Genomic DNA, 144,179 nt, shown 5'->3' on the forward strand with positions numbered 1-144,179 from the left:
TTTAGGTATTTTTTAGAGCTTCATTGAGCTATAACTGAGAAATACATTTGCAAGATGTTTAAAGTGTACCTCCTAGTGATGTGATGTACATACAGTTTCTCAATTCTTTTAGTTGTTTTAGCTGGTCTGGGTCAAAAAGAGCAGGTTTGAAAACCAAAAGCAGTTTTGAGAATTAAAAAAAAACAAAACAAAACAGAAGCTGTTTTATTCAACCTCAAGTGCCATGTCTGACCCTGTGGCACATTTGTGCAGATCATATGGGTTTGAAATGAAAATTGAAACCAGAAGTCAGTGACCCTGAAAATCTAGAGCCTCAAGCAGAGATTGTGTCAGTCTTTGAACTTCAAATTAACTACTGACTAATCCCCTGGCCCCTGCAGCCATACACTGAGGCAACTGAATCTAAGGATGGGGAAAGGTAAAGGCTCAAAGCTGAAGTGATAAGATGCTGCTGGGTGGAAAACATGTTTTAATGAGAATAATAAATTCACTCCATTGGCCCAGCATTATCTTGCATTCTGATATTTCAGCAGCAACTTTCTACATCGAGTATATATTACATTTTGTTTGACATTACATTCCTCCTTGCCCTTGAGACTTTAGTAAGTAAATGAAGATTTAAACATAAGGAAAAAGAGAATGGAAAACTAAATCAGGTGGCCCACTGCGATTGGCCACGAACCCCCCTCCAGTACTCTCACTGCCCTCTTGTAACTAATCTATGGATCTTATTCAGATTTTGCCAGCTGTCCTTCTGATGTCTGTCTTCTGCTCCAGGGCCCACTTGGCACTTAGTCATCTGTCTCCTCAGTAACCAGAAGTACTGGACAGTTTATCAGTGTGTTCTCAATGGTTCTCAGGATATAGCAGTGTCTAGGATTGAATTCCAAGTGGTATTCCAACAAACGCCTTATCTACAGATAGATAGTGGCTCTTCTCATGAGGAATTTTCAGTCTATGACTCAGTTTTGAACAGAGTCATATTCAGAGGGCATTTCAAAAGTTCAAATCTGCCTATGAGCAGAAAAGCACTCCTGGTACTAACAGGTCCAGCACCTCAGTCTTCATGTGAGAACGGAGTCCATCTTGATTATAACCAAACTCAGCTTCAGCTGCCTGCCACAATAAAAGCTAGACTTGTGAGACAGAGGGCAGTGGAAAAGGAAATAGGTTTATTCAAATGCTGGCTACCCAAGAAGATGGGGGACTCTCGTCCCAAAGCCTATCTTAACATCTCAGTGCAGGCTTAGGTTTCCAGAAGGAGGGAGAGGGAAAGTAGAACAAAGAGATCAAAGGGAAGAGGTTGAGAATTCTCAGTAGAGGGGACTGTGTGCAAGTCAACAGTCTGTTCAGATAACTGATAGAAAGTCAGCAAATCTCCTGAAGCTGGAACATCTGAAGATTGGAGTCTGTCTCCTCTGAATTCAGCTCCTAGGATTCTCAAGCAAACAGGCTGCTTATCTGCTGTCACACATGAGCCAAAGTCAGCATTCACAGAAATGATGTGGAAAGAATGGTGAGGTGGGTTACAATCTCCACTGCTACAGAATCACCATTATTTTTAGCACTAGCCCAGAACAGGGAAAAAAGGGAGGAGGGGTAAATATTTCAAAAGGGGAATGTCTTTCTACTTGTGTCACATTATTTTCTCCCTCACTTTTGCTTTTAATGAAATAAACATGTCTGGTAAAGCTGAAGTCCCCTCTGACCGTCACCTGTAGCCTCATTCCTTGCTCTTCCTTTTCAGGGCCACACATTGTGAGGGGAGTGTATCTTTCCAGATCGTGTGTGTGTGTGTGTGTGTGAGAGAGAGAGAGAGAGAGAGAGAAATTCACATACCAATGTATTATAACATCCTCAATCTTCTTTTTGAAAAATTTCAAGCCTTCAGAGAAGCAGCAGAAATAGAACTACAAATCATCATACACTCTGCACCTAAATTAACCAAGTCTTTACATTTTGCTACATTTGTTTTCTCCCTCTCTCTTCTGCTTGTCTACTCTCTAACTTTTCAAACATTATAACATTTCACCCCTAAGTAATTTAGCCTGCATCTCCTAAAAGGAAGGACAATCCCCTACATGACCACAATGTAATAGATTATAAGAGTCCTGAAAAATGCAATTGATATAATAATAGTCTTATTGAACACATGGTCCTCATTCAAGTGTCTGCCACTCTTTCCAGTAATTCTTTTATGTCTGTTTTTATTTATTTATACTTTTTTAAATTCAAAATTCAGTCAAAAACTCATTCATTCCTTTTGGCTTCTCGCTCTCTCATCTTTTATTACATGATATTTTAAAGAATCTGTAGTCTTTTCAGACTCTCTATCTTACAACACTCCCAAGATGGTTTTTTGACTCATTAGGAGAGTTTTGAGATCCATCTGCATGAATGCACTGGGTCACTCCTTGTAGCAACTGCCCAGATTTATCACACTCACGGCCCTTAGTGCTCTGAGCAGCTGGGGTCTCTGACCATTTATGTTCCTATGTGTGACCTTCTCTTGTCCCCTCTGGCACACCCTCATCAGGAGGAATGATATGGTCCAGGGCATGCAGCTCCTGGTCCCCACTGAGTCGCACTAATGTCCTCAGGCAGCAGCTCTCTGTGGAGACCCCGCGGGTCCTGCACCATCACCAGGGCCGCTATGCCATGGAGGACTGCCAGCACCTGTGGGCTGATAGCGGTGCGGAGGAGCAGCTGCAGGTCCTGGATTCCAGGGACAACTGCACTCGGGCTGTGAGCAGCAGGACCCTGGTGGACATCACCACCCTGATGAAGACACACAACCTCTAGCACTGCTGGACAAACCAGGAGGATGAGGCAATGGTGTCCGTGCATTACTTCTCCCCCTTCACGTGCAGCCTGTTTCACAAGGCCCAGGTGAACCTCTGCAGGGGCATCTCCAGCAGGGCGCAGAGGGACAGGTGAACACTGCCTGCAGATGAGCGGCAGCAAGAACAACACCGGTGGGGCTGAGCAGCCCATGTTGTTAGTCAGCCACAGCCCAGGCGTCAGGTCCAGGTGCGGGCCCTGGAGACAGAAAAGGTCAGGGCTGTCTGAGAAGTGCTCGCCTCACCATGCCCTCTCATCTCAGTTGGCAGGGGCACCACATACTTCAGTGAAGGCCTGTGCGGGAACCCGGAAGAGCCTGCCGCATGGTTTGTAGCAGTCCGTTGTTACTTGTGCGCAGCAGATGTTTCTCGGCAGTTAGAACTGGCTTGGTAACTTCCTGTGCTCAAAGTTCAAAAGAGAAAATAAAGAAAGATGGTTTTATTGTAATAATTTTAAGCAGTGAGAGATTTCAATTGATTCAGGATACCTGTCTTTATTCTTCTGTCTTGACAAGCTTGTGATTTTAGTGTTATATCATTTGTAGATACATGAAATAAATATACACATATATTATTAATATAGGTAATGTTACTGAATCAATAACACATAGTAAAAGTTTTCTTTCTTTTTGTTTTTAGCTATTCCTTTAAAAAAATAAATGGTTGCTTATTGTATTTGCTTATTGGTCTTTCATTTGAATGGAGTTATTATATTTCCTGATGTTGTTTTCAGCCACCAGTACCCTACATAGTGGGACAAACCAATAAGAAATTCAGAAAGTTATTATACCTAATATCCCGATGATGGAAACAACCCAGTTTAAGTAGCTGTGTAATCATTACTAAAATTGAGAATGGTGTGAAGAAGTAAAAAAAGTCCAGGTGATATTCACATATGTTCTCACTTTAAAGAAAAGAGGTCCTGTCCATTTCCCTGGGGTGAACCAAAAACCCAAACAGGGTCATTAGTCTCAGTAATGGGGGGACCCAAGGTACTGCATGTTTCTGTACACAGGTGGCAGGAATGGTGTCCTGTAGGAGCAAGAGAAAACCACCTGTCAAATACTCATAATGTCCTGCCCTTCCCTCTATACAGACTACACTGTACAGACATCAGTTGGAGACTCTAGATGTGACCTGCATGGAGCTATAAGTGACAAAGCTCTAAGTGACCAACCTATATTTAATTACATCTCAAGACTCCCTTAAAATATAAGTAAATGAGAGGAGTTCTGGCCAAGATGGAGGCATAGGTAGAAATACTTTGCTTCTGCCCATAACTAAAAGAAGGATAATAACCAATCTAAAAACAATAAACAACCAGAAGCACCAGAAAATCAAACTGCTTGGAACTCCGACAATCAAGGAATTAAAGAAACAGTCACCCAGACTGGTAGGAGATAGGCACCCGAGCAGAGAGGATACATGGGCAAGGCAGGGCTAACTCAATGGGAAACTTAAGACTCAAAGCTAGCTGTAAAGTACTGCAGGGTTGCTATGGCTGGAGAAACTCCCAGAGAAACTCACAGTAGAGACTTCGTTGGAAAGTGGGTCTAGAGTGGAGCAAGTGAGCCTCATTGTTCCCTCTATGACCTCTCCCCAACAGACAGTGCCACAACACAGCAAAGAGGGTTGCTTTACCCTGGTGAATAGCTAAGGCTCCACCCCCTTACAACATAACAAGTGCACCAAGACAAAGAAATATGGCCAAAATGAAAGAACAGATCAAAACTCCAGAAAAAGAACAAAGTGATGAGGAGATAGATAATCTACCTGATGCAGAGTTCAAAATGCTGATAACCAGGGTGCTCACAGAACTGATTGAGCTCAATTGCAAAATGAAGGAATGAATGAAAGCTGCCCAAAGTGAAATAAAGCAAAATATAATGGGAACCAACAGTGAAGGGAAGGAAATCGGGACTCAAATCAATGATTTGGAACAAAAGGAAGAAATAAACATCCAATCATAACAGAGTGAAGAAACAAGAATTCACAAAAATGAGGAGAGGCTTAGGAACCTTTGGGACAACTCTAACATCAAAATCATAAAGGTGCCAGAAAGACAAGAACAAGAGCAAGAAGTTGAAAACTTATTTGAACAAGTAATGGAGAACTTCCCCAATATGGCAAAAGAAAGTCCAGGAAGCTCAAAGAGTCCCAAAGGAATTGGACCAAAAAAGAACACACCAAGGCACATCATAATTAAGTTATCCAAGATTAAAGATAAAGAGAGAATCTTAAAAGCAGCAAGAGGAAAGGAGAGAGTTACCTCCAAAGGAGTGCCCATAAGGCTATTAGTTGATTTCTCAAAAGAAACCTTACATGCAAGAAGGGGCTGGAAAGAAGTATTACAAGTCATGAAAGGCAAGGACCTACATCCAAGATGACTCTATCCAGGAAAGCTATCATTTAGAATGGAAGGGCAGATAAAGTGCTTCCCAGATAAGGGAAAGGTAAAGGAGTTCATCATCACCAACCCCTTATTACATGAAATATTAAAGGGACTTATCTAAGAAATTGAAGAAGATTAAAAATACAAACAGTAAAATGACAAAAGACTCACCACTATTAGCACTGAACCTAAAAAAATGAAAACATAAACTAAGCAACAACTAGAACAGGAACAGAATCAAAGAAATGGACATCACATGGAGGGTTTTCAGTGGGAAGGGGGAGGGGAAGAATCGGGGAGAAAATGTAGAGGGAATAAGAAGCATAATTGGTAGGCATAAAAATAGACAGGGAGAGAATAAGAATGGTATAGAAAACAGAGAAGTCAAAGAACTTACATGTGCAACCCATGAACATGAACTAAGGGAGGGGAATGCTAGAGGATTGGGGGGGGGGCACGGTGGAGGAGGGATAAAGAAGGAAAAACTGGGAAAATTGTAGTAGCATAATCAATAAAATATATTTAAAAATAAGCAAATGAAAAAAGGAAAAATACTAAAACAAACTAAAAGACAAAAATTATTGTTCTCTGTGTGGGTGAGAAAACAGTTTATTTCTGTTTTCTCCAAAGAAACATGATTTACTTCAGTAATGAGAAACATAGTAGTAAAATAAAACTAAGAGTTATACAAACACATGCCAGGAAAGGATGACACTGACATTGAAATTGTGATAACCTGAGAAGAGTGGAGCCTCATTTGCTTGTATCAAATTCCTCACAAATGTGGGCTCCACTCTCTCCCATTTCAACAGAGCACTTCCCATCCCAAGAATGCACACCAGGCAGCTGGAACCCAGAGGTAAAGGGGTTGCCTCCAGCAGCAGCTGTATGTGAAATCCAAGAGCAGGGTTCTGACTGCTCCAGATTGCATCACAGAGCCCTCCCTGAGCTACAAGCTGGTTTGGGAGATGCAGTTACTTGACTGGCCTCACCCTTGTGACCCTGGGTCAATGTTGGGGAAGGAGCAGTTCTCCCCAGGAAGGAAGTTCTGTTAACAGGAAAGGGTGCAGAGGGAGGATGTCGGGCAAATAAAACAAAGCAGTGCAAGAGTCTCTATATTTTTGTTTTATGCAGGTGCAAGGACCACAACTGTTCACAGGTCATGGGACCACCAGGACTCCTAAACTGTTAAAGCTCTACCTACTAAAAACCAACTTGGATGAGCTTAGGACCACTGATCTCACTGCTTTATCCTGAGAAATGCCATGGGGGACATTTCAGGGGACATTAAGCATCCCCAGAGCCATGAGTTCTGGTCAGGCTGAAACTGTCTTGCAAAGCACCACCTTAGGAAGCTGGCTTGATCTCTTTTGGCCACACTCGAAAGGTGTTGGGAACCGCCCTGCCTGGTATCAGAAGCTGTAACCCCTGCCAAGGCTAGGGCTGAGGGAATGACCTTGGAACCGTAAGCCACCAAGGAGACAGGCTTATCTCCCTGGCAGGAGCGCTGCTTCTGCTCCTTTTGCTTCACCCTGCCTGGCCCCCAATGCTTGGTTGGTTAGCCAATGACAGGTAAGAGTCCCCAAGGGGGTAACGACCTAAGACAGGCACGATCACATGGAAGGCCCCCAAGGAAGGACTTTGGGGGCTACAGCAAAAGGGGGCGATGGACCCTTGCCCCTCGGCTTTGACAAAGCCTGAGTCCTCAATGTCTGTGAGAAAATCTCCTAATCTCTTGATTGCCTTACTTCCCTTGCTCCACCTAAGCCTGAAACAATGATAGAGGGTGGTGCAGCATGTGCTGAAAAGGGCGGGTTCCCCAGGTGATCAGGCCTAAGAAAGAATATGTAAAATCCTGTGAAACCTGCTTTGTTTAGAATGCTCTCAGTTGAATGATAAGGGTCCAAGGAAGAAGTAAGTTTGTTCCTTAAAGTTTGACAGCTCTTTGATCCTGACTCAGAATAGGCCCTCAGACTTCCTTGTTATCTATTGTTTGATCCTTACTTCCTGGCAATGAGTAATGAGCTTTACCTGAATTCCTATGCAGACAAAACTAATAAAAAGCCTCTCTGGTGGAGGAATAGGGTGTTCTCCCTTAGGGACGCTCTCCCCTAGGGAGGGTGGCCATGGCACTCCCTACTAGAGAGAGTGGCATTCTGTTCCTACTTCCCCACAGGATCTGGTTGTCTCTGTGTATGTTTTTCTCGCGTGTTGACGAGCCATCCACAGCGTTCCGCGGTCACTGCAGGTCAGTGGACGTGACAAAAAGGTGCAAGTTCTTAGGAGGTAGAAGAAAAGCTTTTCATGGGGCCCTTGTTCTTAGCATTGCTGTGAAATGTTCCTCATCCTCTCTGGGCTGTGGCTGCCCCTTGGTACAAAGTCCCAACTTGGGCTGCCCTGGGTGCCTGAGGTTCCGGTATAGAAAAAAAACATCCCAAGACCCAGAGCCTCTATGGTGTAGGATGAAGGAAATTTCTGGGAGGTCTGCTTACTTTCAATATCTGGGTCTCACACTTTCAAAAAGGAGTCAGGACTCTGGGTATGAATCCTGGAGGTCTTTTTTTGCACAAAAGTGTTTACAATTACATCTACTGAATTTACTGAAATCATAAAGCTATATTTTGCCTCACCAATGTCTAGAGTCCACATAATCTTACTAAACCCTCATAGTGTGACCCAGAAAAATGAATAGGACCTGGCATTCATTTTTTTGAGTTATTCATTAATTTTATTTATTTATTTTTTATTTTATCTTAACTTTTTTAATTGTTGTTCAAGTACAGTTTTCTGCGCCCCCCCTCCCCCGTCATCCTCCATGTGTCTTTTATAATTGTTCTTGCAAACCCTTCTCCTTTCCCCCCCTATAATCCCTTCCCCTCTCCCCTCTGGTCACTGTCAGCCTGTTCTCAGTTTTAGTGTATTTGATTCTATTTTGCTTGCTTGTTCGTTTTGTTGATTAGGTTCATGTTAAAGGTGAGATCATATGGTATTTGTCTTTCACTGCCTGACTTATTTTGCTTAGCATTTGGAACTGGAAAGCATTACAGTTCCATCCATGCTGTTGCAAAGGGTAGGAGCTCCTTCTTTTTTCTGCTGCACAGAATTCCATAGTGTAAATGTACCATAGCTTTTTGATTCATTCATTGACTGATGGGCACTTAGGTTGCTTCCAGCACTTGGCTATTGTAAATTGTGCTGCTATGAACATTGGGGTGCATAGGTATTTTGGATTGGTGTTTCAGGGTTCTTAGGCATAATACTAGCAGTGGAATTTCAGGGTCAAAAGGCAGTTCCATTTTTAGTTTTCTGAGGAAATTCCATACTGGTTTCCATAGTGGTTGCACCATTCTGCAATCTCACCAACAGTGCTCTAGGGTTCCCTTTTCTTCACAACCTATCCAACACTTGTTGTTTGTTGCTTTGTTTATGATGGCCATTCTCAACGGTGTGAGGTGGTATCTTACTGTGGTTTTAATTTGCATCTCATCGATAGCTAGTGATCCTGAAAATCTTTTCATATGTCTCTGGACCCTCTGTATGCCCTCCTTGGAGAAGTGTCTGTTCAAGTATTTTGCCCATTTTTAATTGGGTTGCTTGTCTTCTTAGAGTGGAGTCATTTGAGTTCTTTATATATTTTGGAGATCAAACCCTTGTCTGAGGTATCATTGGCAAATATTTTTTCCCATACAGTTGGTTCTCTTTTAATTTTAATGCTGTTTTCTTTAGTTGTGCAGAAGCTCTTTATTTTGATGAGATCCCGTTTGTTTATTCTTTCCTTTATGTCCCTTGCTCTAGGGGACATAACAGTGAATATAGTGCTGTTTGGAGATTTTCCTACCTGTGTTCTCTTCTAGGACTTTCATGGTGTCATGACTTATATTTAAGTCTTTTATCCACCTTGAATTTATTTTTGTGTATGGTGTAAGTTTGTGCTTGAGTTTCATTTTTTTGCATATAGCTGTCCAGCTCTCCCAACACCATTTGTTGAAGAGGCTATTTTTACTTCATTTTATGCTGCTTCCCCCTTTGTTGAATATTAATTGACCATAGAGACTTGGGTTTATTTCTGGTCTCTCCGTTCTGTTCCATTGGTCTATGTGTCTGTTCCTACGCCAGTACCAGGCTGCTTTGATTACAAGTGGCCTTGTAGTACAGTTTGATGTAAGGTATTGTGATCCCTCCTACTTTTCTCTTCTGTCTCAAAATTGCTGCAGCTATTTGGGATAATTTATGGTTCCATATAAAGTTTTGGAATGCTTTTTCTATATCTGTGAAATATGCTATTGGTACTTTAATAGGTATTGCATTAAACCTATAAATTCCTTTGGGTAGTATGGACATTTTGATGATGTTAATTCTTCCCATCCCATGAATATGGTATATGTTTCCATTTGTTTGTGTCTTCCTTGATTTCTTTTTTCAGTGTTGTGTAGTTTTCTGTATACAGGTCTTTTACCTCCTTGGTTAGGTTTATTCCTAGGTATTTTATTTTTCTTGTTGCTATATCAAATGGTCTTTTTTTTCTTGATTTCTTCTGATGTTTCATTGTTGGTATACAAAAATGCCTTTTATTTCTGGATATTTAGTTTGTATCCCACTGTTTTGCCAAATTCATCTATTAGGTTGAGTGGTTTTTTGATGGAGTCTATAGGATTTTCTATGTACACTATCACGTCATCTGCAAACAATGACAGTTTTGTTTCTTCTTTTCCAATTTGGATGCCTTTTATTTCTTTTCCTTATCTGATTGCTGTGGCTAGGACTTCCAATACTATGTTGAATAGAAGTGGTGAAAGTGGACAACCTTGTCTTGTTCCTGATGTTAGTGGAAAAGATTTTAGTTTTTGCCCATTGAGTATGATGTTGTCTGTGGGCCTCTCAATATGGCCTTAATTATGTTAAGGAATGCTCCCTCTATTCCAACTTTGCTGAGTGTTTTTATCATAAATGGGTGCTTTACCTTATCAAATGCTTTTTCACATCTATTGATATTTTGTCTTTGCTTTTGTTTATGTGATGTATTATGTTTATTAATTTGCAAATAGGACCTGGTATTCTTGAATAAATAGTAGCTAGATGCCAGGCAGGCTGTGGCATACAGAGAATGGTGGGAGATCTGACCTTGAAAGTAAAAGGCCTGTCCTGGCCGGGTAGCTTAGTTGGTTAGAGTATCATCTTGATAACCCAAGGTTTTGGGTTTGATCCTGAGTTAGTGCACATACAAGAGTCAACCAGTGACTGCATAAATAAGTGGAATGACAAATTGATGTTTCTCTCTCTCTCTCTTTCCCACTCTCTCTCTCAAAAAAGTATAAGGCCTTCATTAAGAGTAAAAAGATAGCTCAGTCCCTCCAATTCTTCCCCAGTCCTCTTTGCTCCCCACCCTTGACAGCTGTCAACACAAAAAAGAGAAAAAAACTTATGGACAGAGAGAAGAGTGTAGTGATTGCTTAAGGGAAGGGGAGCATGGGGACATGGAGGAGGGTAAAGGGGACATAAATGGTGATGGACAAAGATTTGACTTGGGGTGGTGAACACATAACACAATGTATAGATGTTGTAGAATTGTGTACATGAAATCTGTATAATTTTGTTAACCAGTGTCACCCCCAATAAATTCAATAAAAAGGAAAAAAATTAAAAAGAGTAAAAATACAGTTTCAGTTTTCCAAGATGAAAAATGTTCTGCAGTTGGATAGTGGTGATGGTTGCACAATAATGTGATGTCCTTAATGCCCTTCACTGTGCAGTTCAGGTGGTTAAAGTGAAAAATTTTATGTTATGTCTCTTTTACCACATTTTTTAAAAGAAGAGAATAGAGATATAGTTGGAGCCCAGAACTATCTAGGCAACAGTAGGGCATGCAGAGTAATGCACACAACTACCACCGTGTTTATATCAGCCCAGCAGGGCAGGATCCCCCAAAACGGGGATAGAAAGAATGATAAATTGATTTTCAGAAGAAGTTGATATTTGCTATTTCAAAAAAAATTTGAAGTAGTTATTATTGGAAGAAAAGATAAGAATTTTCTTTGCTTGTTTCCCTTGTGTTTGCTGTTTATTTTTTGTTTGTTTCAGTTCAAATTTACATGCAAGATGGCACCAGAGACTTTTCAGCACTAGGGATTCCTGAGGACGTAGATCAAAATGCTCTTGAGGAGGTATGTGTGCTGAGCACCTGTTATGGACTCCAGCCCTGGGTTCACAATAGGGTCATGGAGCCAAGCAGATCTGTACATGCTCACTGAGGCTGGTCACCTCATTAACTGCCTAAGAAATTTGTTCTGGGGAGGGAGGTTATTTTCGGGGATTGTAGCTGTGCTTTGGGTCACAACCTGAGGGTGAAGTCAGATTATCATTTCAAGGAAAAGTCACTGATGAGAGGCCTGAGCCTCAAACCCTCGGGCCCAGGATGAAGCAGCTTCCAGACACAGACAGGACAGGGACAGCAGTGTCTGTCCCAGCTGAACACCCTGGCCAGAGATTTGACAGGGAAGTGCTCTTGAAAGGGGATATCAAGGAGTAGTCAGCCCACTTCTGTGTGCACCCCTGGGAATAACAGTGGCAGAGCTGGAATCATTAGCTAGATATGGGTCAGAACAGAGAATGCTTCCATAAATCCCCCTATTGGCTGTCTGATTCACCCCTCCCCTGTGGCCCAGGCATGCTGGTTCCTGGAACAGGCTGCAGCCCTTATCTGGGATGAATCATTTACCAGTACTGTAACCAAAAGCAGGTCCAGCTGCCTGCTACTATAAAGGCCAATACTCGAGAGGCAGGTGCTGATGTAAAGGAAAATGGTTTGTTTTCAGGTGCTGGCCATCTGGAAGATGGGGAAAAGCCCATGTCTTAAAGCCCATCTTTTGGAAAGATAGAGGACGCATGTCTCAAAGCCCATCTCTACCTTGTGGAGGCAGAGATTTTTGTGAAGAGAGAGAGGGGAGCAGAACAAAGAGATTAAGAAAGGGGGCTGAAAACTTCTCTATGTGCAGATGAGTGCAGTTCATTCTGATAAGGCAAGTGACGGTCTGGTGTGCGTCATCCTGGTTTAATCATCCTGGCTTCACGTCATCCTGAGTCCACAGCTGAAGGTCAGCAAATGTCCTGGAGCTAGGATGCCTGAAGATCATGTATCTCTTGAAGTTAGTTCCTAGAATTCTTATATAAACATGCTGTTTATCTACAAGCTACATATAGTCAGAGTCAGCACTTACAATGTCAAAAGGATGGTGAGGTGGGCTACAATATCCTACCATTCAATTTTCTACTGTTACAGTGCCCCATTCATCCTGCCCTGTTCTATATAATTCTATGGCATCTGCCAAGAAGCATGGTTGATATGCATTTCCTCTTGCCATCTCCAAAGACACACCTTGTATAGAGTTTTCCTCAGTAAACTTTGTTAATTAACATACTGGAGTGGCCTACCTCTTTCTTCAGTCTTGCCCTGTCTTCCACTTACAGAGGTAGATTTTCCATCTTGGGGTTTTTCCCTGGGTCTGTGTGTTCACACATTGTCCTACTGAAATCACAGAGTTTTACAATGAAAAGAGACTTACAGCTCTTTGGGGATTAAAAAAAATGAGTTTAAGAGATTTGGACAAAATTTTACCATTCAGCTATTTATGATTCTGACTGTCAGGACATCTGAACAAAACTGGTGGGGGATCTTTTATGCTCCTCTGCTCAGTATTCATTCTGTAATGTAATATGTGATGTTGGGGAGGAATTCTTTTTTACCTTTCTAAGTTCTTTGACTGGTCTAAAAATCAAATTGACTTAAGACATATTAACAGGGGAAACACAAATTTAATTACTCATGGGAGCCTGTTATCCTAAAAATAACAGGCCAAAGTGAGAGGCAATAAGCATTTATTTGAAATAAAAAATGATGGTACTCAGGAAATACTGATTCAGGCAGACACCCAAACAGTGTCTTCATTAGGACACCAAGGCAAGGGATATTCATGACAGAGGGAAGAGAGCCAATCACACCAACAGAAGGAAGTCATTTATGTTGGAGCACTGAGCTAACATAGTGACACTGATTGTAAAGCAGGTTTTTAGTGTTCAGTCCGACAGCTGTCAGACTGATATTCATAATATCTGCTTTCTTGTTATCTTTGCAAGCAGTTCTTCTTTTATTTTTCCTTACCATTTATGCTCTTTTATGCTCCCCTCCACCTTCAATGACCATACTGTTGTCCATATCCATGAGTACTTTTTCCTTTTTGTTCGATCCCTTCACCCCCGAAAAGCCCCTCCTCAGAGCTGTCATCTGCTTGCTAGCACTCTCACATCCTTCCAGCTTTACTGGGCTGCCATCGTGAGTCTGGGCAGGCATGGCCCCATGTCATGGAGCCAATCATCTCCAAGCTCCCATGCAGGAACTGTAATATGGGGGACCTTCCCCCAGTTACATCTTGGGGGGGAAGTTACTTCCATTCCCCTGGTTCAGAGCATGGCCACAACTATTTAACATATCTATGTAACCAGTTAAAGGTTATAGATATGTTAAATGACCACACAATGGTAGCTGCAAAGCTGTTGCTATGCAAACCAGCTCTCAATGGCCCTGCTCCATTTGTTCCTTCCCCCAACCCACGAGTGTGTGTGTGTGTGTGTGTCAGGGGGGGGGGGTTGTTGGTGGTGAGGACATCCTAATATTTCCTGGACACCTTGAGTTCTGGACCCCATTCCAAATCCCTATTTGGGGTCCCCCTCTTGGCTGCACCCTATAACAATTTCATTGGTAATAACATCCCTGTGTCCAGCTGGTAGACTCCCACCTGGGAGGAGACATCATTGGGTGGCAGAGCACACAGGTCAGAAGAGGTGTCTGGCTTCTGAAGGAAAGTTTTGGGATTACAGAGGTGGGGGTGGGGATGAGGAGTGTGAGGAGAAGTGCCATAGGTCTCCTCCCTTGTTATCTGCTGCTCCAAGATGTTTGTCATGAGCTCATTGACATATATCTATTGTGGTTTGTGTCTGTTGTTGTAAAATCAATATTATTTTGGTAATCTGAGATTTTAAATAGAAAGCTAAGCCTGAGAGAATCTGTTAGAAAAAAGACATTTAGGTTGATTCTAAAGAAATGCTCAAACTACACCAGACTTAATGTGTATAAGGCAGAGCTAAATTAATTTATGTTGATTGATTTACTTAATTGCCTGACTGTTTATAAGAAAAGCATGATACTGTAGCTCAAATAAGTAGTTATTTCATAACTGGCTTTATATGAATATCAAGGCTTTTTTCATAAAATTATACATGGTAATAAAGCATTTTACAAATAGACAGTTGTCTGGAAAATGCTTTTTCAAAAAAATTTATCCTCACCCAAGGATACGCCTATTGATTTTAGAGAGAGGAGAAGGGAGGAAGAGAGAGAGACAAAGTAGTTCTGAAACAACATTGTGAGAGAGAAACATTGATTGGTTGCCTTTCATATGCATCCTGACCTGGGACCAAACCAGCATCCTAGGCTTGTTCCCTGAACAGGAATTGAACCCATGACCTTGGGGTTTACAGGATGAAGCTCCAAACAACTGAGCCACACCACCCAGCGTTGGAAAGTGCTTTTTAAGACTAAGTCTTGGCTCATTGAATTTAAACAAATTGGAGGCAGTTGTTATATTGGGGAAAGGTGTTAAGTGGTCGGTCTCAGGGTCTTGAATACCAGCACACTAGATCTGTTCATTCCCCTAGAGTTTAAAACTTCCAGAGTTAGGGTAAAGAATTATGTCATGTTTTCCTAGTGAGTAAAATAAATCCAGACCGATGCATGCAAGAATATGCTTTCACAGATGCTGCATTTTTAATGAAAATCAGTACACTTGCCCACTGCATTTTATCAAAGGTGGAGCTAAGGATTGGTTATTTGATTAAAATGTGACCATTTTATTTTATTTTTTAAAAATGTTTTAAATATGTTTATTGATTTTAGAGAGAGAGGGAGGGAAAGAGAGAGAGATAGAGAGAGGGAGAGAAATATGTATGTGAGAAAGAAACATTGATAGATTGCCTCTCAGATGCAATTGCCTCCCAACCTGGGACTGAACCCTCATCCTAGATATATACCCTGACCGGGAATTGAACCCCCAACCTTTTGGTGTATGGGACAACACTCCAACTAAATGAGGCACACTGGCCAGACATAAAATATGACCATTTTAATAATTAGTACATCTAAGTTATCTGGCAAAGAAATGGAAATAGAAAAGTAGGAATAAGAACAAAATGATTAGCCATGCTGTCTTTCTGTAAGACATTATTTAACAGATTTTGTATAATTAGATGATACACTTTCTTGGTTAAATATTTCTCTGGCATTTAGATATTTCTTGGTGTCCTTCTAGATTTGAGGCACATTTGGTAAAGAAAGAGTCCATGTGTTCTCCAGTACATTGCATCACATTCCAGAAACAAAGGGGATGATGCCATTCTTTGGAGCAGCATCTGCCACACAGCTGCTGTGAGGCTATTGCCTAAGTGCAGGCATCTGTGCAGCAGCAGGTCTTCCCACCCTGGACCGTGTTCTCCAGCTGTGACCCAAGGGCAACTGTAAAACCACATATTTCAATATTCACTTAGATTTCTTGAATGATTGATTTTGTTGAACTCCATGGAGCACTATAAAAAAATAAATATCTAGTCATTTACAATGCAACATACTTTTAACTACATAATAGCTCCAGGGTTTATTGTGTTTGAGAGAGGACAACTTTTATAAGCTCAAAAATTTTTAAATAAAATATAAATGAACTAATTTCTAAAAATTGTATGTGGTTACCAGGATCATTCAACAGGGCATGGACGGTCATTTCAACACACATTGCTGGGAAAATCAGATGTCCACATGCAAAAGTGTGAAGTTGGATCCTTACCTTACACCATGTGTAGCAATGAACACAAATGGATCAAGGATACAAACATAGAGCTAAAACTATAAAATTTTAAATGAAAACACAAGGGAAGAACTTCATGATATGGATTTAATGATATGTTTTTGGATATGATACCAAACAAACAAACCCCAAAACAAATAGGCAAACAAACAAAAAATAGGTCAATTGCACTTAATCAAATTAAAAACATTTGTGTGTCAAAAGGTGTTACTGACTGCAAGTGCAACTAACAGTATATGAGAAAATATTTGCATTCTGTGAGTTGTGTTTGCTATTCTGCAAGTTGGGCAATGCTGGTAGAAATGTAGAATGGGGCAGCAACTATAGGAAACAGAAAAAAATTAAACATAGACTTATCATATCCAGCAATTCTATTTCTGGGTTATACTACAAAGCATTGAAAACAAGAATTCAAATATTGTACAACATTGATAGCATTTTATTCAAAATAGTCCAATGTGAAAGTAATCCATATGTCCATTCAAGGATGACTGGAGAAACGAAACATGGTACATTTATACAAGGAATATTATTCACTTTAAGAAAAATGGAAATTTTGAAACATCCTATATAACATGGTCTAACCTGGAACGTATTCTATTAAGTGAAGTAGCCATGCACTGAAAGACAAATATTACATAATTCCACTTATGGGAGGCACCTGGAGTAATTAAATTCATAGAAATAGATGACAGAATGCAGTTTGCCAGGAAATGGACCCAGAGTTTCACTTGGGAAAGATGAAGAAGTTCTGAAGATGGAGGGTGGGGATGGTTGCACAATAACATGAATGGACTAAACTGTATTCTTAAAATGGTTAAAACATTTGATGTTATACACATTTACCACAGTAACCCATTATGTGTCTGATTGTAGTTCCAGAAGGTTTATCAACTTAATTTTGAGTTGATGTTAATTTACACCACATGAATTATAATACCATTTTTATCCAAGAAGTCAAAATATGCAAAAGATAGGTGATGTGGGAAGAAACATGAAGTAAAGATAATTTTTTTCTAAAAGGTATATTCTACCTAATTATATATTTTGTATAATTCTAAAGGGCAAACATGTTCAATGTTTCTGGTTTGTGTTCCTTCAATTCTTATTTATATATAAATTATTATTTAATATATAAACACTTTCCTCCATTTAAATCATTTTACTTACTATCATTTAGATCCTAATATTAAACATAAATTAAAGTAAAAATCATTGAAATAAAACTCAGTAAAACAAGTTTCTTAAATTAAATCTCCAGGAAAACACATTGGGTACTGAGGGACATAATAATCCATAACACAGAGAGTAGGGAGATAAGAGAAGTTTTTAATTTCTGCTGCTTTCCTTTGATTAAGCCATTTTTAAAGAAACACTTGAGAGAGGTCTCCCTGCCTGGGGAAGACAGGCAAGTAGCCCTACAGATGCCAGCCTCCCACGGAGACCCAGCCAGACCGTCCCCTTTCCTTTCAGGGGTTTGGGCCTTCACCGTCATGCTCCAAGTTTTGGGCATTGCCCTTCCTCTCCAGATCCTTCCCAAACCAGCTGCAGCCATCAGGAAACAGTGAGCACACATCTGCCTGGGGGCTCTGCCTTCGTCCACCCCGTCTCATCTTTACTGTGGAATAAACAGGAAACACTAGACTAAATTGCCGCGTTCTCAGCCCTCCTGAGATTTTAACCAAAAACTCTAGGACCAACGCGCATGCAGGATGACACTGAAAATCCACTTTGGGCTCCCGTTAGCTTCTTTAATTTCATTAGCCACCGAAAGCATGGATTATGGGTCATTCATTGACCCGGGTGCTACGGAGGGACAGGACTTCATCTCAGAACTGTCCTGGGCTCCCATCTCATTCTGTCCCAACAGGTCCACTGTGGCAGGTATGACCTGTCCAGGTTACGTGCAGATAGGAACCCAGCCTAGCACACGCATCTGGAGTGCCTGAGGCCTGCTCACAGGCCAGCTCAGCGAATTGCAGCAAGGGTAAGCGGTGGGGTCGGGGCTGTCCGGGCTGATCCAGGGTCTTAAATATGTTGTCTGGGGGCAACACCCTGGCCTTGGAGAACCATGGACAAGTACCTGCTGACTGAGCTGCACAGGTCACTCGCTGCCAGTGAGCGCCCCCTGCCTTGGTTTGGTGCACTGGGTCACCACTGGGAACAAAGTGGCTGCCAGCCTTGGGGATTGAAGGTACAGGGGTCTCAGGAGGAACCATCCCGGAGTTTCACTGGGCACAGGACAGACTGACTTCGTCTCCCGGGCTTCCGGCCCACTGCTCCCTGCCTGGTGCCAGCATCCTCTGGAAGCAGTGAGCCTGTGCTGCGGGCTGGGAACTGGGATTCATTAATTATTTGTACACTTTTGTTAGATTCTGTTTCATTTATTTCTGCTCTGATCCTCATTATTTTCTTCCTCCTACTCACTTTAGGCTTTGTTGTTCTTTTCCAAGTTCCTTCAAGTATAAGGTTAGATTATCTATTTGAGCTTGCTCTTTTTTCTTTTCCTTTTTTTCTTTTCTTTAATGAGGGAGGGAAAAGAGAAACCCAAAAAGAAAAAGTAGAAACGCAACAAAACATCCTCTCTATCTCCCTCACATATCCTTTATCCTCCATCCTTCCTCTCCCTCTCTCCTTCCTCCCTGCTTCTATCTCATCTCTCGTCTCTCTCTTCTCTCTCTCTCTTTGAGATAGGCCTGTAATGCTATGAATGTCCCTCTTAGGATTGCTTTCCCAGTGTTCCACAGATTTTGGATGGTTGCCTTCTCATTTTCATTTGTTTCAAGGTATCTTTTGAGTTCTTCCTTGACCTCGTCGTAGACCCATTCATTGTTTAATGACATGTCATTAGCTTTCTTGTCTTTGGGTAGTTTTAAGTGTTCTTGCTTTGTGGTCAGAGAAGATGCTTGATACGATTTCAGTATTTTTAAATTTTTTGAGATATGTTTTGTGTCCTAACATGTGGCCTATCCTAGAAAACATTTCATGTGCACTTCAAAAGTATGTGTATTCTGGTGTTTTGGGGTGAAATGCTCTGAAGCTATCAATTAAATCCATTTGATCTAGTATGTTGTTTAAGGCCACAGTCTCCTGTTGATTTTCTATCTGGAAGTTCTACGCACTGAAGTCAATGGGGTGTTAAAATCCCCTACTATGACTGTATTTCTCTCAATCTCTCCTTTTATGTCCAACAATATTTGCCTTATATACATAGGTGCTCCTCTTTTGGGTATATAAATGTTTACTAGAGTTATGGCCTCTTGTTAGATGGTTTGCTTTATCATTATGTAGTGTCCTTCTATGTCTCCAGCCATAGCCTTGGTTTTAAGGCCTATTTTGTCAGATATAACTATTGCTAGCCCAGCTTTTTTTTCTTTCTATTTGCATGAAACACCTTTTTCCATCCTTTTAATTTTAGTCTTTGTGTATCTTTTGATCTGAGGTGGGTCTCTTGGAGACAGCATATTGACAGGTCTAGTTTTCTTACCCATTCAGCTACCCTGTTTTTTGGTTGTAGCATTTAAGCCATTTGCATTTAAGGTGATTATTGATAGATAACATAGTTATAGCCATTTTATTTTTAAACTGTATTCCCCTGTTCTTCTTTTTCTTCTTAGCAAGCCATTTTACATTTGTTTTAATACTGGCTTGATATTAACAAACTCCTTTAGCTTTTTGTTGTCTGAGAGGTTATTATTTCTCCTTCAATCTTAAATTATATCCTTGCGGGGAAAGTACCCTTAGTTATATATCCTTGCTTTTCATCACCTTGAATATTTTATGCCAATCTCTTCTAGCCTGCAATGTTTCTGTTGAGAAATCAAACAATCTCATTCGAGCTTCCTTGTAGGTAACTACTATCTTTTCTTTTGTGGCTTTTTGCTTTGCTGTTTTAATTATGATGTGTCTCAGTGTAGCCCTTTTTGGGTCCACATTGTTTGGGACTCTCTGTACTTCCTGGACTTGTGTGTTTTTTTTCTTCACCAGATCAGGGAAGTTTGCAGTCATTATTCCTTCAAATAGGATCTCAATCCCTTGACCATGCTCCTCTTCTTCTGGTACTCCCATGATGCAGATGTTATTGCTGCACATTGTCCCAAAGTTTTCTTAAGCTTTCCTTATCCTTTTATATTCTTTTTCCTTTTTGCTGCTCTGCTTGGGTGTTTTTGGCTACCTTGTCTTCCAAATCACTGATTCAGTCCTCTGCTTAATCTAACCAGTAAGCACTGCATCATGATGTTGTAATTGTTGCTGCCATTTTCAGGCCATATTTCCCCATCTCCTAGCTTATACTGAAGCCAAGCTGTATTGGAAAAGAAAATTAGCCTAGCCCTGGCTGGTGTAGCTCAGTGGATTGAGTGCAGGCCTATGAACCAAAGGGTTGCTGATTCAATACCCAGTCAGGGCATATGCCTGAGTTGTGGGCTCAGGTCCCCAGTAGGGGGCACACGAGAGGCAACCACATATTAACATTTCTTTTCCTCTCTTCCTCCTTCTCCCCTGTCTAAAAATAAATAAAATCTTAAAAAAAAAAAAAGAAAAGAAAATTAGTCTCTTTTTCTTGATATTTTCAGGGTGAATTTATCCCAGTTTCTAAGAGTCTATACCAATGGCGATCCTGAGGGGATAGAGGGTGCATCTCCCATCTTGTCCGTATCATCCATAGGAACTCCCAGGATCTCTAGAGGCTTCCCCTTTTGGTTGCTCAGGGAATTCTCTAGTGGGTTACAGGACATCCGTTGTTGTCTCACCATTCTAAGATAAGCTGATTATAGGGCAAATCTAAAAGAGCTTGTGTATGCTGGCTGGCAAACTAAGGTTAACCCAGGCTAGCCATTGATTTGCTTTGCCTCAGTTTCCCGTAATTAAAGGTGAAATCTAGTCAGTGATTGGGATTCATCTGTTTGATTCTGTAGCTCAGTTTCCTTGTCTGTTCCAGTTTGATAGACCCAGTTAGGGTCCTGATTTGTGATTGCATTTCCTCCTGGTTGGTGTATATGATATTGAGCATGGTGACTGCTTAATTCATCCGTATAAGCCCTAGTGGCCCTTATCATGTGCAGCTTTTTGTTTACAGTGCGGCAGTGGAAGAGAACAATCTAAATATTACTCACAAATCAGTGCTAAATGATTAAGCCCTTCTGTGAGCTTGCCTGGATTTTCTGAAAACCATCTGAGTTTTTTTATTTGCAAAGGGTCAGGTCAGACAAAGAGGAGGGAGCATGTACCCAGACAATTTCTCCACCAGGCTCCCCACTTGCCTCTTCCCTCAGGGGTCTGCTCTTTGAGATGTGGTGGGGAGTAAGCTGGGAAGCAGGCTGTTCCATACTTAGGAGAGGCCCTACCTGCTCTGCTAGGTGAAGAGAAGGCTGGGGAAAGGGTGGCAGAAACAACAAGCTCCAGCAGAAAAATACCTTAAGTTTAAAAGTACCATTTTTTTTCCCTCTACATTGAGGAGATAAGGCTCCTTGCTATTTGGTCAACTTGAAATGAGTTTGAGCAGCATATTAACTATCCTGCCATTCCCAGGACTAAGCATTTGGGGATCATAGTGCCATTGGGCTTGAGAACAAACACAGCAATCACTCTGTAGCAGAATAGACATGGGGTTGGTAGAAATGTAAATAGATTGGCTGGAGGAGGGTTGAAGACTTGTGAGCAAAATAGAGAGGCCAAAACTCAGTAAGTGTTCTGAGGAATGTGGTTGGCTTGCAAGTGAAGCTGACAGTGTGAGAGGGCATAGTAAAGAGAAGTCAAAAGGGACTGAGCCTAGCAACCCTTTTTAAGAGTTGAAAGTAGCCTTAAAGGAGGGTACCTCAAGGAGGGGACAATGCCTTCAAGCTGTAGGTGCCTAATGAACTTTTAACGGCTAGACCCTGGCCTGCTGGGATGCTGCTGTTTCTCTAGAGGGAGAGAGCAAGATACTCACATAGGGGTGAAGGGCATATACAGCATTTCCCTTCCTTGAAGTTCCTGCAAGGAGTATTCTGATGCAGACTGAGTTGAAGGCTTCACCCATACCCACAAAAAAGTGGAAGACTCTCTTCAAGGGGCCTGGATGGTCCAGGGCATCAGAAAACAAAATGAAATGGACAGACTGAGAAAAATGTAAATCTCCTCTAGCCACCAGGGCAAGAAGATTTTTCTTATTACTCTAACACTCTTATAGAGGATCTACTGGCTAGCTTGCAAAATTGTTGCAGAGATGGTTTCCAAGGTCTTAGAAACCATCAAGGTCACAAACAATGAAATGAATGGAGTACACAAATAGAGTTAAGTGAAGCAAGCATGATTAAGAAAGCTACACTTCCCAAGATACTGGAGTGGGCCACCAGTGCTAGTAGAAAAGGCCCCTTCCCCTAAGAGTGCATGGGCTTTATAGGGAGTTGTTTCTTTTTTTTTCTTTTCTGAATCTCTTTGTTTCATTTGGCGGGCTTCGAGCATGTGCAAATAGTTATATACCTTTAAGCTTCTGCACATTGATTTCCCATAATCCTCTTAGACTTTTCACGCAGGCGTCAAACTGCAATGCTAATATAATAGTACGATTATGAAGCAAGCTGAAATGGTGGTCAGCTACTGCTAGGGTGCTACAAGGTGTTTCTTGGTAACCAGGATGCTGGAATTTGGCTGCAACAGTGTGGCCTTTCAGGGCTTCCTTATTCCTTTTCAGTCTTCTCCCTCAACTGCACCAATTAATTTCTCACCAACAGTGCACAGGAGATTCTTTTACTCCACATCCTTGCTGCACTTCTTATTTCTTCTATTTTAATAGTAGGCATTCTAACAGGTATGAGGTGGTATCATGTTGTGGTTTTGATTGGCTTTCCCCCAGTGGTTAATGATGTTTAACATATTTTCATGTACCTGTTGAGCATTTTAATATCTTTTATAAAAAATGTTTATTCTGGTACTTTATCTAGTTTTTAATTGGATTATTATTATTATTTTATTATGCTTTTATTTGTATGAGTTCTTTATAAATTTTGCATATTAACTTTTTATCAGATATATGATTTGCCAATATTTTCTCCCATTTACTGGGTTTCCTGTTCATTTATTGATGTTTTTTGTTTTTGTTTTTTTTGTTGTTGTGCAGAAGTTTTAGTTTGGTGTACTTCTATTTGTTTATATTCACTTGTTGTTCTGGTGTCAGATTTTTTTTTTTAAATCACCAAAACTTATATCAAGAAAATTAATACCTATATTTTCTTCTAGAATTTGTATGGCTTGAGGTCTTACATTGAAGTTTTCTTTCTTTTTTATAAAGATTTTATTTATTTATTTTGAGAGAGGTGGGGTGGGAGGGAGAAAGAAAGAGAGTCAAACATCATTGTGTGGTTGCCTCTTATATGCCCCCAAATGGGGACCTGGCCTACAACCCAGGCATGTGCCTTGACTGGGAATTGAACCAGCAACCCTTTGGTGCATAGGCTGACACTCAATTTACTGAGCCATACTAGCCAGGGCTTACACTGAAGTTTTCAATGCATTTTTTTTGTCAATATGTGCATGGTGTTAGATAGTGGTCCTGTTTCATGCTTTTAAATGTAGCTGTCGAGTTTGTCTGTTTAATGAAGAGACTGTCATTTCCCCAGTACACATCCACAGCTTCTATGCTGTAGATTGACCATACGTGTGTGGGTTTGTTTCTGGGCTCTTTATACTGGTTCATGGATCTATGGGTCTGTTTCTGTGTCAGTGCCATATTGTTTCAAATGTTACCACTTTGTAACAGTGTGAAATCGGGTGGGTCTCAGAAACTGAATAATACCTAAATGAATAAGTAAAAGAATGAATAAATTTAAATTTTTGTTAAAATAAACATATACTGATAAAAAATGAACACAAAGTAAAATGTTAGTGTCTCCAACCTAGCTCACTGTTCGTTACTTTCAGAGATGAGTATTACAGTTTGGTGTATATTCTTCTAAATTTTCTCTCTGTATAAATTTATGTCTATGTTCAAAATACATGGAATCAGTCATTTTATTTTGGCTTTAACTTGGTTCATACCATGCACATTTTACTGAAATTTGTGTTTAACTCAGATGTAAATGCTGGACAACTTCTCATGTTTGTACACATTACCATAATTAAACATTTCTTAATCAGTGATACTTAGGTTATTTTCAAAGTTTTGCTATCACAAAGAATACTCCAATAAAAACCTTTGATTATGTGAAGTATGGACATTCAAGAAAAGATGTACATTTCCTTGTATTTCGATCAAAAAGTGCATCAAGTTACAAAAGCAAACAAGAGGATGCATTTCTTCACACTTTCACAGACATTAAATTCATCAATTTTTTTTATTTCCACAAAATTGAAAGGTTTAAAATAAAAGACATTTTATTTTAATTTGAATCTCCTGGATGATGAGAGGTGAACCTCTTCCAAGAATTTGTCTCCTTTAGTTCACACTCTGAGAACAAGTCAGGCCATGAGGTGAAATCTATGGCAGCAGCCAACCTTCTCTCTTAATTCCTTGACTCAATGCTTTCATTTACATCGGAGGACCAAAAGAGATGAGACATGGATGTCATCTAAAACAGAGGTTGCAGACTGCAATGCTTTGGAGGACCAAGCAGGGAACTGCCAACAAACGCTGAAGGGGAAGCAGTAGGGAGTGGTGAGGATTTGGTAATGGGAGAGTACTGATCTTACTAATTCAAGATATTCTGTTTGTAAAATTGCTAATGATTGTAAAGATTGAATTTCACTAGTCTCAGATATTACAACTTTAACCAAACTGATGAAGAGCTGATTGCTAAAAAATACATTTGAGTACCAGATGTTCTCTGTTAAAAAAAAATCACGTTAATAATTCTAAAAATTTCATATCTTTGTTTCAAATTTTAAGTTAAAGTTTTCCCCCTCATTTTTTAACTAAAAATTAACAGAAATTTATTGTTTAGAAAACTTATACAATATGTTTTGCCTTAAGTGTGAATAATTATGAAGCCACCAGGAAGTTTCAAGTAAAAATTTGCTTATTTTTTTGCTTTAGTGTTTATCAATGTTTATATGCACATTCTCAGTAAAAGAATATATTTGTGATTTTAATATTGCTTTATAATTTTGGAAATTGTACTTACCTACATTTAATATATTATTCAAACAATTAGAAAAATTAGTCCATTTACTTGATTACCTAATATGGTTGAGGGTAATAGAAAAAAAGAAAACAATATGTTATGACATGTGCTTGCCATGAAAGTTTGCATTCTGCGCTAAGGAAAAGCAAAATTAAAGAAATGTCCTATATTGAGGTGTCTGGCCAGAGAATGGTAGTGGCATTTCAGCTGGGTCCTAAGGAATAAATATAAGTCTATTAACAGGAAAGAAGGGAAAGGTAGATATGTCATGTAGAGAAAATAACATCTGAAAAGGCTTGGAGTTTTAAACAAGTCAAGAATTTGTAAATCTCTTATTAAGTTGAACCATTTGAAATTGCCTATTTGAAAGTCAAAAATAGTTGAGTATCAACAATCTCTTTGGATAAATCAAAATCTCTTCTATAAACCTATCTATTCCAGAGCCAATTTATTTTAAAAGGCTCGGGACTTTCCACAGGACTGTGTGAGCAATACTATTGTAGTGTTAATAGTGATGGGAATTAGTATATTCGTTTTTATTATCTGACTCAAACTTCTTGCTTCAATCTCTTTCATTATTTAATTAACAACCCAGGAAGACACCAAGTTGTGATCCTAGCCTGAACCAAATAAAAGAGCTGTATCTCTTACAATAAGTCTGCGTAGAGTGTGAATGCTTTTCCAATGTTCCACTCTCCACAAAGAAGCCCTTTGGATCTGACTGGAGTTAGTGGTTAATCACTAAAGTTAAAAAGGCTGATTGTGGATTTAGGCAAACAACAATTCTATACGTTTTAACCATGACAAGTTTGAGCTCCGTCCAGCCCAGCTCCATACTTTCATAATTTATATTTTATTTTATTTCATTTTATTTTTATTTTAAGGGTAAATTTATTGCACAATACCTTTTTTGGGGGGAGGGTTGCTCATCAATATTTTTAAAGGTATGTTTTATTGATTATGCTATTATAGTTGTCCCAATATTTCTCCCCTTTATCACCCTTCACCCTGCACTCTCCTAGTCTCCTGCATTCCACTCCTCTTAGTTTATGTCCATGGGTTGTACATATAAGTTCTTTGGCTTCTCCAATTCCTATACTATTCTTAACCTCCCCCTATCTATTTTGTGTCTACCAATTATGCATCTTATTTCCTGTAACTTTTTTCCCCATTCTCCTCCTCCCCACTGATAACCCTCCATGTGATCTCTATTTCCTTGATTCTGTTCTTGTTCTTGTTGTTTGCTTAGTTTTTGTTTGTTTGTTTTTGGTTCAGTTGTTGATAGTTGTGAGTTTGTTGTTATTTTACTGTTGATCTTCTTTTTCTTAGATAAGTCCCTTTAGCATTTAATATAAGGGCTCAGTGATGATGAACTCCTTTAACTTGACCTTATCCAGGAAGCAATTTGTTTGTCTTTTCATTCTAAATGATAGCTTTGCTGGATAGAGTAATCTTGGATGTAGGTCCTTGCCTTTCATTACCTTGACTACATCTTTCCTGCCCTTTCTTGCCCACAAAGTTTCTTTTGAGAAGTCAGCTGATAGTCTTCTAGGCACTCCTTTGCATGTAACTCTCTCCTTTTCTCTTGCTGCTTTTAAGATTCTCTTCTTACCTTTAATCTTGGGTAACTTAATTATAATGTGTCCTGGTGTGTTTTTTCTTGGATCCAATTTATTTGGGACTGTCTGAGCTTCCTGAACTTTCTGGAAGTCTATTTTCTTTTGCCAGATTGGGGAAGTTCTGCTTCATTATTTGTTCAAGTAAGTTCAATTTCTTTCTCTTCCTCTTCTTTTTCTGGCACCCCTATGACTCAGATGTTGCAACTTTTAAAGTTGTCCTAGAGGTTCCTAAGTCTCTCCTCATTTTTTGAATTATTGTTTCTTCATTGTGTTGTGCCTAGATGTTTATTTCTTCCTTCTGTTCAAAATCATTGATTTGAGTCCCAGTTTCCTTCTCTTCATTGTTGGTTCCCTATACATTTTCCTTTATTTTACCTTGTATAGCCTTCATTTCTTCCCTCATTTTGCATTGAGCTCAATCATTTCTGTGAGTATCCTGATTACTAGTGTTTTGAACTCTGCATCTGATAGGTTGTCTATCCCCTCATTGCTTAGTTCTTTTTTCTGGAGTTTTGATCTATTCTTTCATTTGGGACATATTTCTTTGTCTTGCTGCACCTGTTACATTGTAACAGGTAGAGCCTTAGGTATTCATCAGGGCAGGGCAACCCTCTTTGCTATCATGTTGTGCTGTCAGTCTGGATGAATGTTTCTTTAACTGCTTGGTTGCCGGACTTCCATGAAGTTTAATTTCCTGGCAGTTCTGATTGGTTTTTGTTTTTAAATTGGTTGTTATCCTTCTTTTGGTTGTGAGAGGAAGTGAAGCATTCTACCAATGCTTTCATCTTGGCCAGAACTCCCTATAATTTCTATTTTAGATTTGAGGAAACAGGGTCCAGAGAGAGACAATAAAAAAGGCACTCAGCTTGCTGGTGTTTGAGCTGCCTTTCAGTACCCAGGCATTTTGTCTTTTAGTTTTCTTTCTGCTCTGTCATCTTCCCAGGACACTTAAACTATGAACATATCACATCTTATGTTGTTACTCAAACAACCAGCAGGCACCATAAAATATTTCCCAGATATATAGTACTTTCATTTTTGATACATCCCCATGTAGTAGATAAGAAAGATTTTATTATTTCCATTTTTCTATTGGAATGGGGAAGCAGAGAGAGTTCAAATTACTCTCCTAAAGGCACACAATTGTACAGTGGGTGATAATTCCTACCTCATGTGGTTCTTGTGAGGAGTAAATTAAATTAAACTAACCTTGTATGTAAGGCACCTGGTGCGTGGGTTCTCAATACATGATAAACAATATTATTATCAATTATTTAAGGTAATTATCATGAAAACAATAGACATGATGATCATAATATTATGTATGTGTACATAATAGTACATAACATATAATTATGTAGTTAGTAATAATTTTATGATAGTAAAGTTGAAATTAGAACATCACCTCCAAAAATACAACAATTAGGTCACATTTTGCATATAAAATGAGCTACTCTAGGAGTTTTGAGGAAAAAATATTCTTATTCACCACAGGTGGGAGTACACATTGGAATAACTTTTCTCAGCAATTATTTTACCTCCAGGAATTCATTTTATAATAATATTTATACACATTTATAAAATACATGTGCCAAGATGTCCCCTGCAGTGTTGCAAATGAAAAGAACAAAAGATAATCTAAATGTCCATTAGTAGGTAAAAAGAAAAGATTGTTAGAGAAATTATGATATGGTTGAATAATGGGATGCTGTATGTATTGACAAAGAAAGGTGTCCTTACTGTAGTTAGTATTGCATCTAAAATAGAAGCGTTTGTATTATTTGATGACATTTATGAGCATGGACATTTCTTTAATATTTTGTTGGTGAACAGGGGTGGATTCTGTATCTATTCTATTAAATGAACATTTAGCCACCTGAGCAAGAACTTGAAGGTGGGAACAGTGTTTTGGTTAAGCTTCAAGGGCTGCTGTATTCCACCACTACCTGTCCTCTCTGGTTGGATGCCAGCACTTGTGTTTTCAGGTATCACTTGTAGACCTGCAGTTTAATAGAGACATCACCACAGGCACTCACACGCAGGCAGCTTGAGGGTCATTGTGAAGATAGAAGACTCTTGGAAGACCAGACACAGGTCAAATCAAGTGAGCCGGAGCAGAGGCAGGTAACAGACAATGAGGTTGTTACTAGGGCATAAAAACCTGAATCAGTGGGGCACATTAGCTCCATGATGAAGGGCACTATGTAGTCTTGGTTAGAATGTCTTTGTTTAAAGGCAATCAGACTTCTCTATTTCCTGATGAAATGTGAAGGTGAGCGTGCATACTTTCTAAGCTCCCTCTTTCAGGGGTAGGGGATAACTATATGGAAACCTCACCCCTTGGGGCCCCAAATTGATTAGATTCTTTTGGATTGTCTTTGGATTAAACTCATTTAATCCAAAGACATGTCCAATTTTAAGGGAGAAATTCTGAAGATGGCTTGTTCTATGTGACCTCACATACTGTTGTGACCTCACTTAATTTTTAACACAGCCTTGTGAGGTCTTTGGTATTAACCACATTTAGAGTAACTGAAACTGAGTCTTCAAGAGGGTAAGTTATTTGCTTCAAGTTTGTGCCTACCAAAGATGGCATGGCAGTTACTTTTATTTCAGAGCCAGTGCAATTATATGCTAAAACCATGAAGTCAAGGAGTTAAAAATTGTTGTTTCTATTGGTTTGTATTTTTAATGACAGTCATAATGCAGACATGGCAATATTATGGAACATTTTTAAAGAGTAGAATTGGGCTATTCTGTAGCTTTGGTTATCAAAGTTTACTATTTTTGGAGAAACATGATTATGTATCATTGCTCTTCTCTAGCTCAATTAAAATAATAAAAAAGAAGAGAAATAATAAATTGAATTTCAGTGCTTCTTCAAACCAAAATAATAATAATAATAGTAGTAATAATAGTAATAAATGACAGTTTAGACAAGTTCCCATTTTGTCTCCTTTCATCAATTGAGCACAATATCAAACTATCCATGCTGAAGTGACAACTCTCCATTACATTTACAGAAAGGTTTTGTTACTATTGGGTTCAATGCCTCTATCTTCAGTGTGCTCAATAAGGGTACATGCAACAGCATTTTACTAACTGATTTGTCATGCTGGTACTCTTGGGTATTACCAGATGAGACATTTGGATAAGATGAGGCTCTGCCCTATACTTGTTTTACCATTTCTCCACAAACTCTCTTTCTTTTTCCTGAATTTCCCTTGAGATCTATTTTGGGAGGGGGCAGACAATTGCTGACCAATGCTGCTAGAGTACAGCAATGCTGAGAGACATCATTGAATGTTCAATGATTTCAATCAGTTGTTCTCTCTGTTTTCTTTAGACTGAGATATAATTCACATATCAGAAAATTCACCATATTAAAATGTATATTTATTTAGTGGCCTTTGTTCACTAGAGTAGAATGATGATCAAGAGTGGCTTGGGGAAGTGAGGAATAGAGAGTCATTACATCAGGAGTACCAAATTTTACTTTGACAAGATGTTAAGAATTCTGGAGATGGATGATGATGATGGGTACACAAAATTCTTTGGGACACTCTGAGCTTCCTGGACTTCCTGAAGTCTATTTCCTTTGCTAGATTAGGGAAGTCCTCCTTTATTATTTTTTCAAATAAATTTTCCATTTCTTGCTCGTCCTCTTCTCATTCTGTTACCCCCATGATTCAGATGTTGGAATATTTAAAGATGTCCTGGAGGTTCCTAAGCCTCTCCTCATTTTTTTGAATTCTTGTTTCTTCATTCTGTTCTAGTTGAATGTTTCTTCCTTCTGCTCCAAACTGCTGATTTGAGTCCCAGCTTCTTTCCCATCACTGTTGGTTCCCTGTATATTTTCCTTTATTTCACTTTTCATAGCCTTCACATTTTTCTCCGTTTTGTGACCACATTCAACCAATTCTGTGAGCATCCTGATTACCAGTGTTTTGAACTGTGTATCTGATAGGTTGGCTATCTCTTTGTCACTTAGTTGTATTTTTTTCTGGAGCTTTGATCTGTTCTTTCATTTGGGCCATTTTTTTTTTTTTTTTTTTTTTTTGCCTTGATGCTCCTGTTTCATAGTAAGTGAGGGAGCCTTAAGTGTTCACCAGGGCAGGGTATCCCTTGTCACTGCATTGTGATGCTGTATGTGGGAGAAGGGTCAGAGAGGGAACAATGGCACTTGTTCAGCTCTCTGCCAGCTTTCAGTCACTTCCCCTGCTACCTACAAGAAAATTGGGCCCTTCTGGTGCTGATTCCTGGGTGGGTGGTTTTGTGTACATTCTAGGACCCTGTGGGTCTCTCCAGCAAACTCTCCTGTGAGGCTGGGTGTTTCTCCCATTGCTCCCTAAACCCCCACAGGTGTTTTCAATCAGAGGCTTTGAGGCTTTAGTTCCCCTAACTGGAACCTGGGTTGCATGATCTCTCTTGCTCCCCAGTTGTTCCTCCTGGTTTATCTGCACATGAATGTGGGTCTGCCCAGTATGCAAGCCCCTGCCTTACCAAGAGTCCTCTGCATCTGGCTGCCCTTCTGTGCCCCTCCTACCAGTCTGGATGAATGTTTCTTTAACTCCTTGGTTGTCAGACTTCCATACATTCCAATTTTTCTGTCAGTTCTAGTTATTTTTTGTTTTTAAATTTGTTGTTGTCCTTCTTTTGGTTGTGCAAAGAGGCACAGTGTGTCTAGCTATGCCTCCATCTTGCCTGGAAGTTAATCAGATAAAAATATTTTAAAGTGTGCTCAATCAGTAATCATTTATACAACCTGAATGAACTTAATTGAATGTTTGATATAGGACCTACACTGTAGGTGGTCATCACCAACATTTTAAATGAGTGCAAACACAATTCAGTGATGGCTTTAGATGTATTAATATAAAGTGATTAAATTGTATGTCTGAATTATGAGGTAGGTTGACATGGAAATTGATTTGCTTTTGTTTTTTATCCTTGACATGTATTTTTCTTGTAATCCTTCTTTCTCTTTCATGGTAGATTTTTAGATACCAAAGTGATTCTAATTAGTTAATGATTCTAGCTAATTGTAATTTTTAAACAATATTTGATTTAAAAGTTTTATTTTAGTACAATTAGGGACTGCTCATCTTAAAAACCTAAATTGGAATACATTTGAGGAAAGTATATTCTTAAAATTAATTTTGTGCTAAATACAGCTAATTAAACTTAAGTACAGCAAAATGCATTAGACACTAGAAACACATTTTTTATTTTAAACAGAAATATAATGATACCCTCATTCTTGGTGAGCCTACACAGGTGGAAGATGCTCTGGATTACTTGAAAGAGTTCCTCAGTAATGTCTGAGCATCACAATTTAATGAAATTGAGCAAGATCTCACTTGAAGGTTTGAAGGCTAGTCATGTTCGCAGGGGAGGAAGCCATGGAGACTGCTGACTCTGGTGACAGCACACTTGTATGGTATCACTCTTAGCACATATGGTGCTCACTGAATTGTCTTGGGTTTAAGAAGATATTATAGATGGCAGGACTATTAAGCTTCAATGAAATCTGGTACTTATGGAAAGAATCTGCTTATCATACTATATCTTATTTTGTAGAAAGAAAAATAGTAGGATTTGCAAAGGATAAATCCCATAGAAATAGACAATAGCTAGTAGCATTTTTGCCTTAACTTTTAGTAATTTTATAAAGGTTTAAAAATACAGGGGTTGGGAAGATGGTGGCAAGGTAGGTGGGAGCTGGACCCACTTTCTCAGGCACCCAACTGGGACAGCTATCCAATCTTCTGAAGAACAGCCAATAGAATCCTAGGTGGTAGGAAATTTGGAAGCTAAAGGTTGCAGAGGATGCTTAAAAAGGTGGGTGAGCTGGAATGGGAGTAGGGGGAAGAAAACTGTACTTGAACAATGATTAAAATAAAATTAAAAAAAAAACAATGGTGCATTTACATAATGGAATACTATGCAGCAGAAACAAAGAAGCTCCTACCCTTTGGGACAGCATGGATGGAACTGGACAGCATTATGCTAAATCAAATAATTCAGGCAATGAAAGACAAATATCATATGATCTCACCTATAAGTGGAACCTAATCGACAAAACAAACAATCAAGCAATGTATAAGCAGAGACACTGAAATAAAGAACAAATTGACAGTAACCAGAAGAGAGGTGGGAGGAAATAATGGGGCAGAAGTGGGAAGAGGTGTCAGGAACATGAATAAAGGACACATGGATGAAGCCAAAGAGAGGTAGGAATGAGAGTGGGAGTGAGGATGGTTGGGATGGGGGGATAGAGGGTGAAACTGGAAACAACTGTACTTGAACACCAATAAAAAAAGAGAGAAAAAAAAAGGGTCAGTAAGGAGATTTTGAAGGCCGAGGGGAAGGTCCCTGGGCCTTATGCTGGAGACTGGGATTGCTGCAGAAGCACTGGAGGAGAGCCCAGTCAGTGATAGCAACCTAGGGGCTCCCTCCTCTCCTGGATTGGGAAAGTCACAGACCTAGCCAGAAGGAGCCTGGATGTCTAAAGTCACTGAGGGGATAAAGAGGCAGTAAGTGACACAGCCTGCAGTGTACCCTGGCTGGGGCAGCAGTCGTCAGCTGGCATAGTACCAGAGAAGTCAGGGAGCCAGGTGACACCTGGAGCTGGGAGAAGAGATGGGCCCTGACTTGCCATGATCCAGAAAGTCTCTAGGCTGGTCAGAGAGTTGGTCCGTGTGGACAGTCCAGCACTTGTAAGGAACGGCAGGCAGAACCCAAGAGGTGTTCTCTCAAAAGAGGTTCTCAGCTGCTGTGTAAGAACCTCGTGTGCACAGAAACCTTGTGCACAAAGGGTCTTCAGGCACACAGCAGCCAGGACAGAGAATAGAGAGGAATGGGAGCAAAATTTTCTCCTACTCAGGGTGCCTCATGGACTGATTAAAGGGAAGCAGCAGGGGCTGGGCGTGGTAGCAGTGCCTAGAGAGACTCCATTCAGTTGGGGAATTGAGCTGCCCTGCAGGGACTTTGAGCCTGCACAGGGCCCAGTCCAACAAAGAGGGAGGAGGAGGGGCACAATGTGTCCCACTCAGTGCACCCCACGGACTGATCAAAGGGTTGCAAAATGAGGTGGATTATTGGTCAGGCCTGGAACATAAGCACAGACTATACAGTGCCGGAAGCACAGAGCTCTGAGGGAGTGGGCTGGAAACTGGGCATCTGTAGTTGCTGTAGTCCAGACTGACCCCAGCCTCACAGACCACAGGAAAGTTAAAAAATGGGGCCCAGCCCCTTCTGTCTGCCTGCAGGATCCAGGAAGACCAGCAAAACCCACTTGTCAGGTTTAAAGTCAGAAGGAAGATTTTTCTTTTTTTTTTTTCAAGAGTAAGACAGTAAGATTTGGAGCTGTGAGGAAATCAAAGATGATCCAGAAAGAAGTTATAAGGTGGACATCAACAGCTGAGACAAATTTCACCTTGCTATCCTTCAGAACTTGCATTTTTCTCTCTTCTTTCCATTTAGTTTTTTTGTTTGTTTGATTTCATTGTTTGATTTGTTTCCTTTATTCTCCCTTTTATATTGATTTTAATTTTTATTCTTTGACTTCACTTGTATTCCAGTAATATACTACTCTTGGTCTTTTACATTTTATTCTTTTTATTCAGATCATATATTTCTTTTCATACTATTGTTATTCAAAATCCCACACCACACCCTTCCTTGGTCTTAATCCATTTTACCATCTTCCTGAGCTTTATTCTTGTTGTTATTAACTTTATTTTCTCACATACTATGCCAAGTTTCTACCCCTTACTCTCACTACTTCTCCTCCATCTAACCTCGCATAAGTGCTCTGCTTTCTAAAGTCAGCTCACATTCTTTTTCCCCTCTAATACGAGTCTTATCTCTTACTCACATTTTATAAAACATGGCTAGTTGGGTGAAATATCATGGTTATTGCCATACTTCTCCAAAGAATCTCCTATTTGTTTACTACTTGTTGGAACTTTAAATCCCATGGGATACTCTCCCGCTGTCTTACTCCATTTTGCCTTTGCCCTGTTCCTGATCAGTTGAGTAAGTTATTTTATATAATTGTTTCCTCTCTCCCTTTTTTATCTTTTCTATTTCTTCCTTCTTTTTTTCTTTCTCTCTTTCTTTTTCCCCCCTCTCTCTACCTGGGCTTTACTCCTTGCTCTTATTAGTTTGTTTTTCCCAACTTCTCAAAATCATTTTTCTTTACTGTAGACATCTCATATACATTTTTGCTTTTCTACAATTTTCTTATTCCTGTTCCATGTTCATTAAATTTCGTTCAACTGTCATTGTTACTGATCCTGCTGGGGGTTTTCTGCAATTTTGCTCCCGTTGGTCCAGTACCTTTTCAATTTCACTTCAAACCTCATAATATACTCTTCTCCCTTCTTGTCCTATTATTCCCGTAGCACTTACATGTTTTACTTACATTGTAAATTTTTCTCTCTCCTTTTCTTTGCCTCTGTTCTATACAAACTGTTATCAATTCTCCTCCCTCTTACCACACGACATTTTTTTCTTTTTATAGTCATCTCATATTCCCTTTTGTCATATCATATAATATTCACAATCCCTCTTCACATTTACTAATCTTAGTTCTATTGTAGTTGAGATAGCTGATGTGGTAGGGTTTTTTTTTTGTTTTGTTTTGTTTTGTTGTTGTTTTTTTTGCTGGTGTAGGTTTGGCGGTCTGGTAATACTGCTTTGTTAACCAACACCTGTACAACAGCATACAAGAGAAGGTGGGAGTTGTGAATACCAGTAAACCTGCTGGAGGGGAGAACGCACCAACAAAAAAGCCACCCACAGGTAAAGCCCAAGAACAACAAGACAGCCCACACAAACAGAAGAAAGAGCAATGCTAGAGCATCCAGACAAGGAAATCAAAGAGATTGCATCACTGAGTCCCACAGAACTCCTACCATAGAAGTTCACCCTATGAAGGCAGCTGGCAAAGCAGAGCATCTGGAATCACAGAAATAAAGAAAAAGAGTCACCTAAAATGGGGAGACAAAGAAAGAACTTGCGATCAAAAGGAATGGAAGACTCCCCAATACAAGAGCTGAATGAAATGGATGCAAGCAAACTATCAAATATGGAATTCAAAAGAATGGTTATAAGAATGCTCAAGAAATTCACTGACAAGTAAAGGAAATGAGTGGAAACTACAACAGTATGAAAAAGAAAATAGAAACTGTAAACAAGAACCAGGAAGAAAGGAAGAATACAATACACTAGAAGGAATTATAAGCAGACTGGATGAAGCAGAGGACTGAATTAGTGAGCTGGAAGACAAGGTAGAAAGTAATACCTAGGCAGAGCAGCTGCATGAAAAAAGACTAAAAAAATATGAAGGTAGTACAAGGGAACTGCAAGACAACAAGAAATGCAACAATATTGGAATCATAGGGATACCAGAAGGATAAGAAAAGGAGCAGGGAATAGAAACCCTGTTCAAAGAAATAATGACAGAAAACTTCCCTAACCTGGAGAGGGGAAGAGCCATGCTAGTTCAGGAAGTACAGAGGGGCCTAATCAAGATGAACCAAGAGGGAATGGCTCCAAGAGACATCATAATTAAAATGCCATTTTAAAAGACAAATAGAGAATTTAAAGGCAGCAAAGGAGAAACAGGAAGTAACATACAAGGAAGCCCTGATAAGGCTAGCAGCTGACTTCTCAATGGAAGTGCTCCAGGCCAGAAGGAAATGACAAGAAATATTCCAAGTAATAAAAAGCAAAGACCTGCAACCAAGACTACTCAATCCAGCAAGACTCTCAATTAAAATGGAAGGTAAAATAAGGAGTTTTCCAGACAAAAGAAGGCTGAAAGAATACACCTCCACCAACCAGCACTGCAAGAAATGCTAAAGGGACTGCTTTAAAAAGAGGAAGAAAAAGGATGAGAGAGAGGAACACAGGTACAAAGGGGGAAAATGAATAAGTACCAATCAATAATAACCTTAAATATAAATGGATTAAATGCTTCAAACAAAATGCTACAATAGTGTAGCTGAATGGATAAGAAAAGATGATCCACACATATGCTGCCTATAAGAGATCCACCTCAGAAAAAAAAGACTTCTTGTTCCATTGAATTGCTTTTGTAACTTTTAAAAAAATCGATTGACTATATTTGTGTGGATCTATTTCTGGATTCTCTGGTCTGTTCCATTCATCTATACATTATTCTTTTCACCCATCTCATACTGGTTTGATTACTGTAGCTTTATAATAGGTTTTGAAATACGATAGTGTGAGTCTTCTAACTTTCCCCCCTCAAGATTGTTTTAGCTACCTCCCCTTGCATTCCCATTAATATTTTAGAATCAGTTCCCTCATACCTATGAAAAAGTCTGCTGGGATTTTATTTGGGATTTCACTGAATCTATAGATCAAATATGGAGAAATTACATCTTAACAATACCAAGTCTTCAAGTCCATAACCCGTATATCTCTTCATTTATGCTGCATAAGTTATCTATTGCTGATAACAAATTGCCCCAAAACTTAGTGGCTGGAAACAAACATCTATTATCTTACAATGGCTATAGGTCAGAAATATGAAAACAACTTAACTGGGTGTTTCTGGCTCTTGTGAGCCTGCAATCAAGGTGTGGGCCATGGCTGCAGGCATCCCAAGGCTTAACTTGGGAGGATCAGTTCCAGCCTCACTTGCATCGCTACTGGCAAGCCTCAGAAGATGTGCTTCTAAGCTTACTGATGTGGGTGTCTCCACAGAACTGCCTCATTCCACGGCAGCTGGTTTCCTCCAGTGTGAGTGATCCAAGACAGACTGAGAGAGAGAGTGCCTAATATGGTTGCAAATATTCTATAACTTCAACTTGGAAGTGTTATCCCATCATGTCTGGTGTATTTTATTAATTAGCAGCAAGACAGTAAGTTCATTATGAACACTTGAGGGGAGGGGATTACACAAAGATCTAAATTTTGGGGCTGAGATCATTGAGGACTACTTTAGAGGTCACCTACCATATCTTCTCTTGTTCCTTTCATCAGTGTTTTGTCATTCTCAGCATACAGATTCTGCACATATTGTTAGACATATCTAAGTATTAAATTTTTTATAATATGGTACCTAATTTTTCTAACTATGGTACTTTTAATTATTTGTTGCTGTCATACAGAACTGCAACTGATCTCTATATATTGACCTTGTGTTCTGAGATCTTACTAAATTCATTTATTAGTCCTACATACTTACTAATCTGAACTTTGTTTTTCTCACTTAAAAATAACTTAGAGATTAAATCATATCTTATTACAAAAATCTATACCTTGATAATTTATTATTGCATAGTATTCAGCTCCAAGAAGCTTTTTTCCTCAGGTTCACCAGTCCAAAAACTGTCTGTATATTAGGATTTCTTTTTCTTTTTGCATATTTTTCAATATTGAATAATACAGGTGGTATGCAAATAGTCAATTGCTTTTTATTTTTATTTTTTTTAAGATTTTATTTATTTATTTTTAGAGAGGGAAGGGAGGGAGAAAGAGAGAGAGAGAGAGAGAGAAACATCAATGTGCGGTTGCTGGGGGCCATGGCCTGCAACCTAGGTATGTGCCCTGACTGGGAATCGAACCTGTGATGCCTGGTTCACAGCTCGTGCTCAATCCACTGAGCTATGCCAGCCAGGGCTCAGTTGCTTTTTATTTTAAGGCTTTAAGGAAATGGATTGAAGAAAATTCTAAACACAGCTTTCTGAAACCTGGCATATTGACTGATGTAGCAAAACAAGTCAAACCATAGGTATTCATATAAACTGAATTAGATTTAGTATACTATGTATATAAATATACTCATGTATAAAATATATTCAAGTTCTTTATTAATGCTTGTATCACTTAGTGTACAACCAGAGAAGCAAAACCAGTAGGACATTATACACATTTACATGTATACATACATATAGTTTATGTGCTTATGTACACACACAAGGAATTGTCATACACAATTAGACTGGCAAAGTAAGTCTGAATTCTGTAGGGCAGGTGTTCAGGAGCAGGTTGAAATCCCACAGGTATGAGCTGTTTGCAGTCTCTGAGCTAAGGGAACACCTAAGCCTTCTTTTATTCATCTGCAAATTCCCTTCACAGAAGCACCTAAATAAATAACTGGGGACTATTACAAGTTCAGCTGAGCTGAGCTGACATTTCAAAAAGCCATCACAATGCTCAAATGCCAAAAACTTATAGGCACTCCCTCCCCCCATATGCCCTGCAGTCAAAACCAAAGTTATTTTTTAGAATAATATTTGTGTATACAATTCTATGGTATGTCATCTGTATATTACATTGTGTGCTCACTATCCAAAATCAAATCTACTTCTGTCACCATACATTCTACTCCCTTTACCCTTCACCTCCACCCTTTCCTTCTGATAACAACATACTATTGTCTGTGTCTAGGAGTTTTTGTTTGTTTGCTTTGTAAAAGGGTGGAGGGGGTTGAGTGTATGGTGACAGAGGGAAATTAATATCTATTTTTAAGGGTAAAATTCCCTCCTGTGAGGTGTATAATGCCCTCTAACTCTGACACAGGAACGACCGTCTCAGCACAGAAGTATGTATTGGAAGTATTCAGAACCAATGAAGATAACACAATTCTGATTGCCAGCTCAGTTGCTGATAAAGGCATCGACATTGCTCAGTACACTCTGGTCATCCAGTATGAGTAAGTGGGCAATACCATCAAAATGATCCAAACCATAGGTGCGAGTTTTGACGCTATTCTTAAATGGTTGCCAATTTATCTGATTTGTGAGTGTATCTGTCAGTTCAGCCTTTCTCCTTTACCAAGACATAGCAGGGTGTACAACCAATGGCACTGTGGGCTCTGGTCTCACTGGCCCTAAAGGTGGCTTACTTGGTCAGGATTGGGTGGCTGCTAACATATACCTCATTTCAGTTCTTATTCACAAAAAATACTGTATACCTTGACCAACATTGACTGACATATTTATGACAAGATAATTCCTACTGGATTGAGACTTTGACAGACAGTCAACGGGTGAACCTTTCCCAGCTGTGCTTGTGGTGATGATGGGAACCCTGTATAAAGGAGCTCTTCTGTCCTACTTGAACTAGATAGTCTCCTAAATAGTCTCTCTTCCTTTTTCCAATTTCCATAATCACAGCCACTACATTACTTTTCCTGGAAAACTGCTCAGAGCATGTCACTTTCCTGAATAGAAATTTCAGTGGTTCCCTAACTTTATTAGTATTAACGAGTTTTCAAATCCAGTGCCCACTTACCTTTCCAACCTTACTTCTCATTCTTCCCCTTTGTTCATTATTCACTTCAGCCAATGTGACTTCCTAATTTTTCCCCGTTGAAGGAATTGCTCATTCTTATTGATGATCTTCATTTCACCTCTTCTGCTGCTTCCATACCACCTGTCCTGAATTCCCCCAGTGAGCAGTAGTCTCTTTTGAATATTCATAATCCTATACATCTATCTTCCTCATAGCACTTCTCATTTTCCACCTATATTCTGTAGGAATACCCCTATCCCTTTGTTTATCTATTCTCAGATTTATTAGTTTTAAATCAAAGATACAAAATAACATATTTATTTTCTGATAGGCAGAGGAAGAGCAAGAGGTAGCGGGGGCTTTCTTCTGACTAGTAGTAATAATGCAATGGAAAAAATAGACATATACAAAAAAATAACGAATGACTCTATTTTCAGCCCTGGACTGATGGGATGAAGCAGTACATAAAGAAAAGGTAAGCATTTCTACCTGTGTTGCTCTGTCAGAATCTGACCATAATTAACAGACAGGGAATGTGTACATGGTTGGTACCTTTTATCATATTGCTCTGACTGTTGTATTAGAACAATGAGTTAATGTTTAAAATTTGTCCTGTAGTGAATATCAAATTTATCCTGCTTTTAAGTGTCAGTGAGATTAAAATATATTTTATTGGTGCTAATACCTGAAGTTATGTTTTTATATATAAAAGGCAAATGAGTTAGAATTGCTCTTCAGCTGACAGTACATCTTGAAGATTATACCTTGGTCTTTTTCTTGAAACAGTCTCCCTCTCTAACATCTGGAGTCATCAGAGAAAAGCTCCCATTGCACTATGCAGCTGTTGTTGGAATGCCTAATTGTAAGTATGGGTAATAAAAATAATGTATAGTTTGGAGTGGCATACATGTTCAGTCCAGCCTCTTGGTAGTGACCTTCATTTTACTGTAATTTTCTTTATAACACATAAGCAGTGAACAAGACTGGGGAAAGTCAAGACACCACATGAGTGCATGCACCCACACTTCTTCAGATTCTTTGCAGAGATTTGTACCTCTGAATCTCTGGAAGCATTAAACACTGCAGAGCTGGGGGAGAGCTTTACATTAGAATGAGTGGTTCCAATACCAGTTCTGCCACACACAAGTGAATGCCCTCAGGTAGTTGCCCTGTCTTGTAAATCAGTACTCTCCATTTGTAAAGTTGGGGAAATAATGATATTTAACTCACAGCGTAGTGTCGATGATAAAAACTGAAATGTATGTATTATTTAGCACAGTCCCTGGTATAAAATAAGTACTCAGAAAATGAGAGTTGTTATTGGACAGAGGTGTGAGGCATACTTTAACTTCTAAAAGATGAACCTTACAATTCAGTAGAGCAACAAATTAACACTTTAGGGTAGAATTACAATGTTATATCACTCTTTACTTGTTAAAAAAAAAAAAAACCACTTCATCCTAAAGTTTGGAAACCAAGACCAAGATATTTCAAAACACCTGTTCGACATTTTCAGTAAGAAAAAATTCTTTAGCTCTCCTTAACTCCCCTCCTTAATTTTACCGAGGATAAGAAGGTTTTCACTGAGCCACCTTCCCATTTTATAGAACATGGTGGTGTTGCCAACAAAGGCATCAAAATCATATTAGCTTCAACAGCTGTGATATATATTTTATCCCCTCCACTGGGTGACAAACTACTTAGATACATACGTGGCAGAAGCCATAGAGTGAAAGTCTATTGAGGGAGATGGAGGCTGGACCAGACATGAGCATTCTTTTGTAGCTAGCACACCAGGTCAAGGAGGGGAGTGAGGTAAAAATGGGTAAATATCTGTTGAATTAGGCTATTGAGTTGCATTTGGAATTTCTCTAACAGCCATGGTTAGAACACAGGTAGAGATGGTAAAGAATGAGAGGGAGCCCAGACAAGTGTAGTCAGGAATCATTGGTAGCTGGTAATTCACTTGGCAGCTAGGAGCTTGGAGTCTGGGGATCATCCTTACCTTATCATTATGTCCCTAGCTGCTCTATTGAAAGAGGAAAGCATTGCTTTCAAATGCTTAGTTGAAGTATAACAAGGTAGAGAAAACCTTATATTCTTAAAACTGAACGAAATTATGGTTCTTGGGGCAAGCCCCCTTTCTATGGTATTTTGATATGTTCTTGGGCATTGGATCTGAGCACCGTAGTCCATGCATATCAAGAACAAAGAAACCATGCAGAAGAAAGGGAAGAAGTCTGGAGCTCTTTTGGGCAATCCAAGTGGATGCAGACAGAGACTGGACACTTGCTTTTCCAGCCTCATAACTGCATTGTCCTTTGCCTGTGTTTGGCCCACCTTCCTTAGAGCACTGTGGTTGCTGGGGAAACTATGCTTATTCTGCAGGCATTTTAACATGTAGATGGTCCAGAGGTATCCAAGGGCTGATTTCCATGATGGAAGCATCAAGATTTTGTAGTATTTCATTCTGGAGTAGTAAAGTATAAGGAATATTTTTTCACAGTTCCAGTTGTGAAAGGGTACCTGGATGCAAAATGAGGAAGCCCACTTTCCTTCCTCATGAAGTGGAGAACCAGATGTGGGGTAAAAGAAAGTCATTTTGATAAGAAGAACTTATGCATGGTGTTTACCCATGACTGCATACAATCAGGGGTTCACAGTCTTGCTTTTTCTTCCTCATGGTTTGGAATTAGGCTACTTCTTCAACCACAGAGGGATGGGAAAGGCAGTGTGTTATGGATTTCATTTGTGATGCTGGTTGAGCCTCTTTATCTAGCTATTGAGTTTTACTTAGTTTTAAGTATAGCGGTAATAGTTTTAACCTGTTGGGATTTATTGCCTATAGTAACATTTAAACTATTTGGGATTATTAGTAATATAATTTTCAAGAGTATATAATTTAACATCAATAGATATAAGATTTTTTTCAAAAAATTGAATGCCCAAAGGGTAAGTATATTTTTACCCTCTTTCTTATCATATTCCTTCCATCTCCAGTAGTGATTAGAACCATATCTGAGAAAAGGAAATTAAAATTGTTCATAGGGAAATGTATACCATGTAACCCAGGAATTTGTGGCTAGAAATGTATCCAAAGGCAATAATGGTAATGGAAGTAAGTACTCACAATGTAGCAGTTTTACAGCAGTGAAAAACTGAACTGAAAATAGGAGGCACCGACATCATTCATTCTTGCAGAAACAATGAAGATAATTTCAGGTGGGGTGAAACAGGGAGTGTGGGCTAGAAAAATCATATTTTGATTGTTTTCCTAGACTACATCCCAGGTCTAAATTTATTTAAATAAGTCAAATTTTATTTGAAGTACTTTAGAGATCAATGGATTCTCTATGAGTGATCAGTGGCTACATAAGGGGGAGGGAGAGCTCTACTCACAATGACAATATTGCAATTCACACATGCAGAACATGGACCCTCCACCAAGCCCTGCAGAAAAGTGTTATATTATAGCATGTTATAGGAGGAAAACTGAGCGTGAAGATCTCCAGTGCCAGTAGATCACGCAGGGATGGAAGTGACAGAGCCCATCTGTTTAATTACTACATATTCTAACCAGAAATATATGAAGCATAAACAATGACAACTACAAAAGTTTTACTGAAAGATATAAGTTAAATTAAGATAAAAGAAAAGCCCTGACTGATGTGGCTCAGTTGGTTGGACATTATCCCACAAAGGGGAAGTTCACCAGTTGGATTCCTGGTCAGAGCACTTGCCTGGCTGGGTTGTGGGTTTGGTCCCCAGATGGGAGTGTATGAGATGCAACTGATCAATGGATGTTTCTCTCCTTCTTCCTCCCTCCCTTCCCCTCTCTCTAAAAATAAATAAATAAAAATCTTTAAAGCAAAAATAAAAGAAATGCTGTGCTCTTGAATGAAATGACAATATCTTAAAGATGTGCATTCACTCCAAAATCACTTATAGGTTTATCACAACTAGGAATCGAAGTTTAAATGATATTTTCAACTTAACAAAAATGGTTCCAGAGTTTATATAGAAAAGTAAGTAAATGAAAATACCTATGATATTTATGAAAAATAACTGATAAATGGGGACAGCCCAATGTACTGCTATCACTAACATTTTCATGGTTCTTAGCATAAGACCAGCTTAAGAGACTGAGGATTACACTGACATGCATTTAACCTGTGCCAGGTGGTATTAAGGTCATGTTACCTTCCCAGAGCCCAAGAAATATATGTTATTATTGTTCCCATTTTGTATTTGAGGAAACTGAAGCACTTGCCCCAAATCATACATCTGGTAAGTGGTAGGAATAGGATTTGTGCCCAGGCTGCTGGTTCCACCTCAAACACTTGAAAATATAGTCTGATAAAAGAAGCAGCACCACAAAACAGTATGAAACAGTAGAGCATTCTACAACTGACACTGTGGAAAACACCATGTTTTCTTCCTTTATGATGTTTTAAGATTCCTTCTTTTAACATGTCCTTCTGTTTAGATAACTTCCTTTTGTCATTCGTTTAAGGGAGCTCTGCTGGTGAACAAATTCTTAATTTCCCTATGTTTCAGAATGTCTTTATTTTCCCTTTATTTTTTAGAGGATATAATGCTGGGTGTAGGAGTCTGGTTTGACAGTTTGTTTTTCTTTCAGCATTTGAAAAATATTGTGTCACTTTCTTATGGCCTCCATGGTCTCTGATGAGAAATCTGCTATTATTCAGATGGATTTTCCCCTACAGGAAAGATGTTATTTTTTTCTGTCTGCTTTCAAGATTTTTTCCTGTAAGTCTTTAGTTTTCAGAAGTTTAATTATAATATGTCTTGGTGTAGACATCTTTGGGTTTATCTTATTTAGTTTTGTTTAGCTCCTTGAATCTTTAAGTTTATGTTACATTAAGTTCAGTTTGGAAAATGTTCAGCTATTAGTTCTTCTGTAACAGTGATTGAAATAAAAATAATATACTAATAAGGTGGTAATTATAGAATAGGCTGTACTAAGTCATAGGAGATTCATGTATCAAATTTTCCTACCCTGGCTGGAGTGGCTCAGTGGACTGAGCGCTGGCCTACCAAGCAAAGTGTCGCCTGTTCAATTCCCAGTCTAGGGCACATGTCTGGGTTGCAGGTCAGGTCCCCAGTAGGGGGCACTCGAGAGGCAACCACACATTGATGTTCCTCTCCCTCTCTTTCTCCCTCCCTTCCCCTCTCTAAAAAGTAAATAATTTTTTAAAAAGTTTCCTTATAGTTGTTTTGTAGACATCAGCAGTTGCAGCTCCTGCTTAACCAAGGAATGGCCCTGACCACAAGAAATTGGGCAAATGTCAGTGACTCATATCAGAACCAGCAGAAACGCTGCCCACATATCCTGTTCCCAGATATTAGCAGCAAAACTGCAGATGGAGTGATGAAACTGCATGATGACTCACACAGGAGAAAGCAGTGAAACCACTCAAAAGCAGAGCTGAGAAACTGCACATCACCAGAAATTCCTCAGTTCTCCTCTTCCCATGGTTTCCCTAAGTAAACTAGCCAGGATGCCTGAGATGCTAAAATGGTTTTGAAGGTATGAGCCTGCCATCTTCTCAGGTTCATTGACTCCTGAATAAACCTCTTTCCTTTTTTTTAAATAAGCACTTGTCTCATGAATTTGACTTTTTTTTTAAGGCAGGCAGCCAAACCTTGGCTTCAGTTACACTTCCAGCACTTTATAAACCCTGCTCTCATCTCTCCTTCCAGGATTCCAGTGACATGCATGTATGTTAGATCTTTTTAAATAGTCTTAAAGTTTTCTGATGCTCTGTTTACTATTTTCAGTTGTTCAGATTGGGTAATATCTATTGTTCTGTGTTCCATTGATTCTTTCCTTTGTCTCCTCCATTCTTGTGTTGAACCTATCCATTGAGCTTTTTATTTTGGCTATTGCATCTTTCAGTTCTAAAATTTCCATTTAGTTTATTTTATATTTTCCATTTCTTTGTTGAATTCATATTTTATATTAGATCCTGTTTCAAGAGTGTTTATTAATACTCATTAAAGCATTTTTATTGTGGCTGCTTTAAAATCTTTCACAGATAATTCTAACTTTTCTGTGTTGGCCACAATTGATTGTCTTTATTTTCATTTAGTTTTAGATTTTTCTGGTTTGGTACATGAAGAATAACTTATTAAAATCCAGACATTTTCATATTATACTATGAGACTTGAGATCGTGTTTAACTTTCTGTGTTAACAGGTTTTTTTTCTGACACTAATCTGAAAGAGGAGGTGGGTATACTGTCTAACTCATCATTGCCAGGTGGTTCCCCATTCAACCTCTGTTGATACCAGCAAGGGCCAGGTTCCTAGTTACTGCTAGGTGTGGTTGGGAGTTCTGGCTACCCACATGATTTCCACTGACACCAAAGGTTAGGGGAGCTGAAGGTCATGCCTTCCTACACCACCTTCTCAGGCCTTCTCTGACACCACCAGGTGATGACAGTATTGGGTTCCTTTCTTACAGCCCTGCAAAAAGTAGAAATCTAGGTTTCCCATTTAGCCTTTATTGACATGGGTGGGTACTGGACCAGTTTTCGTTGTTGTTGTTGTTAATTTCTGTGGTGTCTGTCTAGAGTAGAATAGTTGTTGTCTAAAAGTCCTCTATCTTGCTAGGCTGCCCCTTTCCTGGACCTTTGGCTAGGGACAGTAGTTTTTTGTTAAGATATTTTTTTATCTGTGCACACAGGCATTTATGGTACCACCATATTGAGCTCTAATCTAGGATCTATAAAGCAAGCAAGCAAGCAAGCAAGCAAGCAAGCAAGCAATCAGGCAAGCAAGCAAACAAACAAAACAGGGAACTCACCACTCTGTGGTTCCTTAGATCCCTAGTTGGTCTGTCTTCCTCTCTTCATCCCTCAGACTCTTCTTATGTTTATTTTAAATATGTGTCCTTGGTTCTCAACTGTACTTAGCTAAGCCTTAAATTTTGAAATAGACTTCAGTTGTATTATACATTACATACATTTACATACATTACTGTAATTGGACAATAATCTCTGTGGCTGGAAAGGGAGAGAAAAAAGATTGTAGGTTGTGGGGGCTCTTCTGCCTGCTCTTATAGTTAATGGGTCTATGCCCTGGAAGTGGGTGTAATTATGTCTGAAACAGTCAGTGCATGTCATATTTCTATTTATGAAGGACATTTTAAGTTTTTCCAGCTACTAAAGTAGAAAGCAAACATGATGCACAAGACTATTTTATGGACATCTTCAGTGCTTTTGTGGGCATCTTTGGTGAGAAGATTAAAAGACTGATTGGAAGCCACAAAGAATTAGAAGAACCAATAAAATTATCTATGGAATTTTTATAAACAAAGCTAGGTATATATAGCATGTTCACATAGCATATAGGAAGTTGTATGTGAATAAATAATAAATTATATATAATGTGCCTGTAAATACATGTATAGCCTAATTATACTCAGATTACATTTATGAGGGGTTTTCTTTCCATGTAGGTTTGCCAGATGTAGATTACGAGATAGTAAATAAAGCAAAACTTCTATGTGATAAAAGCAATAAATTTCTCTGCATAAAATGTAAGGTCTTTGCATGTTATACAGCTATTATGAGTGGTGGAGGTAAGCAACCTGTTTTACAAAAACATTGGGTCATTTTTTTGTCACTAATTAAAACTTACTATTAGTATGATACTATCAGCATATCAGTATGATAGCTGGGTGAAAGGTATATAGGAATTCTCTGGACCATATTTGTAATTTATCTGTAAATCTAAAATTATTGCAAAGTGAAGTTTATTAAAGTTGTTATTAAGCTCACATGGTATAGTTTTTTAAAAATCCTTCTTACTAATGGTAAAGTAGAAAAAAATAACCAGGATACAAAATTATAAGTATGCTATAAGAATAGCCATAAGAAATAAGAGTAGCAATACCACCATCATTACCAACAAAAAATATTTTAAAACTCTGTACAGAAAACAAACTAAAGGAAATATACTACTGTAAAAGACATATTCAGGTTAGCCTTCAATATATTTCTTTTCTTAAAACTTTTAGATAAAGTGTTGGAAAAACCTCCAAACACAATAATTGGATGTAACTCTATTTCTGCTGAGGGAAGGGTGGGTGGAGTGCCTGGGCTGGTTCAGGTGATGAGTTACTACTTTAGAGTTCTGTTTCATCTTCAGAAAGTTGAAGTCTCTAGTAAGTGCAACTGTTTGAGCAGGAAGTTGATTAGGGAGCATACTTTTAAGTTACCAGACCTTTCTGAATCTGCTTATTTAGCTGTGATAGGGTCATTTCAGCTCTAATTTAGATGACTTTTCTACTGAAAATGAGTCTTTTAGATTGTAAGTTTGCCCTGTCATGGACTGAATATTTGTGTCCCCCTCCTCCTAAAAATTCATACGTGGAAGCCCTCAAACCACAGTGTGCCTCTGTGGAGATGGACTTCTAAGAAGTAATTAAGGTTAAATGAGGTCATAAGGGTGGGACCCTGATATGATAAGATTAGTGCCTTTATAAAAAGAGACACCAGGGTTTCCAGCCAAGATGGAGGCACAGATAGAGATGCTTTGCTTCCTCATACAAACAAAAGGAGGATAACAACTAATTTAAATAAATAATAAATTAAAAACAACCAGAAGTGCCAGAAAATCAAACTGCTTGGAAGTCTGACAACCAAGGAGTTGAAGCAGAAATATTCATCTGGACTAGTAGGAGGGATGGAGACAGTAAGTTGGGGCAGAGAGGATGTGTGGTGAGGCAGTGGACCAGGTGGTTGAGGTGGTGGCTGGCAGATAGGTTTCCCACATTCCTGTGCAGATAAGCCAGGAGGAACAACTGAGGAGGGTGACAGACTGCACAGGGTTTCAGCACAGAAAACTAAAGCCTCGAAACTTCTGACTATAAAAACCTGTGGGGGTTGAAGTAGTGGGAGAAACACTCAGTCTCACAGGAGAGTCCATTAGAGAGGCCCACAGCATCCTAGAACATACAAAAGCCCACCCACCTGGGAATCAGCACCTAAAAGGGCACAATACATTTGTGAGACGTGAGGGAAGTGATGGAAAGTGGGTGAGAAGTGAATAAGTGAGCAAGCGGCATTGTTCCTTCTCTGACCCCTCTTCCATATACAGCACCAGGACACAGCAAAAAGTGTTGCCCTGCACTGGTGAATACATAACACTCTGCCCCTTACAATATAACAGGTGTACTGAGACAAAGAAATTTGGCCCAAATGAAAGAACAGATCAAAACTCCAAAAATAGAACAAAGTGATAAGAAGATAGACAACCTATCAGATACAGAGTTCAAAACACTGGTTATCAGGATGCTCAAAGAAATGACTGAGCTTGGTTGCAAAATGAAGGAAGAAATGAAAACTATACAAAGTGAAATAAAGGAAAATATACAGGGAACCAACAATGAAGGGAAGGAAACCGAGACTCAAATCAACAATTTGGGAGACTCCCAGCCAAGATGGAGATGTAGGTAGACACACTGTGCCTCCTCACACAACCAAAAGAAGGACAACAAATTTAAAAACAAAATATGACCAGAACTGACAGAAAATTGAACTGTATGAAAGTCCAACAACCAAGGAATTAAAAAAACATTCATCTAGACCAGTAGAGGGGTGGAGACCAGCAGCTGAGCAGAAAGGACTTGCAGCAAGGCAGTGGCTGGAAGACCAGGGCAGGCAGGGTGGCAGCTGGCAGACTCGGTGAGGTAGTGGCTCGTGGACTGGATGGTCCCACATTTGAGTGCAGATAAACCAGGAGGAACAACTAGGGAACAGGATAGACTGCACAATCCAGGGTTTCATTCGTAGAAATAGAGCTTCAAGGCTTCTGACTGAAAACACCTGTGAGATTTTAGCCAGCAGCAGGAGACACTCTCAGTCTCACAGGAGAGTTTGTTGGAGAGACCCACAGGGTCCTAAAACATACACAAACCCACCCACCCTGGAATCAGCAACAGAAAGGCCCAATTTGATTGTGGGTGGTGGGGGAAGTGACTGAAAATGAGCAGAGCAAGCTGCACTGTTTCCTTTTGGACCCCTCCCCCACATACATCATCACAGTGCAGCAACAAGGGTTGCCCTGCCCTGGTGAACACTTAAGTCTCTACTCCTTACTACATAACAGGTGCGCCAAGACAAAAAACAGCCCAAATGAAAGAACAGATCAAAGCTCCAGAAAATACAACTAAGCAATGAAGAGATAGTCAACCCATCAGATGCATAGTTCAAAACACTGGTAATCAGGATGCTCACAGAACTGACTGAGCTAAGTCATAAAATTAAGGAAGAAATGAAGGGTACCCAAAGTGAAATAAAGCAAAATATACAGGAAACCAACAGTGATGGGAAGGAAACTAGGACTCAAATTAACAGTCTGGAGCAGAAGGAAGAAAGAAACATTCAACTAGAACAGAATGAAGAAATAAAAGTTCAAAAAAATGAGAGCCTTAGGAACCTCCAGGACATCTTTAAATGTTCCAACATCTGAATCATAGGGGTTCCAGGAGGAGAAAAGGAAGAGCAAGAAATGGAAAATTTATTTGAACAAATAATGAAGGAGGACTTCCCTAATCTGGCAAAGAAAATAGACTTCCAGGAAGTCCAGGAAGCTCAGAGAATCCCAAAGAAGTTGGGGCCAGGGAAGCACACACCTAGGCACATCATAATTGCATTACCCAAGATGAAAGATAAGGAGAGAACCTTAAAAGCATCAAGAGATAAGGAGAGAGTTACCTATAAAGGAGTTCCCATCAGACTGTCAGCTGATTTCTCAAAAGAAAACTTGCAGGCAAGAAGGGGCTAGAAAGAAGTATTTGAAGTCATGAAAGGCAAGAACCTACATCCAAGATGACTCTGTCCAGCAAAGCTCTCATTTAGAATGGAAGGGCAGATAAAGTGGTTCTCAGATAAGGTCAAGTCAAAGGAGTTCATCATCACCAAGCCTTTATTATATGAAATGTTAAAGGGACTTATCTATGAAAAAGAAGATCAAAACTATGAACAGTAAAATGACAACAAACTTGCAGCTATTAACAATTGAACCTAAAAAATACAAAAGCAAAAACAAACTAAGCAAACAACTAGAACAGGAACAGAATCACAGAAATGGAGATTACATGGAGGATTATCAGTGGGGAGGGGGAGGAGGAGGAGGGAGAATGGAGGAACAGGTACAGGGAATAAGAGATATAAATGGTAGGTAGAAAATAGGGGTGGTTAAGAATAGTATGGGAAATGGAAAAGCTAAAGAACTTATATGTATGGCCCATGGACATGAAGAAAGAGGGGTGGGAATGCGGGGTGCAGAGCAGAGGGGAATAAAGGAGAAGGAAATGGGACAACCATAATAGCATAATAAATAAAATATATTTAAAAATAATAGAAGGGCAGATAAAGTACTTCCCACATAAGGTAAAGTTAAAATAGTACATCATCACCAAGCGCTTGTTATTGAAATGTTAAAGGGACTTATCTAAGAAAAAGAAGATGATAAAATATGAACAGTGAAATGACAATAAACTGAACCTAAAAAGCAGACACAAAAACTAAGCAAACAATGAGAACAGGAACAGAATTACAGTAATGGAGATCACATGGAAGGTTAGTGCAGATGGGGAGGGGGAGAATGGGGGAAAAGGTACAGCACAGGTGGCAAACACAAGGTTCACGGACCAAATGTAGTCCTCCACCTCATTTTATCCATCCTGGCACCTTGTTTCTACCTGGCAGCAGTGCCTAGCTCTCGCTCAACTGTCAAGGAGTAGTTTCATTTATATAGTCCTAAAATTACATTCTGCCCTTTGAAGGCAACCATGAGGCTGATGTGGCCCCCAACCTGCTGGTGAAAATGAATTTGACACCCCTGAGGTACAGGGAGTGAGAAGCATAATTGGTAGGCACAAAATAGACAAGGTGAGGTTAAGAATAGTACAGGAAATGTAGAAGCCAAAGAACTTATATGTACAACCAATAGACATGAACTAAGGTGGTGGGAAATGTTGGAGAGTGAGGGGGTGCAGGGCGGAGGGTGATAAAGAGAAAAAAATTGGGACAACTGTAATGGCATAATCAATAAAATATCCTTAAAAAAAAAGACGAGACACTTGAGAGCTAGTTCTTTATGTGTCTGTGCATGCACTGAGGAAAGGCCATATGAGAATACAGAAAGAAGGTGGCTACTGCAAGCCAGGAAAGAGTACTTGCCAGAAAATGAATTGGCTGGAACCTTGACCTTGGACTTTTAGCTTCCAGGACTATAAGAAAACAAACTTTTGATGTCTGAGCCACCTTATCTATGGTGTCTTGCTATGGCAACTGGAGCAGACTAAGACACATGTGCCATGAAACAACTTTAGTGTTGACAATGAGCAGATAAACTATAGGACACAAAAATGAAAAAGTTATGATCTGCTTACTACACTTACATTATTGCCTGTTACCTCTTTGTCTGCTCTCAAATAGGCCAGACAGCATGTTGGCTCCTCAACATTCCCATGTTACCTGCAGAACACTGATGTGGTTATAAAAATAGAACTTGAAGGTCATCCAGCCTTCAGGAAGCTAAAGTCTGAGCTTCACTCTGCTCTAAATAGCCCAAACCTATAGCCACACACACACATAGCAGAATTCAATTTGCACACCCCAGAAAAATATCAAGAAGTTTTCCTTGAAAATAGAATTAAGTTTATTCAAATTAGAAATATTCTGTGTCTCCTTCCAAAACCATCTCTAAACAAAGTTATCCTACTGATAAATGAAAAAAATTTCTGGGGACAATTTTTGAAGATAGTAAAAGAAAACTTTATACTTCTTTAATGTTGACCCATCAAAAGGTACATAATCAAAAAGTTTCAACATCTGACTTGTCCACAAGGTGTCTGGATCATTCACTATGAAGGAAAGGGGCAGGGAGAATTGCAATCACCAGTGTGATTTGAAGTATGCAGAAGTTCCTATCTATCCATGTCAGTTAACACTGGTATAATAGCAAAAGACCCCCAGGGGAAAGGTTTCATTGAGCTGTGGAGAACAGATGAACACCAAAGAAGACAGGAAATGCCTTCTGGGAAGACTTATTTGTGTTCAGATGAACATTAATAGGCTAAGAGTAAAAAAATCAACATTCTGTGATCAGTAAATTTAAAGACAAGCTCACTTCTTTCTGGCAGTACTGATATTCCTACCATGCTAGTTTTCAAATTCTAGAAAAAGATAAAAGAGATTAACAAAAATAGAGAATGTAGAAACTGCTGATTTTGTGCCTGGAGGAATGGCACTAGAATGCCAGTGCTGATGTGCTCCATCTGCAAGGCAGCACCCTGGGTGGAGGCTGGGGGATGCTTCTGCACCAGGGGCTCAGCGAGCTGGTGGTACTGCACACCCTCCCTGTATGTGGCTGCCAGAGCAGGTCTCCTAAGAACTGAGGGCCTACTTGGCCATCTTGCGGATCATGTAGTTGAGGATGCCCCCATTGCGGAAATAAGTGAGCTCCACATCGGTGTCAAACCTCATGACTGCCTGGAAGGTCTTCCCAGTATCCAGCTGCAATGACAAAGAAGCAAAGAAGAATCACTGAGGAAGGAAGTGAGACAACTCAGTCAGGAGGAGCTGGTGCCCAGCCTGCCCTCAGGTAGGGCACTTGGAGTGCAGTCTACACATTGCACCACCAGCAGCTCCTGGGAACAGTCTCTGGTCCCAGCCCAGACCCACTGAATCAGAAGCTACATTTTAACAAGTTTCCTCACAGATTCATCTGCATAGGAAAATACTGCAGAGTATAAATGATGAGAGTGAAAGGTATCTGAGAGTTAGAAATGGCCTCCCTGGGCAGCAGTCACTGGTGACCTTGGGATGGAGATCACTTTGAATAGAAGTGTCTCAGATCAGCAGAGGTTTCATCAAGGTTGTCCCTTAGGCAGCTGGCCCAGCTGCTCACCCTGGGACACAGACTATAGTAGCTGCCACTGCCTGGGAGTCTAAATCCCTCCAGGATCTTGGTGCTTGGTGCTTCATCCTTATGTCATCTAGGAATGGGAAGAGTGTCTCTTTTATTCACATTATTATAATAAAAAGGTGTTTTTTAGGTAAGGTCCGATCCCTGAGCTTTCATCACTATTGTCTGGGTTAACTGAGACTGGGAGGAATAGGAGAAAGTTTGGAGGTAAGAATGGAACTGATGATAACTATGAATAAATAGAAATATAGGATATATTGTGAAGGCAGGTAAAAACGGTGCAAGCAGAACTCTTAAGCCTAATGCAGTCCTACTGTTTTCTTTGTTTTTCTTCTTCCAAATCCCACTGATTTCCTTCTAACAAGATTGATTACAAACTCAGTATCCCTTTTAGTTGGCCCTGGCAGAGGGAAGCCTGGCTTACCTTGACCTGGACTTGCATTCGTGGTTTGAGGTTTTCTGGGATGCTGATGGTGTATCGCTCCTGCCCCGTGAGTCCCAGGGTGTCTGCAGTCTCCCCAGGGAGGTATTCGAGGGGGATCACTCCCATTCCGACCAAGTTACTGCGGTGAATGCGCTCGTAACTCTCAGCCAGGACAGCTTTGATTCCCTGATGAGCCAAGAGAAAGTTTGGACACAGTTTCAATTTTTCCTTAGATATACAGAAACTTAACAAAAGTCTTCTTACATCAAAAACTCTTCTCACATCTAAATTCTTTAAGTACCAATGAATTGTTTACATAAAATGTTACTCCCTACCTATAATTAACACAGTAGTCAGTTTTAAATGATTGCCTACAAAGTACAGGCACTGTGTAAGCACTTAAATGATTTTTCTCATTCTCCTTCCACCCACCCTGGGAGGTAGATGCTACTACTGTCAGTCTTACCCAGGCAGTCAGGGGTATATCTGGTATTTTGAACCCATGCAGCCTGACCACACACACCAGTCTGTGATGCCTCTTAGAAAATTCCATTGTAACTGAAAGCCACATCACAAAACAACATAAAGAAAATTCATTTCTCCTGGCTGGTGTGGCTCAGTGGATTGAATGCTGGCCTGTGAACCAAAATGTCACCTGTTCAATTCCCAGTCAGGGCACACATCTAGGTTGCGGGCCAGGTCCTCGGGGGCATGTGAGAGGCAACCACATATTGATGTTTCTCCCCCTCCCTCCCTTCCCCTCTGTGTAAAAATAAGTACATAAAATCTAAAAAGAGAGAAAATTCATTTCTTTCCTTTCAGTTCTTCCATTATTATAGATGCATTGGTAGACATGGAAGATTTAATCAAAAAAGCAACTTACAAAACACACTACAAAGAAAGTAAATGATTATCTACTGTGCACTGCTTTTCTACTTCCTATTTCAAACATCAAATTACATTGAACATAACATTGACATTAAGCTTCCTATAATGCACATTAGTTATCTATAACTAACAATATATAGCAATGATCAATAAACCAGGATATTTGATTAACTAAAACACCTCATTCTCAAATATTAGTTAACTGTAATAAAATACTTAGGTACCCCTAAAAGGTCTCTTGATATCTAGGGTACACTTTTAAGACCCCCTGCATCAGGGTCACTCAGGGAGCTTATTAAAAATGTAGATTCTTGAGCACTACCCAGATCTACTGCATCAGAATCTTACACAGAGTGTGGGGCAGGAGGAAGACAGTGACTTGGCAGTGCTTCTCAAACTTTGATGCATATTTAAGGGCCTCCAGGGAAGTTTTTAAAATCCTGACATCCAGGCCTTTTTCCTTACCTGGGAATGAGCCATAATCCCTGGGGATGAGATCCAGGCACAGGTATTTTTATAAATCTCACAGGCGTTTCCAAATTTGAAAACATTTATGGGGGAAGGGCAGATTCTTCAGGATAGTAGATATTGTGTGGATTTATGGGTATATGTATTATGTATTTTGGGGGGAAGCAGAAATCTTTGTAAATGCATACTACTTTTGTCCCTGACTCTGTATAAATGGCTGCGCAGGGCTGCAGATGCCACAGATCACAACTGTCTAACACTCTCTGAGCGAGTTCAGCTCAGGAATGCTCAGTGGCCCTGACTGGGCAGCTAGAAAACAAAGTATATGCTGTCTGGACAGCTAGGATTCAGCAGCTCTGTGGAGAAGACTGGACTCTGGAGTGCCTCCAGGGTGCTAGCCCCCATGCCCCCACCGGTCTTACAGTTCCCCACCTGGCTGCTCACTGCTCCCATTGCTGCTGTCAGTGCCCAGCTCCCTTCCTAAGATCCCCTCCTTCTTTTCTCTGGTTCTTTTCAGCAGTTTTTAAAACAAGCAGGCCCCTGACATATTACCAAGTGATCAGAGAACATCTTTTCTTTTTTTCCCTACAGAGTAAAACAATTGATTAAAAAAAACAAAATAATAGGTGTGTGATATTCAAAGACTTTCAGAAGCCTAGACATCTGGGGAGCTGCCTGCCACACAGCGTGTTTTCTACTGTACTCATGCATAGCACTTATTTAGAGTTTCCTAAATGCATTAAATGGCTCAAGCCACACGTTATTTAAACTGGCATCAGCTAAGCCATTTTACCCTACCCTGAGGATTAAAGCCTGCCAGCAGAACTCTTCTCTGTTTTCAGGGCAAGCAGGTGCTCAAGTAGTGTGAGCTCTGTGTTGCCTGTGTGCCCCTCTGATGAGGAAACCTCCAGCAAGTCAAGCCCTGAAATGGCTGTAGGGTCTAAAGAGTGTCCTACCTGCCTAAAGAGATAGCATGCTTCTCTAATGAGTCTATAAGCAGGTTTTCACAGGCAATGACTAAAAAGCAGTAACAGAAAGTATTTTCCCTGAGTTGATCCAAAGCTCAGGCTCTTTACTTTTCCCCTTCCATGAGCCTGGAAGGCAATTCAGTAGCAGTAGCCCTGAAGTTCACCTGGGACAATGGCCTTAAATAAATTTTGGGTCCTCAACCTCTGGGAACATTATGAAAACTGTGAAATTTTTCCCCATAAAAAGACATACAGCCCTGGCCAGGTGGCTAAGTAGGTTGGAGCGTCATCCAATACAACAAAAGGTTGATGGTTTGATCCCTGGTCAGGGCACATACCTAAGTTGTGGGTTCCCTGGGTGGGGTACATACAGGAGGAACCAATTTCTCTCTCACATCAATCTTTCTCTTGATCTCCCTTCCTCTCTCTAAAAAATCAATAAAAACATATTCTTGGGTGAGGATTTTAAAAAAATGACATTACACACAAGCTTTTGAATATAATTTCAGAGACCCCGCAGCTGCTCTACTGACACCCCCAAAGATCCATGGTTCCCAGAATATGTCTGACCTGAGGGAACAAGTTCAACTCTAGATTACCCTTCACTAAGAGAAGTGAAGCAAGATCTGCCAAGAAGCGGGAGAGGAAAGTAAAGCACCAGAATTGATTCCTAGACCCCTTCCCAGCTTCATTTCTGGTTCAACAGGGCAGCTGCCTGCTGGGATGTCCCTATGTCATACTCACCAGGAGGAAAGGGCCCTTGGCTGCCCAGTCACGGGAGCTGCCAGAGCCATACTCTTTGCCGGCCAGAATGATCAGGGGAAGGCCTGCCTGCTTGTACCGCTCAGCAGCATCGAACACATCAAGCTGAGGAAGAGAAAAGGAAAGTACTACAGATGCAGTAGACCCACAGAGTGCAGAAACAGGCCAGTGGGTCTGGCTATTCCATATGTCATTCCATTTAAGTTTAGCCTCAGACCCTAACAAGGTAGATATTATTTCTACTTCCCAGGTAAGAAAGATGAGAATCACAGAGGGAAATAAACTGATGTGCGCTCCAGAGCTGGTCTGAAGTGGAGCTGGGACTTGAACCTATGCTTATCTGACTCAAAGTGCAGGCTTTCCTGACTTCTCACATGCCTCCCACCAAAACAATTCCAGCAGTAATATGCCATACAAGTGGTTCCCTTTAGGACCCAAGCAGGCTTCTACCAGCCTTTATACTCCTTTTCCTAGTGGTATGGTGAATTCAATTAAATGCTAATAAAGTAATAAAATAGCACTTTTTAATAAATATCCTCTACCTTAACCTGGAATTTCCCCCTCAAATACTATGAACTCAGAACATTTCAATCAGAGGCTTTGAAAGCTCAACTTCCAGGAAACTATATTTAGTTAAACCACAGAGCAGAATCTGTAAGCAAGAAGAGGAGGATTCACAGTTTAAAGGGCATCCCCATCAGTGATGAGCTCTATGTACATGGACACTTGGCAAGAGGGACTACAGGCAGCAAGAGGAAGGATGGGGCTGTGAAGAAAAAATAAGGCCAAAAGGAAGGTGACCATATTGACCCAGAGCCTGACAAATGCTGGCTTCTCAAGGAAGCAGAAGACACCATACTCACAATTTCTCCAGAAGGCAGATGTATAGTCTGTGGTGCCTGCTTGTTCAAAAATTTGTTTAATAAGCGAATGTTGGCAAACGTCCCACGTACCATGATGGCATCGTTACCTCGGCGGGAACCATAGGAGTTGAATTCTCGTGGAGTCAAGCTAATAAGGCAAGCAGGAGATAAGCAAGTTTAGTGTATAAGCTAAGAGTACTTAGCTTATATCAAGAAAGAGAAAAAACATAAACCTCATTGTTTCTCTAATCTACCAAGCATTGTTCTCTAAGGCAGAAAAATTGTTGCTATAGCTTCAACGGAGGGCAGACTGTGAGGGGAGAAAGGGAGTGGTAGGGGGAAATTCAACATTCTCCCAGGGTGTACCTGACATCTTGCAAATCTGGGTATATAAAACAGGAGGAACTCTAATAAGGGTATTTATTTTATTTATTCAGTAAGGTAGCCTATAAAGTTTCACAAAAAAATTAAAAATGGGCAAGAAAAAGGAAGTAAAGAAAATAATTAGGGGGAGCCAGTTAGGTGGAGCCAACAGTGGAAGAAACAAAATGCATTCCATACACTAACCCAGAGGTTCAAATCTGTACCTGAGTTATGAGGTAAGGGAAGTCAATCGAAGGGGAAGACACACAACTGGCAACATGATTTACAATTTCATAAGCTACAAATCAGAACAATGCTAAAGAGGCAGAACCACCATTTCTCCTGGTCCTGAAATCAGAGAAAAATCTTGTCAGTGACCCCAATGAAAAGGACCTTCGGAATGTCAGGAATAACATTTTACAGTGAACATAGTCACCAGTTCACTGGGCTGTTTCTTAAAATGCTAGGAAATGTGTGTGAGTGTTGATGTGATTTAAAGGTTATATCTAATTTGAGGATTGAGAGAATTTATAAATGGATTTCCGGAGCAAATGAAATTATTTCCAAAATGTGAATATGTACATTTTTCTGGGAAAGTATTATATTTGCTTTCATTCAATTTCCTAAATAATCCACATCTCAAAAAAGGTCAATAATTACCAATCCCACTCCCCCCAAAAATGGTGTTGGATTTTGTTCCTCACATTGGCTCTGGGTCCCATCCCTGAGGAAGGTGATTCGGGAGGTGGGGTTGGGAACCTGAAATTTTTATCTCCCAGGTAATTCTCACGGAAAGTCGCATTTGGGACTGACTTCAGTTAGTATGGGTATACTAGACCAGTAGATAACATATTGGTATGTACCTATTAAAGTGTGGATGTGACCAAAAGACTGAGGAATAACTATGCAACTGCCAACCTCCAAGCAGTTGTCTGTGGAGAAGGTGTCTGCTTTGCACCAGGAGTGGCAACACACTTCAGGTTACATTCCTGCTCTCTGAGGTTCAGGTGTACCCAAGCTCTGCCACAGGTTCAGAGCAAAACCCTGTACTTTAACTATTAGGCAAGCTGGGGGCAGAGATGACAGTTGAGCCTTGCGAGTACAACACTTGCTCAAAGACTGTCCCTTCTCGCCCTGATGGAGGTTCACGTGCTATGGATTTTCTCCTGGAAGCCTTGAAGCAGCAAACAGAAAGGTTCGTTTTCAAGTCCCAGGGTTCAGTGAAAAAGCATAGTCTGATTCCAAAGAGACTAGGCGAAAGAGAAATGCTGGTCTAGTCACTCTGTGTTTGCCTTTAGTCCTCACTTCAATCACACTTACCCTCTGCTAGTTAAGTAGCGAGCTGCAGGGCTGTTTCTTGCAATATTTCCAGCTGGAGAGATGTGGTCAGTTGTTACTGAATCTCCCAAATTTAACAGCACATAGGCATCCACAATAGATTTAGGAGGCTGAAGCTCTAAAGTCTAGCACAGAACACAACAAGTTAGTGTTTGCCCAGGTGTTCTCCAACAAGTCACGAGGGAAATCTCAACAGTAGTGGTCCATGGACCTGAACCAGATAACAGCCCCACATCACTGCATAGAAAATTTTAGGGTTTTCTCCTTCAATTTTATCAGAAGTGCTTTAAAGAGTAATATGAATTTACTCAAAACATTTACATCTCACCCTTGAAGGGAAGGCAAAGTATTGGCACTGTCCCCTCAAAAGCAGCAGGGATGCAGCTGCAAATGACATTCTCTTTCTTCACAACCACAGAACTCCCCAGAGGCTGAGGACAGTGGGATTCTGACTTCCCCTTCCATCCCCTTCCCACAGGGATGTACCAGGGGAGCACAGACTACCAGGGTTAGCAGTTTCAAGGAATACCTCCCTTGTTTGGATGGGTATAAGGTTTAGACAGTAGACCCTGGGGACATTCTCCTAGAACAGTCTCAGACTTTACCAAGTCTATGTCCAGGTGGCACTTGATCACCAGGGTGTCTCTACACAGCCACACATGACCCCTGGACAGAGAAACTGTAGGCTCACCGCAGCCAACTATCCCAACTTCCCAAAACTTGCCCGAGTAGTATTTGCTTGGGTTTGTAAAGTTTTAATGAAACAAATAGTTAAACTAAGCGTATGGGATAAAAAAGTAGATGTTATAGGGAAAGAAACCTTTTGAAGAATTCGTTTTGTTAAAAATAAAAAGTCGTACCAGTTTTTCAAAGAATGGTGGTGACTTAATGTATGTAGATTTGGGATTCCAGTAATACAGCTTATCTGATGGGGCTGCTAAGGCATTCCAGCTTTCATTCACAGTCTTCAAAAAAATAAAAAGAAAGAAAGAAAACATGGCAATCTAGTTACATTCTATTCTAAGGAAAACTTAATATGTAAACATAAAACATATATTCAAGCTAAGCACACAATAAAAACATTCTTATTCTAGTTGTACAAAAGAGTTCCTTTATCCTAAGATATTGCCATGCTAAATAACTTAAAAATACACATGCCCTGTGACAGGCAGCCAAGGACCCCACTCCTGGGATTCACTCCCTAAAGGGAGGCCCAGCCCCTTTTGCTGAGTGTGGGCTGAACCTCATGTGATTCATTTCTAAGATTTGGTAATAAAGAGAGACTCTGCCTTCTGTGGCTCTCACCCTCTCTTGCTTTCTCACTTGCTTCCCTTGATGGAAGCTCGCTGCTTTGCTGAAAACTGTGAAGAGGATCCCTAGCAACACATGGAGAGAGGTCTCTGGCTGGTGGTCATGCAGGAACTGAGGTCCTTGGTCCAACAGCCCATGGGGCACTTTATCCATGTAGGTGAGTGTCCTTAGAAGTCCATTTTCCCCAGCTGAGCCTTCAGATGAGCTGCAGCCCAGGTGACACCTTGCCTGAAGCCTTGTGAAGGCACATGCACCTAGTTAAGCCACACTTGGATCCACAGAAATTGAGAAATAATAAATGCTTGCTGTTTTAACCCACTAAGTTTTGGGGTAATTTGTTTTACAGTCATAGATAACTAATCCATATGCTTACAAGTATAACTTAAGAAATAACAATCCAGATTTATACTAAAGGGGGAATAATTTACTCTATGAAGTTTTTGGGAAGTAGACTTCTGAGTCCCATGGTCATTGGAGAGCAAGTGACAGCTGCTTTGAATAAAAATAGGTTGAATTCTCTCCACAAGTCCATTAACTCAGTCTTTGAATAAATGCATTTAGTCCAATGCCCAAAAAGCTCCCTCAGACTATTTCTTAACGAGCCATTTCGGGGAGGGCACAGTGCAAGAATATGGTCCCTGTTTCGCCTCTCTCCCCAGTCTGCTCTCTTATTTCAAAGCCAAGCCTTTGTCAGCAGCCCTTGGGTCAGCCTAACAGAAAATACAGAAAGGAAGAACATCCGAGCGTCTCAGAAAATAATACTGAGTCCCATACCTTTTATCCCTATGTATAAAGTGCACAAAAGTTTTATTTATTTAAGTAGTTTGGTGCTTTCTATTGAGCAGTTTTATCTGTTTATTTGTTTAATTATTTATTTATTTTTAAGCTTCCAAATAATTCTGAGAGGTGCACTCCACCACATGACTCCACCTCAGTGACACATGATAGTGACATGGAGGAGCCTCAACCACAGTTGACACAACACCCCAGGGTGTCTGAGAAAAGGAGACTTAAGCAGAGCTGTCCAGGAACCATACACAACCTGAGGCCTTTCTCCTCGAGGCTGTCATCCACTTGTCCAAATCTGGGAACACGTGGGGAGTGTGGAGTTTGTAAAGATGTGAGTCACAGGAGAAGAGTGACTGAGAACCACTTCCCTGGTTCTCTGAAGAGGGAGTAATGAACTGCCTTTCTTTCTGTATTTTATGTCCTATTAACCTCAAGGTCTGCAGAGATGACACAAAGGAGCCACTCTCCCTTACACTTTCCCTTAGATTTTGGGGGGTGGGTGGGACCTCACCTCTATTTTCTGATAGACCTCCTTAAACATCCCAGGGATGACGTACTTGCATTCCACCGCCTGGATCTCCTCTCTACTTGGCCAGATATCTTTCAGAAACACCTGTTGTCCCTTTGCATTTACTCCTGGGGAACAAAATGTTTATGAATGAGAAAAACACAATTCAATACCCCCTTTCCATTATTATCTACAGTCAAGTCTCATTCTTTGTGGTAGTTTTGTTCTACAGAATTCATGCAAACACTGCTGTAGTGAATACTGAATTGCTGACCCAGAGGAAATATAGGGTTAGGTGTCTGAGAACCTCTGGTCACATTTTTGTCAACTGATCAATATATAACCTTGTTTTATATACATTTCTGCTTCTAGACACCTTATTTAATATATATTGTTGATATATTACTGTTACTGGGTACAGCCAAGAGGGGGTTCCAAAAAGGGATTTGGAATGGGGTCCAGAACTCAAGGTATCCAGGAAATATTAGGATGTCCTCACCCCTTCCCCCCACAGGTGTGAGCTGGGGCAGGGAAGCTCACACATGGAGCAGGGCCACTGAGAGCTATTTTGCATAGCAACAGCTTTGCAGCTAACCTCTGGTGTGGCCATTTAACATATCTATAACCTTTAACTGGTTGCATAGAGATGTTAAATAGCTGTGGCCATGCTTGGAACCAGGGAGAAGGGAGTGACTTCCACCCAATATGTAACTGGGGGGCAGGTCCCCTGAGCTACAGTGCCCGCGTAAGAGCTTGGAGATGATTGGCTCCATGCCATGGAGCCACACATGCCCAGACCCACTATGGTAGTGGGTAGTAAAGCTGAAAGGATATGGGAGTGCTGGCAAGTATAGCCGATTGTGGAGGGAGTCAGAAATGGGGCTCCAAAGGAAGATTGGCATGGGGATTTAAAACCCAGACATGGCAGCCATTAGAGGAGAGAACCACTCAGTCTTTAGCAGAGTGGGGACTTCCGCAGCCCTGTGAGAGAGAATCACCATGCAGCTTTAGCAGAGAACCACCGCTTGGCTTTGGCAGAGTGGCAACCCCCCTCCTTGCAGCCATTGCAGAGAGAGAACCATGCTGCTGTGGCAATAGAAAGGAGAAAGCCACACGCTTCTGGCAGAGTGGGGACCTTGGCAGCCATTGAGGAGAGAGGACCATGTGGCTGGGGCAGTGCAGATAATCATGCTGTGGCAATAGAAAGGAGGACCATTTGGCTGCAGCCACGTAAGAGAGAGCCACGCAGTTTTGCCAGAGTGGTGACCCCTGCAGCTTTAGAAGGGGGAACCACCACCTGGCTTTAGCAGAGATCCCGGTGACACAGCTGATGGTGCCGGGAACTGAGGGAGGCCTACCAGCCAAGACGGATTACTAGGAAGAACTGGGGGCTGCCTGAGCCATGGACTTCTATTTTTTTTCCTGAGATATAGTACCCTAGACTGGGCAAAGAGGGGAAGGAAGGACTGTATGTGTTTGTGGGTGTTTTAAGGGACTTTGGGATTTTGATGAAGACATTAGGTCACTACTTTAAGTCTGTATAGCATTAAATAAACATTTCCTTTCTTTTTCATGAATCTCTGGCATTGAGAGATGTCTTTCCTATAAAGCAGTGGAGATAACAAACCTGGGGGGTTCCTTTCAGTAATAGTATATCCCCCTTGGTCCCATTTGTTCTGTAACATTACCACTAAACTCACTGTCAACAGCACTATTACTTATGTCCAAATGAAGCCTATTTAGCACATGACACATCATGGGTTTACTGGGCTCAGGAATACTAGATAGCACTTTAGCACTATACTTGGAGGCCATTTTAAACAGTGAAGTTACCAACAAAAAGCACAAAAGTGCAAAAACATGGCACTAAATAGATAATGACCAAGATACCTCTTTACAGGATCACAGCTAAAATAAGAAGGCAGAGGACCACCTTGTCTGACTTCACTGAGGAGGTGCATGTTGAATGACTCAGTTATCCCCACTCTGGCATGTCTGTGAATGACTACAGAAGCATGATGAGCATTGACTTGGGGGTTAAATACATTTTAGTGAATTGGCAAATTTGCAAATATGGAATCCACATGTATGAGGATCACTTGTACCTCTGAAGTAATCATTTCCTAAAGGTAAATTGAAAGAACATTGTTTTCATAATACCTAATTTACTTAGAATGAATTGAGGAGGGGATGGAAAACAAGGTGACCAGAGGAAAGGACATAAAACATCATTTTCTCTGAATTTTGAAAAGTTAAACCATCTGGAATGTGTTCCTATAGAGCACATACTAAAAATATGCCTATGATTAGATTAAAGCAGGAGATAGAAAAAGTAACTGGAGAAGAACCCAGAAGAGCAAGATCTCCATTATCTTTTGTACTTATTTCCCTTTTGTCATCCCTTGCCTTTCAGTAAATTTTTATTTATTTCAATTATATTTGAGTTGTGTTTTGGGGAGTAAGGAAAAGACTCCCCTCATCTTATCTCTGGAAGTTCTAGTCTTCACTATTTGTTAAGGAAAGCACTAACTTTCTTCCAATAATATTTTCAAATTCATTGGAAAAAATTGTAACCACATAAACAAAGTCTTACCCAATGGTTCTTTCTCAAAGTTGATCCTGACAGTCCCAGCAATTGCATATGCTATCACTAAGGGTGGAGAGGCTAAATAGTTGGCACGGGTATTGGGGTGGACTCGACCTTCAAAATTCCTGTTCCCAGATAGTACTCCAACAGCTACAAGGTCCCCCTGTGTGAGGCAACAGGAACACTAAGTCACAAAGAAAAGAGACTGCCTTGGCTGCTCATGTTAGACCATTTGCCAAAGTTTTCCCATTAGTTGATGTGACTCTTTATGATTTCCTTTCATGGGTCCTCTGCTCTATAGGAGAGCACACAGGGTGTCCCTGTGGGAGACACTCTTGGTCAAGGATACTGAGAGACATGTTCACTAGTTTCTGCTCATGAGAAAGTACCAGGCAGGTCAGAAGGCAATATCCTAGTTATTTTGTTGCTTGGGGCCTAAGAACAGGTGGGAAAGACTAAAAGTTGAAAGCTAAAGCAAGCCATACTGACTTACATTGATTCTGTAATTTATGAAAAGCAAACCAAATAGGATTTCTCAACACTACAGAATTTATGGGGCACAAATCAAGCCAATGCAATTGAGTTCAGATTCATGTGTACGAAGACTTCTCTGACTTGGAACTAGTTTTCAGATTGCTAGGAACAAACAAAATGGGGCCCCCCATATTCAAAACCTGCCTTTATTGAGCACATGTATCTGGGTGCTACACTACATCTTTTATGTCCATTCTCATCTCAACGCTCACAGTCTATGAAACAGTTACTATTATCATCTCCAGTTTATGGTTGTGAAAACTCAGGTAAAAAGAGGTTAATTAACTTGCCCAAGCTTATCTAACTAGTAAGTTTAGCTTGACTCCAGAGACTATACATCTAACCACATCTCGTGCTTCCCTGAACTTTATTGAAATCACCAGCATTTTGGTCATACATAATAAGAAAAGAGACCACAGCTCTGAAGACCTGCAGACCCCTCTGTAATTACCTGTGTGATGGCTTCTACCACAGGCTCAGGCAAGGGTCCACTGTTGCCAATGCAGGTCATGCAACCGTAGCCCACAACATCAAATCTAGGTGCCAAAGAGATGCACAAGATTAGATAATTCCCAGTGAGCTCCTCTGCTGGTGACAGTTCCTAGAGACCACTGATTTAAAGAAGATAACAACACACGAAATAAGTTTAGTACAGTGCTGCTTCTTCAGCTTCCATTCCTGGGAACATTTTGATATATTAGTCATTCATTCTAGATCATTCCATTAGATTCCTTTTCAAGTAAATTATTTTTAAAAAGTCTAATAGAGTGATTTAGAGTTTTGGGTTTTTTAATTTTTTTAAATATATAATCTTTATTATATTTTCCCATTACCAATAAGTCCCCTTTTGCTCATATATGCCACTATCTCTATTCACTATTTTTATTATAAAATCCAAAGACTTCTGACTTTTATGAGGCACATGAATAAAATCTCTGTCATCAGAATTAAGAATACAGTAATGGGGGAGTTGAAGAAACTGTATCTGGCAAAAATACCTCATTTTCCTCAAGGAATGAGAACATTTTCTGCTATGGTAAATAATCCTCTTCATACTGAAGGGTAGACTCTCACAGTAGAGCCAATGCTGGCCCAGTGCAGAGAGAGAGTGCAAACACCACACCAATGCACAGGCTGATCTCAGCCCCTGCTGTGCCCTTCACAGGCATGCTCGTGTGATGAACAATTAGCACAACTGTCCACAGGAGGACCCTACTCTTGGAATGGAAGAGTTCAAGTCTATATATCATCTGACAAAAGACTATGCAATTAGATACTATCAGATAAGCTTATATCCGTTACAAGGTGATGTAACGAGATACGTGTAGAAGATAATACAACAAAAGCAAAAGAAAACTCTCTCACCCAAGCTGAGACAGATAAGGCATGACTCCACTTTCTCGCAGGTAGTAGGTGACCACACCACTCCCAGGAGACAGGCTAGTTTTGATATAAGGCTTCACGGTCAGGCCAGCATCCACAGCTTTCTTTGCTAATAGTCCTGTGAAATGGTAAACACAGACACAGTGTGGTGTGGGCGGCCGCCTACTCTAGGTACCAGGAACAGTTCTGGAAAGACACTGACTTTTCAGTCTGCATTTCCTGCCACTGCCTGACAGAGCTCCATTTGTGTTGGCACTTCCTGCTATCCCTGCTGTCTAACAGAAATCAAAAGCTCACTGGTCCAAAGTCATTCACACGCATGCAATAAACTCAAAAGTAGTCATGAAAAGAAATGAAGAGAAAGATGTTTGCCTGTGTGTCTGCGTTTCTAAAAGAGATAAACTTAAAACTGTTTATAAATATATTATAGAATATTTTTTTTAATTTTGGGAGGGAAAGGAATCTTTCTAATTATACTTTATTTAAATGAATATTATGACTGGAAGGGCCCTCTGAATCATGTACTGGCGGGTGAGGAATACAGTCGGTCAAGAAGTAAAAACCTAGTCCTCAGATAGTTTTTTTCTTTTTTAACTTCACCTGAGGACATTTTTCCATTGCTTTCAGAAAAAGAAGGAGGGAGAGAGAGAGAGTGGGGATAGAGAAACAATTGGTTGCCTTCTTGTTCATGCCTCAACCAGAGGCTGAACCTGAAACCTGGGTATGTGCCCTGGCTGGGAATCAAACCCACGACCCTTCGGTCTAAGGGATGATGCTCCAACCAACTGAGCCACACAGGCCAGCTCCATCTCAGAAATTTCTTGAAGTGGAAGATTAAGAGCTCCTGGCCCACTGGACTTTTGGCAAATACAGACAACTGTAGGGACACTGGGTGCTCTGTCTTAGGAAGTGTCACAGAAGTGAAAAAGAAATGAGGAGGGAGGGATGAAGAGAAAAAAAGCTACAGAAAAGCTGGTGACTTGTCTTAAGGAAAGTGGTTTGCACCAGACAAAAACAGCTTAAAATGGCAACAGATGAATTCTTGGACAAAGGTTTTCCTTATGCACTATCCACATCATAAAGAAAGGACTGTTATAACTCCATGATCTATGGACACAGAAGCACAAGAGGAACTGTAGGGGATGCTTAAAAATTTGGAAACTAAAGAGAGCTTATGTTAATGCAACTCTGTATCTAAATGTTAACTACTTAACTAGAACTGCATAAAAGGCAGGTGAGTTTCATCACACTTTGTGTCCTAATTCAGGTGCACTTGACAATAAATCTAAGACAGAGTAAATTCCACTGTACAAAAAGGCCTGTTGGGTTTACAGAGAATAGTCTGTGACCGGAAAACAGTGTTTTTCTTCTGAAGTCTGACATGAGATTCTAGGCTTTACCAGAAATTCATCTTTTTATGCTTTCTTTATGCTTTCTTCTAGTTATTTTATGTGTTAATTATTAAGACTATTATGCATTATATATTCTACTTTAAATACTTTGCTTTGTACACTGTTTATTGTGTAAACATTTCTGGGCCAATAAATACCCATCTGGAAATGACAAGGTTCAGGGAACTACATTCAGAACTCAGTTAAGCCCTTGAGGCATATTTCCACCCGCAGGTCCACATGGTCATGAGGATTTCAAACGCACTAACCTGCTCCTAACATCACGGATGGATTGCTGGTGTTTGTGCAGCTAGTGATGGCAGCGATGACCACAGAGCCATGAGCAAGGGTGAATTCACTGTTATTATAGACAAATGTCTTGTGGTCACCATGGTGGTCTGGAGCAACTTGGAATCCTTTAAACCCTTGCTATAAGAAGGAAAAAAAATATACCTATTTATAAATACATATATAAATATACATATATTTATATATGTATACACACATATAAACTATATATACATATGTATACATATACATATATGTATATACATAACATACATACACATTTAGGTATATACATATACGTATATATATATGTGTATACACATATATATGTATAAAGTGTCACTTAAAGAATATGGAATGCCATCATCAGAGGGTTTTAGACCAAGTGCCCGGGAGGTTCAGATGAAGGACAGTTGACTTTCTACTCCAAGACCTGAGGCCATGTATGGAAGAGCTGACAGATCACGGGGTGCAAATGGGGAAGAGACATGCAGACAGGGAATGGAATGAACAAACATACAGTGGTCAGAAAAGCTTGGGCAAGTAGAGTGAACAATAAGGCAAGAGTCAAGTGGAAAGTAGATATGCTTTTAAAAAGGTGGGTTGAATGATGTTTACAGATGGTCAAATGCTCTCAGGAAGCTGTTTGGCTTCTGGCTAATGGAGAGACATTAAGGACTTCAAGAGAGAGAAGGAACAGACACATTGCCAGGCTTTGGGAAGAGGTATCATTGAGTGGGACAAAAAGAAGCCTGGGCACTAAAAAGAAAATAAATGAGCATGGGGCAGGTCAGGGTTGGGGAGGATTTCCACCCCAGGTGTTTACCTTGGCTCCAAGGCAGTTTTCAAAGTCCTTTTTCATGTCAGACACAGCAACTTTGTCCTGCGGCCTTTTGGGTCCACTGCAGCAAGGCACTACTGTTTTCAAATCTAATTCCACCACCTATCCCCTCAAAAGAAAAAGGAATGTGGAACTGACATTAAGCCATGCCAGAGAATTTAAAATACTGTAACAAGAAAAACAAACTAAACCACCACATTCAAAACCACAAAAGTCAACGTTCATTTTAACACTCAAAGGATGAACTTCCAAAGCTGAAGATGATCACTTAAGAAGCGAGGGGTGGCAGGTAGCCTTGCCACCTCTCAGAAGGACCAGGGTGGGCACTGCAGCTGCTGCCCAGTGTCTCCCATGTGTCCTTCTTTGCAAAGTGGCTCATAGATTCTTTTATTTTATTTTAAGTCAGTCTGGGATGGGTTTTCTGTTGAAATGATACATAGACTGTTGTGCTTTTTGTAAGGTGATTTGAGAGGGATGCAGCCATTAAGTCATCAGTGCCAGGGAATGGGCCTCAGTCTAATGGAGCATTTCCTTCCTCTCCTGTGGTATGAAAGAGAATGAGGGTCCCACTTCTAGTGTTCCCTCTAGTCTTGGCTGCTGAGAAAAATGTGGAATCAATGTGCACCCTGAAAAATGAATGAAAGGTAAGTCACTGGATGAATCAGAACTAACTGACATGTTTGCACCTCCATATCTCTCCCCATCTTTAATATGATGAGCCTAACCTTGAAATAGCTCTAGCCCTTCTAGTGATGTCCTTCTTCCAAGATCTTCTCCATAAGAGGAGTAAATTAGTTGTTCAAAAAGGGGAGCACACCCAAACCAACCTAAAGGCCAGGAGGAATAGAAGAAGTTGTATTGTTTTGTTATGTTTACGCTTCCTTATCTTTTTGATTTCTTAACTTGTGAATGCCCTGTTCTCCTGAGATGACTTGGCAATAACTAATTTTCTACAAGTACATCCCCCAAGAAAAACAATACACAACTAGAATCACACCTTCAGGAAGAGGAAACACATTTTTGGTGAAGGTGCTCTCATACCTGGGCAAAATCTGGGTCCTGAGAGGAGTCACTGAAATCTCGAAACATTCCTACAGCCTGAAGATACTTTTTAATGTGCTTTACCTTTTCTTCATCACGACCTAAATGGACATTTTAAGAGGTGACAAGTAATAGATGTTAATATTTCCTGGTTAAAGACTCAAAGCTATTGCCTCCACCAGCAATTACACAGGTGATACATATCTCACTTACACACCATAGCTCTGCAGATACCACAGCACGGGGCTAACAGTCTGATTCTCTAGCTGATCTGCTGTTTATTAGGGTCCACTAACTGATCTGCTGCTCCTAAGGAAGAGACTGTTACATTATAATCTCACCTGTAAGCACTCCCCCTTCTCTTCATTATGCTCCTTATTTAGGAGGATCCTAGGCCTCTGCCCACCTCTGCCTCTGCTTTCAACTGGCCAGACTCTCAGCATTCCACATTGCTATTAAAATAATAACCCACCCTGACTCCCACCACACATTACCAGCTATGAGTACTTCCTGTGTTCTCAACACTGTCTATTAAACGTTTATCTCAATCTTTAATCTTTTCTTCATGACCTTAAGAGACAATTATTGTTATTATTCTCATTCACAGATGAGGAAATGATGGCTCGGGAAGATTAAGTAACTTTTCCTTGGAATACAGCCAGTAAATGACAGAACCAGGATCCGAACCTGAGTTGAACTCCAAAGTCTAAAGGTTTAACTCATAATTCTGTTACCACCAGGAATATGACCCTGAATGTTCTGCATTTAATCATAAAACACTGGTTATAGGAGATAATACTCATGAAGTACGCCCAATGGATATACGGTCCACCTATTTCTCTGACAGTTGAATAAGGCTGTTTGAAGGCTTGATTCTTAGATCCACAATACATCAGCAATTTTTGTTCACCTGTTTCTTTAAATGAATTGTAAAGGTTATCAGCTTTCTTCATGGGCCTCATCAAAGCTGACTAACTGAGCTTCATTAACATGTTTATCATGACCTGTTGTTGAGCCCACTGTTCATTGTGTCCCGTGCCATCCCTTCACAATGCACAGGAGAAGTCTCTCTTAGGAATGAGAAAAGAGTTCTACTTCTCTGAAGGGGTATGTTTGTTTCGATTTAACAGATGCTTCAAATTTGGTGCCAGGTCACTAAGATTAGTGGCTACCTCTAGTGCCACAGAAACTAATCTTAGCTGTGGATATGTTTTCCCCTCCCTACCATGCCTTCCTTCTCTTCTTTAGAGTGATCATCACCTCAGGTATTTGTTGTTTAATTTCTTTATCTTTTTCACTTCAAATCCTTTGGAAATCAAGGGAGATATCAATTAATCAATTCCAATGTGGCTATATTCAATAAAAACTTCTTTTAATAAGCTTTTTCATTACAATTTTAACTACTTCATGAAGATTTTCCTCAGGAAAATCAAGGTTTGGATTTCCTTTGAGCCTGCCAGGTTCTTTTGAGACCTCATAAGAGATGTGCACCAGCTCTCCCTTCAGATGCCCACTACTTCTGTTTCAAAAGAAACACCGGCCACTATAGTAACCACTGGATATGGAGGAGAAGGCTGAAGTTTGTCTCTGTTCCTTTTTCCTTAATAATTTAGTTGTAATTTTAAGAGTCATATGGATATATAAAAGGTCCCCTCCATCTTTGTCACATTGAACCAGGTTTAAAAATAAAATTGTTTTATGTTACCATCTTGCTCAATATGACTCAGCAACTTCCCAGAATAAAGCACTAACTGACCACTATGGCCTATGAGCCTATGGGCTCCTGCCTGCCCACCCTCTGTCACCTCTAACCTCACCTCCCATGGCCTCCACCCTGGGCTGTAGAGACACAGGCCCCTCCTCTGCTGTCCTATCTCTCTCCTGGGACTTGGCCGGTGTGGTTTCCTCCGCCTGGAAAATACCTCTTCCACCACATCTCATGGCTCATGCTCCCACTCCATCACGTGTTCAAGTTTCCCTTCCAAGAGCCCTTTGCTGACGTTCCTAAGTATAAAATGGCACCCTCAGGCTATTCAACCATTCCCTGTGATCTCTTCTCCATTATCTTATAAATACAATGTCCTATAAACAGTTATGCATTTATTTGTTGACTTGTTCACTACTGTATCTCTGGGACTTAGACCAGATATTGAGAATGACTGAATAAATATTTAGTATTTTAAAAATAAATTTGAAAAATTAAAAAGAAAATCATTCTCAAAGTTAAAGTCAAATTTCTAAACACATATACACAGAGTTAGAGAATCACTGACATTCTGAAATGGGTTCAGATGCAGTCTTTCATTTTACCTCCTGGAAAGGCTGAAGAAGGATGTTATGGGGCGCTGTCCCTGTTGGGAGCCAGGTGGCCTCAGGTTTGGATTCTAGCTCCACTAGTTATTAGCTTTGGGTATTTACTGCCACCTCTCTAATCTTTAGTTTTCTCTATTAGTTAATTAACCAATCAGGCTATCCTATCGATCTGTAAAGAGGGTGAGAGCAATGCATACCAAGTGCCTGGCACTCAGAGGACAGTCGTAACCATTATTAAGATTACTTGTTTCATGTCAAATAAGTACTAATAGAAGACCAGTATATACATCAGGCTTCCCCAGTATCTGGGCTTTCTATTGGCCATACCATGCCCACCTTACATCTTCTGAAATCCCAACAATTATTCTGACTCCACAGAGAGATGGAAAAAATCTGTAAATCTGACCCAGTGCACTCCAAGGGCCAGAGACAGAAGGTAGCACTCCAATTCTCAGTGTTCTACAAAATTTTATGAATGTCCGTCGGCTTTTTTTTTTTTTTTTTTACTTACCCGTCTGCACCAGGTACTTGATACTAACTTCATCAACTGGGAAAAAGGCCGCAGTTGCTCCATACTCTGGACACATGTTGGCAATAGTAGCTCTGTCAGCAATGGACAACTGGGCAACTCCTGGCCCGAAGAACTCAACAAATTGACCCACTACCCCAACCTGGCGGAGGTGCTGTGCAGAAGAACAGAAAGGTTACAAAGCTGATAGACCATATCTAAAATGAAGAAATATCATCTTATTATCATCTTGCAATTCTTATAAATTAACCTTGTGAGTGAACAGGAACAATAAGTTAGCACAACGTATTTTTGATTACTTTAAAAAATAAAGCTTAAAAAGTAATGCTAACTAAATATAACATGGTATTCTGCATGGGATACTGAAACAGAAAAGGGATATTACTAAAAAAACTGGAAAAGTTTTTAGTTTGGTAATTAGTGTTATTCATAACAATGTCAGCATCTTCATTTTGATAGATATGCTATAGTTAGGTAAGGTAATGTTTTGAGAAGCTGGGAGAAAGGTAACAGGAACTTTCTGTATTATCTTTACATGAACTCTCAGTAAATCTAAAATGATGTCAAAATAGTTTTTTGAAAAAAAGTAACGGCATAAATACAGATAACAATATTAAGAAAAGTTTTCAAAATGGGAAATACTCTTTCTCTCTAATGAGGTCATTGGGAATGACTAGAAATGCTAAAAATGAAATGTTTTTAACTCAAATAAATTATGACCTGTATTAGTGGAATGGTTGTTTTCAAGGGTATAAAGAAAAAATTTCTTAAACACAGGTGCTAGTCAAATGTAACCAAAATATCCAGTCTGATTCCTATATCTTCTCCAAGCCAGCCACTAGCCAGGGCGGGCACCTCGGTGACTGACTTGTCTCTATAGGAGGCCAAGTGCATAAATTGTGGACAGCCACAGAGAGGGGCTCTTCTGGTTAGGTGAAATTTTGCCAAATTTTGTGTTCAAGCCTTATATATTATTCCACATTTGAAGAATAGTACACAGATACCTGTGATAAGCTAGTGTGTTCAAATAAATCCAATTCTAAATTCCATAAAGATTACATCAAAGAGGAACTTTTTTGGACCTTTACCAGGATAGTGTCTATCCCAAATACCCCAAGCCTGCAACCTATACAACCAGAAAAAATAATGTTTATGATAAGAAATTACTTTTCTAATAATTGTTCAAAAATAAAACTGCCTTCTTTTTGCAAAGCAAGCAAATCACATAAACAATTTATTTCCTAAAAGGGCTAAAGAAAAAGGAAAAAAATAATTTTTGACAGTGAGGAGAAAAATCTGTTACACTAATGCAACTTACAATACAGAAAAAGAAAATTCAGTAAGTCCAACATTATTCACAGAAAATGTTTGTTATTTACATATAAAGAAAATCCATGGGGGAAATGTAGTTACAGTATAATGGGAATTATTCTTATAACCTCAGGATAGTGGTTATTTCTAGGAATGGGGAAGATGGCTTAAACCATAAATAAAACATTTTATTTCTTAAAAAATACACAGAGAGAGCTCTGAAGCAAATATGGCAAAAAGTTATCTGCTAAGTCTATGTAGTAGGCATATGAATGTCACTTTCACTTGTGTATTTGAAGTATTTCATAATTTCAAACAAAATTGTAAAGAAAAAGGTCCACACAGCAATAGAAGAGTAGAATGAAAATAATTACCTAAGACTTAACCACAGAATTCTCCCCCATCCAATCATTTTAAAGTCACTAACATATGGTTTTCTAGCATTTCCAGGACACACGGAGGCCAAGAGAGACTCCACCATGTATTTCCTCCCTGTTTGTCACTGTGATTCCAAGATCACAGAAGAGGCAGCATGTGTTACCTTGGTGATGGTGAGCACGATGTCAGTGGATGTCACCAGTGGGTGGGGGCTTCCCTTCAACTTGTAGCCAATCACCTGGGGAAGCACCAAGCTGATTGGCTGGCCCAGCATGACAGCTTCTGCTTCGATCCCACCCACACCTGAGTGGCAGTATAAAACAATGCTTTCATTATTTCTCACCACATCCCTCAGGCAAAATTCAATATCATTAACAGGTAATGAACCCAGTTACAATATTGTACTAGTACAGAGTTACATTTCTAAAAAGAGCAATTATCTTTTCTCAATTTCTCTCCACAGAATTTTTAGTAAGTGTTTCTCCAAGTGTGGTGCCCAAACACCTGTATCAAAATCCCCTTGATCCCACACCAAGTGGAGTGGGGTTCAGGAATCACCATTTTTAATCAACCACACAGGTGATTTTTATTCATTCTTAATGTCCCCAACCCTTAGTTCAGTTCATTCTTCAAAACAAAGGCATGAGGCCTTTTTCTGGACACTGGAAATAGAGCAGCGAACAAAAAAGACAAAAATATCTCTTGATACTTGTGATCATGCCATTTTATGCTGCTGGGATGTACTGGAACCACCATATATTAAAGTACATGCTATAGTACAGCAGATACGGAAGAACACTCACCCCATCCGAGAACACCCAAACCATCAATCATGGTAGTGTGCGAGTCTGTGCCCACAAGGCTGTCTGGGTAATAGTATCCATCCTTATCAAATACCACTCTTGCCAAATACTCCAGATTCACCTGGTGGATGATTCCTGAGCCAGGGGGAATAATCCTCATGTTGTGAAAAGCCTGGGAACCCCACTAGGATTGAAAAATGGAAAGAATACTATGAATTCCTGGCACACTCCTATGCACCTTTCCCTTGCATCTACAGACACAGAGAATCAACCACTGGAATCAAACTCAGCCATACCTTTAGAAATTCAAATCGTTCTTTATTTCTTTCAAATTCCAGGTCTTGATTCTTCTGTAAACTATCTGCCCTGTCAGGAGAAATAAAACTAAATGTATAAATTTTAAGGCTTAAAATGTTACTTATCAAATTTATTGGTGATGAATAAACAAAATGGCAATTTTATCTGCAGGCCTGCTGGGTGGTGTTATATATCCATTCACATGGGAAAGGAGAGGTAATAAGCAAAAGTAAAAAGAATAATTATTTAATTAAAGTGATTCCTACACTCTCTTTAAACATTGTGGGTAGAAAATATTAAGTGAACTTAATTTAAAATGAATTCAATCATAAAGTCTGACCCACAGGAACAGACTCAAGGCATTTATGATGATAACAGTAGCTTAGATACTTAAATAACCTGTTTCTCTACTCCCTTCTTATCCACAACCTTGTTATAACACCTTTATGGGCTGAGCAATGCCTGGGTGGGTACCTTTCATCTGTTTATGCTGGGAGACAGGGAGCAAGTGACATCAGGAGGGTTAGGCATTTATAGAATCATAATCTCCTATTTCTTGAGCAGAGGTTCATGAGGAGGATGAGGCCACCAAAGAATATCTGAAAAGCCTAGACTATATGCTGAGGTTTACTCAGTCATTTAGTCCATTGGGAATGACATGAGCAAGAGGTCTTTAAGAAGCTTTTTCAAGATTTTTATAATCAAACTACATTGTTTTGAGTCAAGGTAAAATAAGTCATAGTTGCAACTTTGCAGGTTTGGCACACAGAATACACTCATAATCGAAGTATCCCAATTGGGTGAACATAGGAAAGGATAGTATAATTAATAGCTAAGATCCAAGTCTGACATGATTAATAGTCAACACTTACTGACATAACTAGGAACTGGCCACTATTCTAAAGGCTTTACATTTATTTTCTAAATGTAAATTTTCTAAAGCCTTTAGAATAGTGGCCAGTTCCTAGTTATGTCAGTAAGTGTTGACTATTTAGTTTCCATAATGACCCTTTGGGTTAGGTGCAACTGATATCCATAATTTTCAAGAGAGGAAACAGACAGAGAGAGGGTAAGAAACTTGCTCAGGACTATACAGCAAGTAAATGGTGGAACTGGAACTGAAACCCTAGCAGTCTGATTCCTAGGTTGATGCTCTAATCCCTAAGCTCTTCTGCTTTCCTATAGCTGCAGTTGCCCAAATCGCAGCCATAACAGTGGTCACGGGAATAACAACCATCATAGAAACAGCTGCAGCTAAAGTGCAAGATTATGTCACAGGTGCCTAGTGCTTTACACACACAAACTCATTCAATAACAAGCTTTGACATAGGTACTACTATTACCCCAATGTGCAGAAGAAGAAGCTGAAGCACAGAAAGTTTAGGTAATTTGTCCAAGGCCAAATGTATGTAAACCACAGAGCTGAACCCAAGTCTGATGGTCCTGGGGCCTCTACTTTAACCACTATACTCTATTTCTCATCCATCCTTTTCCCTCACTTACTAGCGATCTATAGATCCACCTTGGACCACATGATGTTTAATGAAGACAATGGTGCAAAGCAGCATGTGCACTGCTCACTGGGAGCTCAGGGCATAGAAAGAAATACAGAACCCAACGAGGCAATGACAGGAGTGTGACTACCAATATCATGATATGGGAAATACATGTCAAGAGCACTTAGCAAGGGACGTAAGGCTCCCGGCCAAGATGGAGGTGTAGGTAGATACATTTTGCCTCCTTGCATAACCAAAAGGACAACAGCAAATTTAAAAACAAAAACCATCCAGAACTGCCAGAATTGAACTGTGTGAAAGTCCAACAACCAAGGAGTTAAAGAAGAAACATTCATCCAGACTGGTAGGAGGGATGGAGACAGGCAGAGAGGATGGAAAGCTAAGTAATCAGCATTGTTCCCCCTCTGACCCCTCCCTCACACACAGAGCCAAAACTCAGTGACGTGGGTTTCCCCACCCTGGTGAATACCTAAGGCTCTGCCCCTTAAAATGTAACAGGTGCACCAAGACAAAGAAATATGGCCCAAATGAAAGAACACTGCAAAACTCCAGAAAGAGAACTAAGTGACAAGGAGATAGCCAATCTATCAGATACACAGTTCAAAACACTGGTAAGCAGGATGCTCACAGGATTGGTTGAGTATGGTTGCAAAATTGAGGAAAAAGTGAAGGCTATTAAAAATGAAATAAAGGAAAATGCACAGGGAACCAACAGTGAAGGGAAGGAAACTGGAACTATTGATTTGGAAACTGGAATTATTGATTTGGAACAGAAGGAAGAAATAAACATTCAACCAGGACAGAATGAAGAAACAAGAATTAAAAGAAATGAGGAGAGGCTTAGGAACCTCTGGGACAAGTTCAAATGTTCCAACATCTGAATCATAGGGGTGCCAGAATGAGAAGAGGAAGAGCTAGAAATGGAAAACTCATTTGAAAAAATAGTGAAGGAGAACTTCCCCAATCTGGCAAAGGAAATAGACTTTCAGGTAGTCCAGGAAGCTCAGAGATTCCCAAAGAAGTTGGACCCAAGGAAGCACACACCAAGGCACATCATTACCCAAGATTAAAGATAAGCAGAGAATCTTAAAAGGAGCAAGAGAAGACAGTCACCTACAACAGAGTTCCCATAAGGCTATCAGCTGATTTCTCAAAAGAAACCTTATAGGCAAGAAGAGACTAGAAAGAAGTATTTGAAGTCATGAAAGGTAAGGACCTACATCCAAGATGACTCTATCCAGCAAAGCTATCATTGAGAATGGAAAAGCTTCCCAGATAAGGTTAAGTAAAAGGAGTTCATCATCAACAAGTCCTTATTATATGAAAGGTTAAAGGGACTTATCTAAGAAAAAGAAGATGATCAAAACTATGAACAACAAAATAATAATAAACTCATAACCATCAACAACTGAACCTAAAACAAAAAACAAAAATAAAAAACAAACTAAGCAAACAGCTAGAATAGCAACAGAATCACAGAAATGGAGATCACATGGAGGGTTATCAGTGGGTAGAGGGAGTGGGAAGAATGGGGAAAAAGGCACAGGGAATAAGAGGCATAAATGGTAGGTACAAAATAGTGGGAGGTTAAGATAGTACAGGTAAGGGAAAGCCAAACAACTTATATGTACGACCCACAGATGTGAACTAAGGAGGGGAATGCTGGTGGGAGGAGGGCTGCAGGGGGAAGGGGAATAAAGGGGAGAAAAAATGGGACAACTGTAATAGGATAATCAAGAAAATGTACTTAAAAATAAACAAAAAATAATTGTTGACTTTGGAGAATTACCAATTATTTAAATAGGGACTTAAGTTTTTATTTTCAATACATATGTATTCAAATAGGAAAATTCAACTCTCTGAATGTCTAATATCGTCAATATTTACACATACATGTAAATTCAATAAATTGAAACTGCAAAAAAAAAAGAAAAAGAAAAAAGAAAGGGACATAAATTCAGATGAGGGCTCAAGAGTACCCTCCAAAAGGACATGACAGCAATGGAGTATGAAGGGTGAGGGGTATATAAAAATGGGTAGGCATTCTCTGGGAAGGCACTCTCTGGGAAGAAAAGAACTGGTGACATTTATTATTTATTCTACAAAAAGACATTTATAGTTACCATGCTGATTTCCCCCCCTTCTTTTTCTCTTGATGTGAATATCCTCTAAGAATAGTGTTAGTTGTTTTAATGGTATCAATCCCTGAGAATGCCTTACCTCAAGGGGTCCATAAACTATGGTACATGGGCCAAACACAGCCTAATACCTGTATATTTGGCCCTCAAGTAAAGAATAATTTTTCACATTCTTAAAGGTTGCAAAAAATATGTGAACAGAGATAGTATATGGCCAGCAAAGTCTGAAATATTGATCCTTTACAGAAAGTTTTGATTCCTGATGTAAAGAATGAAAATCTCTGAAGGTGTGTATGAGCTAGAGAAAACCAAAAGGAGCAAATAGAGAAAGGAGAGATCCTAGTACAGCAGAACAAGGCAGGATATCACCCCTGACTATTCTTAACCTCCCCCAATTTTGTACCTACCATTTATGCTTTTTATTCCCTGTATCTTTTTCCCCATTCTCCCTGCTTCACCTCCCCACTGATAACCCTCCATGTGATCTCTATTTCTGTGATTCTGTTCCTCTTCTAGTTCTTTGCTTAGTTTGTTTTTGTTTTTAGGTTCACTTGTTGATAGTTGTGAGTTTGTTTTCATTTTCCTGTTCATAATTTTGATCATCTTCTTTTTCTTAGATAAGTCCCTTTAACATTTCATATAATAAGGGCTTGGTGATGATGATCGCCTTTAACTTGGCCTTATCTGAAAAGCACTTTATCTGCTCTTCCTTTCTAAATGATAGCTTTGCTGGATAGAGTCATCTTGGATGTAGGTTCTTGGCCTTTCACGACTTGGAATACTTCTTTCCAGCCCCTTCTTCCCTGCAAGATTTCTTTTGAGAAATCAGCTGACAGTCTGATGGGAACTCCTTTGTAGGTAACTCTCTCCTTTTCTCTTGCTGCTTTTAAGATCCTTTCCTTATCTTTCATCTTGGCTAATGTAATTATGATGTGCCTTGGTGTGTTCCTCCTTGGGTCCAACTTCTTTGGGAATCTCTGAGCTTCCTGGACTCCCTGGAAGTCTATTTCCTTTGCCAGAATGGGGAAGTTCTCCTTTATTATATTTTCAAATAACTTTTCCACTTGTTGCTCTTCCCCTCCCCCTCTGGTACCCCTATAATTCAGATGTTGGAATGTTTAAAGATGTCCTAGAGATTCCTAAGACCCTCCTCATTTTTTTGAATTCTTGTTTCTTCATTCTTTTCTGTTTGGTTGTTTCTTTCTTCCTTCTGGTGTGCTCCATTGATTTGAGTCCCAGTTTTCTTCCCATCACTATTGGTTCCCTGTGCATTTTCCTTCATTTTACTTAGCATAGCCTTCATTTATTCATCTAATTTGTGACCAAATTCAACCCATTCTGTAAGCATCCTGATCACCAGTGCTTTGAACTGTGTGCATCTGATAGGTTGGTTATCTCTTAGTTGCTTAGTTGTATTTGCTCTGGAGCTTTGATCTGTTCTTGTTGTGCCTGTTGTGTATGAGGGGAGGAGCCTTAGGTGTTCACCAGGGCAGAGAATCCAGTCACAGTGTTGTGATCCTGTATGTGGGGCAGGGGTCCAAGAGGGAAAAATGGCGCTTTCCCCACTCTCTGTTGGACTTCAGTCCCTTCCGCCGCTTTCCCCAAGCAAACTGGGCCTTGCTGGTGCTAATTCCTGTGTGCGTGGGCTTGTGCACATTCTAGGACCTCCTGGGTCTCTTCAATGAACTCTCCTGTGAGGCTGGGAGTCTCTCCCGGCACCTCAGCCCCATAGGTGTTTTCAATCAGTGTCCTGAGGTTCTATTTACCAGCACTGGAACCCTGGGTTGCACGTAGTGTCTCGCTTCACAATCGCTGCCCTGCTGGGTCTGCTGGTTGCCACCCTGTGCCCAGGGTCCGCCTGCTGTGGTCTGGCTCACGTGCGATGCCTTCGCTCTCAGTTCCACTGCTCTTAGTGCTATGACCCCTCTCCGCCCAGCTGTATGACTCCGCCCCCTCCTACCGGTCTGGATGAACGTGTCTATTTTAGCTCCTTGGTTGTCCGACTTCCATACAGTTCAATTTTCTGTCAGTTCTTGTTGTTATTCTATTTCTAAATTATTGTTGTCCCTATTTTGGTTGTGCAAGGAGGCACAGTGTATCTACCTACATCTCCATCTTGACCGGAAGTCCAAACCCTTCTTTCTTAAGTCTTGTCCTCATTCCTGTCTGTCTTTACCTAATGGACTCTTGTCCCACCACTTAACAGCTATAGCTATGAAAGCCTTTATTCCAGAAATAGCCTCCTCGCTTGATTATGTCAGTCTGTTCAATTATCTTTTGTAATGTCACCAAAATCAGTTTTCTAAAATACAGATCATGACCCACCTTTCATCTGCCAATGGCTGCCCATTTTCTAAATAATGTATAAATCTCTTGCTTTAAAAAAGTCTTCAGTCTGTCCTCAACCTTCCTTTGTTAAGTCCTCTCCTATAATCCAGTACAAACTTTCAGCTTCAGACACACCGTAGCCTTCATACTCTCCCCAAACCCCTCTCCTCAAGCCTTTGCACGCTCTTGTTTTTCAGTGTAGAATGCCTTTTCTGGCTCTTCTCTCTGGGATAAACACCCTACAGGACCTAAATCAAGTGATAACTGCTGGAAGGACCTCTGACAGGATAATTTGCATCTTCTCTGTGCTTACTGTATTCACTAACTGCATTGAAGTTGTGTGTTTACCAATCTCTCTCTTCTAAGCTAACCTGCTTCTTGAACAAATAGTGGTACACAGGTCTTAAATGGAGTGAAATTTTTTTATATAAAAAATCATCCTAGAAAATTATTCCAAAACATATGCGGCACCTGCCTCTGGGGTCCCCATCACTTCTGCTGTGCTCAGAGCCCCTGTAAAGTCCCAATCATTCATTATCTTTTGTCCTCTTGCTTGCCACACCAGAACTTCTCACAGCAGAAGCAGGGATAGAGTGGGACATTTACCCCAGAGAATACTGGAGACATCAGTTTGATATAAATAATACATTTACAGGATAAGGAGAAGTCAGAAATGCTTAGGCTATTTTATGATCTATTAATTCCAGGTAAATAACCTATTTACTCATGAAAATAAAACATCAGTTTGCTAACCTTGACTCAGTTAACCGAGTCTTAGTTAGTGACGTGAATAAACAGACCTAGAATTCAGATTTTTGCAACACTCAGAATGTTCCCAAATTCACTCAATCTACTGAGCTTTTAATCAGGTCTCTAAATATGGTGGCTTGACAGACCAAAGAGGATACCACTCCTTAGTTACATAATTTGAATTTGGATTTGGATGTATTTCAAAGTTTCTGAGTATCATATTTAATGGTACTCTAGAAATCCACAAACAGTATTTATAGAGGAGATAGTTTTCACACTCATGAAATCTGGTTGGAAATTGTTACAATATTCTTATTAGGATTTAAGAAGTGGTTACTTCTGAGGTAACTTTGTAAAACATTACAATAATGTATTAGTTTGATCCTCAGTTCCTAAAGATGGTGTGAGGCAAATTAATATTATTCAAACCAAGCAAATTGCTTAGAAATATTTAACTGAGAAAATCTACCACTCTACCACTTTTTACCCAGTTCTTCTGTTTCATTTCTGGAAACAGCTGGAAATAAGCACACAGTTTGACAAAGGTTGAGACACACCACATTTAATTCCTTACAAACATGAGGAAAGAAACCGGGAGGTCAAATTGCAAAACCAAACTCTAGAAATAAAACAAAACAACACTAATGAAAACATTTCTAACAGAAATGTTCTCTTTTATTACAAAAAAAAAGTGTTTGCTAGATTTGGACATCAATTTGGAGTCCAAGTTCATCCCTGGACTTTGCTGTTTTCAAAATAATGTTTTCTGTACTACAGTTTAAATGAAAAATGTCCATAAAAAGTTAAAACCAGAGTTGATAAATGTTAAGTTTTAAAGAGTAAAAAAAAATCATGCTGACCTTGATGATAACCAAAAATTTTTAACTGCTTAAGTCAGGAGCTCTATGAATTGTAAGTCCAAAGGCTTTAGACATTACAACAATTACAGTTCTGTTTCCACCAACAGTTTCGCTTTCCAGGCCAGCAAAGTGAGGTAAATCTATCCACACCAATGAGACTTTCCAAAAAAGATCAAGTTGGCTATGATTTGTGAGGCTACTTTTTATAACTTTTGAAGTGGGACTTCAGAAACATCATTAATCTCAAATAGGATAGCATTATATATATTTTATATATATAATATATATATTTAATCCTCACCTCAGGATAGAGAGGAAGGGAGGGGAGAAGGGCAGAGAGAGAAACATTAAGATGATAAACACTGATCGGTTGCCTCCTGCATGTGCCCTGGCCGGGGATTGAACTTGCAATCTTTTTTGTGTACCAGATGATGCTCCAATCAACTGAGCCACCCCACCAGGGCTGTGTACATATTTTTAGCTCTTTCTTTGATATCAAAACATTAAATTAAGCTCATGTGATTTAAGAAAAAAAAAGAAGACATGCTGCCTAAAGATGGGTTTAGAGTCTGAAGGAAAGAACAGAGCTGGCAAGCATCCAGTCTGTTTCAACTGTCAGTTAAAGACGACAGGTTTTTCTTTACCTTGATTTTATCTGGTTTGGATATTGGCAACATGAATTTGAGAATGACCAGTTTCTACATTTCTCTTGAGGCTGTATGGTACCTACTTAAATCCCCAAGGGAGCAAATAATGGTTTCCTTTTTCTTTGAGTGGATTGCTTCATATTCTTAAATGACATTTTATTATGAAATGATAGCTTCTTATTATAAAAGAGAACAATTGCATTTTCAAAAATAATTGCACTATACCACCTCACTTTCTAATCTCATAATCTCTGCATAACTTTTCATCTGCGATCACTCTGCATATGCAATTACACGTGGCTCATTCAGGTATATGGCATAACCATATTCCAATTGTTATGTAGCACATTATGAATATAACTCCAAAAGTTACCTAATAATTCACTATAAGGATGTACTGTAATTTAATAAATCATTCTCCTTTATTGTACATTTGGAATGTTCCAGATTTTCATTATTCTAAGTACTTTAATGGATGCTATTAAGTCATTAAGCTTTTTTCTGTATCTATAAGGGTAAGCTTGGAAGCAGAAATTCCAGGACAAAGGTTATTGCCATTTCTAAGGATCTTGACACATATTACTTTCATTATTTCTAAATTACAGTGCTATCAGCAGTGCATAAAAGTGTTCCTTTGTGACACCTTTATAATTAATAATGTTTATTTTCTAATCTTAACTGTATTGATAAGAGAAAATAGTATCTCAAAAATAAAATTTACTTTTTTATGACTTATAAGATTGAAAAGTCTTATACACTGCTTGCCATTTGTATTTTATTTTATTGTAAAATGTCAAATTTCCTTTGCTCATATATCTACTGGGTTTTACTATTTTTAAAATGGATTATAGAAAGTCTTTTTTGGAGGGGGTTGTAGAGATATTTTTAAAAACTTTATTAAGTTTATTGGGGTGACATTGATTAATAAAGTTACATAGGTTTCAAGTGTCCAATACTGTAATACATTGGTTTGAGTCTATCCTTTTACTTGCATTGAAATGTGTCTCCTGAAGACAAAATATGGTTGGGTTTTGGTTTTAATCCAATGTGCTACTCTGCCTTTTTATTGGTAGTTCAGTCCATTTACATATAAGGTGGTTATTAATGTGTGATAATTTCCTATAGCCATTTTATCTTTTGGTAACTGTGTTTTCCATTTTTTCCTCTTGTGTTTCTATTATTTTAGTTTGGTGGTATTTTTTTCTCATTCTTCCTTTTTTTATGTTACGTGTCTCAGTTCTAGTTCTGTGTGTATGTGTGTGTGTGGTTACCATTAGGCCTATGTAAAAGACAGTTTCTTATATACAGTAATCATTTTTCTTCAGATTGCATCTTATCTCCATTGCCCTGTGCAAATTCAGATCTTTATCTACATTTTCTTTTATGTTTTTGGTCACAAATTGTCCCTTTTTATGCTGTGAGTTAATTTCCAAATTGCAGTACCTATATTGTCTTCTTCTTTAAAAATATTTTTACTTCTTTTAATCTTTATGTTATACTTAAGTGCATAGTACCCTATTCTAAATAAGAATTGCAATTTATGTTTCTGCCTACCCATGAATCACCTTAAACATGTCTATTTCAGATAACCTCCTATAGTATTTCCTGTAATGCAGGGCTTGCGGTGGTAATTTCCCTCAGCTTCTGCGTGCCTGGAAAAGTCTTTATTTCTCCTTCATATCTAAAAGTTAACTTTGTTGGATATATTATTCTTGCCTGGTAATTTCTCTCTTTCAATAGTTTGAATATTTGATTCCACTCTCTCCTAGCTGGTAGGGTTTCTGCTGAAAACTCTGATAATTTAGTGGGATTTACCTCAGAGGTTACTGTCTTTTCCCTGGCTGCCATGAAAGTTCTTTGTCATTAATTTTTGACAGTTTTAATATAACATGCTTTAGAGAAGGCCTTTTTTGGATTGAGATAAATAAGTAGTCTGGATTTGAGGATTCAGATCTTTCCTTAGTTTCGGGAAGGTCTCACTATATTTGAATAGTGAGAACTTCTTCCTCACTTCTCCCTCTGCTATGCTCACTATTCTTATATTGTTTTTTCTGATGGAGTTGATCTACAAGAGAGATCTGATGGAGAACTATCTATAAGACAGTTCTTGTAGAGTTCTTTCATTTCTTTTTTTACTCTTCAATCTCTCTCTTCTTCCATCTATGTCATTTCTAGATTTCTACCTTCAGTGTCACTGTTGTTGCCTCCTTTTTTCTAAGGTCAGCTCTTTTTTCCAAGGTCACTAGTTCACTCTTCTTCTTTTATTGAGTTTTTCAGCTCTAGAATTTCTTATCTGGTTCTTTTAAAAAGTGTCAGTCTCTTTGGTAAAGTATTCCTTTTGTTCATTGCTTTTATTTCTGAGCTCATTAAACTGCCTAAATTTTCTTGTATCTCACTAAGTTTTTTAACTGAGATCCTGAATTCTCTGTCATTTAATTTACATATTTCCATGTCTTTATTTTTTTAAAGATTTTTAAATTTATTTTTAGACAGAGGGAAAAGGAGGGAGAAAGAGAGGGAAAGGAACATCACTGTGTGGTTGCTTCTCATGTGCCCCTTACGAGGGACCTGGCCTGTAACCCAAGCATGTGCCCTGACTGGGAATCAAACTGGTGACCTTTTGGTCCAGAGGCTGGTGCTCAATTCACTGAGTCACATCAGCCAGGGCCCATGTCTCTATTTTCTGAAGATTTTTCATTTTCTGTCTGAGCTTCCTCGATGCCCTGGTTATTCATAGTATTTGATGGATTATTTCTCTGCCTTGGCATTTATGGGAATGAAATCTGCTTTTTAAAAGAGTGTTTAGTATTTCTCTATTTAACAGGTTGGTAGGAAGAGGTCTTTCTTGTGATTTCCAGCAGGTGGCATTGATGCACATTTTTATTTTCCACTCAGTCTGACCACTCAGGCAGGAGTGTTGATTCTAGTTCTCTACTCCCCAGGACTGCAGAGTGCAGGCCGCGACCTAATTCCTCTCCTCTTCGTGGGAGCTCCAGGCTGTGTCTGTGGCACCTAGCTCTGTTCTTCCTCCTTCCCCTCTTCTCCCTTTACTCTGACTCATCCACCTTCAGATGCTTCAATGTGTGGATCTCCCAGATGTGTTTGTGTGTTAGTAAGCAGCAAATCCTTTGTGGAAGCATAACTGTTCAACTTCTAACTTCAAGGAGAGAGACCAGGAGGACCTCTCACAACACCACTCCTGAGGTCACCTTCTATACATTCTATATATTAAGAATATTAGGCCTTTGTCATATTTGTTGCAAATATTTTTCAAGTTATTTCCTGTTAACTTTGAGGCCATTAAATCTATAGATTTTGTTCCCTCTTGTTTTATCCATTGCTTCAAAATTTAGAAAGGTCTTTCTCATTAAGACATTTGACACATATATCCTTGAATTTTCTTCTAAATATATTAATGATGTCATTTTTAATACTAATGATTTAATTAATATGAACTACTCCCTGTACCAAATAATTAATTTTACCAGCATTATATGCAGAGTAATTATTTTTTCCCTTACAGATAATTGATAAGAACTTCATCTAGTTATGCTCCTAGGTGAAGATACCAACTTTTTAGCAGGACCTGGCTGCCTTCTCTTGTGTAATATAATAATTTCATCCACAAAATATAGAATAAACCCCCCTTCATGTCTGACTTGGGACTTAATTGTATGACTTGCTTTGATTAATGTCCTTGTGATGAGAAGTGATCCTATGCCAGTCCTGATCTAGGTCTCAATATATTGTGGCTTCCCACTTCCTTTTGAGCCTCAGTGAACAGCTGTTTTCTCCTTCTGCCTGGGCCCAAAGGAAACACACATGGAATGGTGCTGTCCCAGCCTCTGTGTGGATGTGCAGTGTTAGGAGTTTACCCGGCCAGGGCTAGAGGAGGCAGAGCCACCCCTGCACTCGGCTCAGCTCCCTTAGCCTCCCAACCAACTTGTAGGAGTATGAGCAATACATTCTCGTTATTGACTGACACTGAGATTTTAGGGTTATTGGAAGAATTCTGGGGAAGAGTGAACTGACTATCCCAAACATAGAAGAAAGAACAAAAGAAAAGAAAGGCATAGGTATTATAGAAACCTACATGGAGAGGTAGAGATCACCAGATATGAAATAGTTACTTGGGACCAAAAAAAGAACAAGGATCCAGTGGTTAAAAAGTAAACAAATAAATAAGTCACCAAAGAAAACCTCTCTTTTAAGGTCAAATACATGCTTGCACTGATAAACTCTCATGGCAGAAATTCATGTGAGTGTTTTTCAACTAGACTTTAAGCTGGATTTAAACATAGGCTGCTCACCCCAAGAAGTAAACAGGAAAAGAAAAAAGAAAAAGAAAAATAGTATTTAAAAAAACATATTCCCCTTCCAAATCTTCACTGAAAATCTATATTAAGTTTGAGTTTTCCTAAATGTGTATTCTAAATATTTTCTTCACTTATTTAACTATCTACACAAACAAAATAGACTTATACCCCAAGATTTTGCACAAAACAGAAACTCAGGTATTAATCTTAATCTCTCACCTTCTGTTGAAATCAACTTGGATGGAATGATCGATTACAAGATCAGCAGGACAGACAGGGTTTATTTTCTCTGGATCTCCTCCTAACTTTTTCATAGCATCACGCATTGCGGCAAAGTCAACCACAGCTGGCACACCCCTAAGAAAAGAAGGAATTAAGCAGAAAATAAATTTGTCAAACACGTGTAATTGAGTTTTTCAGCTTTTGTCTTCATTGATAAAATTGGCAATGAAGCTCTCTCATCAATGGAGCTAATAATGAATAATTTAGAAAAGTCAAACTTTCTGAAGACATTTCCCTGAGCTGAAATCACATTGGCAGTAAGTACCATGACTGAGTGGTATCTCTACATGTAATTTTATCACTGTGTTAAAGTTAACAACCAATATGGTCTAAACAGAGAAACTATTGGAAGCTGGCACTTAAAAACTCTGGAACTTTTACTGCTGTGACAGTTTCCCATTCACATGGCGGGATGGCAATGACCTGGAGAAGACATATGAACACATAGTCAACTTCAGATCAAACTTAAAAGAATGGATATAACTTAGAAAAGTAGGCTGTGAATCAAATTTATAAGTGACTCCTTCCTTTTTATTATATTAGAGTATAAAATTTGGGTGCTCTTTCTCTACAAAAACAAGATTTGGTGTTTAGAAGGAATAAATTAACATCATTTAAAAATGGAGAGGTAGTACTATGTCAAAAAAGAGGCCAGATGGGGAGCAAAGATTCCTGGGAATAGCAGGATATGAATGAGGCTTAACAGAACTACAGAACTACATATCGCCCCTCAGGGGGCTGCACGTCAGTGTTCCAAGTACAGCTGTTTGAAACCTGTCTCCCTCAGTGACAGAACGTGGGAGAGGAAAGATTCCAAGATAATCCCACTCCTATTTCTTTCACCTTTCACTAGTATATTTAGGACTATAATCTTCAAGACCAAAACAATGACCTTTGCCCCTGGAAAAGATGGGCTGATTACACAGCCTAATTTGCCTAAAGCTATCTCTGGCTGTCTAAGACTAATAGCCCCCTTTTGTTTTCAAAATTGTCTGGATATAGGGTGACAAATTATATAGTCACTGAGGTTTGTTAGTTTTCTTAAAGCTTTCTTTAATGTCTGGCAAGGGAGGCTGAGAAGAGAGCGAAGTGGCATCGGGCTCACGTGAAGTCCTGCAGGATGACTCGGGCAGGCTTAAATGGCACTTCTATGTTCTTATGCTGCATGACTTTCCAGTTCAGGATATTTTCAATATCGTTTTTCTTCACCAAAAATTCATCACAGTTCCGAATGGCTGCCTCCAGGAGAACTCTGATAGAAAATGGCAAGCGTCCTAGGATAACAGAGAAAGCATAACAAAACCAAACCAAAAAACCTTGAGGCACCTTATTATAAGAGCTCCTTTAAGCCAATCTCTATATAGACTTGATACAAGGCATCAGACTATTCTTCCAACAGGGAAAATGGGTAAATAAAAACTGACCTTTTAAGTTTAAAATATGAAGACATTGAATGGGTTTAGGATACATTCAGTACTAGAAAGTAGCCACCATATAGGCAAAAATAAAATATTATAATTAATCCTTTTATAATAAATGCTTACCCTGCTTTGGATTCCAATAACAGGGTTTCTCTTAAGTTATCATGAAATAATCAGTGTAGATATTTACTGTATTATATTTTAGCAAGTAACACACACACACACAGAGTAATATTTTTCATGACTTAAACTAGTGTCTAAGAAATGAGAAGATAACTCCTTTAGAATCATTGTGATTAAGACCAAAGTACAATCACATATCTTCCAAAGAAAACAAAACCCCAGACAGCAGATAGTGTGGCCACTGGTAACTGGGATTTCTAGGATAAAAAAATAGTAATTCACAAGAAAAAACTACTCTGTTTATTTAGAAAGGAAATGTTCCATCCTGATTATGAAAAATTTTCACCAGTATTATCTAGTAAAGAGAAGAGTGTAAAAGTAGAAAAACACAGGACTTGGAATAAAAAAAAGGATGTGTTTTGTCCTCTTCTGCTCCCACATAGTTGTTATTTGATTATTTGACCCTCTTGGGGGATTCGGCTTCCTCAGGACTTCTTACTTTACAGACATGCTCTCTAGAGTTGTTGTTCAGATTAAATGATATAATACAGATATACAAACACTCTATATACTATAAAATGCTACATAAATGCTACATGTACATAATCATTATTACTTACTTAAAAATGAGCAATGTAAGGGGTGTATGTGTTTGTGAAGCTTAATCCAAGACCATTCAGTGATTCTCATTCTCTGCTTCTCCCTCTTTCAACCCTCCTAAAAGGTTAATTAATTACACAGCATAATCATTATGCAAATTACATACTAATTGCTGTCAAAGCAATTATATGATAAGGCATGTACCTACCATATCTTGAATCGCCCAACTTATTCAAATTAAAGAATTTCTTCTCTGGCTGTGCAGGATCCAAAGGCTCAATGAGCTGTGCAAATGGGTTGCTCATGGTTCCTGGTGGACACGTATCCCTGAAAAAGTGCGAACGTGTTTAATTTCTACTCTCAAAGCGGGACCCCGTTGATCTCGATGAGTGTTTTCCCTCTATAAAAGTTATGGTACACATTCACTTTAAGAAATCACTCATCTTTTCGGGGGGAATATGCGGCATAAATGGTACAGGAATGATATTCATAGCAAATAAAATGGGTTTCTGTGAAGGTACTCTGAAAGCCGGCATTCACCTCTCAAGACAGCATAAAACCCCAAACCTCTTTTGTCTTTCTTCTTTCTGCAATTTTCCTACATTTTTTTACTGATAAGAAGGGAAATGGAGAATGTGTCTCATTTTAAATCTTGGGTATTTGAACAGACCTTTGAGCTGGACTCCTGTCTTGCTTGACAGGAGGTAAGCAGGTGAAATTATGCAATTGTACAAAACTTGAAGTTTGGAAGTGGGGATTTAAAAGCAGCTGCTTTCTCTTGTAAATCTCTGCAGACTGTTAAATAAATGTGTTGATCAGGAGTCTTCCTGAGGCACTTTTGCATCTGATAGCAACAGAGTGTTCAGGTCAGGGAATCTTTAAAGTGACAATGTGGTAGAATTAAGGTCCAAAGTCCCCAGGCATGTTTGCAGGGAACCCTAACCCCAGCTCTGGGTGGAGTTTCTCATACCTGTATCTTTTTATAAATTGTAAGTGGTGAACAAGGGAAGACACTGTTCCTGGCCTCCACACAGATAAACAGTGATTTCAAATAATATACAACTTAGAGCAGAATGCACTGGGGTGGGCATCACAAGACCTGCTTTCCAGTCCTACCCTTGGGGCAAAAATCCTTTAATCAGTCCATTCCCCAACAGTCTAAATTTTAAGATAAGAGTAGTAACATTTTCCTACTTCATCCAAGGTTTTCATGAGTAAATATTTAAATATCCAACAAAATTTCAGGATGACTGATATGGAATGATTAACATATTACTGTAAAATGACAAAAAAAATGTATAGGAAGCAACTGTTTGTAGAGAGAAAAAGTGACAAACAGGCCTTGTCTTCATTAAGACATATCTGGACTGGGCAGAAGACTCAGTTTTCATTGTACTATCCTTTTGGCATGTTCACATTTTTTTAAACTATAGACATATAACTTTTTGAAAACATTAAAAGTTTAAAAGAAATAGGTATTTGTACATCTACTGTGTCTAAAGTCCAGTACCAAGTTAGTTCTGAGGAGAGGCAGCTGACTGGGAAGCAGCCCCTGCCTTCCTGGGGTTACCAGGGCGGGAGGGCAGGCCAGACACCTGGACAAGAGAACCTGAGGGAAGAGCTGGGTGGGTGAGCTATGTGCTGTGCACCACTGGGAATTGCTTCTGTCTCCCAGTTCCATGTGGATTTTGTGGGAGCTGCCATCTGTGGGGGACAGGAAAGTTATCTGATTCAAGTCAGGCCAATCAACTCCTTTTTAGGAATTCTGGAACTGGAACTAAAGGAAGGCTTGCAAGAGACACTGAAACATACTGGAATTGTGCTTAAAATATATGTGCTCTGTAACCTGGATCACAATTACCTAGGGGTCTTTCTTGTTAAAAATACATATTTCTGAGTGTCCCCCATGAAGTACCAAATCAGAATTGACTGGGGGTGGCAGAAGTCAGTCTTTAATCTCCCAAGTGTTTTTAATACATTTTCAGTTTGAGAATCACTGCCGGACACTGTGGAGTGCTAGGTGAGGAATTGAAATTTCATTCAGGAGGCAGGGATGTCCCATGAATGGTGTATGAATAACACAGGCCATGTGTAAAAGAGAGCGGGGGTCAGAACCAAAATGCCTCCATGGATTAGGCAGGGCAGCTACACAGTGAGCAGGCAGCAGAGGGCCCAGGCAGCTGGGATGGTGTGTGCCTGTCTAATGGGGCAGCAGCTCCAGCCAAGGTCTGCATGTAGAAAGGCTGGCTCAATGTTAAAAATCCATGTTTTCAAGCAAGGTTGGTCATCTGGATTTTTATATGCACTCTCTTGATTTATGAATGTTGGTTCAGTAAAGATCTGTAAACTACTGTGTGGGTATGCAACATGATGTTCAAACCAAACATGCTTGTAGGTTCTCTCTGACTGGATCTGACTGGTGGTCCATCATCTGTGACCTGTGTCCCATCCTAACTGAGGAGATGTATTGGCCCGGAGGAATGGTAGCCAGACAAAGAAAACCAGACAAAGAAAACTCAGGTAGGAATCTGTGAAAAGGGTGGAGATGAGCCAGAACCTGGGTGGGCAACTGGGTGGCATCTGTTGAAGTGGAAAAGAAGTAATGGATGGATTAAAAGCTGAAGAGGCAAAATTTAGATAAAAGGCTGCTGCATAAATAGGGAATCACAGTGGGAAGAAGAAATACCACTGAACCAGGTATGAAGAAAAGGCTTTAGTGTTTCAGGACAGAATGTGTTTATAATGAAGTGAACCACAAATGCCAGAGATCTGTTATTCATCCCCACTAAATGAGGAGCCAATCAGGAGGAAAACCCCCATAGAAATACACTCTTTAGTAAGAAACAGGCTGGCTTGTCTACAGAAGGAGATGGTTGCAAATCTGGGCTCACACAATGAGACTTAATCATCCCATTGACTGGAATTCTAAAGATGTCAATTTAAAAAGGCAGCAACACTACTATTCACTTGATTTGTCATTGATGCTACTGCCCCAGATATAACTTTTCCACCCCAAACAGCAGCAACTGAAATTGTAGAACTGTTGTTTTGCCTGCCTGGAAAATGGATCAACAAGAGTGTCTTCAGAGGCTGTAGGTCATGTCAGAATCTCCAGAGCCAGGTAACATGGAGGGAAACCTTCACAGAATAAGGCAGGGAGGATCACTCATATCTTTAAAAAGCCTTAAAGAACTTCTGGACAAGATGGAGGCACAGGTAGATATGCTTTCCTTCTTTGCACAACCAAAAAAAGGAAAACAACCAATTTAAAAACCAAAAACAACCAGAACTTCCAGAAAATTAAACTGTAAGGAAGTCTGACAACTAAGGAGAAGAAACATTCATCCAGACTGGTAGGAGGGGCAGAGACAGGAAGCCAGGACAGAGAGGATGCACAGCAAATTGACAGACCAGTCCAGGCGAGGTGGAGCTGGGTGGGACAGGTGGTCACACATTCATGTGTGGATAAGCCAGGAGGAACAACTGGGGAGCCAGACCGAAAACACAGCACAGGGTTCCACTACAGGAAACTAAAGCCTCAAAACCTCTGGCTATAAAAATCTGTAGAAGTTGCGGCAGCAGGAGAAACTCCCAGCCTCATAGAAGAGTTTGTTGGAAAGACCCACAGTGTCCTAGAACATAGATAAACTCATCCACCCAGAATCAGCACCAGGAGGGCCCAATTTGCTTGTGGGTAGTGGGGAAATGACTGAAAGTGGGGCCAGAACCAAGCCAGCAGCATTGTTCCCTCTCTGACCCCTCCCCAACATTGCCCTGCCCTGACAAATACCTACGGCTACATCCCTTACAATGTAACAGGCACACTGAGACAAAGAAATATGGCCAAAATGAAAGAACACAGCAGAACTCCAGAAAGAGAACTAAGTGACAAGGAGATAGACAACTTATCAGACGCAGAGTTCAAAACACTGGTAATCATGATGCAGAAACTGAACCTAAAAAAAAAAACAAAAACAAAAAACAAACTAAGCAAACAACTAGAACAGGAACAGAATCACAGTAATGGAGATCACATGGAGGGTTATCAGGGGTCAGGGGGCGAGGGAAGAATGGGGGAAAAGGTACAGGACATAAGAAGCATAATTTGTAGGTGCAAAATAGACAGGGGGAGGTTAAGAATATTATAGGAAATGCAGAAGCCAAAGAACTTATATGTATGGCCCATGGGCATGAACTAAGGTTGGGGGGAATGCTGGTAGGAGGGTGGGGTGCAGGGCGGAGAGGGATAAAAGGGAGAAAAAAATGGGACAACTGTAATAGCATAATCAATATACATAAATAAAATCTTTAAAAAATATAATGCAATCACAATTGTGAGTCACATGTAATTTAAACTTTTCAGTGGCCATATTAAGAAAGTAAAAGGAAACAAATAAAACTAATTTTTAAAATAAAAAAAATCCTTAGTCACTGAATCACCCTTATCACTATATCAAGTGCTGCAGTGGCCAGCAACCCTGAGTTTGGTAAAATTCTATGGTTAAACTTTGGCAGGCAGGTAGACAGACAGGAGCAGAGTGAGGACGATGGGCCAGGCTGAGAAAGTTACCAGGGTAAAAGTCCCAGGTCCTAGCAATGGGAAAAACTGGGAAAACAAGGATCTCATGCACATGGTAACCTTTCCTCCCCTAGTATATTGCTGGTCACAAGGTTGGACCCATTGACCTTTTAAATTGCTGGTCATGCATTTCAAACTCTTCTCTGACCCTTCCTCCCCTGGCATGTTCCTAGTGAACAGGTTAAACCCCCTTAAAGGATGAATGGACAAGGGGGCCAGAGAATAGCCCTTAAGCATGAAGCCCCCTGGGCAATGAGTTTCTCACCTGCATCATATAAATATAGGGTCTCAGTTGTGTTTCAGCTCTAGACCCAGAAAAGACCCCACGAACCACACTCTTGCAAAACCAGACAAGCAACACCATGGCTAACCTCAGGACCAGCTGCATTGACTAATGACCACCTGCCCTGGAGCCAACTAATCAGTGGAGACCATGACACTGAAAGGACACACATGGAAAGCTGATGAATATTCTATTGAGATCCTCCCCTGGGGCCTCCCCTAAAATCTCTACCCTTAAAAGACCTTAGGACGGAAGACCCTGTGCTTTCCTTTTGGAGAGTACTCCACACTGCACCTTCCCCCTCTGTATTATCTTCCCCCCGGGTGCTACCTTTACCCCTCTCTCTCCTAAGCTCCAAGGGGCCTTCTTTTGCCTCTGCAACTTGTTTCCTGTACCCATTCCTTCTACAGCTCTCTTCTTCTACCTCCGTGGCTTTCTAAATAAACTTTCTCTTATAGTGTGAGGCTTGGCTATGAATTCATTCTTAGCCAGGACTCAAGTAATAAGGTTGCTGACTCGAGGTCCAGTCTGACTCCACCGGTCTAACACCTGGTATGTTCTCACCACCAACAACAAAACCAGTTGCTAAATTGAAACCATATGTGCTATGATGCAATGAACACAAAAGGCATCAACTTACTTCGCTGTGGCTTACAAATACCCTGGGCATAATTTTGGAAGCCTTATATAGTCCCTGCTGTTTCCATGGCCCTGCTAAGCCAGCTGGTATTTCAGGATGCATCTAGTGACCAATGTGGCTCTTGAAGAAAATGGCCTGAGTCTAGTGCTCTACTGTCTGCCCAGCCTTTCCCTAGAAACTACATAATTGTCTGGTTTCTCTACATTAATGAAGCAAATTCTACTTGAGGAAGTTAGGGAAGAGAGGACCCAGTTACAACTAAGTACCAGCACACACCAAGTACTTTAGACAAACTTTTTAACTCTGCAACATCTCTGTAAATTAAAGCATATTCCCACTTTACAGCTGAGGAAACTGTAGTTCAGAGGAATGAAAAAACCTGCAGAGCTAAGTTTTGAACTGTGGCTCTTTCCACCTTCCCCACACTGCCTCTCTGGGTGCCAACAACTTCTGTTGTGAAGGTGATGCTGGCTAATGATCACCAACCAACCTCAAGAACTGAAATAAGCCATGAGTGGCTCATGGGCCAGAGAAATCTTGCCACTCAATTTTGAAACTGGAGTCACTTTTATTTCTTTTCAGGGGTTCACCAGTACCCTGGTCTGAGCCAGCCACTGTGACATTGTTACATGTGGCTCCGTAAAGGGTGGTTTACAGAGCCACAGACAGGTCAGTGGGAAGAGCAGCAGCTGTGATGGCAAACCCCCCAACCCCAAAATGGATTTGCTTTGAGTTTGGGAAACAACCCCTCCTTGTGAGCTTGGAGGGCTCTGGAAATCAAAGCCACTCCAAGGTTCCACTCTTACCTTGACCCTGGTCTCAAATCCCCTTATAGGAGTTCCTAGTATTAGTAATCCCATGAGAAAAGTGAAAAACAACAGCATTCCCAGGAGGCAATGAAGGGAAAGACCTTTGGCTTAGGAACGGTCCAGGTCCAAAGTAGAATCTAGGCATTACAAATGCTTCCTCAGTCTGCCTCACCCTGTCCAGAATCCTAACCAGTCACTAAACCTTGAGTAGTACCTTGGCTCCTGCTGGCTCCAAAATTGTCCCAAGATTGGTATTTTGTTTGGGAAGCTTACCAACTGGCCAGGGAGCCCGGCCTACCTCCCACACTCACAAAAAGCACAGATTTGGTTTCAATTCCTTCCTTTTCTTATCTCCCATCCTCCTCTGCTCTGCTGTGTCCTACATTTTTCTGTTTTACTTACTCCCCATTCAATGCTAACAAAAGAGAGAGTGTGAACATTTGGGGAGAGAATGGACAGTTAGCCTATCTTTTTTCTCTCTTGGAAGGGGAAAGAGTTAGGGCTCATGAAAATATGTTGCTGTCTTTTCTGTGTCATAGAATGAGATGGTGCTGCCTGAAGGTACAGGAAAAAGAGAGAAAAGGAAAAAGGAAGAGAAAAAGATATTTTTAAAAGGGCAAAGTGGGGAAATGACATCTTTCAAGCATTGAGGTTGGTGTTCATTCAGAACCTGTCTGTCCTGAACACTTGCCTTCAGAATGCTTGAACTGCTTAGCCATCAATCTCATCTGAAATGCCAATGGTTCTCATACAAAAAGAATCTAACAGGAGACACCTGCACTGTATCTAAGCCCTTCACCATACCTAGTTCACCTTCTGAAATCCAGGACAATTACTGGTACAGAGTATCTTTCAAAGCTAAGCCTTCCTGAAACCAGATCATGTAAAATATCATGATCCTCCCAGGTGCCTTTGGGGCATGGAAGAGTAGGTGAGGGTAACACCAGATTTTCAAGTTAAATCATGAAAAGTACTAAATATTAGGCACAGGCAGGCAGATCTGAGATGTGTAACAAATAAACCATGCTTCGAGCAAAGACATGAAGAGAGTCCAGAGCTCAAGTTCCTCCCCAACTACATACACTCTTGTTGCCAACTGACCTTTTGGCCTCAAGCTAGTACATCTGCAGGTACCTTCACCTGGGCACATGTGGCCAGGCATGAAACTGTCACCACACCCTAGGGACACGGTGACCCTATTTTTTCCCTTTTTATTGAATTTATTGGGGTGACACTGGTTAACTAAATTATATGGGTTTCAGGTGCACAATTCTACAACACATCATCTGCACACTGTACTGTCTGTTCACTACCCCAAGTCAAGTCTCTGTCCGTCACCTTACATCCCCCTACCCTCTTCCACCTCTCCCCTTCCCTTTACATGATAAAGGAGCGATGAGAGGGAAATTGAGAATGTTGAACCTTCTGTAAAGAGTCCACTGATGAGGAGAGGCCCTAAAAAAAAGTGACTACCTGAGGTCACGGGAATATAAAAGAAAATATAGCTGATATTGTCTTCAGTGAAATGCAAATTTCCTACAGGGAAAAATAAAAGACTTAAAATCCTTTATAAGTAAAGTTGGAAAAAAGCACTACTTAAGCATATCACAGTCTCTGGCACTTCTGTGAGTTAGTTCTATAATCATTTACTGAACCTTCCAGGTGGTTCAGAATTCCAGAGAACTGACTGAAAGCTGAGCGTTGGGAAAACCACTTATACTTAAGTTTTGACAATATGCCGTGGGTCACCAGTTTACTCCAAGAGAGACAGAAGAGTAAGGGCAAATCAATGTTATCAGAATAAATATCAAACAGAACTCCTTACTCAGATTCAGCGTAAAAAATGTGAGCCAAGACTCATATTAAGTGATAGTAAGTGAAAAAAAGTTACAGAAAATATATATACTAGAATCAATTTTCAGTTTAAAAACCTTCAAGACTATTAGCATATATTCATTTACACACATATACCATCATACATGAAAATGAATATAAAAAAGAAAGATATAAGTTAACATTGATGATCCCTAAGTAGAAGGCATTGCATAAAGGGGGCAGGGCCTTAACTTTCTATGTTATATACTTCTGAATGTAATCCAAATTCTATTTTCCATAGGCATGGGTTCACTGACTATTTTTTTTAAAGCAGAAGAAGCCATTTAAAATTTTTACATAACATCCTTAGAGGATATTTCATATAGGAGGGCATAGTGACTATGAAATGAAAACTTGAGAGCTTTGGCAATATCTTTTGAAAAGAAGACAAAACAGATGTGGCTGGTGTGACTCAGTTGTTTGAAGCTTCATACTGTAAACCAAAAGGTCACAGGCTTGATTCCTGGTCAGGGTACGTGCCTAGGTTGCAGGTTCAGTCTCCACCCCAGGTGCATACAAGAGGCAACCGATTGATGCTTCTCTCTCATATCCATGTTTCTCTCTCTTCTTTTCCCTCTCTCTAAAATTGATAAGCATATCCTAGGTGAGGATTAAAAAAAAGAAGATAAAAGAGTTCACGAAGTTTCTGAAACTACAATATGCAGCTCTTTCTTTAATAATGTCTGATGAGGATACACTTAAAAGTAAATTTGTAACTATTACTTTTTTGCAAAACTTACCTTGCTCCCCAAAATATGTCCTCCATTATCCACCAGTGTAGTGAAATGGTTCATATTTAACCTTAGATGTTCAACTCCATACTCATAAAGTCAAACATATTAATCTAAGCTCAACTTCTTCCTTCTCACCCCAACCCCAGGCTCCTCTGCTCCCCCTGGAATCCTAGCAGGGTGATACCAAGTTTATTTTTGAATCAGATCTTCGTGGGTGGTATACATTTACAAAGATTACACTAAGAAATGGATGCTTATTATAGAAATGTTAGAAAATGCAGATGAACAAAAAAAAGTCAATCTGTATTATGGTTGGAGTTTCATTTAACATGATTTTAAAATGTATTTGGATTTCTTAACAAAATGGATTAGACCTCACATTGTTCTGTAAATTGCTTTTCTCACTCAGCAATAGACCACAAACATCTTTATAGGGCAATCATATGATTTTATAGCATTTTTAATTCTACCATAAAAATCTGTCATTCAGATACACAATTTATTTAAATCCTTATTAAAATACCCATGCTTCTCAACTTACAAGGGGCTTACATACTAATAAAGCCATTGTAAATTGAAAATAGCGTAAGTCAAAAATGCGTTTAATGCACCTAACCTAGAGAACATCATAGGTTAGCCACGCCTACCTTAAAACGTGCCCAGAACACTCACATTAGTCTGCAGTTGGGCAAAATCATCTTGCTGCTGCCACCCAGCGTCACGGGAGAGCACCACACCACATACTGCTAGCCCAGGAAAAAGCCAAAATTTGAATTCGAGTATGTTTTCTACTGAATATGGACCACTTTCACACCATAAGTTGGAGACCATCTGTACTTAGGCTGTTTCCAAATATTTACATTCAAACAATGCTGCAACCTTTGTACACACTTCTTTGAATAGACTCTCAATCCACTTCCTTAAAATACATTCCTAGCTTTTCATTCCTAGAAGTAAGACAGCAGGGTGAAAGAATTTGCCTGCCCCCATTTGTTCCATAGCTCCATGTTGCCTGGGGAAGGCTACACCAGTTTTATAACCTTTGTCTCAGGCAGTGAATGGGGTTGCCTAAACCAGGCAACATAACTTCATTTTTACTCTTTGCAAAATTGAGAGATTACTAAACTAATCTTGGGTATTTCTTTAATTGCTAGTGAAAATCAATACTTTTCCATCTGTTAGTTAGACATCTGAATTTCTTCTTTCGTACACTGTGTGTCTGCCAGATGGGCCAAACTGAGTGACACTAAGCCGGCCTCTGGTGACCAAATGTTCTCATCTCCAACCAGAGTTGACTGAGCTAAGAATGTGGATGAGACTCCAATTCTGGAGAAACAAAGACCGCCCTTGGCCTCTAGCTGTTCTTTAGACTTGTAGTCTACAAGATTCCCCTTTACATGAAGAAAGCTCCAAAATCTAATGTACAATTTCCCCCAGTGCTCGGGTATACTGTGAACCTCGTTCGGTATAGCAAGGTAAGTGGACAATTAGCTTAAGTCATGGGCAAAATCCCCATTTGGGTCAGTGAGCTTTTCTATCTGTAAGCCAGACTGAACATCCAAGCCCAGGCAGCAATCTTACAAAAGGGTTTTAGGAGGGAGTCTGAGGACAGCGTATGGACAGTACACTGCTGAACCATCACTCTTGCTAGACTATCTCAGACCCTATACCCAGATGACAGTGAATGTCACACAATGACGCTTATTCAGCACAGCCAGCTCTGTAGAGATGTTTGGAACAACTGACTGACTTTAGCTACAAGCCAGTGATCAGATAAAATAAGACTCACTTCTTCAGTCTCTTTCCTGCCTTTGCAGTATATAAATCCAAGATTTAGCTGCTTTTGTTGCTAAGAGTTGAATCCTCTTAGCTTGTCTTATGACACAGAAAGAGGCATAAATATGAGTGGGCCCTACACTAACCACAGGACTTCTGTCACCTGTAGGAAGGAGAGGAGGAGAGGAATAACCCTGGACAGCAGAATGCCAGTCAGTAATGGGGTGGGAGGATAGAGTTATTTGGGAAGGGGGAGGTGGGTAGGGTTGGGTAGGGAATGTGAGTCTCAGTTTCCAGGACAGCTTTCATAGTCTGAAAGAACTTTCTGGTAATTAGCTGAGAATTGGGACTCTAGAGTTTAAAGTACAAAAACAAATCCTCTGAATTGCTTATTTAGGCTATCTAAAGACAAAAAAGAGTGAATTTTTAAAATGTATGCAAATAACCAAAAGTTGCTTCTTTTGTTATTTCATGTTGTTTACCCACCTCTCTTCCTCTTCTCACTTTCCTAAATATATCCATCCTGAATGTTCATGGCTTCTAACTCCAAGGTTAAATATAATCTCTAGAGTTCAATTCAGTTCACTATAAAAATTAGCTATGCTTCATTTTTTTTTGTTTGTTTAAAGAGAAATTAATTGGTCCTAAAATGACTCCTAAACTGACTGTCATGTGTGTGAACATCATTCTACTTATAAACAACTTTTGACCAAAGTGAGATTCCAAGGATGTTGATATGAGCATAAACAAGATGCAGTCAGAACCGTTCAGACCATCAAACCACCACAGATTGTTGGCTTGGTTTTTTCACAGAGCCCCGAGCTAGCAGTCAGCTCTTCGCTATATTTGATGCAGATGCATGTGGGAAACTGGGGTAACCTAAATATCTCTGAATTTTCCCAGAGACCACATTACCTGTTTGATCCTCTTGGAATCATGAAAAGTAACTTTAAAAAAATCTCTTAAATGTGATACTTGTCATGCAAAGAATTTTGCAAGAGAAGTGATAAGAGCTCTTGTTCGTTGGGTGGAGAATTAAAAAACACAAAAAGTAGTGCATAAGGAGGGACTTGGAGAAAGAAATGGCTTCATAACACTGTAACCAAATCCATCAATATATTTTTCTTTTCTGTATACATGCAAAGTGCACTTTACCCTATAAAAAATGAACAAAACTGCCTCCTATGTGAGAAAGCTTTACCTTCACACAACAACTTGTGTCTTTTTGCTAAATTTTTAGGCTAATATGTTTTCACTTATCCTTCTATCTTATCCTAGACAACTGACCAGAATGCTTCTCATATATTCCTCAATTTTTTAAAGAGTTGTAACAGTTTTTAAGTGATTCAGTTACATGTTGAAATAAGGCATACAACCTTTCTGTGCCTTGGTTTCCCAATCTGTAACATATGGTTAGTTGATGATCTAAAAAGTCCCTTCTGAGTGAAAAAAATTCTGATTCATTCATTCACTCAATACATATTTATATTAACCATTTGACCTGTGCCAGGAACTGTTTGAGGCATTGGGGATACACCTGGGTACACAACTAACAAAGCCCCTGCCCTCATGGTGCTTCCATTTTAGTGGAAGGAGACAGAAGAAACAAAAATGAAATACAAACAGAATGTCAGAGACTGAGTGGCCAGCTGTGAGGGTAAAGCAGGATGAGAGCATTAGGGAGTGTCAGTGCCTTGAAGGATGTCAGAAGATCAAAGCTGGCCTCACCAATAAGTAGCCACTGAGTAGAGGCTTGAAGGAAGCAAGGAAGTAAGTTATGTGCAATCTGGAGGAGGGGTAAGATCAGGTGCAAAGGCACTGAGGTGGGTCTGAAAAGGCAAGAGGGCCAGAGTGAATGAGTGCAGAAAAAAAGGACTCGAGATGAGCAGAGTAGGCCACCCTAGAGATTTTGATTAAAAGCAAACTACAAAGGACTCTCCTAGCTTTACACTTGGTTTAAACTGCAGATTCCCAGCACCAGAATTTGTTAAAGTTGGATAAGAAATTAACTTCTAACATGAAAGTATTAGATTGCATTTAAAAAGTGGCTACTTCCTTAAATATAACCTTTCTGTTTCCCTGAACTTCATTATTAAGTAACACTGGAAATTTCCAGGATGTATCATAAAAATGATTATGACTCACTTAGCAGATGTACGTAGCCACTGCCAAGGGCAAGTCTGATTTGGGGGGTCTGGGGCCCTGATTCAGCAGCCCCTGCCCAGAAAGTAAAGCCCCTGTCTCTCTTGAGGCTCCCTAGTGCTAGGCTTGCTGGCCAACATGGCACAATATCATATGCAATTGCCAAAAGACAAAGGCTAACCCAGCACATCCTTTAAGCTTTTATATTAATTGCATGAGCACAAACTCAAAAGAACAGAAATAATGGGCTGCTATAACCAGAGTTTCACTAAATGTCTTGGTGAACTTGAGAATTTATAATTACAGAGATGCACTGAGAAAGAAAGTCATCATAGGGTCAGGAAACATTTGGCCAGGAAGTAAAGGAAGAAGCTGGCCAGGGCCCTCTCAGAACCAGGAGTCCTGACCCAGCCGGAGCTCTGCTCCTGACCTCCGCTCCCGACCTCCTCCTTTCCTCATTAAGGTCAGTCCTCAGCCCCTTCTTAGAATGTGGGTCCTCTACCCTGCAGCAACCCCCCATCGCCAGAGGGGTTTCAAAAATAACACTTGCAGAGACCCCCACCAAGTCCTTTTGTGTCCAAGTCTTGAGAGCAGGGAAAGAGAGGAGAGCAGGCAGCTGTGGTTTGTTATAGCACTGCAGAGCAGCTTAGTGGAGGTCCATTCTTTAAGAGAGCTGCATGAATTTTTGAAGTTCCTGAACTCATTTAATAGATTCTTGCTCATGAATTTTTCTAACTCAAATTTTAGAAAAGAAAGAGTCACCACTAACAGTTGGATGTCAGGCCTCCAGCGGTTGCCCAGGACAGCATTTATCTACATGAATTCACCAAGTTTCTGAGGTCATCTACTGCCACCCACATCAGAACTGCCTGGGCTTAAGAATGATGACTCATGCTAGGCAAGTTGCCAGGAGCTTGAGGTATACATCCACATATTTATTGAATTTCCAGAAGAAAGGTGACTGCTAGAAGGAGCCGATGCTCCTGTTCTGAGCAGCACATTCTGGTCCAGCAACAGTGCAACTATGTGCTTAGGAGCTGAAATGTGAAGCCAGAATGCAGGCTTGCTGACATGGAGGAATGGAACTCAAACCCAGGTCCACCAGACTCTCAAGTCTGGCTCTTAAGCAACTATGCTGTAGTCCATCTCAGTGGTACACACCACAGTAGCATGACATCCATATGCAATGGGTCAAAGATGTGACAAGTAAGAGTGGCATGAGACCATGACACATCTGGTAGCTAGATTGGTCTAGAGAAGGGACTGATGTGGATTCATTTATGCTGTTGACATTTATGGACTACCAGAATAAAATGATAAAAATCCCCCTTGCACTTCAGTCCCACAGACTGGTCAGGAGGTAAAGACAGTGCTTTGTGGTCCATGCTACAGCAGTGGGAGAGCCAGGGTCACAAAGAATCCTCTAGGGAGAGACCTTAATCCAGAATGGGAGGTGGTCATGAGGGCCTCTGGGTGCCAGCAACACCATGTGCAAGCCTTCCAGAATGACACAGGGTAAGAGAGCTAGGGAAAGAATTTTCTGGGCAGAAAAACAGCACATATAAAGGCATGGAAGTGTGCCCCTGTGGGAGCTGCATACTGGACAGAGCTAAGAGGAAAGGAAAAGATGGGGACAGGACCCACATCATAAGGGACTTCACAGAAAGGTTCAGGTTTCTCCTCAAGATAGGATGCATCATTAAAGATTCTAAGCTGGAATCTGAAAGATCTGATTTGATTTTAAGAGATCACTTTGGTAGTGATAGGGAAAGACTCACAGGAAAGATGCTGGGCTGGTGTCAGGGAGGCAGGTTATAGTGGTATTCTAATCAAGTCAGAAAAGAGAGCAGTGACTATGTAGATCCCAGAAAGAGTTAGGAAAGCAGAATGAAGTGAGGGTGAGCATTGAAGAAAGAGAGGCCAAGGAGAACCCTCGTGTTCCTCATCTGGGCAAGTTGGCAGAGCTGATGACCAAGATGGGAACCAGGCAGTTTGTGCGATCTGGTGAATTTAGGATGATGATATCCAGCAGGCAGCTGCATACCTAGGCCTGGAGCTCAGGAGTTCTGGGCTGGGACAGAAGTTCAGAAGAACAGAAGCAACTATCAGACATGATACCACAAGTGCCACATCATTCCATTAGCACTGAACCTGATGACATGTGCTGAGTACCTTTGGGGTGCCAGGCACCTCACCTCTGTCATGGTCCCTCAGCAACTCCGTGATAAAAGTATCACTGTTCCATTTTGCAGGTGGGCAAAATGAGGATCAGAGGGGTTAAGTAACTTGCCAAGGTCTCATGGCTGGTACAAGGCCAAGCTGGGAGACAAACCTAGGCCCCCAGTGCCAGGGCTGACTTTCCTGCACCATGCTACCTCTCAGCAGGCCGCACAAGTGATATCATTGTATAGTCACTCCTCACACAAGGACTCAAATTAACCAAATGGATTTTTAAAAATTAGAACTCACTTTAAAACAAGCTTCATACTCAAAGGTACGTATGTGAGGACTAACTAGTCACACTCTATTTTCCCTAAAATATCCTTAACTTTGGCAAAATTTGTATGATAGATAACTTTCAAAGGGTGGGTTGGTGTCAACAGAATAGATGTCACCAGCACTAAAAATGTAACTGATTCCTTATCTGAGCAAATAAGGGTTTTATAAAATATACCATCCTTAAAAACAATCTTGAGGCTGGTTTAGTCCCACCACTATTACAGAATTGTACTGTGGGTATGTCTGCCCCAGCATAGCTCTCACATGTAAGGGACTGTCAGCAATGGTTGATTCACCTGTCCTCAACCAAAATTCTAACCCAGTGATTACACAGGAGGCCACTTTCTTAGACTGAGGCAGCTTCTTCATGAACTACGCCACAATGTGGACTATGCTTTGTGATTTTACAATAACAGTCATAAAAGGATGATGAGAATAAGGAATAAAGTCCTCCATAAACATCTGAGCAACAGCCCAGGCAAACCACACTACCCAAAGATGGGCTTGCCCAGAGTTGTCCTTAGGTCAGGAGAAGAGAATGAGAATCACACCAGCACTCATGCACTAGCCTTGCCGATTCATCACAAGGTAGATTAACTCTTAAAACAAAGACTAAAGCGGAACATGAGGAATCTGAGAAACAACTGGTTCAGAGAGTTTAGCTGTTCTATGGCATTACGGGACACATACTTACCTCAGGAACCTGGTATGTCTCCCAAAGACATATAATGCTTAGGAAGATAGTTCCCTGACTTTGCCTGTTTGCGATATCTAATCTCAAAGCCCTTTGGTTTCCCATCAAAACTGAAAATCAGACTGCTATTGTCTGCTGTATTCAAGATTCACATATTTACCTAAACCTCAGTTTACTTCTTTGCAGATTTGAGGTAATAATACCTGGCCTGCACTGCTCTGTCCAGCTCCCGGCGGCTGCTGAGATAACTAAACAAGGTAACAGGTGAAAACACAATGCGCCCTGGGAAACTCTGTACCTGTGAGCTATCACTGTTCATGAGATTGATAACAACTTCATGGGGAAATGGGCCCTCAATATAGCCTATTTCTTTATTGAAGATTTACAGATACTATGTTTCTTTACCAAACATTTTAAAACACTATGGATACTCTAAAATATATCCAGAGCCACTCTTACCTACTGGGCAGGGGTGGGAGGGCAGGGAACACATTATAAAATCAGGAAAGACCTAAAAGATCCACAATATATTTGAAAAAGTGATAACACCATAAAGAAAAATATTTTCCTCAAAAAGTTGTCATTTTAGATTGGCTCAAACTTAAGAGTCTCTGTCACAATTCTTTAAAATCCTCTTGGGTGAGACCAAATGTTCTTGGTCATAAGCAGTTACTGTAAACTTTTCTTTCAATGTGATGCATTTCTTATGTAAGTTGTCCTCCCATGAACTTAATCAAAATTAACTTGGCATTTATTTTTTAAGCATCCTTTGCATAAGGCATTGCTAAGTAATACAGGAGATAAGGAAAACACTTCTTCGCTTTATACAAATAGTAGAATCTAACCAGGAGACAAAGATAAACATACAAATCACTAATGTAGAGTAAGAATCATAAGAAAGTCCACAGGAGAGAGACAGCTGTAGCTAGGAGAATGGAGAAAGGCTTCACAGGGAGTGGGGAAGCAAAGAGGGAAGACCGATTTACACAGACAAAGCAAATGCAGCCACAGAGAAGCAGGGTAGTGTCGCAAGTGCTCAAGGTCCACCCGATGGTTCCCTCAGGCCAACATTAGGGCAGAATAGTGTAAAGACCTTGCTATAGTAGTCAGTCCATGGTTGTCACTAAAAAGACACAGCAAAGATTTTTTTTTTTAAATTTATACAGCTGAAAATGAAGATGTCAACTCCTGGCAGAGGGAGAAAGAAGAGAGTATGAGGAAAGGTGTAGATAAAACAAGATTGGCCAAACGTTAATGTTCCTAATTGTAAAGCTGGAAGTTTCTACTCTCCACTTCCATGTATGTCTGAAATTTTCCATTAAAACTAGCTAAAAAAGGAATGGAGGCCAGATGATCTAGGCAGGTGGTCTGCTGATGGCTTCTCAGGTGATGGTGTTAATTTTATCAAGAACTTTTGAAACTTTGGGTCATCTGGATGGAGTGGGTAGATGGAGGATGGAGCCTGCTCCATAGGGAAGTAGACGCAAAGCAACGTGACAAGCCTGGTCAGCGTTTGTTTTCAGTTCCTCACTTCCCACTGGGAGGAAAGGAGCAGCAGGGTCTGCTTTTAGGCAATCCGGGGTAAGTCCATCTAAGAAAAATGAAGGCAATTGTACTGTTCCCAATGGACTATGTGTACAAGTAATGTAGAGGGTTTTTTTGGTCATGTCAAATTTAATACTTGTCATATCAAATGTAATACTTATTTAATACTAGCTAGACAATATTGATAGGCAAGGTGAAGAAAATTTAAAAACCAACTGTGGCCCAACACCCGGAGGGAAGCCCTTAGTCTGGCAGAGCCTCTGCCTCGGTCCTCGCATGTGCACAGACCTGCCCCCCTACCCCCCACCCCCCGCACCCGGGCACATGCTTTCTCTCCTTGTAAACAGGATCACAGAGAAATATTCTTGGGTAATATGTTTTTAAATTTAAAATGTATACTTTGGCTATTTGTGAAATAGCATTTTACGCCATCATTGTAAGGGCGGCATGATAATTCATTAAAGAATACTTTGATCTGGGGCTTAAGTCAAACAACACTTTTTAACCAAGCACTCTGATCTGAGAGAGCTCTTTCTCAAGATTATATTGAGTTAATATATACTAGTATCATATACACCTGTTCAGAACTATAATGTGACAACTGACATAATTTGTTTTATTGTGGGAGAGGAGGTGGTGGTAATATTCTTACTAGAGAAAGAACTATCTTCCTGTTAAAAGTTGTTGGGATTTTAGTCTTGAGTTTTGAGTTTTGTCTTCAGGTTGTAAAAACAATACAGGAATGCTGTGGGGTAGGCAGACATATGGTGTTACAACATGTAACAAGTAAAAATCCCATCTTCCTTCCACCCCATAACACACTGCTCAGAATTGGCTATGGTTAATGTTTGGTATGTCTGTCTTCCAAACATTTATAAAGCTATTTTAAATACACAGAATATATAATCACACACCCACACAACTTAGGTACATAAATAGATACATGAATACCCATATACACATTAGGGTATACACAGTGTATATATGGTATATTATATATATTTTTTTCATATATATACACATACAATGAGAATTTCCCCCTTTTTCAACATTTCTTTTGTCCCCGCCTCTGGAATCAAGATATCTTAGAGACACCACCAATTTTTGCATAAGAACACCCCAAGTTCACACTGGGTTAGACTTGCAGGTCCCTCCATCCCAGCACAACTGAGATGGCTCCTGAGAGGCAGTTGGGAACAAAGACATTCCCCTCCTCAATCCATGGCTGTGTCCTCAAAATTTGAACATACTTGACCTTCCTTTAAGCAACCTGCTGTGTCTTCTTCTTTGATTTCAAATCCTTTGCAGTTGTCACTCCAGCTATGTCTGTCTTGGAGTATCAAGTCCCTGATATTCATACATAAAGTCCTAAAGAATTTCCTTTTCCATGAAACTACCTCCTTGAAGCATGGCTTCTGTCCTGACATTCTGGGACAGGGGTCTGCAAACTGTGGTTTTGCACCTGTTTTTGTAAACAAAGTTTTATTGAACCCAGCTATGCCCATTCGTTTACATCTCATCTATGGCTGTTTTCACACTCTAACAGCACAGCTGCATAGTTGCAACAGAGACAGTAGAGCCCACAAACTGTAAAATACTATCTGATCCTTTACAAAAACATCTGCTGACCTATGTTCTAGAAGATAGTGAAAACAGACTGTTTTTTTCCCTATCAAAATTTGGAGAACTTGAATCACATGCCCTCTATCCAATGTTTTTGTCCTGGTTAAAGAGTTTGTTGTCTATTAAAATACAAAGAAAAATCACCCTGGCTCTGACAATAGCAATGGTTTGCTGGTAGACCTTTAACAACGTGCTGAGAGTGGGGAGCCCTGATTTACGGCATTTGCAGATTTCCAGAGTGTAAACATACCCATAATGGCTTACTTAAAGCTGAAAAATGTGATGCCACTGAACACGAAACTGGGAAGAAATGCATACAAATGCTAGTGCAAACCAGATCCCGCAAAACACTGGCTCCTTCAGATGCCTGCAATGTTCCAAAATGAGACAGACACCAATGGCCCAAGCCCTCACTTTAAAGATGAAGAGACTGAGGCCTAGATAAAGTACTTTGCCCAAGACAGGCCTAGTGACTGGGACCAGACTGGAGTTCATTTCCCTGTAGAGTCTGCCTGCCTCACAAGGAGTGACTTTCTCCAAAAAATAAAGACTGAGGAAGGAAGGCAAAGGAAGTTCTTTGCCAGGCTCATGGTAATAAATGTTGGTTTTATTATCATCACAGTTTGGGACTTTGGCTTTCTCAGCACATGCTCTGAAGCACACATCTAGAAGAGGAATTGTTCTTCACATGGGACCGTGTTTCATGTAAACACTGACAGTACACTGTCTCTCAATGATCCAGCAGTTCCCTAAGTGAACTGCTAAGTGAGTCTGCTTACAGCAGACTGTAAGCTCCAGAAAGACAGGGGCCGTATCTCTTGTTGCTCACTACTTTCCCCAGAGTCCAGTGCAGAACTGGGCACTTGGTACGCAGGTGGTAAGTGGGAGATCAATACATATCTTTCTACCAAGCATAGAGCAGATGCTCAGAGGTTGGATCATTAGCTTCTCCCATCTGTGGACAGTGTAACTACAGATGCAACATGCCCTTGTGCTTGCAACATGTCCAAAGTATAAGCTACAGTGTGGAGCACGAGAGACTCTGTGGACGGAGGAGCAAAAGGGAGGACAGAGTTAGAGAACATCTTTTCTTTGATGTACATAATTTCTATCTGAACTTGTGCTGACACAACATGAAGTCAAGAAAATAATCCAGTGAGAGACCCCACCTACCACACACCAGGATGTAGGTTATTGCTTTCTGACATGGGTGCCATTCACACTGACACACCTCTAAAGTAGAAAGTGCAAGAACTCCAAGACTGGGGAATCAGTCCAACAAATTCAAGTCTACACAACTATACACAGAAATTAACATGGAGAAAAGGAAGGCAAAAGCATGCATGCATCCCTGTTCCTTCAGAAATAACTTCTTGACCACCTGGTAACTTACACACAAACCCCTACACACTTGACATGAACTCCCCATGGGCTCTTCTTGGAATCTCCAGATCCTGTCTGACACATCACTGCTGCAATCTGGATGCACAGAGAGGTGAGCTGTGAGGGCACAGAAACAACCAAAGCCACCTGTGAGCCTTGCTGAGTTTTCAGGAGGCTAGCAGGCCTCCCCATTGCTTATATGGGGCCTTAGCACTTGGTTTCCAAAGTAAGGTTGGTTCCAAATGGCAGAGGTTAACACTGTCCAAGGCATGAGGTGGTATGTGTTTCCATTCAGAGGAAGGATAACAAACAAGAAGCAGGGCCAAAGTGATCGAAGCCTCCAAAGTATTTCCCACACCAGTGATTCTCACAGTGTGATATGGTACAGGGCATTCTTTTGAAATAATACCAGGATGCTATTTGCTTTTTTCACTCTTGCGTTTTCAGAAGTACACAGTGACGCTTTCCAAGGCTATGTGACATGTAATATTGCAACAGACTGAATGCAGAATCAGATCTCATAATCTATCTGCCTACTATGAAACCTGACATCTAAGAGATTTGCAAAAATATAAAATGCCATTCTTTACAGTAACATTCAATTTTGGAAAATATGGCAGCTTTCATAAAAATATGTTAACATGTAATAGGCCCACTGTTATTTTTAAATGAATTAAGTTTAGAAAAAATTTCTGCTCTACATGGTAAATGGCCCACATAAACAACAGCACCGTAGTATACTAATTTGAAGAAAGTAAAGGAGTTCTGAGTCCCCCCAAAAGTTTGAGAATTGCTGTCCTAGAGGCTGTGCCCCTCCCCAGCCCCCACAGCCCTTACCCGTAGGGTTCTGTGTGGAGCAGGAGGCCAAGATGTGCTATTCTGATGTGCGGGCTGAATTAGGAAAGGCAGCCCATGCTCCTTCCTGGGTCTCTGAATCTATTAGAGTGGGCTCTGTGCCCTCCCTTCCACCTTCCACCGAGGGGTCTTTTCCCCCTCGCCCCATTTTTCTCTTGCCACTTGGTGTGGATTTCCCAATCTACCAGCATGTCAGTGAGGATTTCCCTATCTGGCCAGCCGGAGCTCCGTGAGGCCTACCAGGTGAGGCCCACATGTACCCTTCTCGGAATTAGGGCTCCCCTGTTTGGCTGGCCTGCACAGCCTCGGTGAGGGCTCGCCAGTGAGGCCCCTGCATCGCTGGGATTCTTGGAGCTGCACGCACACCGAGAGGAAGGTAGACCAGGAGAGCCACTTCCAGTACCGAACCCTGCTCCCCGCACGGCAAGGCAACTGTCTAGGCGAAGAGGTCGGTCCCCAGGGAGAACTGGTCCTGGATTGTTCCCTCGGCCTTCCCAGACTCTCCCCCGCCCCCAGCCACTCTGCAAGCCTGAATCCAGAGCTCGGGGAAACGGGTCCCGGACGTCCTGAAAGAGGCTCAGACAGACTCCTCCAGAGACAGGGCGGCCGGAGCTCCCGCCCAGGATTTCAGGCTGTTCAGTCGGTACTCACTACAGGCTGCACGGTGGGGCTCAGAAGGCCAGGCGGACACTAAGCTGCGGGCTGCTCCAGTGCACTGAGCTGCGGGGTGCGCTTCCGTGAGCTGTGTGGTTCCAGCTACTGACACCTCCTCTGTGCTCCTCCCTAGGCCACCCCCGGCCAGGGGGCGGAGCTGGGGCGGGGCAGAAGATTGGGGCCTGGATCTGCTGGAGCTCTGGCCTGAGGGGGCGGGTGGGGCGGAGTCTGCCGTGGCTCCTCCTCCCCCACCCCGCAGGAGGGACTTCGCTCTAGTAGGGAGGGAGGGTTGGCGACTCTGTAGTCTTCGCGCAACCCTACTGACTTTGTTTTGGGCCGGAGTCCATTCCTGCTTTCCTTTGGCCTGGGACCAGGTTGACTTTAGCTCACTTTGGGATCTGGAGTGCGACGGCCTAGCTCGCACTAGAAAGTGAGGGGAGGGGAAGAAATGAAGCTTTTAAAAAACGATTTGGCCGAATGCCACCCTAAGGCTTCATTATTTGGCTGCTTCAGTAGGTGTGATCTGTATGTAACCTACGGTCTCGCTTCTCTCTACCGCCTCGCCCGCGCCGCCCCCGCCCCCCCCCCCCCAGCCTACACACAGCGCACGCGCTTTAATTCCTTGCAAAGCCTGCCAAGTGGTCATCAGGGTCACGCTGACATGATAGGACTGCGACATTCCATGGGTACAAAGGCAAAGTTTCTCTGTGTGATTTTTTAAACTTGTGAAAACACTTTACAATGCAGGCTGTTCATCGGTCTGATGTTAGTGAAATGGGTGAGAGTTGACACCGTGGGCCTTCACAGGACCTGCTTTTGGTATGTTGGTTGGCGTCATGCCCTCTCAGGCAAATGTGAATCCAATGAAGTGATTAGATCTTTCTAGATGAAAGGTGGTGAGGTTTTCCTGCCCAACTTATAGGGGGGGTTATTGTAGTTTTCTATCTTTTAAAAAATATTATATTAGTTTCAGGTGTACAGCGTAGTGGTGAGACAATGTAGTTTTCTATCTTGAGTGTCTGAATAAATAGTTTATAAGATGAATAATAGCTAATACTAATACCTGTTTCCAGCTACCATGCTCTTACTCTGTGCAGGGCCCTATGATTGGACCTTTACATGTTATTTAATTCACCTCTTCAACTGCCCTATGAAGTGAGGAATATTCCCCTATTGTGCAAATATGAAATGTCCCATAACCAGGATTCAGTCGTCAGGCCTATCTGACTCTGAAGCCCACACTTTTTTCATCACACTATGCTATAAAGTAGAGTTATTCCCTAGTTACATTTAATTTTAAAGGGGATATTAACTATATTTCAAATATCAGAGAAGACTTTCTTCCCACCCACTTTCTAAATTCCTTTCATTCATATTTATTAAACAAACTTTCCTTGAGTGTCCACCATATGCCGGAGGTTCATGACCAACCCTGAAAAATAATACTAGAGACTTCCCCCACTCCCACGCCTTGGAAGTTACGGAGAATATGAGTATAGCAGGAGTTGGCAGAAGGCGAGGAGGCAGGAAGAGAGCACTTCCAGCTAAATGTTCATTCTAAGAGAGCCTTTCAAAAATCAAAATTTCTGAATGTTTAATGATAACAGGCATATAATATGACAATTGGTAATCCTTGACAGAAAATAATTAAATCAGAACTGTAAAGGGAATTGAAATTTAGTAGTAGACACTTTGGACAAAAACATGAAGGAAATAGTTCCCACTCTGCTGCTCTTGGGAATGTGATTAGTGACATGCATATTGCAAACCCACTGGCCTCTCTTCTGTGCTTGTCCTTGCTGACTGCTCTGTGGTATTTGACACCAGTAACTAGCCTTTCTGTGAAATTTTAACCTCCTTTTGGCTTTAGAGCTCTCTGCTTTCCTGACTTACCTCTTTCTTAGGCTCCTTCACTGCACTCTGTACTCTCACTCTATCTGTGACTTCATACACTGATGAGTTTTCTTTATTTATCTCTAATGCAGGCTTCCTGCCACCAATAGCTGAAGCCCACCACATCTGCCTTCATTGATCTTAACCCTCGCTTAAGAGAAGTGAGACCGTCGATTACATACAGATCCCCACACTCCTTATTCCCAGACATTTGTGGGGCATTGCCACCTGGATATTCCAAAGGCACCTGGCATTCTTCCCATCTAAAATGGGAATTCAGTGTCTTCTCTAACCATCTGTCTGTCCCCTCCTATGCATGCAGTTTTTCCTCATCCTAAATACCACCTCTTGAATTGCAATCATATGGTATGTTGAGAAAGCTAAACTTGTAATGGTTCAGAATCATATTACTATGCTCACAGAAGGTTTGCCTGGTAAATATTTCTGTCATAATACAGAAGATTATGCAAGTGGCCCAAAGGAGTGCATATACTTCATAGGCCTTCTGAGAGGAAGCCATCCAGGTGAGCTAACTGCTTATGCATTGAAGATCTACACCCAGGGGCAGAAGGGTCCTTAGTTGAGGTAGCATCATTGTTCTTTCTAATAGCCTTAGCAACAGAAGTTTCTGTTACTATAAGGTCAGAGAACTGTTAACATCGTAGGGATGTGTCTCATTACACTCCAACTGACTTAAGTTATATGTACAAATTGGACTTACTCAGTTTATAGAAAGGTCTAAAAACCTGGACCCAACAAACTTTATATTATGCTTTTGTTGGTTCATGCAGACTCAAGGAAAAGCCCTGAGGCTGAAAATCTACCACTGTAAGCGGAGGGCAGGGAAGGGCAGGGAGAAACTGAAGAAAGAGGCTAGCCATTCCAGTCTGGCAACTAACTGAGTCTCTTAAGGAAAACTTACATAGGAGATGCCCCTTGGGCAGCTGCAAGACAAAGTGGCAGTTCTCCACACTGCTTGAAAGGCGTCAGAAAATTATGTAAGGTAAAGTGGGGGCAGAGATACAAATAGACACTAATTGCAAATGCTACCAGGTATGGAAAATTGCTTCACATCCCTGACCAGGTCAGAAGAACAGCCTGTTCTAGAAACTAGGATATAGCTGGAGTCAGGGGAAGGGCCCTGATTAATCTCAGAATTACGCAGTCTCTAAGGCAGGATTTTGGTAAGTAGTTTGTGTTCTAGCCCAGGTCCAGCTCAGGGGTCCCAGCAGCAGTCATGTCATGGAACAGTCTCTCCTTCACAGCTCTGCAATTGATAATGCATGTTCAGACATGTTATTTAATAGAAAGGAAGTGATGTAGTAAGAGAAAGGCAGCCTAGCATAACGGTCCCTAAAACTCTTGGTGCATTGAAAACACACATTCCCATGTTGCACTCTTAGAAAGACCAAATTTGAGAGTTTGACCACCCTTTGAGAAACAGCACTGTTGGGTCCCAAACTGGGTGTTTTTTAGAATCACCAGGAGGTGTTTATTAAACATACAGCTTCTTGTGCCCCTCATTTCCTAGAATGTTAGATTCACTAGGTCAGGGTGGGATTGTGCATAAAGTATGAGGAATCTAAATGCTACAGGTAATTCGTCTCTAGCACGTCCACAGACTAACACCAGGGAGCTGCTACTTGGAAATATATGCTCCACGAAGGTACAACCATGTCAGTTTGTCCACCATCCCTAGCACAGATCCTGGAACACAGTAGGCTCTAAATACATGTTTGTTGACTAACTTATTGTCAGTTTCTTCCCACTGTCTATCGGCCTGTGTGCTGTTCAGTATTTTCATAACACAGAAGAGAGATATCTTTTTGGCAATAAATAAAGTATAAGGTAGTATTTCCTGAAATTCTTGTTTAAAGGGACTCTGGAATACCAAAGTTCATTACTAAATTATGTCTTCCTCATATGAGAGGAAGTTGGAAATAAACGTTTTATTCCTCTAAAAATTGCTATATTCATAAGGAAAGGCATTTCTTAGCCTCATCTTGGCCCTGCAAAGATATGCAGCTGCCACCACCCCTACTGTCTGTTATAGTCTAATTTTTTTTAAATTTATTGGTTTACAGAGAGAAAGGAAAAGTAAGGATGGGGCAGGTGTTGGGGGAGAGGAGAGAGAGAGAGAGATTTGTTTTTCTACTTATTCATGCATTCATTGGTTGCTTCTTATATGTGTCTGACTGGGGATCAAACCCATGGCCTTGGTGTATCGGGATGACACTCTAACCAACCGAGCAACCCAGCAAGGGCTAGTCTTAATTTTTGTATGCTCTTTCTTGCTGCCTAAGTGCCTAAATTTGTGAGCTGCCTTTCCAGAGAAGCAGGATCATTTGGCCACCTGATGAACAATTAACTGCCATTCCCTTCACTATAACTAATAATAAAAGACAAATGTGACTAAATGACCCATTAAATCTTTACAGCAACCCTCTCAGGCTGGTGACATTGTTGCCATTTCACAAATGAGATTTAGAATGATCACATAATTTGGTTCAGGTCATATAACGCATAAATGGTGATGTTGGGGTTTGAACAAAGGCGGATATAACTCCAGATTGTGCTTTTACCCTCTATGCAAGCAAATACAGCTTTATTGAAGTGAAATCACTGCATACCCTAAGGTTATAAATTACTTATTCTTTGCACAAAAGAAGAGGAAATTAGACGTTCTGGGAGGGAATGTTGTTCTATCACCATGTATCAAAAATTCATTTTTTGTTTATTTTTAAGGCTTCTCCAGGGTTGTGGTAAAGAGGTCCCTGCTATGGCCCTGTACTGTAGGGGCACGCGGGTGAAGTGCTCCACATCCTGGGGGATGCAGGTGTTAGAAATCAGGAGCACTAATGTTATTGTTCAGAGGCCGTTGGTACTGACTTATTTAATTTTTTTTCCCAGAGGATGATTTAGTAACATTGACAAATGGGAGTTAAAAAAAAAAAGCTAGCTCCTCCATCACTAATTGGACTCATTTGCAGTTCCAGGTTATGAAGAGACTGCTTTCACTTATTAATTTATTTTTAAAAAGTCTTTCTATAGTTTCTATGTCTCTTATGCTCTCTTCGCTCTTTTCCATGTTTTAGTCTCTTTGTCTTTATTCAGGGTATTTCTTAGTGACCTGTCTTCAAGATACAATAAAAGCAGTGGATTCCCTGAGCTCATATTCCCTCAGCTACAAAGCAAACTCACTGTCTGCATAGCATACACCTGGGCTTCTCCCTGTTGTACCTATTGGGAATTGGTACAGCATTTTGTTCATGGTCCTGGTTGTGTATGAGTAATAAAGTACTTTGTCTCTGACCCAAGAATCTTATCTTTTCTAACAACATCCACAAAATGGTAACAGGCTATATTGTGAGCTTGTGTAGGGTAAAATCTCAGATCCTATGAGTTTTGGTGAGAAGGTGGAATGCTGGTAGAGACATGCCTTTTTGGAGGGCCCCACGGGCTGTGTTAGCAGACATGAGGAGACTCTTGAGGATCCAGTAGTGAATGCACTCACCCAAGTGGTGAGCAAGGGGAAGAGTAAGGGCCCCTCACTGGCAAAAGGAAGAGTGCAAACAGTCCACCCACATGATGTTTTGTTGTGTTTACTGTCTTTGAGAGCAGGAGGAGAAAGGGATGCTATGTGACAGTGGGACAATAAAGTGGGACAATCAAAAGTGACTGTAGCTGCTGAGTCATGGGACCCCCAAAGCTTAAATAAATGACATGAACAATAAGGAGAGAGAGCTTTAGCTGGGCTAAAACTGATGCTTGTTTGAATTGCTGGCAGCTGCTTCAAACTGGAAGTTGATACAAAGTCTTGCTTACTGCCATGGAATTGCTCTGTCCCTCTGTACCTCTTGACTCCTTCTTTCCCCCATTTGCCAACATCAGCTGCTTTAAGGAGAAATATGAGTATGCTTATGGAACTTCAGGGGGAGGAGAAACTCAAGTTTTTTAGTGCTATGGTATACAAGTGCTCAGGTCACAATCCTACCCAACTAGTTGGGGAAGGGGCGCTGGATGCTGAGGGATTGGATGCAAGAGCAGCTAATGGCACTGAACTATAATAATGAGGACAAGGGAACTGGTGTCAAGCCTGGTGAAGAGACAAATAATAAAAAGTAGCCATCCTCACAATCCAAGATGATAGTAAAGTAGTTGGAAGTTACATTCACCTCCTCCCAGGACCAAACTGGAATTACAACTAAATTATAGAACAACCAACTTGAATAACCAACTAAAGACTAGATGAACAGAAGTCCTATAACAAAGGACTTGCAGAAGAGGCCACATCAAGACTGGTAGGAAGGGTGGCAATGTGAAAAGAGCTGGTTCTGTACCCACATGCAGTGGCTGAGAATCCTTAAGGATATCTTAGCTGCAAAGGTTCCCCCTGAGGAGTGAGGTGTCTCAACCCTGCACCAGGCTCCCCACCCCAGAGGATAAAACCCAGAAGATGAGCCCACATAACATCTGCTTGTGAAAATCAGCAGGGATTTTATCTGCCAGGAAGAGACAGGAGTCTGCTAGAAACTGATGCACCCTCTTAAAGGGCCAATACACAACATCTTATTTACTACCATTCACCCTGGGCTCTGGACAGATCCCTGTTCTCAGCACCAGGGATAGCAGCTCAGAAGGTTGTGTGGCTTTGGGGAGAAGGCTAAAGGGAAAGCCCCACCAAGGTCCCTGTGCTGAGTCCCTTACTTCTGCTGCACACAGATGCCATCTTTCCTGGGTAGAGCACTTTTCCTCATATGGCATCAGCCTGGGGGACTGTACTAGTCCTACCTTTTGGACTCCCTGTGCCCCCCACCTCCCACCAAGATCTCACACTGTGGAGGAGTCTGTTGGCTGAAGCCAACCAGGGCCTGTGATATAGACTTTCTTGGAGGGCTCTTAAGGAGGTCTGGGCAGACTTGGTGTGTCAGAGGTGAGCAGGGGCAGGCTGACTTGTGTGGCTCTAGGGGTAGGACCATTTTTTCCTCTCATGCTCAACCAGCATCATCTTCCCATGGGAGATCTGTTAGTCCCATAATCTTGACTCCCTGTGGCCATGCCCTGCCATGCTCTATCTCTGTGGTGGCTTCTAGGACAATGGTGTATACTTTCTTAGAGGTCTCTCACAGAGGTCCAGACAGACCCGTGCGGTGGCAGTAACTGAGTGGTGTGGCCCTAGGACAAGGGAGATGTTTTTCTCTCATACTGGTGCCTCTGTTCCTGAGTAGAGCCCTGCCTATGCAGAGCCAAATCTTGGTGTGTTTTAGCCTGATGAACTTTGCTGGCCTCACCTTGAAGACTCCATCAGACCTCACCCCATCACAAAGGAACACAGGACCCCCATCGGGTGGTGGCTGGCCTTGGTATATTCTAAGGCTTTACTGAGTGCCTTCACACCCATCACTGGTGCCAAGTTTGGATGTGTATCAACTTGGTGAAAACCAGGTGTCCTATGAGGTGACTCACTGAGAACCTACATCAGGCAACTCACATACTTTCAGAGGCTCTTTCAGTGACTGAGCCTAATAGGCAGTCAGCAGGTAAAGGCAGATCTCTGAGTGACTTGGGCCTTTTGATGACCTGCTCCCAGGCTTGGTGCTGGTAGAAGCCATCCTTGTTATGAAGCTTGGTCCTTCCCATGCCCACCCAGTCCTTACAGAGGCAGCCACAAACTGTGGATCATTTTGTAGTTCCAAACAGGTAGCCCAGGGCTGGTCAGAGACAGTACCTGACATCGACCTACATGAGAGTGCCTCCTAAGTTGACCAAAACCCAACACACCCAGTGGCAAGACTCAGATCATATCAGAGTAAACTCAATTAGCTCCATAAGTGGCACACCCAAAGGGAGACATTGGCAGTCATCAGATCCTATTGGAGTGAATCAGCTCATACATTGTGGTAGTGTTGATCCCCAAGGCCAGCTGAAGGGGCAACTCTGCACCCAAGGATAGGCCAAAAGCAATAAAAACTCAGCTACAACAGAAGGGCTCACATAAACCCATACAAAGGGCATTCCTGGAGCACTGGAGCACCCTGATAAGCAGATCAGGGAGATTGTGCGACTGAGTCCTATGAGACATCTACTGTATAAAGATTTCACACTAAGACTAGGAGACACAACAGATCTACCTAACACACAGAATCAAATACAGAGGCAGCCAAAATAGGGAGACAAAGAAACATGCCCCAAATGAACAAACAGGAAAAATCCCCAGAAAAAAATAGCTAAATGAAATGGAGACAAGCAACCTACCAGATACAAAGTTCAAAACAATGGTTATAAGGTTACTCAAGGAACTTATGGGAAGGATTGGTGAACTCAGTGAGAATTTCAACAAAAAGATAGTAAGCATAAAACAGGACATAGAAACTATGATAAAGAACCAGTCGGAAATGAAGAATACAATATCAGAAATAAAGAATACACTAAAAGGAATCAGAGGATTGAATCAGCAATTTGGAAGACAAGGTAAAACACCCAATCAGAGCAGCAAAAATAAAAATAATAATTAAAAAAATGAGGATAGTTTAAGGGACCTCTGGGATAACATCAAGTGTAAAAACATCTGTGTCCTAGAGATACCAAAGCAAAAGACAGCAAGAAATTGAGAAACCATTTGAAAAAATAATGACTGAAAACTTCCCTAATCTGGTGAAGGAAAAAGAAAAGAAGTTCAGGAAGTGCAGAGTTCCAAACAAGATGAACACAAAGAGGCCCACACAAAGACACATCATAATTAAAATGGCAAAGGTTAAAGAAAAAGAGAGAATCTAAAAGCAGAAGGAAAGACAATTACATATGAGACAGCTCCTATAAGACTGTCAGCTGAGAAACATTTCAGGCTAGAAAATATTGACACAAAATATTCAAAGTGATAAAAAGCAAGGAACTACAACTAATACTACTTCACCAAGCAAGGCTATCATTTAAAATTAAAGGAGAAATAAACAGTTTTCTATACAATAAAAAGCTAGAGGAGTTCATTACCACCAAACCGGTATTAGAAGAAATGTTAGAAACTTATTTAAGAAAAAGAAAAGAAAAAAGAGGAATATAATGATAAAGCATAAAATGGCAATAAATATGTACTTATCAAGAATCACTTTAGCCCTGTCTGGTGTGGCTCAGTGGATTGAGTGAGGGCCAGTGAACCAAAAGGTTGCTGCTTTGATCCCCAGTCAGGGCATGTGCCTGGGTTGTGGGCCAGGTCTCCAGTGTGGGGTGTGTGAGAGGCAACCCTACAATGATGTTTCTCTCCCTCTCTTTCTCCCTCCTTTACCCTCTATCTAAATAAATAAAATCTTTAAAAAATCACTTTAAATGTAAATGGATTACATTTTTCAATTAAGAGACATATGGTAGCTGAATGGATAAGAAAACAAGACCCATATATATGCTGTCTTCAAGAGATCTGTTTTAGATCAAAAGACACACACACACTAAAAGTAAAGTGATGGAAAAAAAGATATTTCATAAAAATGAAAGCCAAAAAATTTGGGGTAGCAATACTTGTATCAGACAAAAATTAAAACAAAGGCTATAATAAGAGACAGAGAAGGACACTATATAAGGCCAAAAGGATCTATCTAGCAAGAGGACATAACTCTTGTAAACATTTATACACCCAACATAGGAGCATCTAAAGGTATAAAGCAAACATTGATGAGCATAAAGGAAGAGACTGACAGAAATACAATGATAGTAGGGAATTTTAACACCCTACTGACATCAGTGACTAAGTCTTTCAGACAGAAAGTCAACAAGGAAATAGCAGCCTCAAATCAAGCACTAGACCAGATAATATTTGATAAATATTTTTTGGGAGTATTTCACCCCAAAGTAGCAGAATATACATTCTTTTCAAGTGCACATGAAATATTTTCCAGGAGAAACCACATGTTAAAATACAAAACAAGTTTCAATGCATTTAAGAAGAATGAAATCATATCAAGCATCTTCTTGGACTACAATGGAAGAAAACTAGAAATCAATTATAAGAAAAAATTAAACAACACACAAACATATGGAGACTAAGCAACATGTTACTAAACAATGAATGGGTTGACAATGAGGTATAGGAAGAAATCAAAAGATGCCTTGAGAAAAGTGAAAATGAAAATACAACAGTACAAAATCTATGAGTCACAACTAAAGCAGTCCTAAGAGGGAAATTCATAGCATTATAGGCCTACCTCAAGAAATAAAAAAAATCTCAAATAAACAATCTAACCTTACACCAAAGGGACTAGAGAAGACAAAAACAAGGCCCTAAGTGAGTAAAAGAAAGGAAATAATAAAGATTAGAGCAAAAATAAACAAAATGGTCTAAAAAATAATATAAAAGATCAATGAAACCAAAAGCTGGTTCTTTGAAAAGATTTTAAAAAGACTGGTAAATTTAATCAAGCTCATTAAGAGAAAAAAAGGGAAGACCCAAATAAAATTAGAATTAAAAGAAGAAAAGTAACAACAGGCACCATAGAAATATAAAGTATTATGAGAAAAAATGACAACTATATGCAAGCAAATTTGATAAATTCCTAGAAATATACAATCTTCCAAAACTGAATTAAGAAGAAACAAAATCTAAACAGACCAAATTCAACTAATGAAATTGAGGCAGTAATCAATAAACTCCCAACAAACAAAAGTTGTGGACCAGATGGTTTCATGGGTAAATTTTATCACACATTCAGAGAACTAATACCTATTATACTCAAACTTTTCCAAAAAGCACTAGAAGAAGGAGGTTTCTTAAGCTCATTTCATGAGGCCAGCTTTATCTAATTCAAAAACAGATAGATATTATAAAGAAATAAAAATTATAGGCCAATATACCTAATGAACATAGATGCAAAATTTTCAACAAAATATTAACAAATTGAATTCATAAATTCACTAAGAAGATTATACACCATGACCAAGTGGAATTTATTCCTAGGGTGCAAATTTCCTGTAATATTTGCAAATCAATTAGTGTGATATATCACATAAAGAAAACAAAAGATAAAAGACATACAATCATAAAAGTAGATTCAAAGAAAGCATTTGAAAAAATGCAGCACCCACTTATGATAAAAACTCTCAGCAATGTGGGAATAGAGTGAACATACCTGAACATAATAAAGGTCATATATGACTAACCCAGAGCTAACATCATACTCAATGGGCAAAAAGTAAAAGTGTTTTCTTTAAGATCGGAAACAAGACAGGAATGTCCACATTCCCCACTGTTATTCAACATAGTACTAGAAGTCCCAGTGACAGCAATGAGAGAAATAGAAGGCATCCAAATTGGAATAGAAGACGTAAAGCTGTCACTGTTTGTAGATGACATGATAGTTTATGTAGACAACCTTAAAGATCCCATCAAAAAACTACTGGAACTGTTAAAGGACTTCAGTAAAGTAACAGGATACAAAGTACATAATCAGAAATCAGTTGCATTTTTTATTCACCGATAATTAACTATTAGAAAGGGGAACTAAGGGAGGATCCAAGATAGTGGAGGAGTGAGTGGAAGTTAACACTAGCTGCCTCCCAGGACCAATCTGGAATTACAACTAAATTGTGGAGAAATCACCCAAAACAAACAAACAACTGAACAATAGTGAGAGAGAAGCCTTATAACCTCATACAGACAGAAGAATCAGCTTCAGCACAACCTGACTAGTAAGGAGTGTGGTGGAGATGTGAGAGGGCTGCCTGGGTACCCACTGGCAGCAGCTGAAGTGCTGGGGGGTTATCTAAGCAGCTAGTTGGATCCCCCTGAGAAGAATGGGGTCCAAATGGGGTCCTAAGCTGGGATCCCCAGCCTAGAGCACCAGAGACCAAAAAGTACACAGAATACATCCAGCTGTGGAAAGCAGCAGGGTTGCTCTTTGCCAAAGATGGACGGCTGGAGAAAAAAAAACTGTTTAAAGGGCCAATGCGTAAATTTTCATTTCATGGGGCAGAGTAGACTAGAGATGCTGGAGGAAAGATTGGGGATGGAGGTTTGGGGGAGAGAATTGAAAGAGTAGATGCCAGGATCCTGGTGCTGAGTCATCCCCTGTACTGCAGTAGCCATCTTGCTCAAGCGGACCATTTCCATCCAAGCTGCAGCAGCCTGAGGACACATAATAGACCCAGGAGGGATTCTGACCTGCCTCATGATGCTTAAACCTGACTGCTGAGTGCAGAGTGACTAGAGTAACAATGGCAGGAGTCAGCCACACATAGTAGATCCCTGGTAGTCTTGAACAGGCTTCCTAAGGTCATTCAGGGTCACAATCGGACATCATCAGAGGAGGATCCAGAAAGAAAAAACAGTGGTAAATACTAGATGCTGCTGAGATGAAATCCACCATGGTGTTTTCCAATAAAAACACCATGATGATTTGTGATATTTTCTCTCCTGCATAGCTTTTTAACATTCATTTCTTGTCCTTCAAATTTATGCATATTAAGTAACTAGATTTTATATAATAGTTTATTTAAATTCACATATTTTGCTCCTCCCTTCTCTTACCCAATATTTTCTTCTTTCTTATTATTTTTGTTTAAATTTTGTTTTCTCTCTTGCTACAATTTGTTTCCATTCCACGCTTACGATTTCTCCCCTGTCCAGTCTCTCAAAACCAATTTTCTTATCAATGCCCATCTCGTATTCTTTTTCTCGCTCTTAACATATCTCTCCATCTTTAGCAATCTTTACTCATTGGTTGTTGATAGGGTAGTTGTTGTTGCATTTTCCCATTTTATCATTACATCTTCACTAATTTTGTATTTTAAATCTCAAATTTTACCATCCCCCTCCTCTGCTCTTTTTTTGTCTCAGATTTTAATTTTGCCTTGTCTTAGCCTGTATGATTTCTTTTTTCTTTTTCATTCTGCTTTTTCTTTCTTTTTTCTTTTTCTCTCATCTCAAATTTTAATTTTCCCCTCTCTTTTAGCCTGGTTTTCATTCCTCATGCTTAGTATTCCCTCTCCCTCTATCATGTCAAAATCACTTCTCTTTCCTGTAGACACCTCTTAAGCTTTTCTTTCTTTTTTTTCCTTTGTATTCCCATCTCACCTATATTAATTTCAGCTCATTTGCTGTTGATAGTGCTGTGGTGGATCTTGCTCTCCAATTTGGTCCCTATTTTTTATTATGTATTTACTTTTTTCTTTTTTATTTCTTTCTCTCAATTTATTTTATTTTAATTTCTGTTTAAACCTAATACTATATGCTTCCCATCTCTTACTCCATTCTGCCTTCTTCATGCCTTTTTTTATGATGTAAATTTTACTTTCTCTCTTTGCATTGCTCCAATTCCCTACTCTTACTAGTGCTCCTCCCTGTACAGTCTCAAAATCATTTTTCTTTCAGTAGGTCATCTCATATTCACTCTCCTTTCTTATAATAGTTTTAATCTCTTTATGCCCTTATTAATACTGGTTCATTTTCTGTTGAGAGTGGATCTACCAGTGAGAGTTATTTTTGCAGGTGTGGGTTTGTTTCCTGGACTTTTTGGTTTTGTCCTGGCAGCATCAGCACAACAGCATACAAGATGTGGTGGGTGGAATGACCCTCAGAAAATCAGCTAGAGGGAAGGACCCACCAAAGAATGACCCTACAACAAGCAAAACCCAATTATATCCAGACAGTCAACATAGACAGTATAATGAGCATCCCAAGAGCATCAAGTTCCGGAGATCAAGGAGACTGTATCACTGAATCACATAGGTCTCCAACAATAGAAGTTCACACCACAAAGATACAGAGCCAAAACAGATCAATTTAAGAAGCAGAAGCAAACAAGAAGAGTCTCCCAAAAAGACAAAGAAACAACACCCCATCAAAAGAAAAAAAAAGAATACCCATAAAGAGTGCTAAAAGAAATAGAGGCAAGTAAACTATCAGATATTGAATTCAAAACAATGGATATAAGGAAGCTCAATACGCTTAGTGAGTATTACCAAAAACTACTGGGAAGCTACAAGGAGCTTACTGCAAATTACATCAGCAAGAAAAAGGACACAGAAACTATTAACAAGAGCCAGGAGGAAGTGAATAATGCAATCTCTGAATTGAAGAACACAGTAGAAGGAATCAAAAGCAGGCAAGATGAAGCAGAGGATCAGATCAGTGATCTGGAGCACAAGGTAGAAAAAAACACCCAGAAAGAGGAAGAAAAGTAAAAAAGACTCAAAAAGAATGAAGAAGGTTTCAGGGAGCTGCAGCACAGCATGAAATGTAATAATATCCATATAATAGGGATACCAGAAGGAGAAGAGGAGCAAGGAATAGAAAATGTGTTTGAAAAAATAATGATGGAAAATCTCCCTACTTTGATAAAATAAAAAGTCACACAAGTCCAGGAAACACAGAGGATCCCAGTCAAGAGGGACCCAAAGTGTCCCATTCTAAGACACATCATAATTAAAATGGCAAATTTTAAAAACAAAGAGAGAATCTGAAAGGCAGCAAGGGAGAATCAGGAAGTAACATACAAGGGAGTCCTGATAAACATGGCAGATGATTTATCAATAGAAATACTAGAAGCCAGGAGAGAATGGCAAGAAATATTCCAAGTAACGAAAAACAAATACCAGCAACCGAGATTACTCTGCCCAACAAGGCTCTCGTTTAAAATGGAAGGTGAAATAAGGAGTTTCCCAGGCAAATGAAGGCTGAAAAAATACACTTCTGCCAACCAGCACTGCAAGATATGCTAAAGGGACTGCTTTAAGGAAAGGAAGGAAAAGAATGAGAGAGAGAGGAACACAGGTATGAAGGAAGTAAAATGGCAAGGAATAAGTACCTATCAATAAGAACCTTAAATGTAATGGATTAAATGCTCCAATCAAAAGACAAGTGTAGCTGAATGGATAAGAAAACATGACCTGCACATATGCTGCCCACAAGAGACCCACCTCAGAACAAAAGACCTACACAGACTGAAAGTGAAGTGTTAGAAAAAAATATTCCAAGCACATGGAGAGAAAAAAAAAGCCTGTGTAGCAATACTCAGAAAAAATATACTTCAAAACAGAAGCCATAATAGGAGACACAGAAGAACAGTTAATGATACACAAGAATCCATTAGGAAGACATAAACATTGTAAACATATATGCACCCAACATAGGAAATATGTTGGAAAAATTTTCAAGAAAGATATAAACAGCAACACACTTATACTAGGGGATTTTAGCACCCCACTGTCAAAAATGGATAGATCTTTCAAACAAAATATCTCAAATGGACTTAACTGATATATATATATATATGTAAGTATATATATATATATCAGTTAATAGTATATTATATATATCAGTTACTAGTATATAATATATATATCAGTTAATCATATATATATATATTTTTAACCCAAAGAAGCAAAATACACATTCTTTTCAAATGCTCATGGAACATTTTGAAAGATAGACAGCACAATAGGACACAGGACAAACTTGAACAAATTCTAGAAAATTTAAATCATATCAAGCATTTTCTTGGACCACAAGGGCTTGAAACTAGAATCCAACCTCAGGGAAAAAAATCAGAAACATTCAAATTCCAGGAGACTGAATAACATATTATTAAACAATCAATGGGTTAAGAATGAAATCAAGGAAGAATTCAAAAAGTTTCTGGAAACAAATGAAAATGAACACACAACAGCCCAAAACTGATGGGACACAGTGAGGGTAGTCCTGAGAGGGAAGTTCATAGCAATATAGGCTTACCTAAAAATGATAGAAATATTTCAATAAACAATCTAACCCTACAGATGCAAGAACTGGAGAAACAACAACAAGTAAAGCCCAGGGTGAGTAGAAGGAAGGAAATAATCATGATCAGGGCAGAATTAAATGACACAAAGACTAAAAGAACAACTCAAAGGATCAATAGATCTAGGAGTTGGTTCTTTGAAAAGATAAACAAAATTGAAAAGTCTTTAAGCAGACTCATCAAGAAAAGAGAGAGAGAGGACCCAAATAAATAAAATCAGAAAATAAAGAGAAGAAATTAAAACTGATACCAAAGAAATACAAAGGATTGTAAGAAATTACTAAAATAACTATATGCCAAAAAATTTGAAAACTTGAGTGAAATGGACACATTTCTGGAAGCATATAATCTTCCAAAACTGAATCAAAAAGAAGCAAAAAGCCTGAACAGATTGATAACAGCTAGTAAAATTAAGCAGTAATCAAAATACTCCTGGCACACAAAAGCCCTGTTCTGGATGTTTTCACAAGAGAATTTTACAAAACATTTAAGGAAGAGCTAACCCCTATCCTTCTCAGACTGTTTCAAAAACCCCAAGAAGAGGGAAGGCTCCCAAGCTGTTTTTGAGGCCAGTATCATCCTAGTCCCCAAACTGGATAGAGACACACACACACAAAAGAAAACTAAAGGCCAATATTGCTGGCCTATTTGCAAACCACATCCACCAATTCATTAAAAAGATCATAAACCATGATCAAGTGGGATTCATCCTAAGGATGCAAGGATGGTCCAATATTCACAAATCAATAAACAAAATATATCACATAAACAAGACTAAAGACACAAATCAGATGACCATATCAATAGATGCAGAAAAAACATTTGATAAGGTACAGCACCCATTTATGATAAGAACACTCGGCAAAGTGGGAGTAGAGGAAGCATAGCTCAACATAAAAAAGGCCATATATGAGGAACCTACAGCCAACATCATACTCAACAGGCAAAAACTAAAAGCTTTCCCTCTAAAATTAGGAACGAGACAAAGGTGTCCACTTTCAGCACTTCTATTCAACATAGTGTTGGAAGTTATAGTCACAGTGATCATACAAGACAAAGAAATAAAAAGCATCTAAATATGAAAGGAGGAAGCAAAAGTGTCATTGTTTACAGATGGCATGACAGTGTACGTAGAAAACACTGTAGACTCCACCAAAAAACTACTTGACCTAATAAGTGAATTTGGCAAAACAATGGGATACAAAGTCAATATTCAGAAATTGAAGCCATTTTTGTACACGAACAATGAAATATCAGAAACAGAAATCAGGAAAAAAAAATCCCATTTGCTTTAGCAACAAGAAAAATAAAGTACCTAAGAATAAACCTAGCCAATGAGGTAAAAGACCTATACTCAGAAAAGTACACAACACTGAAGAAAGAAATTAAGAAAGACTCAAATAAATGGAATCATATACTGTGTTCATGGATTGGAAGAATTAACACATCAAAACATCCATACTATCCAAAGCAATTTATAGATTCAATGCAATCTCTTTTAAAATATCAAACGTATTTCACAGATATAGAACAACCATTTCAAAAATTTATATGGAACCGTAAATGAGCCCAAATAGCCTCAGCAATTTTGAGAAAGAATAATAAAGTAGCGGGGATCACAATACCTGATATCAAACTATCTTACAAGGCCACTGTAATCAAAACAGCCTGACACTGGCATAAGAACAGACACATAGATCAATGGAACAGAAAAGAGAGCCCAGAAATAAACACATGTCTTTGTAGTCAGTTAATATTTGACAAAGGGGGAAGGAGCATAAAATGGAGTAAACATAGCCTCTTCAACAAATGGTGTTGGGTGATCTGGCCAGCTACATGCAAAAAAAAAAAAAAAATGAAACTCAACCACCAACTCACACCATATATAAAAATAAACTCAAGGTGGATAAAAGACTTAAATATAAGTCACAACACCATAGAAGTCCAGAGGAGAACATAGGCAGGAAAATTTTAGGTATTCCATGCAGCAGTATTTATATCGATATATCCTCTAGAGCAAGGGATATAAAGGCAAGAATAAACAGACGTGACTACATCAAAATAAAAAGCTTCTGCATGGCTAAAGAAAATATCAGCATTATGAAAAGGAAACCAACCATATGGGAAAATGTATTTGTCAATGATACCTCAGACAAAGGTTTGATCTTCAAAATATTTGAAGAACTCACATGACTTCACTCCAGGAAAACAAACAATCCAATTAAACAATAAGTAAAGTATCTGAACAGACACTTCTCCAAGAAGGACATACAGAGGGCCCACAGACATATGAAAGGATGCTCGGCATCGCTAGCCATCAGAGATATGAATATTAAACCACAATGAGATACCACTTCACACAGGTCAGAATGACCATCATAAACAAATCAAGAAACAAGTGCTAGTGAGGATGTGGAGAAAAGGGAGCCCTAGTGCACTGTTGGTGGGAATGCAGACTGGTGCAGCCACTGTGAAAAACAGTATGGAATTTCCTCAGAAAACTAAAAATGGAGCTGCCTTTTGACCCAGCAATTCCACTACTGGGATTATACCCTAAGAATCCTGAAACACCAATTCAAAAGAACCTATGCACCACAATGTTCATAGCAGCCTTATTTACAATCACCAAGTGCTGGAAGCAACCTAAGTGTCCATCAGTAAATGAATGGATCAAAAAACTGTGGTATATTTACACAATGGAATATTACACAGCAGAAAGAAAGAAGGAGCTCCTACCCTTCACCAACAGCATGGATGGAAATGAAGAACATTTTGCTAATTGAAATAAGCCAAGTGGTGAAAGACAAATACCATAAGATCTTGCCTATAAGTGGAACCTAATCAATAAAACCAGGAAGTGAGCAAAATATAACCAGAAACATGGAAATAAAGAACAAACTGACAGTGACCAGACGGGAGGGAGGAGAGGGATAATGGAGGAAAACAGGGAAAGGGCCATCAAGGAACATGTATAAAGGATACATGGAGAAGTCCAATGAGGGGGTAGGACTAAGGGTGGGAGGTTGTATATATGTGTGGGACCCATGGACAAAGACAATGTGGGGGAGGACTGAATGTGGGAAGTTGGGGCTGGGTAGAGCAGGGGAGAGTTATGGGGTGGGGGGAGAATGGGGACAGCTGTAACTGAACAACAATAAAAAGTGTTTTAAAAAGGAAAAAGAGCCCTGGCTGGCATAGTTCAGTGGATTGAGTGCGGGCTGTGAACCAAAGTGTCGCAGGTTCAATTCCCAGTCAGGGTACATCCTGGGTTGCAGGCCATGACCCTCAGCAACCGCACATTGATATTGATGTAAAAAAAAAAAAAAAAGAAAAAGAAAAAGTTAGGGGAACTGAGAAAACAATCCCATTTTCAATTGCCTTAAATAAATCTAAGAATACATTTAATCAAGGAGATAATAAACCTGTACTCAGAAAATTATGGGACACTGAAGAAAGAAACTGAATAAGATACAAGTAAATGGAATTATACCATGCTCATGGATAGGAAGAATTAACATTGTTAAAATGTCTGCATTACAAAAAAGCAAGCTATAGATTCAATGTATTTTCAATCAAAATACTAATGGCATATTTCACAGAACTACAACAAATAATCCAAAAATTTATATGGAACTACAAATGACCCTGAATAGCCACATCAATCTTAAGGAAGAAGAAAGTTGGAAGTATCACACACTTTTATTGATATCAATATTTTTTATTGACATCAACCTATACTAATAGGTTATAATAATCAAAACAGCATGGTACCAGCATAAAGACAGACATAGAGATCAATGGAACAGAATCAAGAGCTCAGAAATAAAGCCACACTTATATGGGTAATTAAAATATTTAACAAATGAGGCAGGAACATAAAATGGGGTCAAGACAGCCTATTCAATAAATGGTGTTGGGAAAATTGGACAGATACATGCAAAAAAACCCCACTAAGCCATTTTCTTACACCATATACAAAATTAAAGTCAAAATAAATTAACGACTTAAATGTAAGACTTGAAGCCACAAAACTCCTAGAAGAAAACATAGGCAGTAAAATCTCTGACATTTCTTTTAGTGATATTTTTTTCTGATATATCTCTTCAGGCAAGAGAAACAAAAGAAAAAATAAACCAATGGGACTGAATCAAACTAAAAGTTTTTTGTATAGTAAAGAAAACCATCAACAAAACAAAAAGACAACATATTGAATGGGAGAACGTATTCCCCAATGATACATTTACAGAGAACTCATACAACTCAACACTAGGACCAGAAACAATCTAATTTAAAAATGGGCAGAGGACCTGAATACACACTTCTATTCAACTGAAAAATAGAGGAAATAAAGATGATCAATAGACATATGAGAAAATGCTTGACATCAGTAATTATCAGAGAAATGCAAATGAATACCACAGTGAGACATATCACCTCATACCTGTCAGAATGGCTATCATCAATAAATCAACAAATAACAAGTGCTGTGGAGGATGTGGAGAAAAGGGAACCCTGGTGCATTATGGGTAGGAATGCAGATTGGTGCAGCCACTGTGGTAAACATTATGGAGTGTTTTCAAAAAGCTAAAAATGAAAATGCCTTATGACCCAGTGATTTCACCTCTAGGTATTTACCCAAAGAAATCCGAAACACTAATTTGAAAGAATAGAGGGATGAGCAAAGTAGGTTTTGAGTACATGAAACTCAGAGTTTATTCTTGTATTACTATTTATGTATTAATTATTGTAGTATTTATATTACTTGTCTTATTATTATTTCATATTTTTACTTGTGATTTATATTTTAGATAATGATGGCTGATGATTTACCTACTTTTGTTCACCCCATATGCATTTTGCATAGCATCCCCATATTCATTGCAGCATTATTTATCATAGCCAAGATATGGAAGCAGCCTATGTGCCCATCAGTAGATGATGAGTGTGTAAAAAAGTGGTGATATATATATATATATACACATATATATACCTATATTAGATATAGATATCTATATATAATGGAATATTAGTCGGCCATAAAAAAGAATGAGATCTCACCATTTCTTAGTGCATGGATGGACGCAGACAGTTTTATGCTAAGTGAAATAAGTCAGTTAAAAATAAACAAACAAAATTGAAACAGATTCATAGATACAGAGAACAGACTGATGTTTGCCAGAGGTGAGGGAGTTTGAGGCAGTCGGTGAAAAAAATGAAGGGATTAAGAAATATGAATTGGCAGTCATAGAAGTTAGAGGGATGTAAAGTACAGCACAGAGAATCTAGTCAGTAGTATTGTAATGACTATTTATGGTGCCAGGTGGGTACTGGGAAGACTGAGGAGAGGGAGCACTTTGTAAAATGTATGATTGTCTGACCACTGTGCAGTGTCCTTGAAACTAATACAAATAATTTGAATGTGAAAAAAAGACCAACCTTCGCAACCTATCTTCTTTCTCCATCTGCATCCATTCTAATTTCTAAACTGTCAGCAGCTTTAGCCCTTAATTTACGTGTTAGATTTCTTGGTCCATTGGTCCATTATCCCACAGGGCAGTGGTTCTCAATCAGGGAAATTTAACCTCCCTAGCCCCCGCCACAGGGATATTTGACAATGTTTGGAGACATGTTTAATTGTCACAACTGGAGGGTATACATGTGTGTTGTTACTGGCATTTGTTAGGTAGAGCAGGGATGCTGCTAAATACCTCAGAGTGCACGGAATGTCTCCACAAACAAATAATTACCCAGCCAAACATATTGATAACACTAAGTTTCAGAACCCTGCTATTTGCTGGGGTTGGGGTGTATGTCCAAATTTAAACTGCTTACGTTAGGGGAACATTTTCTGTGAAAAGAGAAAGTTAAAGTGACCTTGTAGGGAGGACCTTTTGAGCAGAGTAAATGTATCATCGTGTTTTTTTAATGCTGAATTTTAAATTGATCCTTAAGTTGTACATGATTGTACTGTGAATGTTCATGAAGTTCAGAATATATTCTTCCATTCTTGTAGAGAGGTAACCTTGATCCTCTTCTCCAGGGTCTAGGAAAAAGAATGTAAAATTTGAAAAGGACCCAGTATCACAGCTTTAGTTCAAGACTTCATTATTACAGAACAGAGAGGCAATTTCCTAATATAATACTGCCACCTTCTGGAATCAGATGCTAGCTACATCTCTTACCCAGATGTCGAAGGTCAACATCTGACCCAGAGAGACTTGTGACCCTGCAGCCTGAAGTTGCCATTTTGGGGTACATCAACTTAGACTTAAAAACTAATAAAGAAAAGGCCCAGTATATCTCGTTTGTCAAATGTAAGTTGAATATTCAAAGATGCAGTGGCCTGGTCCCAGCAGCATCTCAGTTTATATGAAAAAGTGGCAGCTGTTGCTTTGGTGGAAGTTTATTTGCCTTATCATCCTGAAGTAAAGCCATTGGCTTAGTGAGGACCTTGATTCACAGAGGTTCACCTGTGAACCTGCCTGGGACTGCTTCACTGATGGTTCTGCTGAGTTGGAGCCTCTTAGTGTCCACTGGGTTGCCGTCCTGAACACTGCTGTGGCTGTCCACTCAGTGGGCAGAACTCAAGGCCATTCTTGTAACTCTGTCTAATGCTCCCTATGATGAGACTTACATTTTTTACTGAATTTTGATATACTGCCAATGGTTTAGCAGTCTGGTCTGCTATCTGGTACAACACTTGGAAGACTGCAGGCAGATAGATAAAACCACCCTGGGACCTGTGGTGGGAACACCTTAGACCCCAGGTGTATAATTAGCATCTTTGTTGCCTCATTCCAACACTGCCACTTGTCAGATAGGCACAGCACCTGATGATCTGTGGACATGGCGGAGCCCGGATTATTCTGCTGTCCATGTCATCAACAGCAATTCCCAGCTTGGACCCCCTTAAACAGGTACGAACATATGGACTGACACAACCTTGTCTCATTGTGACTGTCACAAATTCACATGCTTCTATGATGCTTGAGAGGTTGTAGGTTATGCCATGTGTGGAAAAGGAGGGAATAACCACTCAGTGACACTGCCTGTATGACTTAACCAAACTAATGTAACAATGTTGATTCAAATCAAGTTTAATGACAAATCTGGTAGAAGTTCTCTGTGCCTTTTGGGTTATGTTTGTATATGGTTGGGAATAGGCCACAGAGTGTTTCTCCATTGGGAATGAAGGTTGTTTCTGTCCCATTTATTGCCTCCTGTAATTATTGGCAATGGCATCAAAGATCAGCAGATCTGTATAAACTCTCTTGTATGTATTATAATGGATAATGGACCAGCCTTAGACTGGGCTGCATCCTAACTGTCTGAAATAAAGTCCCCTGCTCTCCTCTGAGACAGCTGCATGAATCCAGGACCCCAGAAGGCATATTTGAGATCAATGTTGCAGGTTAAGTTCATCTCATTGTTTGGAATCCTGCTGATGGTAGCCTTAATTAAATGCTGTATGAGACCAACTGAACAGATTGAACAGAACAAACTCTGTTGGTTAAATTAATCAGAGTGGCCAATAGACTGACACACTCTTGTGAAAGCTCTTGGGAAGCCAAGACATGTAGGGATAATGGGAGACTGATGGGGGCAGCGATCTTCCATGGGCCCTGCGCATCCCTGCACATTTTTGCTGGTTATGCCAAGACTGCTCTTTACGCATGCCACTCCTCAGGGTGGTGTTTACACAGAGCAACTTTGACAGTTGGAATTGTATAAAGTCAGCCATTTATTTCAAGATTATTGGGTAGGGAGAAAAATTGCATTGTCTAAGAATTTACAACTTTTGAGTCTGGGTAAGGGGGACATGTGGGTTCAAAGTGCAGGCTTTCTTATCACTCACTGTGATAGTGGGGGATTCCTAAGCTCAGAGTCCCGCATCTGTGTCACAGTCCCACTGCAGGTATGACATCCTTGGGGCCCCTGCACATCACCCCTGTGGACCTGCTACAAGGATCCAATGCTCATGCTGTGTGCTGTGCCATCAGTAATAACATCCTTTTCTATGGCCTAAGAGTTTCATATCTTCTGTCAATATTTGTAAAATAATAACATTATTATTAGTTTGTGATTAGGGTGAAATCCCAATCCCTGATAGGGGGTAGAGGCTGGGAGGTGCTATGGTGTTTGGTCAAAATTACCAGGTACAAATTTAGTTTTGGAACTTTGTTTCTACATTGAGAAAACAATATTCAATTTATTAAACTTGTCTCGCAACTGCACCAAATTTTGCCAAGCTGGAAATTTAGAACTTTATTTAGTCATTTTAAAGCTTAATTAGAAATTTGAAAATTATGAAGAATCTCAGTCATCTATAAAAGTAGTGAGATTAGTTTGATGAGCCCCCATACAGACATCACTCAGCATCAATAATTGTCAGCTCATGTCTAGTCTGTATCTTCTGTATCTGCTTCCTATCCCTTCTTACTCTGAAGAACATTTATAAAATCATATAATTTCATTTGTGACATATTATGTTTTAAAGTTATTGACTAGAGTTTGTTTTATAGTATTTATATTCTTTGTATTTCTCAATAGCTATTTTGTGAACATTGGCTATACTGCTGCATCAATAATAATTTTTCAAAAAGCATCACAATTCTCCCTCTCCCTCACACTTTAGATATTTTAGAAGTAATCATAGCAGTACATAGTGGTAAATATATAGATTAAGTTCTGTAGTTCTTTAAAAAAATGAAGTTAGAAGAAAACTAAAGAAAATGTAAATTAGTAATAGAATAATGAATGATAAAATATGTAGAATTGACTAATTCCAACAACTGTATCTTTGAAAAAAGTAAAACATACAACTTTTTGACAAATCAAATTTAAAAAATAAGGTAAAGTATAAAACATTTATTGAGATCTGTAACTAAAAATATGGATGTTAAAATAATTTAATACTGTAAAATACTTTGTGCAAATAATTTCGAAACTAATAAAGACATATAACTCCTGACAAATAATCTATTTATCTATCTATCTATCTATCTATCTATCCCGTGTCAGTTGTAGCTTCCTCTTCTCAGAGATTTGGTTTATTTTGGTTCAAATGCCACTTCTATTTTCTTGACAGCCTAAAGACCTTCTCATGCTTTGAGATTTCACGACTCATTCATGTGTTTTGCCCATCCACACTCTTGCACGGGCGTAGGCTGTTCTTAACCTCTAGCAACATCACACAGGTATCTTCCCGTTTCCCACACTGAAGCTACTGGATCACAGCAAGCCACTAGATCGTGGGTTGCTCAGCTTTTTAAAGTTTTGTAGGCGCATACATTATTCCTTATTCACTTCTCATTTTTATAACCTTTAAAAAATGTAGAAACTTTTCTTAGTTCTCAAAAATAAAAGTTGGGCTGCGCTTATGGCTGCCCAGACGGACGAGGTGCTGCCTACTGTACCTATATCCCACAGACAAGAGTGCGGTGAGCTAGCCACTTTTTCCTCTTCCTCCTCCTCATCCTCCAAGGCCAGGGCTTTGTCCTTTCCCTCGCTGCAAGGGCTGACAGCTGCCAAGGTCTTCCAGCTTCCAGTGGGGCGCAGCTCTTGATCCTCTGATGGCAGGTGAGTCCCAGTCTGGCCCAGCAGCCTCTCAGGGCCAGCGGCCTCAATCTCCGGTGCAGGTGACCCAGTGCAGCGAGTTCAGATCAGAGCCCCTACCCCACCCCTGCCACACTGGAAAAAATGTATTCAGTCAGGCTGCTGGTTGTGTCTGGCTGCGGGCACCAGTGTTCCGAACCATGTCCTGCAGTATAATGGCTAAAGAAAACAGCCCCTGGAGTCATTCACCTTCCATCCTGGATTTTAGTCCTGACTCCAATTTTTACTACTCTGGCTGTATCACCTGGGAAAAATATTTCACTTTTCTGTGCTCAGTTTCCTCATTTTGAAAACAGTGGTAGTAATTCTTATCTCATAGAGTTGTAACAAAGTTTGAATGAGCTATGTGTATACAGTGCTTAGAAAAGCTGACAGGCGCATTGTCAATGCTGACCAGGTGTTATATATTATTATCAAGTCTTTTATTTGATATGGATGATTTTTGCTCATCTTACATGCATGTAATGGTGAATGGTTTCATTACATACTGCATAGCCAGCAGCCACCTTTCTCTCTCTCACCTCTACTTTCTTTCTTCCCCTCTCCCCTTGTTTTCTTTCAGATGTAACCAAGAAATTGCTCACTTATAAACAATCTTTTATCTGGCATTGTTCTTCCCACAGTCAGGTTGGCAAACAGCATTACATTCTATAGAAAGTAGTCTTATTTATTTTATTATCTAAGAAAAATTATAATGAATACTTTGTTTCTTCACAGCATCATATATAAATGAATAAAAGTTGACTCTAGAAGGAATAGAACCTTGGCTAGTACAATAAATAATGTAAGTAATAGGAAAAGTTGTCAAAGAATTAGATTCAAAACTATTAACACAGGTGATTTTTGCCTTTTAAATGGACTTATGAAAATATAAACATAAAGTAAAATTTATGGAATTCTGACAATTTTGAAAAAATACTAACTTTATACAATTTCATGTATTATATATTTTGGGTTTTGGGTTTTTTAAAAAAGGTTTTATTTATTTATTTTTGGAGAGAGGAGAGGGGAAGGAGACAGAGAGAGAAACATCAATGTGTGGTTGCCTCTCACATACCTCCTACTGGGGACCTGGCCAGCAACCCAGGAATGTGCCCTGACTAGGAATTGAACTGGTGTCTCTTTGGCTTGAAGGCCCACACTCAATCCACTGAGCTACACCAGCCAGGGTATATATTTTGTTTTTAAAAGATACATCATTATCATAATAAAAAATTAAAAATAATTCCAAAATGTCATAAAATATCCCATTTGTGTTCAGTTTTTCCCAATTGTCTTACAGTTTGTTGTTTATATTAGGCCCATAACCTTTTCTCTGTTAATTTACATTGACAAAACCACCAACTGGCAGTGACCTTGGAACACTGCGGATGGCTCCTCGAAACATGAGAAAAACATACACAGAGACAACCAGGTCCTGTGGGGAAATAGGGATGGAATGGCCACTCTCTCTAGTGGAGAGCGTCATGGCCACCCTCCCTAGGGGAGAGTGCCCCGTTCTCCTGCCTGAGCAGGCTTTTATTGGGTTCGTTTGCATAAGAATTCAGGTAAAGCTCATTACTCATTGCTAGGAAGTAAGGATCAAACAATAGATAACAAAGAACTCTGAGGGCCTATTTTGAGCCAGGGTCAAAGAGCTGTAAAAAACTTTAAGGAACAAACTTACTTCTTCCTTGGACCCTTATCATTCAACTGAGAGCATTCTAAACAAAGCAGGTTTCACAGGATTTTACAAATTCTTTCTTAGGCCTGATCACCCGGGGAACCTGCCCTTTCCAGCACAGGGCTGTACCACCCTCTGTCATTGTTTCAGGCTTAGGTGGAGCAAGGGAAGTAAGACAGCCAAGAGATTAGGAGGTCTTCAGGCAGACAATGAGCACTCAGCCTATGTCAAAGCTGAGGGGCGAGGGTCCATCACTGCCCTTTTGCTGTAGTCCCCAAATTCCTTCCTTGGGAGCCTCCAATGTGATTGTGCCTGTCTTAGATTGTCCCCCCCTTGGGCAATCTTACCTGTCATTGGCTAACTGACCAAGCACTGGGGGCCAGGCAGGGTGAAGTAAAAGGAGTGGAAGCAGTGCTCCTGCCAGGGAGATAAGCTTTTGTCTCCTTGCTGGCTTACAGTCCAAGGCCATTTCCTCAGCCTTAGCCTTGGCAGGGGTTACAGCTTCTGATACCAGGCAGGGTGGTTCCCAATATTACATTCCACTTTTTTTCTTGCAGTTTATTTGTTGAAGAAATACTTGTTTGTTCTGTTGTGTTAATTGCATCCCCATGATGTAACAATATGTTCTGTTCCCTAAAAAATAGGTACAGTACATGTATCTTGCAGCTTTATTGTGTTTCCATGTTTTGCACAAGAATGCTTTGTAGATGAGAAAGATGAATTAGAAAGAAGTAAAGAAGAGAAAATGAGCCTAAGTCTCACTGGCCTGTGCCTGGGCCTTGAGCAGGTCTTTCTTGGGCCTGCTGGTAGTGTGCGGGTTCTTGACTTCATGTAGGAAAGATTTCATCACACAAGTCCAGGTGATTTTGAGATTATGTTTATTAAAACTTGGGGTAGTGAAACAAAGGAAGGGCTTAAGGTAGAAGAAGCAATAGGAGAGGGAAAGAGAAAAAGGGGGCCTTTGAGGCAGGTTCAGAGGGTGTGCTCTCCTGGTTGCAAGCCTTGTGGGCTCCCTTAGAGTTTAAGAGAAAGGTAGAAGAGATAAAAGGTATGCGTGTCTTCCAGCAAATGTGCGTTGTGCATCCTTTGTCTTGAGGTTTTATATCTTTGGCTGTCCAGAATCCTAGGAGAAGCCTCAGGGGAGGGTCTTAATGGAATATTCATTAACTTTTCAGATGTGTCCTTCAATATGTTAATTAATCAAAATGTGCCTATAGAGGGATCAGGGGTTATGTTCTGATTAGTTTTATTTTCTTTAATTTTAAAGATTTTATTTATTTACATTTTAGAGAGAGGGGGAGGGAGGGAACAAGAGAGGGAGGAAGAAACATTGATGTCTGAGAGAAAATGTCCATCAATCCTCTCACATGCCCCCAGTGAGGGACCTGGTCGGCAACCCAGACATGTGCCTGATGGAGAATCAAACTGGTGACCTTTTGGTTTGAGGCAGGACTCCCAACTCACCGAACCATACCAGTAAGGGCAGATTAGTTTTATTTTCAAAGAACATCATCAAGAACATCATTGAAGAGGGACTGGGACTGAGGCCATTCTGTCCCAGGAGAGTGTGGAATGTGCAAAGCATTTGTTCTTTAGTGTCCTTGGTTGGGAATATAAAACCTTGTGATCCATTAACTGGCTATAAATTGCTCATACTATTTGGTATTTTTAAATTATATTGTCTTAGTTTCTGTTATACTACTTGCCAAGGAATTTCCTTAGGGTCTTACTATCCTGTTTCAGTTTGAGTTTTTAATATATCTTGATATTTTGGATATTGCCCCTTATTGGAGGTATCATTTGCAAATACCTTCTCTCTTTCTGTTGGTTGCCATTTTGTTTTGTTAATGGCTTCTTTTGATATGCAAAAGCTTTTTAGTTTGACATAAATCAACTTTTTATTTATAATTTTTCTTTTACTTTTTTTGCCTTTGGGTTCAAGTTCACAAAAACCCCTTTGATTTTAGTGCCTATGTTTCCTTATATGTATTTTATAGGTTTAGGTCTTAAATTGAAGTCTATAACCTGTTTGCAGTTAATTTTTGTATATGGTGTCACATAGCAGCCTAGTTTACTTGTGCATGTGGCTTTCCAGTTTCCCAGCACCATTTACTGAAGAGGCTTTTCTTTTCCATTGCATGTTTTTGGCTCCTTTGTTAAAAATTAGTTGCCCGTATATGTGTGGGTTTATCTCTGGGTTCTCAGTTCTGTTCCATTGGTCTGTGTGTCTCTTTTTCTGACAATACCAGACTTTTTTTTGTGGTGGGGAGTGTTGTTGCTTTGTAGTATAGTTTGAAGTCAGAGAGTATGATATTCTGGCTTTGTTCTTTTTTATCTGAGGATTGCTTTGGTTATTCAGGGTCTTTGGTTCCATATAAATCTGAGGATTTTTTTTTCTATTTCCATGAAAAATGCCATTGAAATTTTGATTGGGATTGCATTAAATCTGTAAATTGCTTTAGGTCACATGTCCATTTTACCAATGTTAATTTTTCCAACCCATGAGCATGGATTATCTTTCCATTTCCTTGTGTCTTCATTTATTTTCAACAAAGTCTTATAGTTTTTAGTGTACAAGTCACTTTTCTCCTTTGTTAATTTTATCCTTAGGTGGTTTATCTTTTTTATTTTTACAAATGTAAATAGGATTATTTTCTTTATTTCTCTTTCTGATACCTCATTGTTGCATATAAGCATGCAATAGACTTTTGTACATTGACTTTGTGCCCTGTAGCTTCACTGTATTTATTTCAAAGAAACTTTTGTTGGAGTCTTTAGGGTTTTCTACATATAAAATCATGTCATCTGCAAATAGTGATAGTTTTACATATTCATTCTCAGTTTGGATGCCTTTCGTTTCTGTTTTGTGCATGATTGCCATGGTTAGGACTGCCGGCACTGTGCTGAAGAACCATGGGGAGAGTGGGCATCTTTCTGTTGTTCCTGATATTAGAGGAAAAGCTGAAAGCTTTTCACCACTGAGTATGAGATCAGCTGAAGTTTTGTCATCTATGGTCCTTATTAAGTTGAGGTACTTTCCTTTTATACCCATTTTATTGAATCTTTTAAAATCATTGATTAATGTTGTATCTTGTCAATTTTTTTTCTGAATCTATTGATATAATCCAATGATTTTATCCCTTATTTTGTTAATGTGTAGTATCACACTGATTGATTTTAAGATGCTGACCCATCCTTGAATCCCTGGAATGAATCATTAGACTATGATGTGTAATCCTTTTACTGTATAGTCATATTTGTAATATGTCATAGAATGTATTGCTAGTATTTTTGTTGTTGGTTTTGCATATATGTTTACTAGATATACTGGCCTATAATTATTTTGTATGTACATGTCTGTGTCTGTTTTTGGTATCAGGATAATGTTGGCCTCAAAAATGAGTTAGGAAGTGGTCCCTCTTCTTTAATTTTTTGGAGGAGTTTGAGAAGAATGGGCATTAAATTATCTGAACATTTAGTAGCACTCATCAGTGAGGGCATCTGGCTCTGTACTTCCGTTCTTTGGGGGGTTTGTGATTATACTTTCAATTTACTTACTAAGGATGGGTCTGTTTAGATGTTTCAGTTCTTCATAGTTCACTCTAGGACAGTTATATATTTCTAAGAATTTGTTTCTTCTAGATTATTAAATTTTGTGTCAGATAGTCTTTTATAGTATTTTTGTATAGTCCTTCATA

The 144,179-nt window shown here is 39.9% G+C and overlaps 1 protein-coding gene across 2 annotated transcripts; it reads right to left on the reverse strand.

The window, feature by feature from the left end:
* Positions 1-52,803: 52,803 nt before the first annotated feature.
* On the reverse strand, positions 52,804-113,688 carry ACO1 (aconitase 1). Of its 2 annotated transcripts, none has more exons than XM_028531471.2 (21): positions 113,545-113,688; positions 91,665-91,783; positions 90,418-90,586; positions 89,250-89,387; positions 76,474-76,543; positions 76,178-76,361; positions 75,538-75,677; positions 73,668-73,839; positions 70,844-70,944; positions 69,788-69,904; positions 68,943-69,102; positions 67,265-67,400; positions 66,351-66,435; positions 65,372-65,528; positions 62,782-62,906; positions 61,031-61,135; positions 60,153-60,295; positions 58,470-58,617; positions 57,589-57,711; positions 54,521-54,706; positions 52,804-53,684 (listed from the first exon to the last, which is right to left on the reverse strand). In XM_028531471.2, the coding sequence occupies exons 2-21, from the start codon at positions 91,759-91,761 to the stop codon at positions 53,571-53,573; spliced, it is 2,670 nt and encodes an 889-aa protein (XP_028387272.1). In that variant the 5' UTR covers positions 91,762-91,783; positions 113,545-113,688; the 3' UTR covers positions 52,804-53,570. The 2 variants fall into 2 exon arrangements, with proteins under 2 accessions (XP_028387272.1, XP_035877407.1); XM_036021514.1 differs by having other exon boundaries at positions 91,665-91,773; positions 113,538-113,671.
* Between the last annotated feature and the right edge of the window lie 30,491 nt (positions 113,689-144,179).

The sequence above is a fragment of the Phyllostomus discolor genome, chromosome 3 (genome assembly GCF_004126475.2).
Source record: "Phyllostomus discolor isolate MPI-MPIP mPhyDis1 chromosome 3, mPhyDis1.pri.v3, whole genome shotgun sequence".
Lineage (NCBI taxonomy): Eukaryota > Metazoa > Chordata > Mammalia > Chiroptera > Phyllostomidae > Phyllostomus > Phyllostomus discolor.

What these genes read in the sequence shown, in the direction of transcription:
- ACO1 (XM_028531471.2), bottom strand. Translation starts at nt 91,761, where the DNA reads ATGAGCAACCCATTTGCACAGCTCATTGAGCCTTTGGATCCTGCACAG. An exon ending in CCTTATCTGTCTCAGCTTGG is followed by an intron (nt 66,436 to 67,264) that starts GTGAGAGAGTTT and finishes TTTGGCACCTAG; the next exon opens with ATTTGATGTTGTGGGCTACG. An exon ending in GAATGCAAGTCCAGGTCAAG is followed by an intron (nt 53,685 to 54,520) that starts GTAAGCCAGGCT and finishes TTGTCATTGCAG; the next exon opens with CTGGATACTGGGAAGACCTT.